This window comes from Hibiscus syriacus, unplaced genomic scaffold (assembly GCF_006381635.1).
Source record: "Hibiscus syriacus cultivar Baekdansim isolate YM2019G1 unplaced genomic scaffold, ASM638163v2 tig00111036_pilon, whole genome shotgun sequence".
In the NCBI taxonomy this organism is placed as follows: Eukaryota; Viridiplantae; Streptophyta; class Magnoliopsida; order Malvales; family Malvaceae; genus Hibiscus; species Hibiscus syriacus.
In genome coordinates, this window is record NW_024062963.1 from 39904 (window position 1) to 167579 (window position 127676).

General features: G+C 34.8%; 10 protein-coding genes, 1 non-coding gene and 5 pseudogenes across 11 annotated transcripts; 8 read left to right on the forward strand and 8 right to left on the reverse strand.

Annotated features, from left to right (window-relative positions):
- Positions 1–44730: 44730 nt before the first annotated feature.
- Positions 44731–45096, reverse strand: LOC120151270 (annotated as a pseudogene).
- A 1935-nt stretch (positions 45097–47031) lies between these two features.
- Positions 47032–50100, forward strand: LOC120151229 (nudix hydrolase 2-like). Its single transcript, XM_039163745.1, has 8 exons — positions 47032–47221; positions 47610–47675; positions 47798–47935; positions 48851–48928; positions 49007–49057; positions 49148–49182; positions 49490–49598; positions 49737–50100. The coding sequence occupies exons 1-8, from the start codon at positions 47048–47050 to the stop codon at positions 49923–49925; spliced, it is 840 nt and encodes a 279-aa protein (XP_039019676.1). The 5' UTR covers positions 47032–47047; the 3' UTR covers positions 49926–50100.
- Positions 50101–59540: 9440 nt separating this feature from the next.
- LOC120151248 lies at positions 59541–60445 on the reverse strand (annotated as a pseudogene).
- Positions 60446–73962: 13517 nt separating this feature from the next.
- Positions 73963–74054, forward strand: LOC120151292. Its single transcript, XR_005518601.1, has one exon. It is a non-coding gene; the product is annotated as a small nucleolar RNA SNORD96 family (small nucleolar RNA).
- Positions 74055–75407: 1353 nt separating this feature from the next.
- On the reverse strand, positions 75408–77769 carry LOC120151269 (thymidine kinase a-like). The gene is made up of 4 exons (XM_039163780.1): positions 77236–77769; positions 76090–76234; positions 75848–75969; positions 75408–75774 (listed from the first exon to the last, which is right to left on the reverse strand). Exons 1-4 carry the CDS (start codon positions 77550–77552, stop codon positions 75519–75521), a joined length of 840 nt encoding a protein of 279 aa, XP_039019711.1. The 5' UTR covers positions 77553–77769; the 3' UTR covers positions 75408–75518.
- Positions 77770–81283: 3514 nt separating this feature from the next.
- Positions 81284–83179, forward strand: LOC120151273 (cytochrome b561 and DOMON domain-containing protein At4g17280-like). Its single transcript, XM_039163782.1, has 2 exons — positions 81284–81990; positions 82452–83179. Exons 1-2 carry the CDS (start codon positions 81385–81387, stop codon positions 83022–83024), a joined length of 1179 nt encoding a protein of 392 aa, XP_039019713.1. The 5' UTR covers positions 81284–81384; the 3' UTR covers positions 83025–83179.
- Positions 83180–83579: 400 nt separating this feature from the next.
- Positions 83580–85308, reverse strand: LOC120151249. The gene is made up of 6 exons (XM_039163765.1): positions 85180–85308; positions 84829–85100; positions 84394–84505; positions 84135–84306; positions 83873–84060; positions 83580–83735 (listed from the first exon to the last, which is right to left on the reverse strand). The coding sequence occupies exons 1-6, from the start codon at positions 85306–85308 to the stop codon at positions 83610–83612; spliced, it is 999 nt and encodes a 332-aa protein (XP_039019696.1). The 3' UTR covers positions 83580–83609.
- A 9453-nt stretch (positions 85309–94761) lies between these two features.
- Positions 94762–96160, forward strand: LOC120151245. The gene is made up of 2 exons (XM_039163763.1): positions 94762–95377; positions 95579–96160. The coding sequence occupies exons 1-2, from the start codon at positions 94936–94938 to the stop codon at positions 96109–96111; spliced, it is 975 nt and encodes a 324-aa protein (XP_039019694.1). The 5' UTR covers positions 94762–94935; the 3' UTR covers positions 96112–96160.
- Positions 96161–97356: 1196 nt separating this feature from the next.
- Positions 97357–99272, forward strand: LOC120151281 (annotated as a pseudogene).
- A 5230-nt stretch (positions 99273–104502) lies between these two features.
- On the forward strand, positions 104503–118380 carry LOC120151282 (calcium uniporter protein 6, mitochondrial-like). Its single transcript, XM_039163791.1, has 4 exons — positions 104503–104513; positions 105772–105774; positions 117332–117786; positions 117873–118380. The coding sequence occupies exons 3-4, from the start codon at positions 117364–117366 to the stop codon at positions 118275–118277; spliced, it is 828 nt and encodes a 275-aa protein (XP_039019722.1). The 5' UTR covers positions 104503–104513; positions 105772–105774; positions 117332–117363; the 3' UTR covers positions 118278–118380.
- LOC120151279 (probable F-box protein At4g22030) lies at positions 106280–107536 on the forward strand. Its single transcript, XM_039163790.1, has one exon. It carries the CDS (start codon positions 106280–106282, stop codon positions 107531–107533), a length of 1254 nt encoding a protein of 417 aa, XP_039019721.1. The 3' UTR covers positions 107534–107536.
- On the reverse strand, positions 107863–108222 carry LOC120151250 (glycine-rich cell wall structural protein 2-like). The gene has a single exon (XM_039163767.1). It carries the CDS (start codon positions 108220–108222, stop codon positions 107863–107865), a length of 360 nt encoding a protein of 119 aa, XP_039019698.1.
- Positions 108917–110578, reverse strand: LOC120151280 (annotated as a pseudogene).
- LOC120151285 (calcium-dependent protein kinase 21-like) lies at positions 113355–115758 on the reverse strand. The gene is made up of 8 exons (XM_039163793.1): positions 115032–115758; positions 114813–114951; positions 114566–114723; positions 114347–114459; positions 114059–114226; positions 113854–113981; positions 113627–113726; positions 113355–113542 (listed from the first exon to the last, which is right to left on the reverse strand). Exons 1-8 carry the CDS (start codon positions 115741–115743, stop codon positions 113471–113473), a joined length of 1590 nt encoding a protein of 529 aa, XP_039019724.1. The 5' UTR covers positions 115744–115758; the 3' UTR covers positions 113355–113470.
- A 982-nt stretch (positions 118381–119362) lies between the features above and the next one.
- Positions 119363–120538, forward strand: LOC120151283 (cysteine-rich PDZ-binding protein-like). The gene is made up of 4 exons (XM_039163792.1): positions 119363–119453; positions 119561–119678; positions 120136–120227; positions 120341–120538. The coding sequence occupies exons 1-4, from the start codon at positions 119438–119440 to the stop codon at positions 120403–120405; spliced, it is 291 nt and encodes a 96-aa protein (XP_039019723.1). The 5' UTR covers positions 119363–119437; the 3' UTR covers positions 120406–120538.
- Positions 120539–121005: 467 nt separating this feature from the next.
- Positions 121006–121423, reverse strand: LOC120151284 (annotated as a pseudogene).
- Between the last annotated feature and the right edge of the window lie 6253 nt (positions 121424–127676).

Sequence of the window (127676 nt, forward strand, 5' to 3'; positions counted from 1 at the left end):
TTCTTCATCTCATGATCACTTGGTGGTTTCGACCATCCGGGGGTCGATATTCAACTCTTAGAGCTTTAGATCTTTGGTGGTTGCACTGTTTTGAACACAATATAAAAATAAACCTCTCCGATATTATCTTTGCTGAGATTGTTGAAACCGTTAACCTAGTGCCAAATAAAAAACTCTGTTCTTCACTAGTTTACGGTTGCATCCTTAGTAATCTCTAAAGTCGAACTCCGAGTTGGTCTAGATGCCTCATTTCCTCTTAAGAAACAAATCAATCTTCTTTCTTTAACAAGAGCGGGATGGGTCAAAAATAAGGAAACCGGTGCATGGGTTCGATCTTCTGCAAATACTCCGGGAGCTAGTTCTTCACAAGCTCCACCCGAAGCTGACGAAGATCCCGAGTTTGAACAATTAATGAGGGATATCGATGAAGCTGAAGATGAGCCTGAACAACCCGAGGAGCACGCACAACAGTCGACTCAAATGCCTCCATATTTTCAATCCTTTATGGAGACATTTGATTTCCGATATACGACCATGGATTCACGCTTTACCTCTATAGAGTCTCATTTATCCACAATGGGAGCTCAATAATTAGAGATTTTTCGGGAGATGCGTGCAAACAATGAAGCAACCAACGCTCGTATTAATGAACTCACCCATGAAATGTCTGCTATGCGAGCCCGTTTTCCTCCTACCGATCCGGATGCTTGATTATGTGTTTAGCTTAAAAACTTTGAACAAAATGAATATTGTTTCAACATTTTGAATTGTTTGATTTTGTGGATTGTTGGATTTTGGATTTATGAATGGTGTGAACTTATATGTTTGGTATGTTTTATTCGTTATTGCATCATTTACATCATTATTAGCAATATGACCAATTTTGCCATATCACATTGTTTATGAATATTGATTTTGAAACTAATGGCTAACGTTTCTCTTGATTATGATCTTAGCAGCTTATGCATACATATACCTAATCAATTGGCTAAATGTTTTTCACGTTTATTTGAATCTTTTTTATTTAACAAAAAGGGGGAGAAAGTGTGTTTTAAGTTTTAAGTGTGTTTTAAAATGATAAATGGGAGAAGTGTTAAAGTAAGGGGGAGTAATTTCAAAACTTGAAACTTGATTTCAAAAATCTTAAAATTACTAAAATGTTTTGTTATATCAAAAAGGGGGAGATTGTTGAAACATTTTGATATTTCGATATAACAAATTAAGTTAAATGAATTTTAAGATTTTACAAATGATTTTCTAAGTATATTCGATATAACTATTCGAATATCAAAACATTACTCCAAATATTTCAAAAATCATTTTTAATCCTTACTTAAGTGTAAAATTGAGTTTTAATCATAAAACAATTTCAAAATAATTTTACAAAGTATTTCGAACCATTTCAAAGCCAAAAATTCCAGATTGCTCAGAGGGAACCGATTCCTCCCCAAGGGGGTACCGATTCCCCCCTGAATGGTTTGGCTCTGAGATTTCCAGAATGCTCGGAGGGAACCGATTCCCCCATAGGGGGTACCGATTCCCCCCTGTTTAACGGTCGAAATATTTGAATTTTACAATTAGGAACCGATTCCCTTCAAGGGGGAACCGATTCCCCTCACGCTCCAAGCTATTTTATTAAATGTTTTCACACTAAAACGGCTATAATATCTTCTCTAATCATCCCCAACGTTCAGAAGTGATTCAAGGTGTATTTAAGCAAGCTTAGAAGCCATTGATCAAAAATAAGAAACATCAAGCAACTAGAATCAAGAGAGAATCAAAGAGAAAGCATCAAACCTCAAGTTTGAGCATTTCAAGCCTATTTTCATTCAATATTCATTTTGCTTTCAAGAACACTTATTGTGCTCAATTGTATTTATCCTTGAGTGTTCTTTTATTTGTTCTAGAATTGTGCAAACATCTTACCTTGTGAGGTTTTCTTGTAAGTTTGCAAATTTGTAATCTTCTCTTTGAGAAAAGAGTGTTCTCAAGAATTGGGGTATATTCTTGAGGGAGTTGTAAGGTTATCTCTTTGGCCTCAAAAGAAAGAACAAATTAGTGAATTTGTTGGAAAATCCTTAGTGTGGATAGCTAAGTAGTGGACGTAGACTTTGATTGAGAAAGTCGAACCACTCTAAATCGCTGTGCAAATCTTTTCAATTTTCTGCAAAAGCTTCCACCAAAATTTTTAATTGCCAATTCACCCCCCTCTTGGCCGATTCCGTCAATTGATTAACTCAACACATAAAATACATTCGGTGTTTTAAAATAGCCTTAGTGCATCGATACATGGCTTGTGCATCGGTGCATTGAATGCATTCGATGTTTCTATTTGTTCAAGAGTGCATCGATGCATGGCTTGTGCATCGGTGCATTGAATGCATTTGATGTTTCTATTTGTTCAAGAGTGCATCGATGCATAGAGAGTGCATCGGTACACTAAATTCATTCGAAATTCAATTTAATTGAGAGTGCATCGATGCATGGACTAGTGCATAGGTACATCTCTTTGAAAATTGAATTTTTGGCTCGTTTTTGGTTCAAAATACTTTGTGAAAATATTTTCAAAAATATTTTAAGTATAATACACAACTTTACACTTTAGTAAGGATTGAAATTGAACTTTGAAAGACTTGGAGTAATATTTTGATATCGAATAATTATATCGAATATACTTAGAAAATCTTTTATAAAATCTTAAAAGTTATTTAACTTAATTTGTTATATTAAAACATCAAGATGTTTTCAACAATCTCCCCCTTTTTGATATAACAAAACATTTGAGTATTTTTTTAAGATTTTTTAAGAAAATCATTTTTGAAATCAAGTTTGAAATTACTCCCCCTTACTATGATACATCTTCTCCCCATTTTTGTTAAACCAAAAAGACTCTAATAAAAGCATTTGAAAGAAAAAGTTTTGAAACATAGCTAATTGATATTTATAAATATAGCTTAAGCTACTAAGATCACAATCAAGAGAAAGGTTAGCCATTAATTTCATAATCAATATTCATAAATAGATATGTAATGGAAAATTGGTCATATATGTCTAAATGATGCAACAATTAAGATCAAACAAACAAAATATATATAATAAGTTCTAAAATCCAAACATCCAAAACATAAATCCAAACATATAATCATCCAAAACAATCCAAGAATAGCAAAATGTTTATCAATCCAAGTTATAAGTCCAAGAAAGCATGGCAAGAAAAGATCTACTCCATCGGAGGGTCGGGAGGAGGAAGATATTGTGCTTGCACTTCAAGAGTGAGAGCTTCCATACGTTAACGCATATCTCATTGAAACTCATTCAGTTGAGATTCCATGGAGGCAAACCTTAGATCAAATGACTCCATAAATGTTCGAAAATATGGAGGCATTTGTTCCTCAGGTTGTGCTGGTTCTGGTGCCGGAGGATCATCGTCGGGTATTTCCTTGTCAATATCTTGCATAAGCTATTGAAGCTCGGCATCATCGTCGGCAACCGGTGCCGGAGGAGGAGGAGCACGAGAAGAGCTAGGAGCAGGAGGAGCTCGTGAAGAACTGGCCCTGGAGTTTGCTTATTGGGTCGATAAACACATTGGCCAGTTTCCTCATCCAATTTCAGTCAGCTTTGTTTAAGGAAGTGAGATTGATTTGGTTTTGAAAAGGGATGTGATTATCGAGAGAAACTCTAAGACCGAGTTTGATAAAAAGATTACTAATTAAACACCCATAAACTAAAGTTTTGATATGTTTAGAAGGGACAACATTTATAGTATCTACTAGTTCACCAAAAATGATTTGTGGCAAATTTATTTTTTTATTATGCTGGATACAATGTATCCACCATAAATCTCTAACACGAAGAGTGGATTAACTACCTCCGGATGATCTAAACCACCAAGAGATCATCAAATGAATAAATCGATCGTGATGAGATCGTAAAGTACTAACACTAGCATTAGGAAGATAAGGATATGCCACACTCTCTTTCTCATTATATAAACCATCGTCATCTAGTCCAAAGTGAGTAGCGATCGTTTCAGAATCAATATTAATATATTGTCCTAAAAGATATGATATAATTCCTATGGTAGCCTTTTAACTCGCATTTTGGACACAAATTGCATTAGAGTAGAAACTACGGACTAACTGGTGATAGACAATTGGTTTAAGGTGAAACAGTTTATCAAACTTCTAGGATTTGAGAGTCGGTATATATACAAAGTTGATATCTACCATGGCTTGAACAGAGGGAATACGTTCTTCCTGTATTTTGTATGTTCGGAAATAATCCATGTACCTATGGTAGAGTTCTTCTCTATGACGACCAGGCATATTAAAACATGAGTTTAGAATGGTCATATTGGGATCGTTTGGATTTGGATGTTGAGGAGGAATAGGATTAGGAGGTCGGTTAGAATGACTCGAAGAGGAACTAGGACGTTTAGGGTTGGACATAGTTTAAGAATCAGAATTTGATTGGTAACCTTGAAAAATATTGGATTGAGATGAATGTGATGATACTTTGCACGATTTAATGATGTTAGCAGGACTGGAATTGAAATATGAATGAATTCCAATAAAAAACGTTGGTTTTGGAGTAATTTTGAGAGTGAGGTAAGGGAGAGGAGCAGCGACTGAGAGTTTAAGAGGTTAAGGGTTTGAGAAAAATGAATAAAATTAGGCATTTAAACCCAAAACCTGACGGATGCATCGATGCATGGCAGTGTGCATCGATGTACATTCAAGGAGTGCATCGGTGCATCTTCATGATGTATCGATGCACATTCAAAGGGATGCATCGATGCACTTTCATAGTGTATCGATGCATTATGCACAAAAATGTCAAAAATCTGTTTTAAACACTTAAAATGCTTAAGAATTTAGCTCTAGTGGTATTGGCAACTCATATATTAAAAATTAATCATGTTCAATCAATCAATTGTATCCTTAAACTACATTTGAACATAAAATTAATTTTCACCAAAGATCATAAACCCCCTAACTATTAGCAAAGAATGCAATCAAAAGTGTTATTTTATAAGCATTTTCAAATATAATTTAAAAGTGCTAAACTTATTTTAAACACTAAGTGAATATAGGTCAGTTAAACCTAATTTTCTTCTAAGTGTCCAAAATCTTTCTTTGTCTAAAGGTTTTGTAAAGATATTCGCTAATTGATGCAAAGTATCAACAAATTCTAGAATTACATCTTCCTTAGCGACATGGTCTCTAATGAAGTGATGTCTAATTTCAATGTGCTTAGTTCTAGAGTGTTGGATGGGATTTTTAGTGAGACAAATAGAACTAGTATTGTCACACTTGATAGGAATGATACCTACTTCAATTCCATAATAAAAAAGTTGTTGTTTCATCCTTAAAACTTGTGCACAACAACTACCGACTGAAATGTATTCTGCTTCAGTGGTAGATAATGCAACATAATTTTGTTTCTTTGAAAACCAAGAAATCAGTATATTTCCAAGGAATTGGAAAGTATCGGAGGTGATTTTCCTATCTAATTTGCATCCTTCATAATCCGCATCAGAGAATGCGTGCAAGCTAAAACTAGAGTCTCTATGATACCAAAGTCCTAAACTAGGAGTGTCCTTAAGGTATCTAAAGATTCTCTTAATAACTAGTAAATGTGATTCCTTAGGGCATGATTGAAATCTAGCACATAAGCAAACACTAAACATAATGTCCTGTCTACTTGTGGTTAGGTAAAGCAAAGAGCCAATCATTGACCTATATAATTTAACATCCATACATTTACCTCCTTCATCTATGTCAAGATTTGTAAAAGAACTCATTGGGGTGTCATGAGGTTTCCCATTTTCCAGTCCAAACATCTTGAGCATATCCTTGACGTACTTAGCTTGATTGATGAAGATGCCATCTTTTCTTTGCTTGATTTGGAGTCCCAAGAAAAATGAGAGCTCCCCCATCATGCTCATCTCGAATTCACTTTGCATTAGCTTAGAAAATTATTGGCAAAGAACATCATTAGTAGAACCAAATATTATATCATCAACATAAATTTGAACTACTAATAAATCTTTACCTTTATGCTTTAAAAACAATGTAGTGTCAACCTTCCCTTTTGAAAAACCTTTTTCGATTAAAAAATTTAACAATATTTCATACCAAGCTCTAGGAGCTTGTTTTAAACCATAAAGTGATTTTGTCAATTTAAGAACATAATTTGGAAATTTTGAATCTTCAAAACCATGAGGTTGTTCCACATACACTTCTTCTTTTATAAAACCATTTAAAAATGCACTTTTAACATCCATTTGATATAATTTGAATTCATTGAAACATACAAATGCTAATAACATGCTAATTACTTCCATCCTAGCTACGGGAGCGTATGTTTCATCATAGTATATGCCCTCTCCTTTAGTATACCCTTGAGCAACAAGTCTAGCCTTGTTTCTCACTATATTACCACTTTCGTCAACCTTATTCCTAAATACCCATCTAGTACCTACGGTAGACTTATTACTAGGCCTTTCAACTAATGTCCATACTCTACTTCTCTCAAATTGATTTAACTCTTCTTGCATAGCCATAATCCAATGTTCATCATTTAATGCTTCTTTAATATTCTTAGGCTCTATGCATGAGATAAATGCAACATAATTACAAATATTTCTAAGAGAAGATCGAGTTGTTACCCCTTTGGATGGATCACCTATTATTTCACCATCCTTGACATAGTTGTACTCTCTTGGGTAAGATACTTCTCTTTCTTCAATGGTTGGATTCTCGAGGGGATCATGAATTTCCTCATCTTTTGTTTCTTCCTTTGATGATGGTTCTCCAACGTCATTTCTAACGTCATTTGCTTGTATAATACCTACATCATCATCAACACAAGAATCCTTCCTCGGAAGGAGATTATCATAAAAAACAACATGTATAGACTCTTCTACAACTAAAGTTCTTTTATTAAATACTCAATAAGCTTTAGAATTTAAGGAATAACCCAGAAAAATTCCTTCATCATTTTTAGCATCAAATTTGCCAAGATTGTCTTTACCGTTGTTACATCCAAAATGATGAAAATAGCTAATGTTAGGCTTTTTAATTTTAAAAAGTTCATATGGAGTTTTCTTCAAAATAGGCCCAATCATTACTCGATTAATAACATAACAAGTGGTATTTGTGGCTTCCGCCCAAAAATATTTTGGCAAATTTTTTTTCACAAAGCATGGTTCTAGCCATTTCTTCTAAAGTTCGATTTTTCCTCTCAACAACTCCATTTTGTTGAGGGGTTCTAGGTGCTGAAAAATTATGGCTAATACCATTAGAATTACAAAACTCAGTAAATCCAATATTTTCAAATTCAGTTCCATGATCACTCCTAACACTAGTTATAGAGTAACCTTTTTCGTTTTGGATAACTTATGAAAACGTGATGAATTTTTCTAATGCTTCATCTTTAGTACTTAAGAATAGAACCCAAGTATATCTAGAATAGTCATCTACCAATACAAATGCATATTGTTTTCCACCCAAACTAGTAGTTCTAGATGGCCCAAAAAGATCTAAATGGATCAATTGTAATACTCTACTAGTGAGTACGTCATTAATGGATTTAAAAGAAATTCACTTTTGTTTTCCTTTAGCACAAGCATTACAGATTTTATCATTATCAAATTTTAGTTTAGGCAACCCTCGAACTAAATCTCCTTGAATTAACCGTTGTAAAACACTCCTGCTAGCATGCTCTAGTCTCATATGCCATAACCAACTATCATGCTCATCCTTAGCAACTAGGCATAAATTAGTAAAATCTATAGAATCTAAATGCACCATATAAATGTTTCCTATTTTATGACCAACAAGCATAATCTGATTAGATGCAATGTCAATGACTTTACAACCATTAATATCAAACATGACATTGAATCCCTTATCGCATAATTGACTAATACTCAATAGATTATGCTTTAATCCATTCACATATAAAACATTCTTAATTTGTATGGAAGAGGTATTACCTATAGTGCATATACCTTCAATGTGACCTTTTGAGTTATCACTAAAAGTCACATCTCCTCCATTTTTGGCATTGAGCTCTATGAACCGGCTTTTATCTCCGGTCATGTGTCTTGAGCATCCACTATCAAGGTACCATGAATTTGAATTTGTTTCCCTTATCTTGTAGCAATGCTCCTTTTCCTACAAACATAGATTAATTTTTTATTTTTGGTACCCCTAGTCCCTTTAGGTATCCATTTATGTAGGATATCCTTATCTTTAGTAGTAATGAGTTCTTTAGGAACCCATATAATTCTAACGATTTTTCCATTAGAGGTTCTTTGGGGACCTCCATGATTGTAATTTTTAAAACATTTTCTAACAAAGTTGGATTTTGAACTCTCTCCATTTCCAAAACTTTTTGTTTCAACTTTATCAAAAGAAGCTTTAAGATCATCAATTTTCTTTTGATGATCATCATTGACCTTTGAAAGTAAATTTTTCAAATCCAAATTTTTCTTTTCAAACTCTTCTAGTTTGATTTGTAAATCTTTAATTTTACTTTCAAGATCATTGTTGGTCTTGGATATGAGATTATTTTCATTTTTCTATTTTGAAATATCATTTTTATATTTTAAAAATAATTTCTCATAATCCGAAGCCAACCCAGTATATCTCTCTAATAACTCATCATAAGATAAATCATCTAAATCAAATGAGTTAGAGGTTACCTTAGAATCTTCCCTGAATGCCATCAAGCACAAGTTTGCTACTTCTTGTTCATCTTCATCGGAACCTTCTTCATCGCTCCATGTAGCCACGTGAGCCTTGTGCTTATTCTTTGATTGACCATTTCTCTTCAATTGTGGGCAATCATATTTGACATGCCCAACTTTTTGCATTCATAGCAAATGATCGGGTCCTTCTCTTTTGGTTCATTCTTGAAGCCTTCATTTCATTTGAATTTTCTTCCTCGATTTGGCCTCATCATATTTCTGAACCGTTTGGAAAAAAATGTCATTTCCACATCATCGTCATCTTCATCTAAATCACTCTCATCTTTTGTTGATTTGAGAGCAACTCCCATGTTCTTCTTCTTCTCTGTCTCCTTCTTGGCTCGTCTCTTTTCTCAAGGTCTTCCTCTTCTTTAAGCATCATTTCATGCGTGAGGAGAGAGCCAATAAGTTCATTGAGGGTCAAGGATTTTAAGTTCTTAGCCTCGATGATCGTTGTCTTCTTTGATTGCCAAGCTTTTGGAAGTGAGTAAACTAACTTCCTTACAAGCTTGTCATTTGGAATAATTTCTCCATATGATTTGAGACTATTGACGATCGTGGAGAATCTATCCGTCATAGCTTTGACATCTTCATCGAGTTTCATCCTGAAATTTTCATAGTTATGAGTTAAAAGACTAATTTTAGATTCTTTTACCTCGTTTATGCCTTCATGAGTTGTAATTTGTCCCATATTTCCTTGGCGGTTGTAAAGATGAACTATCCTATATTCACCCGGTCCAAGAGCACAAAAGATAATATGAATAGCTTTGGAGTTGAGCTGGAACATTCTTGTCTCTCCTTCACTCTACAATCTTGGATGAGTGGAAGGTTTGATGTATCCGTCTTATATGATATTCCATGCTCCAATATCACTTGCTTGAATGAAATACATCATTATATTCTTCCAATAGGCATAATTAGCTCCATTGAAGAAAGGAGGATTGTTGACGGACATTGAATCGAGAACGAAGTCGGAGTTTGAAGTACCAGCCATTGATGACTTGAAGAACACTCTTTCTCAAATAGATGGTTATAAATTCGTAAACTTAATGAAAAACCTCACAAGAAAATGTGTTTGCACAATTCTAGAACAAAGAAAGAACACTCAATAATAAATACAATTGAGTACAAGTAGTGTTCTTGAAAGCAAAATGAATATTGAATGAAAAATAGGCTTGAAGTGCTCAAACAATGAGTTTGATGCTTTCTCTTTGATTCTCTCTTGATTCTTGTTTCTTATTGTTTCTTCTTGTTGATCAATGACTTCTAAGCTTGTTTAAATACTCCTTCAATTGATTCTGAACGTTGAGGATGATTAGTGGAGTCAATAGAGTCGTTTAAGTGTGAAAACAATTAATAAAACAGTGGGAGCGTATGGTGCATCGATGCATAGGGCTAGTGTATCGGTACATTATGTGTAAAATTCAAATATTTCGACCATTGGAAGACTTAGTGCATCGGTACATTGAGGGTGCATCGATGCGTAAAATACATTCGGTGTTTTAAAATAATCTTAGTGCATCAATGCATGGCTTGTGCATCAGTGCATTAAATGCATTCGATATTTCTATTTGTTCAAGAGTACATCGATGCATAGAGAGTGCATCGGTACACTAAATGCATTCGAAATTCAATTTAATTGAGAGTGCATCGATGCATGGACTAGTGCATAGGTACATCTCTTTGAAAATTGAATTTTTGGCTCGTTTTTTGTTCGAAATACTTTGTGAAAATTGTTTCAAAAATATTTTAAGTATAAAACACAACTTTACACTTTAGTAAGGATTGAAATTGAACTTTGAAAGACTTGGAGTAATATTTTGATATTCGAATAATTATATCGAATATACTTAGAAAATCTTTTACAAAATCTTAAAAGTTATTTAACTTAATTTGTTATATCGAAACATCAAAATGTTTTCAACAAGTGACGATGAATTAGTTGGAAGGTTAGATAATTATGATGAAGGTGTATTTTTATAGCAGTTTCGGGATTTGTGTCATGAACTATTAAAGTATTTCATCCTTCTCCTTCAAGCTTACACATTCAGCTTCAACTCGAATTTATCCTCTTTTAAAGTATTTCTATAAAACAATCTCTCTTGAATTAAGTATATGAATAGTCCCCGATTATATAATATTATTTTGTTTTTTTTACTATTAAAAATTACAATATAATCCCTTATTATAGTGTTATTTTATCGAGTCTCCCGACTATTAAAAGTTATAAAGTGATCATTCGACTATTCATATGTTCCAAACCAGTCATTTTTCGTTAAAATATTGATGATCATTTAAACTGGATGTTAACTTGCTGAATGATAAAATCATATTTTAATAATGTCTATTGACAGTACTGTTGTTTTCAGATGCTAGTTGAACGGTACAATATTTCAAGTACTAGTTTGATGGCTTAATGTAAATATAGAATCGTTCCACAAGATACAACTCAAATGGTTATGTGATCATATTTTATCATATCTCACTCAACATGTTAACGTCTAGCTCAGACGACTGTCAATTTTTTAACAAAAAAGACGAATTTGCAACATATGAATAGTTGAGTGATCATTTTATAACTTTTAATAATCAGTGACTAAGAAAATAACGTCATATAACTAGAAGATCATTTTGTGATTTTATAATAAAAGGATTCAATAAAACAACGGTCTATAATCAGAGATTACTTGTGTTTTTTTATTTGATGGTTTTAAATTTTTTGTGCATAAGATGATCAATCGTTACAATTCTGGTGGGGAAAAGGGGGAAACGTTATATTATATTTTGAGTTGTGTGAGCTTTAATTATAATCCTCAAAGGGAGAATGATACATTAATAAACTGATTAAAAAGGTTAAGTTGGTGATAAAACAATGTTAGGTGTAATAAACTGACATTACATCAATAATATAATATACTTTAGATGACTGACATTACATCAGCCCTAGTTTTTTTTTTTTTTTTTTGCCATTTTCTTCCTCAGTTTTAAGCATACTTTATGTTGTGAAAGGTTGTTTGTGATTCACCAAAATGAGTAATAATTAAGAAATTGCTTAGCGGAAGAGTTAACTTGAAGGAATTTTTTTTTTAAATTTTGTTTTTACTTGGTATATTTATTTTGCTTTATGTTATGTCCCCACATATATGCAAACTACAAAACTATTGATTGAATGCGACGTTGCAATATATAATATTGTATTGTGATTAGATGCTTGAAGTTTAAAATTTGGTGGGTGATTCATTGTTTCACATCACCTTTGTACATAACTAGATATCGGATCATTTTCCATCACTTCGAGTGTTTTTTTTATATAACTATTCATATATGATGTATTCATCAATTAATATGGATTAAATATTACGGAGATAAAGGTGACTCTTCAACCCAGTCTACTCCATTTGCAATATTCATGATTTGAACTTTTGACATTGTTTAAGGAATCTAGTGCCTCATATGATTAAACCAGTTGGTTATTGGTATCACTTTGAGGTTCTTATTATATATATTATTACATATTAAGTGATTGACTGAATTAATTTTACTGATTTATTAAATTTAATTCATTTAAAAATTAAAAAAAATAAGTTTTCCTTAAATAAAAGGGTAAACTACATGTTTAGACCTAAACTATCACTTTTGTTCCGTTTTAGTACATAAACTTTCAATTTTTTTCAAAACATACCTAAAGTTTACTTTTTGTTTCATTTTAATATCACGCCTTTAAAAATTTAGGTACTAAAATGAAACAAAAAGTTAACAATGGGGTACTAAAATGAAACAAAAAGTAAATGTCGGGTACTAAAATGAAACATAAGTAAACATTAGGTATGATTTTGAAAAAAAAGAAAGTTTATGTACTAAAATGGAACAAAAGTGATAATTTAAGTATTAACATGTAATTTACCCAATTAGAAATACCACATTTCTAAGACATGCTAAGATTCAAATTCATATAAAGTGAAACAATGTGAGTGTATTTATGATAATCTTTTTATATAACTATTAAAATAATAAATAATTATAATTATTTCATAAAAAATGAGTAAGATATTACCTTTTAAATTATATACAGATTTTTAACACATCTATTTTGATTTGTTAATTAAATTTTTACAAAAAAAATAATATTTTTATGGCTTAATTTCCAAATAAGTGCTCAGATTATGCCTTTTGTGTCAAATAAGTGCCTACATTTTTTTGCCTATTCGGGTGCCTAACATTACAAACGTTAGCAATTTAGGAGCTCGGGCCGTTAACAGCGGTAGTTTTTGTCGTTAAGTAACATATGCCACAACATGGTAATTTTAATTTTTTATATAAAATTAAAAAAAATAAAATTATATATTTTTTAAAAAGAAAACACATAACCCTTAAAGTTTAAAAACTTTTATTTCAACCCCTAAACCCACGCCGATCGCCACCCTTTGTTGTCGAAGAAGCTCCACCAACTCCCCTCCCTCCGACGACCAATTTTCTAGGCTACGACTACTAATTAAAACTTAATAAAACCAATATGACTACTACATAAAACAGTCAAATATATCTTTTCTTTTTGGACTACGATTAATTTGGGCCTTCAAAGATAAATTTTAAATTTAATTACTTTCTCTAAATACTAATACATAGAAACAAAGGGTCATAAATAAGGCAATTCTCTCGATAAATCACCCTATACCCTTTTTTCCCTGTTAGACACCATTTACACTATATTTCCGATCTAACACCCTTTACAGTAAAGCACGCCCATGCAACGTGCTTTACGCTGATCTGGCGTCACGTGGGATAAGACACGCCCCCTGCAGCGCGCCTATGCTGACTTGGATACATGCTGGCTAAAGTGCATCCCTGGGGTACCTTACGCCACGTAGGGCTATAGCGCGGTGCAGGGGTCGCGCCTTCCTGCAATTATGACACACGTCAGAAAGGCGCGCCCCCTGTAGCACGCCTTTGCTTAATTACCCACCTACCCCCGCCCGTTCACACCCCATCCCCTCCCTATAAATACCTCCATTCTCAATCACTTTCATCACACCAAATCCTCTCAACTTCTCTCAAATAATCTTTATATTCTCTTATAGCTCTTTAAGGTATATTTTATTATATTTAGTATTTTGTTAGTAATTTATTTAACTATTTAATTTTTTAAATATTTTATTTAATTATTTTTTTGCAGATATAAAATGGAAGGTGGTCTACTTCGTTTGGATGGAAATCATATATCTCGACATTTTGCTGATACGGTAACATTTTAACGTTTTAATTTAATTTAAATTATTAGTAATAATTTATTTATTTATTTAATGCATGATTATTCGATTCTAAATTAATTTTTGTAATTATTTATATTTTAGGAGAGGGACCGTATATTAGATCTTTTTATTATGAACCTTAAGTTAGCGATACCTACCCGTGTCTGGCCGTATTTAGTAGAGGCTGGATTCAGTTACATAGGTAGATATGAAGGTCATTGTAAGATAGAACCAGACCCTATTTCTGCCTTATTACTTTGAGAATCAACCATCATTTCAACATCATCATTGTTAATAGTTCGAATGTTGTATAAGTTAATGGCAACAATGATGTTGGAAATCTGTACTGCAACGACGACATTCTTCTATACTTCCAACATGAATTTTCCTCGAAATCTTCGTTATTAGTTCCTCAAGAGTTATGTTTCTCTTGAATGATATTTTAACACGCTCATTTGATACGAAAACAACGTCGGTTTCATCTTCTCGAATTTCTCCATCATAATAAATAATAACTGAAAGTCGCGTCATTCTTAGAGTTTAAAGGTGCGACAATATTATATCTGCAAAAAAACAACTAAAACAAACCTAATTAAATAAATAATATATGAACGAAAATATAACACAATAAATTTTTTACACATAAACGTAAATAATTTAAATAATATAATTTTATATTATTACCTGCACCGCAAAAATTTTTCGACGTATGCTCCCGCTTTCCAATTTTACAAACACGTAAATTAATTGAAAACAATTAGTATATTTTTTTCAAATAATCATATATAATTATAAAAAATATTATAACGAAATTACCTTATAACGAAAGATCGAACGAACTTCTGAATAAAATATAAGAGGATTGTTGGGTGTTATTTACTGGTTGAAAGGATTGTTGTATTATTTTCTCGGTTGAGAGAGAGTTGTGAGTGAGTTTACGGGGGAGAGGGCTATTTATAGCGGAGAGACTACTATGCTTTAAAGTCGAGAAGTGCAGATGAAATTATGAAAGGCACGGTCCCTGAAACATGCACTTTTAACATCCATTTGATATAATTTAAATTCACTGAAACATGCAAATGCTAATAATATTCTAATTGCTTTCATCCTAGCTACGGAAGCGTATGTTTCGTCAAAATCTATTACTTCTTCTTGAGTATACCCTTGAGCAACAAGTCTAGCCTTGTTTCTCACTATATTACCACTTTCATCGAGCTTATTCCTAAATACCCATCTAGTACATACAATAGATTTATTACTAGGTCTTTCAACTAATGTCCATACTTTACTTCTCTCAAATTGATTTAACTCTTCTTGCATAGCCATTATCCAATTTTCATCATCTAATGCTTCTTGAATATTCTTAGGCTCTATGCATGAGATAAATGCAACATAATTACATATATTTCTAAGAGAAGATCGAGTTGTTACCCCTTTGGATGGATCACCTATAATTTCACCATCCTTGACATAGTTGTACTATCTTAGGTAAGAGACTTCCCTTTCTTCAATGGTTGGATTCTCAAGAACATCGTGAGTTTCCTTGTAACAACCTGAATTTTTACGATAAAATAATGTTTAATTGAAATTGGAGGTTAATTGTAAAAATTGGTGAAAATTTAGGACTAAATTGAAAGATTTTAAAATTTGGAGTTTGTTTTAGAGTTAAAGAAAATTCAGGGACCAAGCCCTGAATTTACCCAAAAAAGTTAGGTATGTTATGAAATATATGTATATGTGTGGTGTGGTTTTCTGTTTCAAAACAGAAAACCACTCCCAAATTCCCTTTCCCCTACGCTGGTTCCCGAATCCGATCCAGACGTCGTCCGAATTCCGATCGTCGTTTTGAAACCACCGTTGTGTTCATCATCGAGCAAGGAACAAACCCTTCAATTTAATTGAAGCGGAACGCTGCCAAACACCGTGAATTTCAAGTCAAAGCATCGACGTTTTTTTAGCTCAATCACCTAGAAAATCCTAAATTCATCGCCGATCGTTGCTCCGTTTACGAAACCTCCCGCACCATCGTGTTCCTTGTGCCGTTCCGAGTCCACCGGTGTTCTCCTTTTTCTCCGGCGGCGGCGGCGCGTGGGGAGGTGGATCAGTTGAAGATTCGGCCGAGTCAAAATCGAGCTCTCCGCCGTTCAAAAATTTGAACCGGTCTTTGTAAGTATCTCGAAATCGCTTAAAATAATTTTTATAAATTTTTCCGTGATTTTTAGAGCCGGAGGACGTCGCACGCGCCACACGCGCCGCCGTAGGGCGAGTGAGTGACCGGTTCAACCGGTTTTCTTAAGGGTTTGACCGGTTTAACCGGTCACGACCCGTTTACCCGTTAACCCGACCGTTGACCCCCGACCCGACCCGTTGACTCGACCCGACCGTTGACCGTTGACCGGTGCTATTCTAGGAATTAATTCGGTTTTGGTGCTATTCTGAGAATTAATTCGAAATGGGTGCTATTTTGGTAATTTTTTGAAAAGTGATATTCTGGGAATTAATTCAAAATTGGTGCATTTTGGAATTAATTCGAAAAGGGTGCTATTTTGGTAATTATTTTAAAAAGGGTGCTATTTGTGTAAAATATTTGACAGTTTGTTGACCTCCTTTGACCAGAACTTTGACCGGCTTTGACCAGCTATTAAACGACCTTTGTTTTCGACCGAGAATATATATCCTGATAGTTTTCGACGTTTCGAATCCGTTTTTGAGGTCCTTTTTGCTAAATTCAAACCCGAAAGTCTCCAAATCGACGGTCAAAGTGGTTGACTTTGACTTTGACCAAGAATCTGAATTTTCGGAAAGTCATACTTTATGTTTTTCGACGTCCTGATTCCGATTTACAATCCGTTTGGCCAAATTAAGACTCGAAATACCCCAAATTGATAATCAAACCCGAAAAATGCTTATATACTTAAGAATTCTAGCTTTGAACAATTAAATAGGATTTGGGGTTGATTAATTATTATTGTTTGAAGGTACAAGAGACTCTTCGGATCGTTCGACAGCTCGACCCAGCTATTCTAGATCAGTTAAACCACGTGTGCCAGTATTCACCCGTTCGAAAACTGTAGCAGAGCGTGGTGAAATCAGCAATCAGTAGATTTGCTATTTGAACCTATTGTCGAGGTGTGTTCCCTACTTATTATTGAACTGTTTTATTGGTTTTGATATGTGGTACACCGAATTCATTGGTTATTGTTTTATGGATGCACCAATTTAATGTGACAATTTATGAATATGGCTGCTATCTAATTTTTGTTTTGAAATGGTATATGATTACCATGTTTTTGGATTTATGGAATTTATGTCACGGTGCAATTGAATTTTGGAATTTGAATTACGATGGAATAGCTCTGATCAAGCTAAATGGGCCTAATGTGACTCTTGAGGGCCCCAAGATGTTTCATTATGTCGGCTTTCCTTTGCTGTGTGCTTAGGGTAAGCTATATGGACTTATTGACTTGGGCTTAAGGATACAAGCTTCATAGCTTATCCTTGAGTCGGCTTTCTTTTTGCTATGTGCATAAAGTAAGCTATATGGAAAATAATTTTGGGAACTACTGATGGTGTACCAGAAAAGGGTTTAAACTATGGTTTTCAAAAGTTAAACTCTTTTACGAATTTGTGAGATTTACTGGACTATGATTTGTACCTATTGTGATTTTATGGAAATGTTGGGACACACTGAGCCTAGCTCACCTTTCGAAAATGTTTTCCCCCTTTCAGATACTGTTGGTTAGATACCTCGGTTCGAGCACTTGGAGGATCAACATATCTCTTGAAGTATATCTGATTGTAATGTTTTAACCTTCAGGTTGACTTTATTTTGGTGAACATGGGCCTTATTTTAAAGTATTGAATTTTATAGTGATTACACTTTTGCTATTAATATTCGGTTTATCGTGACTTTGATTTTAAGACATGTTTTAAATTAATTTATTACTTATTGATATCATATTTATGAGTTGGGATTTTGATAGTATAACTTATTATAATTTCATGACAATTATAATATGATTTTACATTGATTGAATAATGGTTTTCAAGAAAATGTCTTTAAGAATAATAATGTGATTCACTAGACTTAGTCGAAACGCATAGGCTGGGTCTAGGGGGTTACATTCCTCATCTTTTACTTCTTCCTTTGATGATGATTCTCCAACGTCATGTGTGTTTATAATACCTACATCATCATTCACATTAGAATCCTTCCTCGGAAGGGGATTATCATCGAAAACAACATGTATAGACTCTCCTACCACTAAAGTTCTTTTATTAAATACCCGATAAGCCTGAGAACTTAAGGAATAACCCAGAAAAATTCCTTAATCACTTTTAGCATCAAATTTGCCAAGATTTTCTCTACCGTTGTTTAAAACAAAACATTTACATCCAAAAGGATGAAAATAACTAATGTTAGGCTTTTTATTTTCGAAAATTTCATATGGAGTTTTCTTCAAAATCGGCCTAATCATACTCGATTTATAACATAACAAGCGGTATTTGTGGCTTCCGCCCAAAAATATTTTGGCAAATTGTTTTCACAAAGCATAATTCTATCCATTTCTTATAAAGTTCGATTTTTCCTCTCAGCAACTCCATTTTGTTGAGGGGGTTCTAGATGCTGAAAAATTATGGCTAATACCATTAGAATTACAAAACTCAGTAAATCCAAGATTTTCAAATTCAGTGTCATAATCACTCCTAACACTAGAAATGGAGTAACCTTTTTCGTTTTGGATTACTTTTGAAAACGTGATGAATTTTTCTAATGCTTTATCTTTAGTACTTAAGAATAGAACCCAAGTATATCTAGAATAGTCATCTACCAAGGCAAATGCATATTGTTTTCCACCCAAGCTAGTAGTTCTAGATGGCCCAAAAAGATTTATATGGATCCATTGTAATATTCTACTAGTTGATACATCATTAGTGGACTTAAATGAAGCTCTTCTATGTTTTTAGCACATGTATCACATATTTTGTCATTATTAAATTTTAGTTTTGGAAACCCTCTAACTAAATCTCCTTGAATTAGTCGTTGTAAAACACTCATGCTAGCATGTCTTAGTCTCCTATGTCATAAACAACTATCATGCTCATCTTTAGCAACTAGGCATAAGTTAGTCATATTTATAGAATCTAAATGCACCATGTATACGTTTCCTATTCTATGACCAACAAGCATAATCCGATTAGATGTAATTTCGATTACTTTACAACCATTAGTTTCAAACATGACATTGTATCCCTTATCACATAATTGACTAATACTCAATAGATTATGCTTTAACTCATTCACATATAATACATTTTTAATTTGTATGGAAGAGGTATTACCTATAGTACCTATACCTTCAATGTGACAGTAGACACCCTGGATGCGTGATTTTCTATATTTCGGTTACTGCAAAGAAAATAGGGATTATTACTCCAAGACCCCTCAAGTATCACAATGTATTTACATCCGGGTCCCAGAATCTTTGTTTTTCTTTATTTTATTTTCATCTCTATAGTTTCATCGCTTTTAATTTAGTCACTATTATGTTATATTTCTTGTTTTATTTGTTTTGATTTGAATATTTTACTTTTTGTTATTTTATTTTAACCACTGATTTATTAATATTCTAACATTTATTTTTTTATTCAAACTAACATCCTAACTTTTTATTTTATTTGTTCATACTAACCTGTTAATTTTTATTTTACTTGTTATTATTAAGTATAACCTTTTATTTTATTGCACAACTAACCTAGTAAAATTTAGATTTATGCAATTTATTTTTGTTTATTTATTTATATTTCAGTACCTTAATTTCAGTATTTTACTTTTATGTCTTTTAACTTTCCAGCATTTTATTTGAATCCTCTTTTATTTACAGCATTTAGTTTTCAGTATTTACATTTTGGCATCTTAACTTATTATTTCATTTTATTTTTAGTCATAGATTTTGCTTGTGGTATATTTACATTTTTGTTTCGGTCTTATTTATTTACACTCTGGTTGGTATGATATTTTTAATCTTGATGGATAGTTTAGAAAGCTTGCATGTTGATCCCTTATTTATGTGCATATTTAAATAATTATTAACACCCTCTTTTTATAAATCATCATTGTCTTTTAAATATGTAAATGGGAAAATATTTATTGTGGGGGAAATCTATGAAGACATTTCCCAACTAAAGGGAAGGTATATTTTCGATGATTTTTCGCATAAATGTATGTTTGTATTCTATAATTCTATTTTTTCCACATTTATTTATTCTAATTATTTTTCAATTCTTTTCACTTTTATTTCATTTTGTTTTATTTTATTTTACTTTTGCAAAAATTGCGAAATAAAGTTTTTGTGAGGGGAATCTATGAAAAAATATCCTAACTATAAAGGAAGTGTATTTTCAAAGATTGTTCACATTTTTTTAAATAAATTCTAATGAATAAAAGGATCATAATTTAAATACATTTCAAAGTTTGTAATTCCCAATATTTAAACATTGTATAATCGTTTAGGTATCAAAATTTAGGCGTTGTGGGGGTGCTTACCCTTCCCCACACGTAACCGACTCCCGAACTCTTAAAAACAAATCTTTGGTAAAACGCATATCATTTTGTCGTCTTTTAATGATTTTTCTAAATTCATTAAAATGATGTTTAAAGTTTTCAACCTACCTAACTTAAAGGTTGGTGACAACTCCAAGAACAAATTGTTTTCAAATCGAATTTCATTGATTCACCCCAAGACTAAATTTTTAAAAGTCTAAAGATTCCCCCGAGAAATGTTATGACACTAACAAAAGCAAAAAAAAGCTTACCATAAGAACAACATTTAATTAGGTCAGATAGTATAACTAGCTGATCAACAATGCGATAAGAATCCTAGAAGCATTTTAAGTACAAATACTAGTAATGTGCCAAAAAAACAAATAAACAAATCTATCACCAGAGAGGCAGAAATGATCAAGCAAGGACTCTTGGGACTATGAGCTGGCCTCAGGTTCTAGGTTCGAACCGCGCTGGCTGGGAATCCTGAAAAAAAACGGGGGACAGAGTGATGGGTTCTTTGAGCCCCTTCGAAGGTTGTCTTATAAGGTTGGGTTCTATAACTTGACTTTGGGAGGTCTTACGTTATAAAAAAATTCACATGAGCCAAACGGTTGGTACAGTGTCAGATCAGAAGGCACTATTGACCAATACATGAGCAGAAAATAAGTTAAGCAGCCCACTCAAAGAGAGAAAATTAGTCATCATAGATAAAACAAGATCAATCATAAAGCAGATACAAGGAGAAGAGGTTGCTCGATTAAATAAAATCTACCATTAAAAAATGCGTAGAAGACAATAGGAAAAAAAAGATACAGTGACACACTAAAACAGTGAAAATTTCAACTGGGATCAGATCTCCATCAAAGACTGAAAAAAAAGTATGAGATTTAAGTAAAACCCCAAGACAGATCCAAAGTGAAAAAGAAAACCCCAATCACTGAAAACCGAAACAATAGGAGAGAAGCAAAAACGCCATAAGAGCTATAAAGGTGAGAGAGAAGATAGAATACCATCAAATTATGAGGGACGACAAGGAGCGAGTGATTTGCTTGAAGGAGAAAGCAGAGGGAATTTAGAAGTGAGCTGCTTTGGTACCTAGCTAAACAGTAATGGCCGCACCACCCATGACCCACCACCCAATTGGGTTTGCTCTTTCAAAAAGAGAAAATTGAAAAAAAAACGGAAGCTTGGAAAATAGAGGGAGGCAAAAGGTATTTTGCACACGTGCTCGTCGTCTCGATGTTTATATAGTTGTTGGGAAAAGAAAAGAGTAAACTACTCCATTTATCACTCAACTATCTTCTCAGTCATATTTTAATCACTGAATTTAAATTATTTTCAATTTAATCATTAAACTTTTTTATTGCTCTATCCTGATCACTCTATGAATGGAATATTTTATTATTATTTAATGCCATGTAAGATTAAAAATTAAAAAAACAAAAATAATCTAAATTCAATCCTAATCCCTAATCCCCACATACAAACCCTTTTCACTCCCACAATGGTAGAAACTCTGCTATCCAATAATCCAATTTCGCCGGCCAAACAACTTTGTAGCAGACGAATGAACTTTAGTGATGCTTCCTTGAGTTGAATCATCCGAATGCTCTTCCCCTGCAAGGCCAGCATCGTTGGTGGCGGTCGCGTTTCCATGCGCAGAACTATCGAAAAGTTCCCCTACCAGCGGAGAACTGTTTCCACCGCAACATCACAACGTGAAACAGGTACGACAATAACCGCCCAAATTATTTGGGTTTAGGGATTAGACTGGTTTTAGGGAGAAGACCGAGTGGGTGAACTCTGGTGACGGGAGCGATTCTGTTGCAAGAATGAAGTCTTTTGGTTCGGTTTCATGCTTGATTTGCTTGAAACGGTTACTGATAATGGAGATCGATTGTGGGCTAAGCTTCACTGTGGACATCAATTTCATTTGAGAAAGCTGAAAATTGCATGATTTGAAACTGATTTTATCAAGGAATTTTCATTAAAAGAAAAAATGGGATGGGACGATCTGAGCACCAAGTTTGCATTTGAATTTGGGTGCGTTTAGTTTTCATTTTGATTGATGATGCAAATAAATAGATCATAAAGATTAAACTTTCGGATTGAGGGTTGGTCTAGATATTAGAGTTGGGTTTAGGGATTTAAAATAAAAATAATAATTAATTTATTATTTAAAATATTGGGTAAATTATACTGTTCTTCACTATATTATACTCTCTCTCTTATTTTTCTCATCCAACTTTTAATTTTTCTATTTTATTCATTGAAATTTACAAATTAAATCATTTTGATCACTTCCCGATTTACCTTTTGTCCTATAGTTAACACCCTATAATCGATGAACTATTTTATATCTTTTAATAGTCAGAAGACTCAATAAAACAATATCCTATAGTCAATGAACTATTTGTATATTTCACCCTAAAATTAATTATTATTAATAGTAAAAGAAGTATCCATCTACCTTTTGTCCATTAATTTTCGTTGTTTTACGCCAATAAAACTTGAATACTGATGTTTCTTAACAATTTTTTATCTTCGGTAAAAATATATTAAGCACTTAATTTTTTTTTACTAAAAGAGATAAGCACTTAAAAAATCTAAAACGAATATTATATATATCTTAATATCAATTTTTTGGGGGTAAATTATACTGCTCAACTATCTTCTCTCTCATATTTTGATCATTGAACTTTGAAATTTTTTAATTTAATCATTGAAGTTTTGAATTACTCCTATTTTAGTCACTCTTTGATAATATAAAATATATTATTATTATTTCTACTCTGACATGACAAATGTATTAATATTTAATGTCAAAAAAATTGTATACACCCGTTTTTGTCCGAATTTTTAAAAAAAATTTTTATTATTATTATTATTATTATTATTATTTTGTAAGTCCTATGTTCAAACCCCCATCATTCTACTAAACCCCTAAAAATTCGGCTAGTGCAACAACACTCAACCGAAGGTGGACCACGCTGGAACGTGGGAGCCCCATATCTATCACAAGTGGTGGTGGGCCAAAGAACTCTCCTTATCTCTCTCTCCATTCCCTTCTCTCACTTATAAATCCTTCTCAGAGAACACACAGAAGGGGGGAAAGCATAAACGTAGAAGCAAAGGCTTAAATGGCACTCGAGGCTCCGAGTATGAATCTTTTCCCTCAGTTCATCCCCAACGGAGATTTTACTCGTGTTCCTTTGGTCGATACAATGCAAGAAGTTGCTGTTTATCGAACCCTTTGCAAAACTTCAAACAATAAAGCCGACAACAACGAGGTTATGTTTGATGTATGGAACCCGAGGTTTAACTACGCCGATGTTTTCGACAGATTTGATGACTTGGATTTCCCTGCTTCGTACGAGGACCTGATAGACAAGCCAATGCCGGTGATGATCATGATCACAATGGTGATCCCTCTGATGAAGCTTGAGTTTGAGAAACCTTCATGTGCCTTTGGAGACAATATCGGGCTTGTTCGATGACGCATTCAAGGAACTTGATCAGACGAATGGCAGCGCCAAAGTTTACGGGAAACATATCCCCAATCTTGTTCTGGTCGTAGGTTTCGGAAGATTCGCTGCGTGCACGGAAGATACGTTTCATGTGAGTTGTTTGCTAGGAAATCTTGACCCTTCACTTTACGTGGCAATTCCATCATTGGATCAGCCATCAAAGAAACCCCTTTTTGGAAGTTAAAACAACCAACACCATTACGCTTTGCTCTTGAGTAAAGAGGTAACACTTTTGGTCAATTAGTTTATTCTCGGCTTGTAGTGTAATTTTGATTTCAATAGTTGATTTGCAAGGAATCGAAGTTGCCATTAACGGCTCTGGAATTTCACTTTTAGGTCCATATTTTGAACATGATTTTTTAATTTGTAATTAAAACATTAATTAGTTCAATTTGATGTTAATTGGCATGTCTGGAGTTATTTTAGGCTTGTACCTTTTACTTAGTGTTTTTGATTTCCATTATCGACTAGTTTTTTTAATGATTATTAATGGATTAATTGGATTTTAAGTTAGATAATTAGTGTTACTAAGCTCACATTATTTATTAATTGGTTTTAATTGACTTTAATTTCGACATCTAGATACTCTCATTAATTATTCTTATTCCTAATTGGACTTTAAGGAAATAATTTGATGATTCAATAATTATCTCTCATTTGGCCTTAATTAGGAACTTGAATAATAATTTTGATGCATGTTGTTGAAATTGGGTATGTTTGAATCAAATATTTTTGACTTTTTAGGGATACTTTCAATCGATCAAAGGTAATTAATTTGGATTGAATTTTTGAATTTCAATTTAAATTTAATTTTCGCAAATAAAGACAACCGGAAAATTAATTGGTACCGAAAGGGCGGTTCAAGGGTGCTAATCCTTCCTTAACCGTAACCGACTCCCGAACCCGACACGTTTCTGGTACAACGCAGATCAGGTAAGATGGTGTCCGACCTACCTAAATTTGTTTTAAAGTGGTCGGTGGCGACTCCAATTCGTTTATTTCAACTTGAACCCCAATTCCGAGCCTAACAAAATATGGCCGCGACAGCTTGACGACTCCACTGGGGACAGGTAAGTGAGTCAGGCCGAAATTAATTTCTGGTTGTCTTTTTAGCGAAAATTACAAGTTTAAATTTTAATTTATTTATTCGATTCTTATTATTTATTTTTGACTATTTTTTCAAATAAATAGTTGTACTAACATTTTTTAATGATTTCAGATTTTTCAAAATTGTCATCTCTAGCTCTATACCCGAGCTCCGAACCCTTTTAAGTGGGGGCGAAAGTGATGCCTCCGTGGGAATTTATTCTCCGTATGGGCCTAGCAAGTAACCTTCGGGATTCATATACCTTATGTCTTCGTGTGAATTTATTCTCCGTATGGGCATAAGGGAATGTATCCTCTCAAGTTTAACTTAGTCCACGTAAGCTTGTGATGGGCATAGGATTAAGGGTCTGGCAAGCCTAACGGGGCACCAACAAGGAGAACTCGAGTACATTTTTTAGAACCTAAACCGGGAGAGTACAGGGAATTAGAGCCCACCCCAAAACCTCATTCAAAACCCTAGGTTGCTTTGTTTCCTGCCTTACTTTATGTTCAAAGCATGCGAACTAGACAAATATGCAGTTAGGATTTGTTTGAAATTAGCATGCGGGATAGAGATCATGTCCGGGTAGGAATTAAAGCATGTGGGGTAGATATCATGTGGGGTAGGATTTTTTATTTTTTTTATTTACCTCACTAACTCTTTTTATTTTTTGGTCTCTTTATTTTGTTCTCATCACTCGCATCATTTAAAAGAGGTGTTGATCCACCAAAAACGTGTTTGTTAAACATGAATAATCCGCATTAATGGAAAAAGGGGTTGTAATACAAGAGATGAAAATGCAGAGGACAGTTTACAAAGCGACTATGTGTCACATTCAATCTAGAAACGTGGTGCCCACAATTGAAGAGTATATCACTCTGCGGCATTATAAAGGACTCAGAATGAACTGGGTCTACATCAAGCACAATGAAAGTCTATCTTTGAAGATCTGATTGATAGAGGTTGCAGGGGCAAGATGAAGGTTACTAATCTTGAGAGTCCCTTCAAAGACAAGATGGCGAAACCCTAGCTGAGCTGAATGCCATGGTTGACGAATTCAAGAAGCAAACTTCGGATAGTGTTACCGTTAGAGAACATATTCAACAGAGAGTGGAAGTCGGAGGTGCAGTCCTTCTAGACTTTTTTGGAGCAAATAACTCGTCATTTGCACGGTTCATCCAGAGAAGCCAGAGCAATTCGACAGGTTATTCAACTGGTGACAGACGAAGGCAGAAAACTAGTTAACATGTCAGAAACTGTCAAAATATTTTTGTCTCTTAAAAGATAAAACACTTTTGTCCCCAATGCGGATTATTTCTTATAACACACATTTTTTAGATTAATGCCTCGAACATTGCATGCATTATACATCTAGACATATTTTGCATTTTGTTATTTTTCTTTACATTCGCATTAACTAACATAAGTATGTCTCATCAAAAGGAACACATACTGGATACACCACCTCAAGCATTGGACACACCCCATTCGTATAACACCCACCTGAAAAGGAAGAAAATGGAAGAAAGAATCGAGAAAATCGAGAAGAACATGGCCAAATTGCAGAAAGAACTTGAAGATAAGATAAACCAGAGTAGTCTGAGTACTCTGAATACAATCATGAAAAATCAAGAGTCCTTGGTTGATAAAATTGTGGCCAAGTTGTCTGGTCTATATCAAGCAAGTGCACCTGGGGCAGGTTCACCGGAAGGGGTAACTATATCACCTACCCCGCAAGTGGTTGTCGCACCTAGAATCTTACTTGAACTTCAAGGGGACTTATCCACTACAAAAGCAAAACCCCCATTTACTGAAGAGATACAAACTGCTATATTTAACCCTAAGAACAATCCGTGTTATTACCATGTACCGGATTTGGACGAAGAGGACAAAGGGAAGAAGATGGAGGAAAAAAATCAAGCAGTTGGAGGAGTAAATGAAGGTAGTTAAAGGAGACCATGACTATCATGGAGTCGATGCCGCGGAACTCAGTTTAGTCCCAGACTTAGTTCTTCCTCTGAAATTCAAGTCCCCTGAATTTGAGAAGTTTGACGGGAACAGATGCCCATCCGCTCACATCACCATGTTCTGTCGAAAGATGACAGGATATGGAGGAAACGATCAACTCCTGATTCACTGCTTCCAGGAAAGTTTGTCGGACTCAGCCATCCGGTGGTACAACCAGCTAAGCCAATCAAATATCAAGACCTGGAAGGACCTGGCCAAGTCATTTCTGGAACAATACAATCATATCAATGACATAAGGCCAGATCGAGTTATACTACAAAGCATGGAAAAGAAGCATAACGAGAGTTTCAGGCAATACGCATAAAAATGGAGAGATTTGGATGCACAAGTGCATCCACCTTTGGATGAAAAGAAAACCCGAAAACTTTTCGTACAGACCCTGAAGACTCCATACTTTGGACACATGGTTGCGATCACATCAGGAAGCTTTTCAGACTTGGTTATGGCTGGAGAAATGGTAGAGTCGGCCATAAAGCAGGGCAAGATTAAATATGGGGAAGCCAGCAAGAAACCTCTTATGAGGGAGAATGATGGAGAAATTAACAACATCAAACATGTCATTAAAGGTGTTACAATCCCCGACCCAAAATCAAATGCAGCTGTACCGTCAGGTACTTCTAAAAAAGATTCCAGAGAACCCAGGAAGGAAAGGGAATATTTCGACCCTATTCCGATGACATACAAGGAACTCTATCAACAACTTCTTGACACCCACGTAGTGTCCCATATCCGGTAGAACCCATGAAGCCCTCATACCCTAAGTGGTATGATGAGAGTGCTCATTGTGAATATCACGGCGGTGGCACAAGGCACACTATTGAGAACTGTTACGCATTCAAGAGAGTCGTACAAAAGATGCGTAATCAGAACCGGATCGAATTCAAAAACTTGGGGGCATCCGAGTGAGGAATATCATTTCATCATTTGAGGCATTCTGTTTGAACTTGTTTTTTTTTCACTTTTTCTCAAGTTTTTGTAAGAATACTTGAATTAATTTATGTTACTTTAAAGATGTTAAGCAATGAATCACATTTGCAAATTTGCAATTCTTTGAATATCATTTGAATTAAGAAACTCTGTAAATAGTTCAAAGTTACAGATCTTTGACGAAGTAACATGATTTAAAACAAGGACTTTGACCTTATCCAAAATATACCCTCAAACATCATACCCTGCTCTTGCAATTAACCAATATAACATTTTCCTTTCATAAGGTGCGAACAACATGAGGGCATCATTTGCATATGACAATTACTATGCTTTTCGTTTAAGACGTTCAATGATGATCATTATCTTTACAGATGGAATAGTCGAGTAAGTGAATCTAGTTTAGGTCAGTTACTTGAAAATTTAACTCTAAAGATGAAATTTTTGACTTTCAACAACACCTAGACTATAACAGGTTCTTCTTGACAATCTTAAGAAATAAATCCGTAAAGCTAAGCTATTCCACTAAGTCAATTGGTTATAGAGGAAACTTGAAAGCTCTGGCCTTATGAATAGATTACGTTCAAACCATGACATTGCTCGAACACTTGGCAATTCAGTGTTTGCTCCACTGCTATTGTCCGGCTGAAGACTTTGTGATTAGATGAACCATTCAATGAACTTGATAAAACTTATTATAATGTTAAGTTGTCCCTCTAAAGCAATTGGTTAAACGCCCCGGCTTTATGGATTCAGCTAACCAGATAACGGTAAATTAAATCAAATTTATCTAAGCAAGAAATTTTCGGTAATGATGGACTAAGGGAGTTAAGGAACACCTGTTATAGTCAACTACACACGAGCACTCAAAAATTTCATTTTTAGGTCGATATTTTTTGTACTGCCTTTGTTAGAGGAGCCTACAAAGCTTGAACAAATGGGAGATTTTAGAGGACTGAAATAAAAGGTCTAGTAATTGATCATGCTAGCTGCGCCATTTTGTCTGCACCCAATTGAAATGCCAAAGTATGTTGCGATATTTCAAAAAATGACATTTTGGGTTACCAAAATCTTAGAAAGGAGGCCAACCTAAAGCCAACTCATCCATTTGAACATTTGTCAAAGAGCTGTAACTCTGAAAGCATTAAAAGAGCTCTTGATTCCTTTGATATTCTTTGAACTCACGTTTACAATTTGATTCAATTGCGAACAATATTTTACAGCATTTTTATCATTTTTCCTCCTAAAACAAGAAAAATGAGAAAAACTTTTTCAAACAAACAGTCTCAGATATGAAGGGTCTGTAAAGCCCAAGCTTGAAAAATGATGGGGCACGATCGATTCCATGGACCAAATTGGCAGACAAAACACGGGACTCCAGTCCAAGAGATAAAACATAATTCATTCATGTTGCATGCATCTTAGACATACCTAGGTGCATAACATTCATCATTTTAGCATACAAGATTCTTGCAGCTTTATGAGTCAAGTTTCGACTTCAGGATGAATGATACTCGATCCGCAAGCGCTTTTAAAGAATGATGGTGGTTGCTTAACTCAACAGTGAGAAGCTACACCTCAACCAACTAGACATATCTACAGATATCAGAGCCAATTTTAGATAGGCTCGAGAACCAATTCAGAACAAATCCAGTTCAGCTCAACTCAACAATGAACAACATATTTCCAGTTAATGTCTTCAAGTCACATTTCAATTCCACAACGGAAGATATCTGGCTGTCAGAAGTTATCAGTGGACTTTCATGTAAAAGGGAGTCATTCAAAGATCATCTCACTTGGTTCAGACCCGCTCAGAGGAACCACCTGAAGAACTATGACCGGCTTAGACCTTTGAAGGGAAGCCATTTTTTTAAAAGACAACATTTGCAGCATAACTCAAGGCTAGAAGGGTTATCTGTCAACAAAGACCTTTGAGTTCGACTATGCTCACCTCCAAGGCATATCATTTGCAGAATAGCTTAAGTCGAGAAAGGCTATCTGCCAAAGACCCTCAAGTTTGATTACACTCAGCTTCGAGGGCACATCATTTACAGCATAACTCAAGGCTAGAAGGGTTATATGTGATCAAAAGACCTTCGAGTTCGACTACGTTCAGCTCCAAGGCACATCATTTGTATCATAACTTAAGTCGAGAAGGGTTATCTGCCAAAGACCCCCGAGTTCGATTACACTCAGCTTCGAGGGCACATCATTTACAGCATAACTTAAGTCAATAAGGGTTATCTGCCAACCAAAGACCTTCGAGTTCGACTACGCTCAGCTCCAAGGCAAATCATTTGCAGTATAGCTTAAGTCGAGAAGGGCTATCTGCCAAAGACCCTCGAGTTCAATTACACTCAGCTTCGAGGGCACATCATTTACAGCATAACTCAAGGCTAGAAGGGTTATTTGTCACCAAATGACCTTCGAGTTCGACTACGCTCAGCTCCAAGACATATCATTTGCAGTATAGCTTAAGTTGAGAAGGGTTATCTGCCAAAGACCCTCGAGTTCGATTACACTCAGCTTCGAGGACACATCATTTACAACATAACTCAAGGCTAGAGGGGTTATCTGTCACCAAAAGACCTTCGAGTTTTACTACGCACAGCTCCAAGGCATATCATTTGTAGTATAACTTAAGTCGAGAAGAGTTATCTGCCAACAAACAACCTTCGAGTTCGACTACGCTCAGCTCCAAGGCATATCATTTACAACATAACTTAAATCGAGAAGAGTTATATGCCAACCAAAGACCTTCAAGTTCGACTACGCTCAGCTCCAAGGCGCATCATTTACAGCATAGCTTAAGTCGAGAAGGGTTATCTGCCAAAGACCCTCGAGTTCGATTACACTCATCTTCAAGGGCACATCATTTACAGCATAACTCAAGGCTACAGGGGTTATCTGTCACCAAAAGACCTTCGAGTTTTACTACGCACAGCTCCAAGGCATATCATTTGTAGTATAACTTAAGTCGAGAAGGGTTATCTGCCAACAAAAAACCTTCGAGTTCGACTACGCTCAGCTCCAAGGCATATCATTTACAGCATAACTTAAATCGAGAAGAGTTATATGCCAACCAAAGACCTTCAAGTTCGACTACGCTCAGCTCCAAGGCGCATCATTTTATAGCATAGCTTAAGTCGAGAAGGGTTATCTGCCAAAGACCCTCGAGTTCGATTACACTCAGCTTCGAGGGTACATCATTTACAGCATAACTCAAGGCTAGAAGGGTTATCTGTCACCAAAAGACCTTCAAGTTCGACTACGCTCAGCTCCAAGGCACATCATTTGCAGCATAGCTTAAGTCGAAAAGGGCTATCTGCCAATAAAATACCTTCGAGTTCGATTGCACTCAGCTTAGAGGCAAACCAAATTTACAGCATAGCTGAAGACAAGAAAGGTTATCTGTCAATAAATTTGTCGAGTTCGATTTCATTCAGCTCGATGACACCTCAATCACACAATTGTCCGGTTGCAATCGAGGTTTTCAAATCAAGAAGAAGATTTGGGTTAGCCGTGCCTTAGTGACAAGGAACTGTTTCCCGGCAGCATAATTTAAGCCGAGAAAAGCTATCTGTCAACGAAGACCTTTCGAGTTCGATTTCATTCAGCTCAATAGCCTATCAACCACACGGTAGAGTTAGGGAACTACTTTTCAATCGAATTTTTAAGCCAAGAAGAAGGCCGAAGTGGACTATAATTTGGCAATAAGAAGTCACATTCTAATTCTAATTTCGAACTACGACTTCAATTCCATATCATTTTAAGATGGACTCGGCTTCGCGACAAAGGAGTCATCCGCAACTCAATTCTACATGGAGTTATTCTTAATTAAAATATCAGACTCTACCAAACGAAAATTTGTATTATTTTATCTTTGTCCTATTTTTCGTTCCACGAAAAATGACAAAGAGGAGCAGCTGTAGACACGAATTTTCGCCCAAATACCATATATAAGGGAAGTTCAGATCCTCACGCAACCAACCGACCATTTTCTCGGAGCAGCCATGCACCACTCGGTCAGCCCCGAGTTTCCCGGCGTTTTCCTCGACACCCACGTCACCAAAAACAACAAGAAATCAAGACTCTCAACAACAAGCAGTTTTAGTTCCATTAGAGTTCTAAAATCACACGAAAATAGCTTTTTTTATCACTATAAATGCTTGTAAAAATCGCATAGAATGGGGGGTGAAGGACCATTGTAATTTAAAAAAAACAGAGAAATAAAACATCTTTTTTATTTATTCTTTCTACATATCGTGCATGCATTTTTTTACTTATTAAAAGAGTGATTTGCGAAAATAAAGATAGGGAGAAAAAACATAAAACAACGAGAAGGGAATGAATCTTCCCATTCTGCCGGAGACTAGAGACGACAGTGACGGATGTCGACGATGAGCGGTCGACTGCAGATAATGGCGGCGAACCGGAACCGACAACGATCATCATGGCAGCTCCATCGCCGGCTTCTGAAAACTGGGGCAGTGTAGAGAAAGCTCTCTCTTTCAAGACTTGAGAAAGAGAATGAATGGACCAATTTCTTTAATTTTGGTTCTCATAATCAAGTGAACATGTGTCCCAGGGCATTCCAGGGTGTAACCCACCAATTTTGAAGAAGTCTGGGAAAATCATTCTCTCAATCCTCTAACTTTATCCATTGATTTGATTCGGTCCATTTTACCATTTTTTGTTTATTTAACTTAGTCATTCAATTTTATTTTTATTTTATATTGGTCCATATTCTTTGTTTATTATAATTTATTTTATTTTAGATTTTTAATTTGTGTTTAGCCTTAAATCTAACTTTTCTTCCTTTATTTATTCTCAGGTTTCATTTGCGCAAGATATAAAATTCTCATTCCTATTTAATTTGTTTTCAATTTAATTATTTTATTTAGTCGCTAATTATTTATTTATCATTTTTTTCTTTAATTTTAAAAGTTACCGTATTGCTTCATCCTTTAGTTCTTTTCTTATCATTTATTATTGTATTATTTTACTTTATACTTAATTTCTTTCTTTTGTTTGTTTATTTTCAGGTCTATTCTAATGGAATCCAGGGGTTATTTGCTTGATAAGGGCGTATATTTTTGCCATTTATGTTTATTTGGAAGTTGGAACCATTTTACATATATTTTACATTCAACACATTATTTTGAAAAAAGAATTTTTAAATTTCAATTTAAATTTTTAATTTTGTAATTAAAGACAACCAACAAATTAATTGGTATCGAAAGGGCTAATCATTCCTTGACCGTAACCGACTCCTGAACCCGACACATTTCTATTAAAATGCAGATCAGGTAAGATGGTGTTCGATCCACTTAAATATTTTTTTAAAAAATGATCGGTGACGGCTCTAAAGCATTTAATCCAAGTCGAAGCCCAATTCAGGGCCCACCCGAAAGACGGTCGCGACAAAAATATTATGCTAATTATACCGTTCCTCACTGTATTATACTCTCTCTCCTATTTTCCTCACCCAACTTTCAATTTTTTCTATTTTGTTCACTAAACTTTACATATTGAATCATTTTGCTCACTCTGCCATTAACTTTTTAACGTTATTACGATGTGGCACTGGAATAAAAACGACACCATTTTTGAAAAATTCAAATATATTGTAAAATGACGTCATTTTGGTGAGTAAAATATGAGATAAAGTTTAATGACTCATGGTGTAATTTACCCTTTTTCCTTCCCTTATACAGTTTCTCTTCGCCATTCACCACGTCATTTTCATTTCAGCCACAGTCGATCGCCATAGATGGTGGTTGTTCGGTCCCAAAATAGGATAGGTCGGTTCGTCTCGACCCCTGAGTTTGGATCTAGACTTTGGAGCAACTTACGACAAAATAGAGGTCAAATTCAAACTCACGACGTCGAGACGAAGCGACCCATCGTATTTTGGGACCAAACAACCATCATCTACGGCGGTTAACAGTGGTCGATGGTGGTATCCAATCACCTTATATGTAACATCCCAAACTACGGGTTAGTGACCAAATTGCAAAATTTCAGAATTTGATGATAAAAGTAGAATACTTGAATAGTTCAATGATTTATTTGAGGATATTTCCTGAAAGTTTTTAGTAATTATCCAATGAATTAAAGGGCAAAATGGTCAATTGACATTAAAGATATTTTTATCCCCTTTAATAGGAGATAAAAACGTGGGAGATGAATGCATTTTATCTTCTTCTTCATTTCTTCTTCTTTTCCAACCATGGAAGACTAGGCAAAGGTGAGTTTTCGATTTTGTTGATTATTTGTTGAATTAAAGGTTAGGTTTTGATCATTAAATGATAATTAAGCTTAAGGAAAGCTTAAGTTATCTTAAATTCAAAAGATAAAGGAGTTATGACAGATTAAAGAAAATGGGTTTTGAAGTGAAATTTTGAATAAAAATGTTTAAATGATTTTGGAGGTTGAATTTGACTTGCCATCTATGAGAATAAGAAGTTAGAAGTGTTACAATTAAGTTTGGATAACATGGAAAATTTGATATGATTATTGAATTCTATATGGAGAATAGAATTCTAAGGTTTAAGATGAAATAAATAGATATAAATTAGTTTAAGTATGTATACTTAAGGTAGGAATATGAAAGGGGATGAAATATGAAGAATTGAAGTGAAAATAGAGAATTTTCGTGTAATGAACAGTAATTTTCTGGGTTGGAACGAAAATTTCCAGATTATGCAAAGGGAACCGATACCCCCTAGGGGGGATCGATTCCCCCTAAATAAAAATGGAAATTTAGTTTATTAAACCGGCTTAAGTTATTAACATCAAATTTAAGGTTTAGGCTTCTGATAGTCGTTTTGAAATGTTATATTTATGTAGATATTGAGCCTAAACAAGTTCTGGAATAATCAAAGGATTAGGATTGAATCAAAGCAAGCAAGGCTAAGGTGAGTGCAATTTAATTGTACTTATGCTATCGGAAAACATTGGCTCGCGGTGAGCCAGTGACGGAGTTACTATGGTAATAAGTGACTCCTAAAATGTTATATGATTGGTATGATTCTTATGAGTGCATTTTAGTTTATAGGATTATAAGGAATTGGACTTGTGATAAGTCTATTTTCAATAGTTGTTGTGTATGGATTATTGATTATAAGGATGTGAATGACATAAAAGGTATGTATACTTGATTATATGAAATGATATGTGCTATGTGATTTATGTGATATGCCATATGGGAAAATAGAGTATGAACTTTAGGAAAGGATTATATGATGTATATATGAACATATGTGAACAAAATAAGACATGCATGTTTACATGAATACATGAGAAATAATATAGGTAATATGATATGAATCTATGTGACTACGTGAGAAAGAATATATGTCTATGAGAAGACATAAGAACAAAGTATAAGCTATGTGATATATGAATATGAATTCATATGAACAGTGACATGTATTACATGAAAGTAAACTACGTGATTATATGCACATGTGAATGTGAATCACATGGAAATGTTCTACGTGTAAGTGAATTATGTGTTTATGTGAATATATGAAATAATATAAAGAATAATGCCCATGATATGTGTCATGAGATCTAGAGGTATAGTTGGCATGCCAAGAGTAGAGGGTCTACGCGGTCCTTCGGGACAAATTCTACGTGGTCCTTCGGGACGTATATGTATTCTTTGGAGCATGTATGAGGTCTTGTGAGACACATGTTTGATCCTTAGCATATATATATGATTCTTAAGAAGTTTATATGAGGTCCTTAGGGACATATTATATGGCACTACGGTGCAATTCTACGTGGCACTTTGGTGCATTTCTACGCGGTCCTTCGAGACAAAATTCTACGTGGCACTACGGTGCAAATTTATACGAGCTGCGGTGACAGCATAGTGCACAACCTCACAGTACTCGCATATCTTAAGTTCTCAGTAATGCACATGGGCCTATAAAAGACATTGAAAGTATTTACAAGATTCATATGTGATATTGTATGTTTCCCTAAGTGGAATGTATTTGTCATATGAGATTGGAAATTGTTTATGCAATGGCATGATTTATAGTTTACATTATATGCTTTGGTATGATAAGGTAATATCAAATGTTCATGCATTGTGGAAGTTACAGTTAACATATAATTATGTTTTATATGCCTCACTAAGTCAACGACTTAGTGTGTGAATGTTTCACGCGTAGGTTACGAGAAGATGACGGTTGATAAAAGTTACTCAAAACAGGTCAGTTTCTCCTTTCCATGGATCAGATCAGAAAAGAAATGTATAATGTGTATTTTGTAATAACGATAGTGGTTGGCATGTAAATAAATGATCAAATCTGATAAGTTTTAATCGGTTTTGAAAAGTCATACGAATGAATTTTGTAATGTTTTAATGAGTATATGTAATTAATAATATTCAATTTATTTTGTTAAATAAATTTGGAAACATAGATGGGAATTTTTATAGTGATGAAAGGTTAATTTTTCCAGTATCTTAAAGGGGAATCGATTCCCTGCTACAGGGAATCGATACCCCCACTGTTCATCGCACTATTCACTATTCACTATTCACTATTCATACCATATTTTTATTGTTCACGAATACGTATTTTTGAACTCAAAATTTTATAACAAGCACAAGTGAACCGTATATGGTCGTATTTTCTTAATACAAATTAAAATGCTCGATTATTTTGAAAGGAAATCGTTTTTAAAAGTCAATGTGACATCTCGGACTCGTATTCGGGTCGGGTACGGGTTGGGGTGTTACATTTAATGGTATCAGAGCTACGGTTTAGCCGATTCTAGGCTAAAAACGAAGTCAAAAGTGTTTTAAAAAGTATACATGCCAACATAAAGTGAAAATTTTCTGATCTGATAGTGTAAGGAGTATATTGTCTTGTAAATAGAGTTAAATTGTTATGTTATATAAGATAAGTGAATACATGAGAATGATTTATGAGATATATATGTTTATATGATATGTGAACATATGCAAATGACATATGTTATATGATATGGATTGGATGATCATATGCACATGTGAAATGTGATAGAAGAAATGATATGAGCACATGAATATATGAGAGCTTCCAAAGTGAAGCACAAGGCGAAAGACCTGAAGGTAATAGCATTCACCTGCCCTGGCCAGGCAGGGAGAAGAGCGAAAACCTCATGGAATACCTGTATAAGATTAGAAAATTATTCATGATGTTGAATGATATTTTGATGTGTTTTCAATAGTATACTTCGTTAACTCATAGAATGAATGTATCGAAATAGTTAAAAGAGTTATGAGCACCCTAACTCAAAGGTGAATTTGAGGAAGGTTCTGTTGTTACAGACCTTTGAATAAATGATATGAAGATAATGTTAAAAGGTTTTCATTTCTTCAAAATTGGAGAAATTAAATTGAATAGTTTCGTTACTACGTGGGCAAGCTAGATTATGGTGGACAAATGTCACCATAAGAATGTTAAAAGATCAAGTGATGTAGTTATCATTTGTATAAGAGTTCAAAAATAAGTACATGAATGATCGTTCATAAAACAAATGAAGCTCGAATATATGAGCTTAAAGTAAGTAAATTACACATGCATGTGTATGAGTATAAGTTTAATAAGTTAAGCAGATTTATTACTTAGATGATTCTGATTAAAAAGGATAGGAATGATACATGTGATTGGTTATTTAGGGCTTGCGCCTTAAATTAAAAAAATGTTATTGGTTTCGAATTTATTCTAATTTCACGAAATGGTTAATTGCGTTAAAGCTTTAGAGAGAGCTCAGAATGAAAGGATTGGAGAATAAATCTCTCAGATGATTAAGAGAATTAATGCTTTATAGAGTTAAGAACCATCAAAGAATGGTAGAGATTCTGGTTTTCAACTTTAAACCAAATGTGAATTAGTTATATTATCCGCCAGGGAATTAAATCAGATGAGAGTCTGACAGACTCAAGCAGTAGGGTTTGATCTTGAAAGATTAAACAATGAGTTAATTGATAATAAGTCAGCGTTAAAGACAACCTTTGTGAATTGGGTTAAAAGCCCTGTTAGAAGTTACGTAAATCGAAGCAGAATTTTTTTTTGAAATGGATTAGATGAGTATTGAAATCTGGTGATTGTTGAAACAAGTGGAGAAAACATAAGTATAAGAATGATAAAGAATAAGGTTTTGTGCAAGTAAAGTTGACTATCAAAGTCATGAAAATGTGATAAGGAGTGATAGTTAAGGATAAATATATATGTGATATAAAATAGCATGAGAGTATGAAGGACATGATATGGTTTAGTTATGTATAAGACAAAGGTAAATGGAATGGTTGAATTCGAACCAAAGGAATTATATTATGGACAAATGAGAATTAAGGTTTGATAAGTGAAGGAAATAGAGAATGAATTATTTTGATTGAGAAGAATAAAATATGGATAGTTTGATGAAGGTTTATGTTTTGATTGAAAGAAATAAGTTGAATAATAAAGTGGTGTGATGGCGAATGTATTAAAGTTAAATGATTGGTATGTTTAACGGAAACTAAGGATTGATAGAAAAGTTAAAAAGGATAAAGAAGGAAAAGTATAAATGATATGAAAGAAATGTAAAAGCATAAGGAAAAAGGTAATGAAAGAATTAAAGTAATGAAGTGAAGTTTATGATAGCACGAAAGATTTATTGAAGAGATGATATGTAAAAAGGAATAGTAGACGTGTAAATAGTATTGTGTATAAGCAAGAGTGTGGAAATGATAAGGGATTTACATTATAGATGGAAAGAGTTAGCAATGGCTGACAAAATTATGTGATGGAAAAGTATTGGAATTATAAGATATTGTCAGGTTATGATAGCCAAATATGAAATGGATTCGAATACAATGTATATTTTAATTATGTGATGTGATGTAGTGAAGAAGATAAGGATTTGAATGTTCAAGAGAATATAAAGAGTAATAGAAAAGTTTAAGAATGAATATGGATTTGACAAGTTAAGTAAACTATTATTGAGATAATTATGGTTGGGAAAAAAATATATGATTAATTAATTAGGGCTCGTGCCCTAGATTGAACAGTTGATATTTACTAACTGTGATAGTAAAGGTGATAGAGTTATAAGATTGGAAGAAAAGATAAAGAGAGTTAATCAAGTATGATCTGGATTTGAATATGGTTAGATATTTGGATCATATGGATATGATGAAGACAAAGAGAAGAGTATTTACAAGTTTTAAAGGGAGCTTTGAGGAAAAATAATACAAAGTACAAGAGATGGTAAAGAATGAGGTTCTGTATAAGTGAAACTGCTTAACAAAGATATAAAGATGTGATAAAGATCGGTAATTATAGATGAATATAAATGAGATGAATAGAGTATGAAAACATTGGTGAAAGATATGATTTATTTGTGGATAATGAGATCTTGATTATAGAAAGATGGAGATTAAAGGATCAGATATGATAAAGGTTATATGGAAATGTAAATTATAAGTTTAATGGAGAAGTAAGAAAAATGTGCAAGGTGATGTGAAAAGATGGTTTGATTCCGTAAAGTATATGTTTAATCACAATTGAAGAAGATGTAAGGTTATGTTCTTGGTTAAACGATGATGGAATAAAAGTTTGGTTATTGTTGCAAGGTAATTAAAAATTTATAAGGAATTTGATTGATTCGTGATACTAAGTGATGAAAAGGATTGTTCATGTCCTACGTGATGAGTGACATTATATGAATTTTAGAGAGATCAAAGGGAAATGCAGAATCGAAGGAAAGAAAAGACAGAAATGGATGAGGCTACCAGTTACTGTTTATATGATAAAAGACAGTAGATGAATGAATAAAAAAACTAGTTGAAGAATTAAAGGAAATAACATAAGAACATTAGAAGATATGTTCTTATCAATGTGTGCAATGAAAATTCGAGGACGAATTTTATTAAAAGGAGGGGAGATTTGTAACATCCCAAACTACGGGTTAGTGACCAAATTGCAAAATTTCAGAATTTGATGATAAAAGTAGAATACTTGAATAGTTCAATGATTTATTTGAGGATATTTCCTGAAAGTTTTTAGTAATTATCCAATGAATTAAAGGGCAAAATGGTCAATTGACATTAAAGATATTTTTATCCCCTTTAATAGGAGATAAAAACGTGGGAGATGAATGCATTTTATCTTCTTCTTCATTTCTTCTTCTTCTCCAACCATGTAAGACTAGGCAAAGGTGAGTTTTCGATTTTGTTGATTATTTGCTGAATTAAAGGTTAGGTTTTGATCATTAAATGATAATTAAGCTTAAGGAAAGCTTAAGTTATCTTAAATTCAAAAGATAAAGGAGTTATGACAGATTAAAGAAAATGGGTTTTGAAGTGAAATTTTGAATAGAAATGTTTAAATGATTTTGGAGGTTGAATTTGACTTGCCATCTATGAGAATAAGAAGTTAGAAATGTTACAATTAAGTTTGGATAACATGGAAAATTTGATATGATTATTGAATTCTATATGGAGAATAGAATTCTAAGGTTTAAGATGAAATAAATAGATATAAATTAGTTTAAGTATGTATACTTGAGGTAGGAATATGAAAGGGGATGAAATATGAAGAATTGAAGTGAAAATAGAGAATTTTCGTGTAATGAACAGTAATTTTCTGGGTTGGAACGAAAATTTCCAGATTATGCAAAGGGAACCGATACCCCCTAGGGGGGATCGATTCCCCCTAAATGAAAAATGGAAATTTAGTTTATTAAACCGGCTTAAGTTATTAACATCAAATTTAAGGTTTAGGCTTCTGATAGTCGTTTTGAAATGTTATATTTATGTAGATATTGAGCCTAAACAAGTTCTGGAATAATCAAAGGATTAGGATTGAATCAAAGCAAGCAAGGCTAAGGTGAGTGCAATTTAATTGTACTTATGCTATCGGAAAACATTGGCTCGCGGTGAGCCAGTGACGGAGTTACTATGGTAAGAAGTGACTCCTAAAATGTTATATGATTGGTATGATTCTTATGAGTGCATTTTAGTTTATAGGATTATAAGGAATTGGACTTGTGATAAGTGTATTTTCAATAGTTGTGTATGGATTATTGATTATAAGGATGTGAATGACATAAAAGGTATGTATACTTGATTATATGAAATGATATGTGCTATGTGATTTATGTGATATGCCATATGGGAAAATAGAGTATGAACTTTAGGAAAGGATTATATGATGTATATATGAACATATGTGAACAATATAAGACATGCATGTTTACATGAATACATGAGAAATAATATAGGTAATATGATATGAATCTATGTGACTACGTGAGAAAGAATATATGTCTATGAGAAGACATAAGAACAAAGTATAAGCTATGTGATATATGAATATGAATTCATATGAACAGTGACATGTATTACATGAAAGTAAACTACGTGATTATATGCACATGTGAATGTGAATCACATGGAAATGTTCTACGTGTAAGTGAATTATGTGTTTATGTGAATATATGAAATAATATAAAGAATAATGCCCATGATATGTGTCATGAGATCTAGAGGTATAGTTGGCATGCCAAGAGTAGAGGGTCTACGCGGTCCTTCGGGACAAATTCTACGTGGTCATTCGGGACGTATATGTATTCTTTGGAGCATGTATGAGGTCTTGTGAGACACATGTTTGATCCTTAGCATATATATATGATTCTTAAGGAGTTTATATGAGGTCCTTAGGGACATATTATATGGCACTACGGTGCAATTCTACGTGGCACTTCGGTGCATTTCTACGCGGTCCTTCGGGACAAAATTCTACGTGGCACTACGGTGCAAATTTATATGAGCTGTGGTGACAGCATAGTGCACAACCTCACAGTACTCGCATACCTTAAGTTCTCAGTAATGCACATGGGCCTATAAAAGACATTGAAAGTATTTACAAGATTCATATGTGATATTGTATGTTTCCCTAAGTGGAATGTATTTGTCATATGAGATTGGAAATTGTTTATGCAATGGCATGATTTATAGTTTACATTATATGCTTTGGTATGATAAGGTAATATCAAATGTTCATGCATTGTGGAAGTTACAGTTAACATATAATTATGTTTTATATGCCTCACTAAGTCAACGACTTAGCGTGTGAATGTTTCACGCGTAGGTTACGAGAAGATGACGGTTGATAAAAGTTACTCAAAACAGGTCAGTTTCTCCTTTCCATGGATCAGATCAGAAAAGAAATGTATAATGTGTATTTTGTAATAACGATAGTGGTTGGCATGTAAATAAATGATCAAATCTGATAAGTTTTAATCGGTTTTGAAAAGTCATACGAATGAGTTTTGTAATGTTTTAATGAGTATATGTAATTAATAATATTCAATTTATTTTGTTAAATAAATTTGGAAACATAGATGGGAATTTTTATAGTGATGAAAGGTTAATTTTTATAAGTTAATATGTAAATTTCGGAAAATACTGTAGCAGTTACTGTAGCATGAACAGTAACCGCGAGTTTGAACAAAATTTTCCAGTATCTTAAAGGGGAATCGATTCCCTGCTACAGGGAATCGATACCCACACTGTTCATCGCACTATTCACTATTCACTATTCATACCATATTTTTACTGTTCACGAATACGTATTTTTGAACTCAAAATTTTATAACAAGCACAAGTGAACCGTATATGGTCGTATTTTCTTAATACAAATTAAAATGCTCGATTATTTTGAAAGGAAATCGTTTTTAAAAGTCAATGTGACATCTCGGACTCGTATTCGGGTCGGGTACGGGTTGGGGTGTTACATTATGGTTTTTTAAATTATTTTATATTAAATAATAAAACAAATGCTATGTCATTAGTCGTTAGAGAGAAAACGGAGAAGTGATCAAAATGATTCAATTTGTAAATTTCAGTGAACAAAATAGAAAAATTAAAAGTTGGGTGAGAAAAATAGAAGAGAGAGTAATGGAATTTTGCCCTGGTGGAGACTTACACACCCTTAGGCAGAAGAAACCCGGGAAATTTTTTCTTGAGCAGGCAGTAAAGTAAATCAAATTGGAAATGATATTTCGTGTTCTTTAACATCATGTGCATGTTTTTTTCATCTTCACTTCCTTTTCAACCATCTATGATGAACTTGCTTTTTATCCTAAGCTACCTAGTTGCTTTAAGGGCTTTGGGAAGTTTGTCTCTAGTAAATTCTATATTTTCTTGCATCTACGGATCTGTCTAAATCAAAAAACAGAAAAAATCTGTAGTTTCTGATTTTTTTTGGAGCATTTATGCCTTTAGTTGCCTATTCAAAACCATTTTTCTGTTATGGGATTGCACCATCTACCATGGTGCAAAGGATGTCTAACTGTTTGAAAGGTATTAAAGTGCAATAATTTGTTTGAAAATTTTGCTCCATGCAAGAAAGTTTAAAAAATCTTTGAGGCCTTACCTTAAAATCATGTTTGCTGATGTTGGATTGAATGAGAATCCCTTTTAAAAGCATCAACTTTGTGGAAGCTCAGTCGTAAAAAGCTACGGACATGAATGTACCTATAAATTTAAAATTACCGTATATTTTATATTTTTTCTATCTATATTGAAAATATATTTTCGCCTCCTGAAAATTTTATAAATCCGTCCAGACCATTCTCTCCTAAAATTTTAGAGGTTCACCTTTTAACATAAAATTCTCAGTCTGTCCCTGGCTACGAGGCACCTGGTGTCTCTTAGGATAACAATGAGATAATGCTAAGATGCACCAGCTAATTAGTTTTTGAGTAAAGTATAATAATGGTCACTAAACTTTTTTAAAGCTTTCATTTAAGTCCCCCAACTTTTAAAACTTGCAATACAGTCTCACAACATTTAGTCTGTTTGCAATATGGTGCCCCAACAGTTACTTGGGGGCCATATTGCAAACAGACTAAATGTTGGGGGACCATATTGCAAATAGACTAAATGTTGGGAGACTGTATTGCAAGTTTTAAAAGTTAGAGACCTAAATGAAAGATTTAGAAAAGTTTAGCGACCATTATTATACTTTACCCTAAAAATAATTAATAAAAAAATCAATAAAATATCAAAATTACCCTTCTCTCTTCCCCAACCCAACTTCACCGTAACACCACCCCTTTCCCTAACCCCCAACACATACATGTTTCCTTTCTCCAAGCCCACAGTTTGAAGCTCAAAATCTTCAATGATAAGGCAAAGATTGATTAAAAAAGGTTGCATTTTTACCCTAAAAATACAACTTGGAGCTTAAAGATATAATTCTCATAAATTAGCTTCGAAGAACACAAATTTGAAATATAAAAAGCAATAAAAATCGAAGCTTTCTACGAGATTTTCCAAGTAAACAAACAAAGGTTAAGAAAAACCTTCAATGAAGAAAATGAATGAAAAATGCAAACACTTACCCAACTTGGAGCTTAACAATGGTTTTCTTTTTAAAGGAAATGCAGTGGTTTGTTTTCAGATCTTCAATTTGTCAAACTCATGTTGTTTTCATTAGTTAAGACAACAAATTCCATATAATGACTAAAAATTCATGCACATCAGCACAAAATGAGAGAGGTGAAATCCTAATTAAAACTCATAACCCCAAAACCCAACTGTATCAAACACTAAACCATTTTCTCAAACCTCATCCTCAAGTAAAAGCATATTCGGAATTCCCTTATTAACCTGAAACTTTCGAACGGTCTCGGGGCAAAGAAGCGCACCTTCCTCGAGATGGAGCTCTAAGAGGGCATGATGAAACTTCCTCAAAAACTCAATGTCCGACACCAACACCGACAGCTCCGGCGGTTCTTTCGGGAGCTCATGGTACCCCATGATTCATGAAGCATTGAATCGATCTTTGGAAATATGTTCCTGAGGAAATCGTGATTGATTTCGACTTCCTTCTCCACCACTTTCTCCACTTGGATCCTCAGAGGAAAACCATTGGTTACCCTTTGATGTTCAACGATAACATGTTGTGAGTTAACAATCTCATCTCTTTCTCTCTTCTTTTCAGTGCTATCGCTTGGAAACAATGGTGTTGGGGCTAGGGAAAGGGGTGGGGGTACGATGAAGGTGAGATTGGGGGAAGAGATAAGAGGGCAATCTTGGTATTTTATTTTATTTATTTTATTAAGGGTAAAGTATAGTAATGATCAGTGAATTTTTCTAAAGCTTTCATTTAGATCCCCCAACTTTTAAAACTTACAATACAGTTCCCCAACATTCAGTTCATTTGCAATATGGTCCCCCAACAGTTACTTCGGGGACCATATTGCAAACAAACTAAATGTTGGGGGACGATATAGCAAACGAACTAAATATTAGGAGATTGTATTGCAAGTTTTAAAAATTAAGGGACCTAATTGAAAATTTTAGAAAAGTTTAGTGACCATTACTATACTTTACACTTAATTTTTTTGGTAGGATAATTCTATTAATTTTAAAAAAAATCTACCTAACCCAATTGAATCAGCAGTGGGAGTATATTACTTCTTTTCTGATGGATGGATGTGTATTCCAACGTGTCAGTGGATGCTATATTAATAAATTAGTATACTACATGAATAAATATAAATTCTTTCTTGTATGGTTAGGATACATACGTACATACATGAAATAAAGTCGATAGCTTTTAACCACAATAAAGTCATGTAGTGGAAGAAGCAATAAACATACGTACGTACCCTGAAGGCTCTTCTCTTTGCTCCGAGCTTGGCGGCTCCTCTAACCCACCGCCGCCGCCGCCGACAGTACCGATCACGTCGCTAACTTCGGCTTTAATAGGAGGTATCAAGTAGTCAAAGGACTTTCCATTTACAGCGCAGACATCATCACTTACGAGTTCAACTGCCTCAACGAACTCTAAGGGATCCTCCGCCTGTGAGCTCGCCGGTGACCTGCCGTTGTACCTAATCGGACGCAGCTTCTGAGGCGGCAGATTCGGCCGGTGATCACCCATCATCATGTCGTCTGTCGATTCAATCATTGCCGTTAAATCAGGAAAAGGCTCCACGTGTTGAGGGAAAGCTTCCCGGCCGCCGGTTAGAAGCTCCATCCTTTTCTCTTCACGGTAAAATCAACAGAAATTACTTCTAGTAAATATAAACTACAACTAAATAATTCAAATAAATTATTACTACCACCAGACTAAAAAATATATAATAAAAAAAGGTGCGGCGGACTGAGGGTTTGATTTTGGAGTTTGGATGAATGTGACTAGTAAATTCAAGTAAAAAGGGTAAAATGAAAATGAAAATAAAAAGGAAAAAGCTTGGGCCTACAAAAATTACGACTTTTACCCTTGGTTTGCAGATAATTCTGTGTTTGCCCACCTTATGCTTACGTGTCAGTCTCTCTGAGCTTTCAGCTCAGCTCCCCTTCCCGTTCCAATAAAACATGAAATTCCCAGAAACGATAGTTGATTTGGCTACATCCATAGTGTCGTTTTTGCCTGCCCATTGCTGTGCCGGCACCTTGTTGCTTGCTTTGCCAATCGCCAACTAATCGCCGATAGCCATGCTTAACTCCACCAGTATGAAACCAAAATAAACATGCTATTAATAGTATCTTATTTGATTATATTATTACTGAAATGACAGTATATATAACAATAAATGAATAAATAATTGAATCAAAATGTTGAAAAGGCTTGGCTTCTCAATCACAACCAGAAATCTGTGGTCTTTGTTCGGATTTGGTTTTCCCCCAAATTTGGCATCTTGCACTTCACTTCAGCTGCCTTCATCTTCCACATGTATGTACCCAAAATGAAAACTTTAATCAAGTTTATAACCTTTTTCCCCCTGTAAGAATAAGGAAAACGATTAAAAGTTCTGGGTTTTTCTTTCTAAGTACTAGTTTCTTTAGATTTAATAGTGTATGGCTTTTCAGTTTGGAATATGTTTTGATTTGTTGCATCTGTGTTTAGAAGCAGATTCAGAGTCATGTCAGCATCAACGAATTCAACGCCTATGAATGAACAAGTACTGCAAGATTATAAATTACTTGATGCAATCAATGATAGGTATGGAGGAGTGGTTGTAGAAGTTACAGAGCCCTTGGAGTCTACCCTCTTTACTTCAATGCTTAGAGCTTCAATAGCACGGTGGCGACAACAGGTTTTCTTCTTACTTTGGCATTGCTTTAGAGATGTGCTGCTGAAAAATGTTTTTGAAGACTGCTTTTGAAAAGTATTTTTGGATTATTTGGTTTAAAATTTGACTGTTTGGTGTCGCTGTGAAAAAAAAAGTGTTTTTAAAAAGACATTACTGTTTTTGTTCATTGCCGGTGCCTTAGCACTTTGGTCCTTTCCTTCATTGTTTTGATATCTGCTTTATACGGGTTTTATGTTTTGATATTCGCTTTCTACGGAATTTCCTGGTTTACAGCCAGTGTAGATCATTCTACAACTTGAGAGTTTCTGCTTTCTAGGCATTTCACAATAGTTCCATATCTCTTATTCCGTTCTAAGTTTCTATGTGAATCATGTAAGAACATGTTTTGCAGGGGAAAAAGGGTGTGTGGATCAAATTGCCTATTCAGCATGCCAATCTTGTTGACCCTGCTGTCAAGGTGATTTATGTCATTTACAACCTAATCGAACTGGTTTCTAGAAAGCCATTTTGGTATTGATAGCTGCCGCTTCTATTATTTCTTTCAGTCATATCTTATGTTACTACTGTATTGATGCACAGGAAGGATTTTGGTATCACCATGCTGAGCCGAATTACTTGATGCTTTGTTATTGGATTCCTGAAGGTACACATACTCTTCCTGCAAATGCTTCACACCGGGTGTGTATTGGTGCATTTGTCATGAATGAAAAGAGAGAGGTGAATTCCCAATTCCTTGTGGTTTTATTTATAAATTCTATCGATAGCCAATCAGCATAAGATATTTCATTATGGATGATTTTAACTTGTACTCGTTTATACCGGAATGAAAGACCTTCTATGATTAGACATAGTTTTAATTGCATGATTATTTTTAATGCCAATGATCTTCGTTTTTGCTTCTCTATGAACACCAACACTGCTTCGGAAGGACAAACATTAACTTATTGAAGCAGTGTGCTCCAGAATTGTGCTAATCTTGCCTTAGGAACAAAATAATATCAGAACTCTTGTTTTTCACCCTTTTAGATGGTAATAAATTATACATGGATTTACAATTTTGTAGGACTATAACATTATTTGTATGGTTCAATTGATTTTCTGTCTTTTTTCTTGATTCAAGGATCTTCGTAGTTCCTCAACTCATTTTAGCAGTTTCTAGCTTCTACATTTGGTAACACCATACTGCATTGCCCATGACCTGCCCTCGGTTGAATATGCACAATTTTAGATGTGGGATTTTGTACGGATCAGGATGATCCCCTTGTTGAAAATGGTTTTTTTATATGCTCAAATCAGCCTGCTATATTCCGTGTATAATACGTGTTGAAAAGAGTGGAAAAGTCACCCCCAAAACTCTCCTTGAAACCTTTAGTTTCTCAAGGATTAGTGGCTGGATTCTCCCCCACCCCGACCTTTTTTATTTCTGTACTATATGATATCCATTACCACTTCAGTAACTAATCTTAAAGCAGCAACTACTACTAATTATTTCCTGAATGCTAACTCACTCATTCACTCTCTCTCTCTCTCTAATAAGTGCTTATCAAGATAAAACTGTATTATCCGTACAGCTACTTAACTTGAAACATGATTATGAATTCCAAATTTGTGGTTTGCATATCTGGATCATAGGTTTTAGTGGTTCAAGAGAACAGAGGGCGATTTCGGGGTACAGGTTTATGGAAGTTCCCTACAGGAGTTGTGGATGAGGTATGTGTACCGGGGGACTCTAGAGATATAATACCCTGACGTTTATATTTTCCCCTTCCTGAACTATTTTATTTCCAGGGAGAAGATATCTGCACAGCTGCAGTTCGAGAAGTAAAAGAAGAGACGGCAGTGAGTAACAGTTATTCGATACATACATATATATGACAAGTTATTGCACTTTATCAATGATTTGAATTTTCAGTCCTTTTGTTGACTCAGGTTGATACAAAATTTATCGAAGTACTAGCATTCAGGTATGAAATCTTTATTAGCATTGATACTATAACGAAACGCAAGCGCATGTGCTCTTCCAGTTTACATTGAAATCGACCTTTCTAAATCATACTTGTGTATGCCATGAATGCTTCAGCAAGGCCGCTAGATAAATCATCTTTCATGTGTGTGTATTAGCTATCTTAAGGAGCACAATATGCACTTTCTACACACAGTTGGGTTTTCATCGCAAATCCTGATAGAGGCCACAAACAAATTGATCTGTTTTCTCGGTGACCAGCTGATCATCGATTATTGTTTCTGTCCCTTTTCTTCCATTATTTACAGACAAAGTCACAAAGCATTCTTTGATAAGTCGGATATATTCTTCCTATGCCTGCTGGAACCACTTTCGTCTGAAATTCAAATTCAGGAAACAGAGATTGAGGCAGCCAAGGTTTGTTTTTATGGTTCCAAGTATATGTCATTCTGCAGCAACATAAAAAACTGTCGAGATGTTTTAGAAAAATCCGATTGATTATCCAAGAAAACAGTCTAGACTTGATGAAACCTCTCATGTTTCTTTTTTATGCAGTGGATGCCTTTCAAAGAATATGCATCACAGCCATTCGTCCAGAAACACGAGCTCTTGAAATACAGTGTTGACATATGTTTGGCAAAGAAAGATGGAAAGTATTCCGGTTTTTCTCCGGTGCCTACCTCGTCGGCATTCTCGGATGAAAATAACTATATGTACTTCAACACTCGTGACCTCGAAGGATAGTGATTCCTGGTCTATGGCACCTAAAATTATACATGGCGTACGGATTCAACTGCTGAAATTCATAAATATTTTTTTTTTTAATTATCAAGCACATATGCTGCTATCTTCATGCCAGCATTGTATCAAGATTCTTTCCTTCTGCTCCATATTTAAATGAATGATTCATTCAAAGTTTTAGATTTGGATATTTTATTCTCTATTTTATCGAATTCGATCAAAAGTTAAGCATGTTTACAAAGTCGAGATACTCGGGTACATGTCGGTTGTTGTGACCTTGTTGCAAGTGAGGCATGTCTCTTATGTGTCTCACAAGCAAAGCTAAAAAAACATGTTTTCTACAGCGTTTCACTTTCAATCAATCTATTAGAATAAATAAATATGTTTTTTACAAATAAATTAGATTTTTACAAATATATATGTTTGTATCGTCGTAAATTTTATGAATTTTGAAAAATTTAAGTTGTGTTATGTTTGAATAAAAATGTAATAGCATATGTTACTCTGAACATTAATAATTAGACTATACTTAACAAAAATTAATAATCGTTATAACAGTGAATTAACCATTAAGGCTAAATGATACAGTTAATCGATCAACAATTGAACACTCCAATTTTCAAACACTTCATATATTCTTATAATTTTCCCACATGATACGGGTACATAAATGATTAGATTAATCAAAACTCGTAATACGAAACTTAAAGATTTAGAATATGAAAGTAAAGCTCTAATTGGGGTTTGGGGTATGTTTCAAAAATGAAAAGCCATCTTTCTCTTTTGCAGATAAAATGTCAGGTTACGAACTCCATCTTCATACTTCACCTTACCAACTTTCACGATTTTTGCCTGTCCTGTCCCCAATTCCTGACTTATATATAATTAATAATAAATTAGCAGTCCGCAAAGTAAGAAATTAATTAAAGCCCCGTAAGTTTTGCTTCAAAGAGCAAAATGTAGATGGCTGATTGCTGGGGAGTGGGGACCAACAAGCGTTGGGAACTTGTTCTTCCCGCCCAAGCCTCCTTTTGTGTTTACATATATTTTTTGTCAAATTTTGTCATTAGTACTCGTACTATCTGTGAGTTATGGATTTTGTCATTGATCTCTAATTTGATATATATAATCCCTATACTCTAAAATAAATGAAATTTAGGTCCTAAGCCGTACGGTAGTCATTAAATGAATTTAAAAAATATTGAATTATTTTTTTATAACGTTAAATTTAAAATGTACATGTAAAACTAGTGGGATCATATTGTTGAGTTTAATGCAAATATTAGTAATATGTTGAAAAGCAAAGGCTATTTTAGTTAATTCAAAAGTTTCACACAATTCATACTTATATATATATTAGTGGATCTAAATTGATAACATCATTAATTTTTGCCATGATGTCACTTTAATAGGAAATAACTATTTGGCGTTTTCAGTTTGAACATTATAAAAATAAAGGTATTAGATCTCAAATTTTGACATAGAAGAGGGGTTAAACACATATTTAGACCAATATTATAGGATAGGAGTAGGCACAGCCAACAATTAAACGTCCCCCGGCTCTCACCAAATTCACAGTTGATCTGCTCTGCCCATGTAAACCATTTTCCTCCAAATCCAACACGTACGTCTCTCACTCTGACCCTTTTGCCTACATCTTTCATACACATTACCAAAATCACCCTTCTAAATGATATCATCATTTTACAATTGCATTATTAATATCTCGTGAATATTGGACTAGTATGTTTTGAAAGCATCGACATCGTAAATGGTTATAAAAACTATAATGCACATATAATATTAATACGATATGCTTAATAGGTATCATATAATAACAATTAATTAATCATCGGTTCAATTATGGTAATTTGAATTTGAATATAAGAGTTGTAGGTCAACAATACGGGCAGGGATCGTAAAAAATTGAAACGATTGACCCTTAAATATTATTATTTGTTTTACGTAATAAAAAGCGGCTGCTGATGGGTCTTTCTCTCTATTGATCTCCATTTGTCCCTGAGCTGATTAAGCAATATACAAACGTAGGGTGATCAAATCCAAAAGTAAACGAGACGATGAGAAACATTTTCGCTATTCTTTCAGCAGAGTTCATTAATAATGGCGGAGCTGGAAGAGACGGCCATTAGGAAGCCGATATTATAAGAGTTGTCGAGAAGAGATGAGATGGTGCACATGACTGGATACGGCGAGGAGAAGCTATCCACCGTTCTCGTCACTGGCTCTGTTCTTTGTGAAGCTTGCCAGCTCCATTTACAACTTCGTTTATGGCCCATTTCAGGTTTCAATTCTTCCCTGCTTCTGTTGTTTGTTTAACCCCCAAAACCTGGTCATTTATCTCAGAATATATAACCCAAACATGTTGATGATTCAGCTCACGTCCGGAATTTCTTTCTCTTCCAATAATCATAATCTTTTATTAGCTCGTAAATAAAAAAAACTGTTTAAACATTATAGTTCATATCGATTTTTCTTACCCAGCCCTACCGGTAACAGTGTCTTGGGTCATAACGTAATATTGTTAATCACGAGTTGGGTTGCCTCGGACCCTAAACTAAGAAATCGTTTGATCCTAGTTTTTTTAAATTTTCGTTCAAGTTGCGTTGTTGTTGTTGAGGATTAAAGAAATTTGGACGTTAAAGGAACACTATCAGGTGGAAGGTCACGACGACTTTGTCTTAAAACCGTAAATGGAAGCAATATTTAAAACAAGGCATAGAAATGGATCATTTGTTTTTCTGTTTTTATTATTTTATTTTGTACATCTCAACATAAAAATAAAAGCAATCTTATTTTATTTATTACGAGATTCAATCAAGATTTTAGATATTCATAAATAAGGAGTGCATTTAATGTGTTGATTACGATTTAATTTATTGTTATTGAATATAGTGATAATACATTATTAAAATTAAATTATATTATTGAGAAGAAATTAAGATAAATAGAGACTTAGTAAAAGACTTATGAAAGGATCTTGAGGGCAATCACATTCTTGAAAATTTTAAATTCTCATTATTTTAGTTTTTTTTTTTTGTATTTTTTATTAGGATATAATTTTGCACATATGAAAATTTGTAATCTTGCACCCTAAAATTTTTAGTCATCTTAAAAGTTTATACTTCTAACATAAAATTGTGCGATTGTCTTTAGACTTAATCTTTTAAAAATGATAATATATATATTTCTTTAAAGATTTTAAAATTATAAGTTACATATAATAACTTCACCAACAACCAGTTGATATAAAAGATATAGTAAGATGAGACACTACATTCCTTAAGTAACGTCAGAGGTTTGAACTTTGACATTTGTGAATAGAATAAATTGGGTTGGGAGGGTCTCCCTCGCCTTTGCAGTACTCGATCTGGATTAATCGATCAATAGATCGGATACTATTGATTAATTAAAAAAACTTTATATAGTGATCATCTATAATTATTTTTTGGATTATTTTTTATAGGTATATCTTATTACATAAATATGTTCATACACATATATTTCTTAAATATAATAAAATCAAATATGTTTTATTTTTTGAAAATAAAAAAATTCATTCTAATTTAGTGAAATATTAAAATGAGGCCCATTGTAACCCCTAGACCCAACTTGTACGGTATGACCAGATATAGCAAATCACAATACAACTTCTCAAAACATTTCGACACTTTAAAACTCAACACCTCTTCAAACACATACTGGTAATAGTAAAACTCAAATTGAGTAACATAAAGCATGTAATATTACAAGTGGAAAAAAATGCTGGTAAACAGTGACAAAATAATCTATACATCAGAGTGATATGAAATAAACCATAAACCGGTGTGTCAAAACATAGGCATCTGTCATCAAAATAAGACAGTTTGAAAGAAAAAAATATTACTACAAAAATTATTGTACGAAATGTGTCGATCCTCTAATTGCCTGGTCTAAAAGCCTATCCAAAATATCTAAAAGGGGAAACAAAGGAGGAGTGAGCGAGGGAGCTCAGTGTGTTCCAATAAATACAGAAATAAACATGCTAATACATTTCAAAACTGATATCAGAAATCATAGAGTAAAAATAACTATACTTAAACTACTAGTAATTGTCTACAAATAAAACAAAACCTAGAGTCTAAGTCGAAGTTTGAGTATAGTTTATCGACTTTATATAGCATATTTAAATCACGTCACATATGAAAAAATACAAAATATATATATATATATTGTATATAATTATAAAATATCATTTTAATTAAAATTAAATAATTTCAGAATATTATAAATATTTATAATTACATTTAAATAAAAACTCAAAAATTTAATTTTACTCAAAAAATTTAAATCATATCTAATTTATAAAACATGAATCATTAACCAAATAATTCGAAAATTTTGACTCGATCCATCAAACGTTCACCCTTGTGATATGTGCCAGAGGGCTATTGTGGTCAAGACCCAACTTGTTTTGTAACTTTCAATGTCAGCACACCATTTTCACAGCAGAGGATAACTATTGCTAATTCAAAAAATATGTAGGGGCTCAACATTTAATGGCTTTTTCATTCGTCTATCAAATGGTATAATTTTATTTTTAGTTCCCTTCAGTTTAATCCTTTAGTTGAAGTTTATTAATCTATTTTAACATAGGAAATTTAGTTTTGATCTTTCAAATCTTAATCTTTGTTACCTCCTCTTTTTTCTCTTCCTTGGTTTCGGGTTCCTTCTTCTCTTCCTCCGGTGGCGGCGGCTTCGGCAACGGCGAAACTAACTCCACTTTTCTACCGTATTTCTTTAGTAGCCTTTCGTAAAACTTGGTGGGATTTGCCGTCTTCCCCTTCACCACCACCTTATTTGCCTTGCTATCTGTGGGGTGGCAACATCCTCCACCCCTGTCGTCAAAATGAACCTTAAGATCTCCGAGAATGCAAAAGGCTAATGCACATATATGTGTCACCTTCAAATCCTCTGAGAGTTCTTGCAACCTTTCTGGCACAAGCTTCGCAGTGCATATCAACTTTGAGTAGAATTTCTGGGTTTCCTTCTCCCTTTTTCTCCTCGCCTTTGGCCTCTTCTTTCTTGTCCTTAAACATAAACAAATCATTACTATAGAGTATTAACTAAAACTCAGTCAAACAAACTATTATCAGCTTTGATTAAAAGTAAAAGAGGCGTTAATGACATGAACAGTGCAACAACCAAGAGAGTAAACAGATAGGCTTACTTACTTCTCCTATGGTTGTGATGGTTCTGAAAATACTCTCTTACTTTCTGGACTTTTATGAGCAGCAAAAAGTTTCGATTTTTATTTTTTATGGTGGGAGGAAGAACCGAAGAAGGGCTTTAAACAGGGTGGAAATTGTGGGAATCTGACGTGGAGTTGTTTAATGCACCGGTAGACATATGTCCTTTAGCTGATTCAGCATCTCAATCATTTACCCTCTCTCTAGGGTCTAATTTGAAATCCATCCTTCAACTATATAAAAAACTGAGAAATTAGTCGTTTACATTGTCCTACTTAACTCGATTAGATTAGTTTAAGCTTAAATCATAGTAATTCGTAAAATAAGAAAAGGAATAGAATTGAAGATTAAACCATTTGGTTGTTACCAGAGTCTTAAATAATGAAAGCCGATAGGGGGGGAGATGGGCAGTCGTGAAGTTTACGTAACGTGCGTATGATTGTGAATTCCATAATGTTGAATGCAGAAATGTGGATGATTGTATGCCACTTTGAAATAACAGTAACTGGGATGGGGAGGCGCATATAATTGAGAGGACCATAGTTTTGGAAACCAAAATGCAAAGCCCAACTGCACCAAAACCCATTTCATTAAATGAATGAGCCCAAATTGAATCTGACATTTGACGGGTTTTTTCCCTAAAAAAACACGTAAATTATTTGGCCCAATAGGATAAACCTGTTTTTATTTTGTAATTTATGACAAATGCTACAGTACAGACATAATTTGTCACCTCGAGATGATGAGTTACGTTGAATATATTATTTTAATGATCCTCAATTTAGTGAACTCCACATGGATTATTATTTTAATTATTTAACGAGACCCATCACTAGTCCCTCAAGAAATAAGTTTTTTTTAATAATTTCTAAAATTAATTAAAATTTAAAAAAATCGACGTGATGAGTTCCCCTGAAATCAAAAATTTTAAAAAAAACTAATTGTTTGAAGTCTTTGGGCAACGGACAACAACAATGATCAATTGCCAACGGTCATCATGAAACTCGTCACCTTGAGGTGATAAGTTCGGTCATATTTAATTTTAAAAAATATATTAATTAAACATAGGAAAATTAATAATTTTATTAAAAAATAATAATAAAATAGTGTTTATAAACTAATACATACACAATAAATTTTATTTATATTTTCGTAGTTCTTGACGATGCCAAGGAGTGGTAGAATGATAATGGCGCAGGGTTCATCGAGTACGTCGAGTCATCCGCCTTGATTGCCTTCGTCTACATATTCGTTTTCTTCTTGAAGAGGTGTACTGAACATCACTTTACTTTGAGATTCACATTTGAAATACGGTGATGGGGATACTTATGGTATTTAATGCCATTATTTCCGTCATTGACTCGACTTGGCTATGTTGTTGACCATATATGATATGATCCCATTCACCCTGACCTGCGTCATCTGTCGAAGTTGCTATAGTGTTTTTCATTGCATCCTATGAATCTTCAACCCAATCCGGTTGCGTCTCCGTTGAAGCATGATATGAAGGATAAAAACCAAAACTGGCCTGAGATGCAAAATAATCTTGAGATACAGAAGCAGAAGAAAAAGATGTCGATGATGATTTCTTGGACTTTGCGAATATGGCCTTGTGTTGTTCACATTCTCTCATTTCTTCTGGCGTCGTTAAATATATTTTCCTATTTGATTCATAATTTTGAAGATAGGGAAAAAAAAGTTGAAATCTAGGTCAGCAAGTGTAATCTCGTAACACAAAGAGATCGATAAATGACACTGATTCCATTGCTTAATAGCGTGCTTCGTCAATCAATTTTCAGTATGCTTTCCATGCATATCAATTTTAAGGAGTGTGTCTTTATCAAATATTTGCTTAGGAATTGATTAATGAGACGCAAACTGTCGCAACACTCTATTTGTGACGTGCATTTCAACAATCGCAAAGTGTAATAAATATATTACAACAAACCATAATTCTGACCCATAAAAAATTCATGTGGCACTAATTGGTATATCTCTTCGTCACAATACGGAAACCAAGAAAATTATAAACATTAATTATAAAAGTTATATAAATATATATATATAAAGTTAAACAATTTCATAAAAACAATAAAATAACTAATATAATGCAGTTGAATATTTATCACATGTTGACAGGTGATGTCGATCCTCATTCGTAATTTTTTTTAGTTGCACCCAACAACTTGGTCTTGGTTATTTTATGATGTCATCTAAAAAATATTAAAAAATATTAAATACTAATATATAATAAATTAAGAAATGTAGCTAAAAATGAAGTTAAAAAATTACCTTGCAGCCAGAGGAAACTCAATCGGGGCTAGTGTAATTGGTGTTAAAAAGGAAACCGATACCAAGCCTAAGATTGTAGCAGTAATTGACAGCCCGCTACATCAGCTTTTTGACCTCTTTCAAAGATTGTAGCCTTGCGTAGCTCCCAATATAAAAAGGCCAAAATCGCTTAGCCCCAACTAGTATTATGGGACTCAATAAAATTATTCAATATAGGAAAATACTGAGTGTGTGCCAAATTACCAGATTTATCCAATAATAATATCACTCCAATTAATTGAAGAAGATTAGTTCGAGCTGCAAATATGACCTACTCCTTGATAGTCATTCATCACTTGAAATTCAGACTCCAACCAAGTGATTCGTATCTGATACCTTCTAAGACCTCGGGTGGTAGCATTCTTTCCAAAACTTATTCAACAATATCGAATTGGTTGTAATCGTTTCGTCTCACGATGGTTGCACCATTAATCGGAACATCGAGTAGATACGGGACACCTTCCAATGTAATCGTCACTTCACCACTCGAAAAATGGAATGTATGCGTCTTGGGCCTCCAACATTCAATCAAAGCCGAAATCAATGTCAGGTTCACCTTAAAACCACACAGAAATGTGTCTGGATACATGCCCGATTGTTGTAGATATATAATGATCCGTTGATGTGGATCTCTCAATGTCATTCCTCGTTGACGAATGTTCCGTTCTTCTTTCGGACGGAGTTCGAACGGAGAAATATGGGCATCATCAAGGCATAACATTTCTTCTTGGGAAGACATTTTTTGAGAATTCTTCATAAACTACGATTTTTTCTCAATTTTTTTCGTAACAATGGATAATAAAAACCCTAAATCCCAAACCCCTATTTATAACCCCAATCTCAAAGGCTAGAAATGGTTTTTTTTTAAAAAAAAAAATTAGACCAAACTCGTCGCCTCAAGGTGACAAATTCTATAGTGATCGTTGGCAATTGATCGTTGTTGTTGCCTATTACCTAACGACTCTAAACAATTATTTTTTTAATTCAGGGGAACTTATCACTTCGACGTGATGTGTTTCATCATTTTTTAAAATTTAATTAATTTTATAAATTATTTAAAAAAATAATAATGTCTTGAGGGACTCATCACCTCGAGGTGACGAGTTCCCCATATGTAATATTTGTTGCTATATTGTAGCATTTGTTGTAGATTGCAAAATAAAAACAAATGTGTATTGGGCAAATAATTTACGGGTTTCCGGTATTAGGCAAAAAAAATCGACATTTGACACTTGGTTGAACTAGAAACCCAAGAGGTTTTGTTGTATTTTATAGATAAGGACCTTGTCTATAACTGCAGTATCGCTCTCTCTTGAAGTCTTATAATGGTTGTGCCAACTACTGTTTGTTGATTTTTAATTTTAAATGCGTTTTGCCATTTTGAATCAATTTTTGTTTTGTTTTTCATCATTACAAACTTTTCAAGCTTCAGCTTAAACAGTGTAATATGAATATATGTTTACTGCCTTACCGGAAGTGGGTTGATTCAGTTTAGACCACAAAGGCGGGTTGATTCTGTTTTTGTATTTGATTGTTAAGTCCGATAAAGAAAAAAAAAAGAACCAGATAAATTTAACTATTTGCTCACCACTAGACACCAATATATGCTATAAACGTTTCAAGATACTTGAGAACACAAGTCAATTCCTTTCCGTCTAATATATAATACAGGTACAACATATACGTAAAAGATCTATGTTACAAAGACATTTCCCCCCTAAAGTATGTACAAAAACACACCTCCCGACATGAGTATGATCGAATGCATGAAAAGATCAAGACAGATGAGTATGCCAGTATCGAACACATATCGTATTTGATACGATACCCATTTAGCAAAAAAAGAAGGATGTGATAAGAAATAATTTTCTTCCAAACAAAATATCTCCTTATCCAAATTTGTCTCCTTGCAATTGCAAATACAGAGAGGATCAAACGACCAGGCAACGACGATCCACAGCTGCCAAGAAAGAAATGCACACAAGGAGAGACAACAGAGGGAAAGTCCCCATGTTGAACAGAACCAGATGTTAGAAATTGTTTACCAATTGTGCAACTGAGCAGTGCTACTTTTTACAACCTGGTGATAGCCCGTGTGCATGTGCCTTTTAGCTTTTTCCGAACCGGGTGCTCAAGCCACTCATCATACAACCGTTTCACCACAGGGTTCTTGAAAGGATCCGCTTCCAAGACCTAAATTAATAAAGAAAAAGAAAATCTAAAACAAAAAAGGATTAGATACAGAGTTTCTCCCCACTTAGAACTTTCGTGATATGTGGATATTCGGAAGAGTGCTTGATTGCATATGCATGTAAACGTTAAGCTTCACGTAGCATGTGAAATCAGTTCAATTGTAGCAATACAACATTGCTAGCATAGAAGCTTAAATTTTTAAAAAAACGTGTGGCCATATTCATAACTAGGCGTAGAAACTCACATTTTCCATGTAAACAGTTACTAGTGATTTGATTAACTCCTTCGGATATTGTCATGGCCTTGGCTTGATTTGCCCTCCACCATTCAAGCAACATGCAAACGTTAAAAAATACCCAACTCTTATGCTAAAAATGAACATCCAGACCCTAATAAAAAGTTACAAACGAACGTTTCAAATCCAATTCATTATTAAAATATATATAAAATGGTACAATGAAGCAGAAACCTGAAGGGCATGCCATAACCTTCACATACTGATAATCACATTTCCGTGTTTTAACTTTCCGGACAATATTTTGCAGGTTTTGGAAGCCATAACATAGGGCGAATTTCAGCACAGCTTTCCCCTCCACTTACACAGTGGACTGTCAGGATATCAACAAAGAAAAAAAAGTTGCTTCTATGATTTTTTGAGCCATATATGTTGAATAATAAATCCATGATTCAATTTTAATAGAACCGTTGCAAACTAAGATTACAGAAAGGAAACTCTTCAGGCTGAATTTTCATGTTTCATTTTATATTTGGACTAATATTTGATAACTCCGTAAAAAGACTATATTAGGGTGTTTTTACTTAAGTTATTGGTTGTCTTAGAGCTCATATAGGTTCATTTAGGAGCATTTAATTGCATTTGGTGGTTTAACTTTCTTGTGGCATTTTTATTTATAAGTGGTGCTATATTACGGGGAAGGTTATGCTCTTGCTGGTGATGTGCAGGTCGACGAAGGAGAAGGAGAAGGAGAAGGAGAAGGAGAAGGAGAACATGGAGGATTGTCGCAACATTTCAAGATGGCGAGCGAGGAGAATTGCTGAGGCAAAATGGGACAGCCACTATATGCAAAAAAAGATAAAAATGAAGAAGATATTTTCATGGGAGTTGCCAACTGTACACACTCACGTGTTTTTTGCCACCAACCGCCTAGGAGGGGACCACAACCTCCTTTGTCACCACCTTCATGTAAAATGAATGTACCTTACGGTACAAAGGGAATTTTTTGCACTAAAACCTAAGAAATTCCCTTTGTATAAATAGAAAAGGTGGGAACAAAGCTAGAAGAGGATTCTGGAGAGAAGGAAAGAGTGAGCTAAGCAAGGCAGCTAGAAAGCTTCCAGCTTTTTTCCCCCTTTAATCTTTTCAAGGGTCTCCTCTATAGTCAAGCTCAAGGGGGTAGCGTGCTAGGCGTCAGAGAGGAGCTAGCTCGCTAAGGTGACATTCATGGTGGCCGATGAGCAACCGACAATGCGTGTTGTGAGTATCCTCCACCCTTATGCTTTATTTTACTTTTGATTTGTTGGGTTGTATAGTTTGGAATACTTTTATGGATGTTTCGAACCCCACCATGAACTAAGCTTTATATGGTGTGGGTTTTTTTATGGATGATTGAGTACTTGTTTTAATAAAAGTTTGATATTTTTATGTTCATCTATTTGTTTTGCTCTTCGTGCTATATTACTTGAGATTGTAGGAGGCATGAGAGTGTCCATTTCTTAAGTACAATGCTTAGTGTTCGAGAGAAACTATGCTATAGATCCTTAGTGTTCGAGATAAACTAAGGGAGGATCTACGTGAGCAATGGGTTTTAGCTAAAAACTAGAGCCTAATCTTACTTAGTGTTCGAGAGAAGTAGAGGTAGGATTTCAATGAATAAAAGAAGTGGTGCTTATTCGATAAGTTAGATGTTTCTGTTCACGCTGAGAGGTATTGCAGTGGTTCCCTTGACTCGAGAAAGTGTAGAGACACTATTAGTAAACTCTGTTGAGCAAATAAACCATAGAAACTCAAATCATTCTAAGAGTTAAAGATTAAGATTATTTAGGAACCCCACCATTCATTCCTATAGTAGGTTGTCGTGTGAGGATTATCAAGTCTTCTCATTTATTTCTGAATTCACAATTCATTTTGCTTTGACATTTTCAGTTACTTACATTTTAAACATTTTCATTTGTCACAATATTTTCATCTATCGTATTACTATCACATCTCACATTGCCATCACATTTCCACAATACCATTCAAAGTCACTCCATTCTGCCACTCTACTCTCATTTTTGCATACCACCATATTAACTGACTTAGGTAGTTTAATATGTGTGCTATAACTTAACTTTCAATTTCCTCCAATCCTCGTGGGAAAGATAATCACTCACTCTTTATTACTTGTGCGATTATGTATACTTGCTCATAATTTACGTCCAATTTATAGTACTCACAACACGCAACAAGTTTTTGCACCGTTACCGAGGATTGGTAATTGGGAGTTTTACAATTTAGTTATAGCATTTTTATTTCACTTCTTTATTTCTAGAATAGTTTTACTTGTTATTTTCTTTTTTTCCTTTTTCAGGCTTTGTCATTACATGTCCAGAAGGCATGTTGAGGAATATCTTTATCCTTTAGTACCTGAGATTGAACAAATTTTCAGACAAAGAAGAAGAGTTCAACATGCTAATAGAGCTATGAACAACGATATAAACCAAGGTGTTCAACAAGTGCAAGATCCAGCATATCCAAATGTTGCGACAAATCTTAATGCTAGAATTATACCCCGACCTAGAGCTATTCGAGATCATTTAACTCTTATTTTGGATGATCTCAATCTAGGCATTGTTGGACATGAGATTCATGCAACCCACTTCAAGCTCAAGCCAGTCATATTCAACATGCTGAATTTCATAGGATAGTTTGGGGGTATGCTTTAGGAAGATGCTAGGCAACACAATCGTGCTTTCTTGGAGGTGTGTGATTCTTTCAGGCAATAAGGAGTGCATGAAGATGTGTTAAAGCTTAAAGTATTTCCCTATTCTTTGTACGATCGAGCGAGAGCTTGGTTGAGTGGAGTTTTATCCGGTTCGATAGAGTCATGGGTTTATCTATGTAAAAGCTTTTTGTTGCCGTATAATCTGCCAAACATGAACACTCAACTCAGAAATGACATAGCATCCTTGTGGCAAGCTGCTGATGAGTTTATGTATAAGTGTTGAATCATTATAAAGGATTTCTTCGCAAGTGTACTAATCATGGATTTCAAGATTTGACTCAAGTTTTGATGTTCTACAATGGAGTCAATGCACCCACCAGGAGTATTCTAAATGCCTCGACAAATGGCACATTATTAGACAAATCACCTGAAGAGACATTTGACATTCTTGATAGGGTTACCAATAATGACTATCAGTTTCCTTCTGCAAGGCTTGAAATAGGGAGGAAAACACAAGGGACTTTTGAGCTTGATGCTAGGGATTTTTTGTCCGCCAAACTCTCAGCTATCACAAACATGCTAAAGATATGCAACATTCCAATGAGGTGAAAGAAGTGAAATTAGTCGATTCAGCATGCTTATTATGTCGTGGCAATCACCATGAGAGTGAATGCCAAGGAAATTAGGAATCTATCAACTATGTGGGGAATTTTAACTAAAGCAACAACAACAATACCTACTCCAACACTTATAATCCAGGATGGCGTCAGTATCCAAATTTTTCATGGGGAACAAGGAGCAACTAATACTAGTCATCAATCTCGACAACAGACTATTAACAAGCCCCAAGATTTTCAATCGAATATGCTTTGGTATAATTCCAACAAGGGGGCAATATCTTCATCTAATACTAGCCCACTAGAGGCTACCATTCAAGAATTTATAACAACCACACGAACTATGCTGCAAGAGAATTCTTTAGCTATCAAAAATCAAGGAACCTTATTGCAAAGTCACAGCACATCTCTGCGAGATTTGGAAGGTCAGGTTGGTCAGATTGCTACGACATTACAAGAACGCCAACTATGTTGTCTACAAAGTGACACTAAGGTCACTAAAACGCATAGCAAGGAGCAATGCAGTGCACTCACACTATGGAGTGGCACTCACACTATGGAGTGGCACTCAAATCAACCAACAAGATAAGTTTGGGGGAAAGAATACTGATGATTCCACCCCCATGAATATCCAAGTAGAACCGAAATTGCCAGAATAGACACTTGTTTGAGTGTAAAAGTTTGTGTTATGACACGTAAATCTGCGCAAGTATACACAATTGATGCAAGTAATATAGTAGTGAGTGAGTATCGTCTCCACAGGAATTGGGGAAATTCTTTAAAGCAAGCTATAACTAGGAGTTATGTGTACTAAATAATCCTTAGTTTCTAAGTCTAATGATATAAACAAGGGAAAATATGATGTGGCATATGTATGAACAAATAGAAAAATATAATATGGTAAGAAATTTTTGTGAAGTGAAGTGAGCATGAATTTTTGTGTCGTGGCAAGAAATTTATGCAATAGTAAATAATAAAAAATTACTAAGGCAAGATTTCTTATAGATCATTTGGGTTGGATTTGCTACAACGAGAAATTATTCTATGCTTAGGATTATCTAAGTATGTTATGCCTATGATGCCCGACAGGATTTCCTAAAAGTGTTCCTAGGCCATCTCTAGTAAGGAACATGATAAAACTATTGTCATGCAATACCTCTCAGCGTAAATTGTGACTCTAGCCTATCGAATGAGTGTTATCCCTTTTAATCGTTTGAAACCATCTCCTTATCTCTAAGGAAAATTAAAACTTCACAATCCTGGATTGGCTCTTTTTTAACATAGATCTAACCTAACTATCTCGATATTAGGTATCTACTCTTAGAAAAACAACTTTCTCTCAATGGCTCTTACAAAGACTAAGAATTTTAAGTCATGGCATCAAACAATCTCTCAAAAGCTCTTACAATGCTACGATATAAAGTTAAAACAATGAACAAAATAACATAAACATAAACATACTTAATCATCCATTAAACACAAAATAAAAACATCATCCCAAAAAATCCAACACCAAGTAGAACAATTTATGGTGTGGCTAAAATCATCCCAAAATATTCATTAAATATAAGCCCCTTAGAAAATATAAGAAATGAAGAACAATGAGAAGAAAAACTCCCAAAAAAGATTGTTGTTGTGACTTTCATACCACCACCATGGACCTCTACAGCGGGCGAGCCTTTCTCGAAGGCCTAACTGCTACTCTAGCAAAGCCCAGCTATGGAGGATAACAAGAAAGGAAGAGAGGAGAAAGGTGGAGAAGAAGGTGTTACAGTCGCCTTTCCAAAGCTTTTAGGGTAGGTAAGTGCCTCTTTGGAATCGTGGGCATCATTTCCTATTTATAGTGGGGATTTTCTAGGGTTTTGTGCCATTTAAAATTCCCTTAAATGCCCTTAAATTCATGCCCATTTCATGAAAGAAAGGATCCTAGCAGTGATCCCAAATTATCAACAGGGGCAGGGGATTCACGTGAGGTGCCTTGGACAACTGGTCACATGACGTCAGGTAATTTGTCTTGTATTGTGTCCAAACTTGCAAGAAAAACTTACAACAACGAAAAATTCCTCATGGTCATCATCATCATGTCCTTTGGCCCTCGCTCTGAAATTGTCATGGCAAATAATTTTCTCATCGATCATTTTCTATCACCTGCATCATCACAACCAACACATGACCCTTCTCATCAGCATCATCAGTTTTATCAAGAAAAACTAACCGGAACAAAGCTTTCCACCACATGCAATGATAAATGCCCTAAATACAATTATATGTAGCTAAAATTCTTATGACAATAGCTTTTAGAAAATCAATAACTTAAGTAAAAAGACCCAAAATATAGTCTTTTTACGGATTTATCACACCCCAAACTTAAGTTATTGTTTGTCCTCAAGCAATGGATAATGAGCAACAGAAAAATAAAATGATATGGTGAAATATAAATCATGACAATCAATTGGTCTAAAATTTCAGCCCTCGAGAAAAAGTTTGGCTTCAACATGCTAGACTAATTGAGAAATCAAGTACTTTTCCCTAGGTCAATATCTTTTGTAAGTGTGTGTGCGTAATTGTATCTAGTCGGTTGACAAAATTAGAAATTACTTAAGTAAATTCTTTTGTTTTTCCAAGGCATAAAATTATTTATTAATCACAAAATTTACTCCTATTTATTCAACATTTAAACTTTTAAACTTTTCAATTTTTTACACTGCACAAGGGGAGTCAACCTATCACAACTGCCATCACACACTTTAGATGAATCGATGCATACTTTCCATCCCCGAGCTAGTCAGTCAGAGTTATCTCGTGACTACTTTCATTCACTGATGTACTAAGGCTTCCATTTATTTAATGGGGTTTCTAGGCAATGTCATCACACACGGGAGTGTCCCTCTACAGCTATTCTGATGCATTTATTAGTAATTCAACACAATTCACAACATTAAGGAGTTTAAAGTAGCCTTTTCATGCATTGATATAACAGTTATGTTCATTACCAGAACTTTATACCACGGTGCACAAAAGTTCTTTCATAAAAAAATTTCTAAGTTCTTCAACCATAGAAAACATACAATCGTGTTCAAAGAGTCACAAAGAATTAAGTCCTAGGATTGGTTCTATCATCCTCAACAGTCATGTACAATAATTTCTAGCAATGGAAATTTTTTTAATCATTATCGAGCATCATCAACTTATTCCAAGTAACTAACCCGGTCCTAACTCATGTCGTAACAAAAAAAATTCTACTAAACATTTTCAATGCAAATGACTAAGCATGAATACAATACCTCCCCCAAACTTGAGGGATGCATTGTCCTCAATGCATGAAAACCAAGTGAATTAAACTAATCTAATTGCAATGGAAATGCAAATGTGGTGGAGATGCCTCATTATGGTGGGTCGACTTACCTGGATGCATGGGTACGACACCTTTGAGTAGGAGTGGGCTATCAAAATCTATGTCATCGGACATATGTGCTGATGTGGTAGCAATATGTGCTTCAATGTATAAGTTAAAATAAATTAAATTATTTATGAACAAAATGCAAAAATAAAATTTTGTGGCAAGAAATTCTCAAGGTAAAAGGGAAAAATCTCATGCATCATGGAGCAGCAACGCCAACTTGTCTTGTACAATGAGGGCTCCATTATAGGCCTTCAGTCTTTAGTCATTCACTTTAAAAATTATCCCATCTTCTAAGTTCTTGATTTTTACTTCTCTATGGACATGCACTTGATGCACTATGAAAGGCCCTGACCATATTGATTTTAACTTGCCTTGAAACAACTTGAGCCTAGAGTTGTAGAGGAGTACTTGTTGGCTCGAAAATAATTATCGTGACAATTTTTTTTTGTAATGCCACTTATCTATTTTTTTCCTTATAGAGACGAGCATTCTCATAAGTTTGAGCTCTAAACTCCTCCATTTCATTTAGTTCCATCATCCTTTTTTCTCAAGCTAGCTTTGCATCCATGTTGAGTTTCTTAACAACCCAAAAAGCCTTGTGTTCCAGTTCCACAGGTAAGCGACATGCCTTTCCATAAATCAACTTGAATGGGGACATCCCTAGTGGCATCTTGAAAGTTGTGCGGTAAGCTCGCAATGCCTCATCCAATTTTGGCGACCAATCTTTCCTCCTTGGTTTTATCACATTTTCAAGTATTAGCTTGATCTCACGGTTGGAGACCTCAGTCTGTCCATTGGTTTGGGGGTGGTATGCTGTGACAATCTTGTGGTGCACATCGTATCTTTGTGTTGAAAACATTTTGATGTTTTAATATAACAAATTGGGTGTTATTGAATTTTAAGATTTTATAATCATTTTTAAAGTATATTCGATTAAATTATTCGAATATCAAAATATTACTCTAAGTTTTTCAAATGTCAATTTTAATCCTTAAGTGTAAAATTGTGTATGGGTCTTAAAATATTTTTGAAATAATTTTTTACATAGGGATGTACCAATACACTCTTGAATGTATCGATACATACCAAACATCGAATGTAATTAGTGTACCGATACACCTAGTGTGTATCGATACACTCAGTCATATAACAGTCAAAATATTTGAATTTTACACACAGTGTACCGATACACCTTGAGAGTGTACCAATACATATACACTCCCAACAGATTTTTTAATGGTTTTCACACTATAACAGCTCTATTGACTTCACCAATGATCCCCAACGTTCAGAAGTGATTCAATGTGTATTTAAACAACCTGATGAGCCACTGATCAACAAGAATTGTGAGAGAAACAAAGAGAACGCCTTAAACATCAAGTTTGAGCCATTCAAGCCAATTTTCATTCAATATTCATTTTACTTTCAAGAACACTACTTGTACTCAATTGTATTCATTTTTTAGTGTTCTTTCTTTGTTCTAGAATTGTACAAACATATTGCCTAGTGAGGTTTTTCTGTAAGTTTACGAATTTGTAATCTTCTCTTTGGGAGAGAGTGTTCTCAAGAATTTAGGGTATAATTCTTAAGGGAGTTGTAAGGTTACTCTTTGTCCTCAAAAGAAAGAACAAATTAGTGAATTTGCTGGAAAATCCTTAGTGTGGATAGCTAAGGTAGTGGATGTAGACTTTGGTTGAGAAAGTCGAACCACTCTAAATTGTTTTGCAAATATTTTCTATTTTCTGCAAAAACTTCCACCAAAATTTTTATTGCCAATTCACCCCCTCTTGGCTATTTCATCGATCAATTAACTCAACACTTTGCAGTGCCTTGGCAATTAATATGTTGTCAAAGTGGGTACCTTCATCACTAATGATTGCCCTTGGTGCTCCAAAACGTGTGAAGATGTTTTTGTGCAAAAAATTTAACACGGTCTTAGAGTCATTCTTCAGAGTTGCTACGGCCTTAACCCATTTAGATACGTAGTCCACAGCTAAAAGTATGTACAAATCACCAAAGAATGATGAGAATGGTCCTATAAAGTATATCCCCCATATATTGAAGAGCTCTACTTTAAAAATATTTTGACATGGCATCTCATTTCTTTTTGATATGTTCCTAGTGTGTTGGCAGCGATCACATGACTTATAGAATTCATACGCATCATTGAACAAGGTGGGCTAACAAAAACTAGATTGTAGGACCTTTGCAGTAGTCCTAGTGCTACCAAAGTGCCATTCACACGGGGATGTATGGCAATGGAATAGGATTTCTTTGGGTTCTTCTTCGGGGATGCATCTTTGAATCATTTGATCGGTACATTACTTGAATAGGAATGGTACGTCCCAATAATAGTGACGCATATCATGTTTGAACTTTTTTTTCTATGGAAAGATAAATCTAGAGGCATAATACCACTAAAAATAAGATTAACTATATCAACATACCACAGTGTTGTTGCAGCAAATAATATTTTCTCGTTTGGAAATTCCTCATTGGTTTCAATCATGTCTTGGAATTTTTTTTTTCTTTTCTAGACTAGAAATATGATATGCTACTTGGTTCTTGGTATCCTTTCTATCTTTAACCTCTAGATCGAATTCTTGCAACAATAGTATCCATCTAATAAGCCTAGGTTTTGCATCCTTTTTATTCACTAAGTATTTAATGGTCGAGCGATCGGTATGCACAATTACCTTAGTGCCTAAAGTTGTACCCTAAACTTATCAAAAGCGAATACCATGGCAAGTAATTCTTTTTCAGTGGTGGTATAGTTAAGTTATGCATCATTAAGGGTACAACTAGCATAATAGATCACATGAAATATTTTACCTTGCCTTTGCCCTAGTACCGCCCCCACTGCGTCATCACTAGCATTGCACATCAGCTCGAATGGAGCATTCCATTTAGGTTGAATAACTATTGGTTCTGTGACAATTTTTTCTTAACCTCGTTGAATGCACTGAAGCAATCATAATTGAACACAAAAGGTTGATTTTGCTATAGCAAAAGACATAAAGGCTTTGAAATCTTTGATGAATCGCCTATAGAATCATGCATGTCCATGAAACTCCTTATACCCTACATAGTGGTGGGTGGAGGCAATTTCTCAATCATTTCTACCTAGGTCTTGTCAACCTCGATGTCGCGGCGAGAAATTTTGTGGCGCAACACAATTACTTTTGTCACCATAAAGTGACACTTCTCCTAGTTGAGCACAAGGTTGGCCTCTTCGCATCTCTTCAGCACTTTAGATAAATTTCCTAGGCATTTGTGTAGTATCCCAAATTTTGACTAGTGACTAAAATATAAGTTTTGAAAGCTTAAGGGTTAAAGTATAAATTTGTAAAAGTTTAGGGACCAAAAATGAAATTTTAAAAAGTTATGGATTTTAGCTCGTAAATGAATAGTTTGGTCTAAAATGAAAATTTTCGTAGGAATCATATTTTTTATACGAGATTTGTGTTAAAAACTATAAAATGATAAACTTCGACATAAGAATTGGATAATCAGATCGAGTTGAAATTTCAAAAAAAAATTGAAGAACGTTAGAAAATGGTTGGAAATATTATTTCCATATTTTAGATCAGAGAAATTTAGCTCAGTTCAGCGTAATATTTCAGATTTAGTCGAACAGTGGAATTTTAGTGACTAAAATGTAATTTTCAAGTTTTTTATCTTTGATTAAGGAATATTTTAATGGAGAATATGGCAATGGAATTTGGTAATTATCAAGGTTCATTAATGGTAAAAATTGAATTTCTTAAGAATTGAATTTTAAATTCAATTAAATTAGTTAAATGCCAAGTGTACTATCTATTAAATACTAGAATAATGAAGAGAAATCAACATATTTTCAGCACATATCCAAGCTAGGGTTGAAACTACCATGGTGTTGAGGTAAGAATTTTATTTTTGATTTTTAAGGCTACATGATTGATTTTTTGGACTAAGTTGTGAAATAAAGAATTAATATACATGAAATTCTCTATCATTTGGTACCAACATTTCATGGTGAAGATGATTATGTGTTGATATTGAAAGTTGGGGTTTATGTAGGGTTTAAGGATTTTGAAAGATTGATGAAAGATTTTTTATGTTTTGATGTTAGTGATTAATCCTAAGACATGTATGATGATTAAAATTAATTGTACATGCTTATACGATATTTGGCCATGCTAGGATTTTAAATAGTGATTGGATTTTGATGTAATTTGATGTTATTATGATTATAATAGCATGAATTTGATGTTAGGAAGTTGAATTCGTGCTTGAAATTGAATGAAAATCATGCCTAAAGCTACTTGAAATATTCCTATGGTCTGAAATGATATTAGAAGTATTCTATGAGACTTGGAGATCAATTTGGATCAAGTTGGAAGCTTGAAAAAGAAAAATAGTTAATATAAAGTTTTGAGAATTGTGGGACATTATTGCAAGAATGTGATATTTGGAGGGTTCAATGCTGATTTCTAATATTTGAAAGGCTGGAAGTTTAAGTTATAAAGTTGGTTGGAACTAGATTACAAGTTTGGTAAAGTTTAATGTCATAATTCAAAAAGTTCCAAAATTTTAAGGACTTGTTTGTGACTTTGGAAACATGTTGGTATTATCTTGAAATGAGAAATATAAATGCTGGAAATTTTAGTTATATGATGATTTTTAAATTTAAATATTGAGTTTTGATCTAATTTCAAGTTTATCAAATTGAGTGGTTGAATTTGAAAAGCTAAGAAAGTTTGGGATGAAATTGCAATGTTTTGAATGTTAAAGAATTAGTTGAGAATTTTATTAAGGTGCTAGAAATTTTAGAAATTAAAATTCAATGATCATAATGGTGAAGAATCATTATGAATTTAATGGAAAAGTTCAGATGAATTCTAGAAAGAATTCATAAATAGTGGCTTGATTGTGTAAATGGCAAAAGTTGAAGGATTGATAATGGAAAAAATATTTATAGACTTTATGGAATATTTTGAGAAGTTTGAAATTTCAAGGGAAGTATGACTTAGTTTTATATCGATTTAAGTATCGATTTTATTTCTATCGAATTTTATATTTGAGCTTAGATTATGTTAGTTCGATACTAACATATAGTTTGAATATTTTATGTTATTATATGACGTTTTTCAGACCTCAATAAATCTAGTGAACCAAGTAACTCGAAAAGGAAATAAAAAGTACGGGATTGAAAAGATTATTGTGAAGAATGTTCGATAGTAAGGCAAATGTGAGTGCATTTAATTTGTATTTATGTTATCGCATAAATATTGGCTTGCGATGAGCCAGTGACGGAGTTTCTACGGTAAGAAGTAATTCCTAATGTTATGTGAATTGTGGTTCAATCCTATATGTTCATTTGGTAAGCTTATAGAATTATGGAATGAGTTAAGGATGCTAATTAAAGAAAGTTGTTTATAAATTTGATTGGAACTGTGAGTTTAGAAATTTACTATAAATTATGCAGAATTGATTAGATAATGATCTTATATTGTTGGATTCATATGTTAGTTTAGTTTCTTTGACAATAGACAACTACTGATTTTGAGGTGTATACGGAAATATATAAAATTTTAGTCGATAATAGGTCAGAAAACAAGGCAGCAAATTCTACTAAAAATAGTTTATGTCAGTCAACTTTGAAAATTTGTTATAAATTGTACAAGTTGAACTAGAAGAAGTACCTTATATGGCTAGATTTGTATTCAAGTCTAGTTTTCAGTGGTATTAACGGAAAATTTTTTAACTATATATAATTAATAAATAATAATATTTATTTGAATGTAGTGCAAATTGCCAGAGCATGAAATTTTGATAAAATTGGATAGTTGAAGCATTTGAGAACAAAAGGTTAATTCTAAAGCATAGTGAGGCTTATGTTTTGATTTATTAATTAAGTGTGAAAGTGAATGCAATTTTTTTTATTTAGTTATTTTGATTGAGGATGACTTGTGATAAGCCAACTCATATTATTTAAAGTATGGTTTTCTATCTTAAGTATGAATGATTTTCAACATGTTTATACATGTTTTATGAATGTTTAGGGTACAAACTACCCAATTTATAATTTTTATAATTTTTATGAGAATGATTGAAAATTGATTTTGAGTTGAAATATTGATTATGAAACGAACAAGATATAATATGTTGTGAATAAGGTCTATAAAACTTATTGACCTTACACGAAAATATAGTCATTGGATAAATCTAATCAGTGATTGTGATTAAATTTTTATTGTAAAAATTGAAAATAATAATAATAATACATAAAGTTTTAAATTAAACCATCTATTTAAATTAATTTAATAAAATGAAATTTGACATAAAAATATGTGAATTCTACTTCGAATGGTATTATTACTTGGAAAAAAAAAGTTATTTGGAGTTAAACACAAAAATCTATCAAGTATTATATTCAACGTATAAAATAATTTTCATATCCAAATTTGATACATCATGCCCAAACATTAAAAAAAAATATTTGATTTTATAATAGGAGCGACAAAGTGTTATTCATAAAATTTTCAATTGATACCAAATTTAAATTTGATTTTTAGAATTTTCGTACCTCATTTTTATTTAATCATAAAAGGACTTCAAATTTGCAAGCGAGAAATATGTTGTTTATATTTATTGGTATAGTGGTAAGATATATCATATTTTTATAATGTGAATTTATGTTTAAATTTTAAATATATAACGGACATCCGTAAAAAATGTTGGATTTGTAGTTATTCTTTTATATGGTTGAGGCTTATAGTTGGGCCAAAGGTCTTTTTATGGCTTCATTTATTATGTTGTTATGTAAAGCCCTAGTAGCATCCAAACTCAGTGGCGCCGAATTGTGCTATAAAGTAGAATTACAGCACCACATTTCCAACATCACAAGTTCAGAGGCGGCAAATCGTCTGACAATCTCAACTATTTACTATGAAGTTATTTGATTTATTTTTCTTCTTCTTCCTTGTTTTTGTTGTTTAATTAGATCGATATGGCGGAGGATTTAAAAATCCTTATCTATGAAAAGGGGGCAAGCTGAAATTATGTTTGTAAATCTCCAAGATAACGCCATAGAAAAACGCTCGTTGACGTGGACGGTCCTCCCCTCCGGGGAGCTCCTCCGTTGGCCGGTAGTCTCATATTCCATCGCCTTGTGGAGCGGCGTCGCTGCTATTACCTCTTGGGACTGGCCATGAGACAAACATTCATCTCCTCCCCCCCCCCCAAAAAAAATAAGATTTCTCAAAATTTTTAATTTGTTTATAGGCACGTTAGTGTTTTCTTTATAAATATTTTTGTAGAAAGAGGCCGATGAGGAAAACATTTAAAAAACACCATCTTTCGGGACTGAATGGCTTTATGAAAGCCTTGCTGTTAATTCTGCAATTCTGAGGCCATTTCAAGGGAACTGAAAATGTTTTACCTCTTTCCCCAAGCCCCATCAGACTTCGGCTGTTTAGGCTTTAGGATATGTCAATTTAGGGTTGTGCATTATCTAATAATGTTTTGCTCGTAGTTGACTTCTTTAATTCATTGGTGCAGGTTTTTTTTATACATTATAATCTTTAAATAAGTGATCAGAAAACGAGACATCGATTACCCTTGGCAACTCTCCACTTGAGATTTGCTATTTTCACGGCGTGCAGCGGCAAGTGGGGTTTGAAACAATATGGATCGGATTGTGCTCTTTGAAGTGCCCAATAGTAAAGTATCTATTTGTATTTAATTTTTTCGAACAAATATAATCGTAGGATTCAATCTCTCTTGCCATGGTAGTCGATAATGGTTCAAGAAGAGAGGCAGTATCTTTAGTGTGTAGAGGACTGCAGAGAAGTCCTTGTATTGACACTGATGAACTTCATGATGATAAATGCCTGAGTAAATAAAATTGAAAAAGCTTCTCCGTCGACATCTACTTTAGAATGAACCTTTTGTTAGAAATGAACAATCCTGAGGAATATAGTAAGGTTCATTCTTGGCCTGAATTTTCTGCATCAAATTGAAGTCGAAATATAAAAGCAGTAAAGAGAGAGAGTCAAAGGTTCAGTTAGTTGAATTAATGCACCACATTAGCATTGTGTTCTTGTAATATCGGTTAATAACGATATGTTATAAATCAATAATATTAATTATCAATTTTTTACATTCAAACAACTTTAGTGATCATACAACTTACCCTTTTTATTAAATGGTGACATCTTAAAGTTGTTTGATTGGATATTTTTGATTATTTGTAATGACGAGACATCTTGCACAACTTTGGCGAAGGTAGCATTGAACTTAACATGATATATAATAATTTGATTACAATATAAAATATGGTACAAAAAATAAACCATATATAGACTAAAAGTCTAAATGTTTGCGACGGTGAAAGGTGGAGTATTGAAGTTATTTCTACGAAAAGATAAATAAAAATTAAAAATTATTTTTGAGGTGGAACTAGTGTTACTGTCTTGGTTACAGCAGCCAGGGGATCCAAGTGGTCGACAGTTTGTTTAAAGTTGGATTTACGTAGCCTTGAGATGATTTTTATTGTATCATGCTACTGTCTTCTTGTGTGGCTCTAATGTCAACTCCTTTTCGTAAGAACACCCTATTGGATTTATTGTAATTACTTAGTCGTCCTCTCCCAGCAAACTGAACATTTGATTAAAGCTCCAAATTCTCAATTTCCAAGTCCAAGGCAACATGGCAGCAAAACTCTTAATCAAGGTAGAATATAACTAAATGTCGTCAAGCTACATTAACCATACTTCCTCTTAATCTGATTACATTTTACATTCTAAATTTTGCCAATCAAACACAAATCCAATATTTCATAACTGACAGCAAATACATATATAGTCTAATAATGTGAACTATTTGTAAGAGCCACATTGAAGCTTCTGGGATTCCAACACACTTCTTGCAGTTTCAATCACTACTTGCCCACTTATGTAATGCTGCCGACATACCGGCATGTATACATCAGCTCCGCCGATCAACTCTGTTTGTGTCTCATCTGTCTTCCTTAAGGTAAAGAAAGCTCGTTTCCCGCAAAGTTCACATCGAGCCGTTAACTTCATCACAGAATTAGCCAGGGGAATTATATCAAGCACGGATCCAAAGCTCCTTCTGCTTGCAAACAAATTGGATAAGAGGGCATCATGTGCATTCATCTCAAAATCCAGTCTGATAAAAATAATACCTTAAATAGTCACCATCCAGCCCCGCAACTATAACAGTTTTTCCATCACGATCAGCAGCTTCACAGCAGAAGTCATAAAGGTCTTCAAAGAATTGAGCCTCATCGATGCCAATGACATCCAGCTGTTACATATTGAGTCATGAGTACATTTAACAATAAATGCACGGAATATTCATGAAACTCAAGAAATACACATCCATATGAATAAGAGTATCAGATCTTGAAGCTGGCATATGTCAAACCTGATCATAAGCATCAGTGCCAATTTTTTGTCTGAATGAGGATAAATTTGTCAATGGCCAACATGGTAGTTTCATGCCATCATGTGTCACAATTGAATCCAATCCGTATCTTGTGTCCTTGATTGATTTTATTACAGCCACAGTTCTGCATAATAAAACCAGAGATAGTTTACGCCAGTAAACAAAAATCAAACAAGAAAACCAAGTGACCATTATTGTAGCAATCAAGCAATTGAATTTTGGTATTGTGTAAGATGGGAAGTATTCCTGATTTCCACCAAATATCAAATCGAAAGCACAAACTACAAGCATCATGTCATCATCGTTACTTTGCCAAAGATTACATATCCTTCCTAACCACACTCCCATACCATAATATGTATATTTTATCAGCAGGTAACTTCCAGCACATAGAATACAACAGCAGTTTTAATGGGCTCTACCAACTAAAAGGGTCACCAAATTATGTATGTGTGAAGGATCAAAAGGAGTGAGAATGCAAAATTTGTTAATCTAATGGTAAAGCTACAAAGTGAGGAAGTGGTTATGGTCTTATGGATCTTAACCATTAGATTAACAATTGTTTATCCTCCTTTTCCATCCCTCATCTTTTGTAATAAAAGCAAAGGCTAAGAGTTTAAGATCGAGATATGAAGAACTTTTAGATACTTCATTCAACCAGCCCTGCTTCTCAGTACAAGAACACAAAAAATAGTACATAGGATTTTCAAGTGTCACTTCTATAAGATCATGGCATGAATTTTTTAAAACAAGAGCAGTTTTTAAACCCCTTAACACACATTATCAAAAGCTTGATCTTCAGATATTGATAGGGAACAATTCCAACAACGATCATTTATACATGGATTCTTCTTCCATTAAAATAAAGAACCTTTAAACCCATATTTAGTTATATGTAGTTATTAAGGAGCTTGGGCCTGAAAGTTGGGAATATTTATAATCCAATCGTTCATCCAACAGCAGAGACCAAAACTTTAAACGTAAAAAGAACAAAAGTTCACGATCCCCAGATCAATTTTTTATCTAAATCATGACAGTTAACATTTAAAACCCAGATTTTTAACTCAATTCTACAACACAAAATAGAAATACGAAAACAAATAAAAAAAAGGTTTAACTTTAAACCTTCCATTGCTGCTTTCAGCTTGGATTCGGCGGAGCAATGCTGTTGTCTTGCCAGCAAACATGGGTCCGACGATGACGTGGACCTCACCACACGGTGAAGAAGATTGAGTTGTTTCTGGATGTGATTGTTGACTTGGGGTTGAAGAAGTTGGTGAAAGCATCGAAGGGTTTATGTGGAGGAATCTAGGGTTTGAGAGATTGAGTTTTTTGGAGGGCAAGGAGAAGAAAGCAAAAGGTTTGGTTTTGGGAAAATGAAGAGATAGAGGAGAAAATGGAGGGGAAATTAGGGACTTCATGCCTGAAATGGTGGGTAGCATTGATTTTCTGAGTGATTACTAAAAATCGGGACGAAGATGGAGAGGCCGGATTCAAGGAGTCGGCATGTTGAAGGCTGCACTCTGCTCTGCTGATTTTAGGGTTTAAGATAAGGAGGATGAAGAGAGATTAGGGTTTAACCAACGCAACATAGCCTTGTGATGCGCGGCAATGAAGCATTGTGATGTGCGGCAATGGAGCCTTGTGAAATCCATTACCGCAATTTTGCTCCAATATCCGTTTCCGCTAAACTATGAATATTATATTTAATTTTTAAAATTTATTATGACTTTTTTTTTAATTGAAAAGAGGCGAGACACCTTAAGCAATTGCAAAATTTATTATGACTTTAATAAATGTTAAATACGTCCAATTCTTTTGGTCTAGTTTGAAGCTCATAGATATGATGGCAAATACATCCATTCTCATTTTCTTCTCATCTTAATTTACTTTTTAAATATAATTTTATTAAAAAATATATCAAAATGAATTATTCATATATAAATAGTTTTAATACCAAAATAAGTGTTCAAACTATTTTTTTGACTCGTCCATGTACTTAAAGTTACAAACATTACTATTTTAGGTGTCTGGGCCGTTAACATCGTTAATTTCCCACGTTAACTAACATATGTCATAATCTGGTGATTTTGAAATTTATTTTTTTTAAATATGATATTTATAAAAAAAAACACTAACTTTTCTTATATTATAAAACAACCTCAAAATCTCAAATCATAATATTAATTCACTGTCGTTGCCCTTTACGATGGCGACCATCGCCGCTGACGTAGTCCTTGCCATCCTCTTATTCATACGTCGTCGAAGTTGCTGTTGAAATCACGTGGGATCGTGATTTTCATCCAAGAGTTCGCGGGGTATAAAATATAGATTCATCGTCGATCAATCACGATTTCGTGGGGGTTTTGGTTACCGGGGAGCTTCATCGACGGTAAAGGGTGACGAACGACGTGGGTTTAAGGGTTGAAATGAATGTTTTCAAAGTTTTAGAGTTATTTCAAAATGTTTATGTTTTTCCTTTAAGAAAATATATAATTTTATTTTTTTTAAATTTGTAATAAAATTTTTAGAAGCACCAGATTGTGACATATGTCACTTAACAGAAAAATTAACATATTTGACGGCCTGAACACCTAAATAAATGACGTTTGTAATGTTAGATACTTTGATGAGTCAAAAAATAATTTATACATCTATTCAGAAAAAACGATATAATTTAGATATTTGTAAATAAATGACCTCTTACATGTTTAATATGTAAAAAAATTCTTCGATATTACGTACATGTCTATCATGTAATTTGTCCATCTCTTTTCGACCTCATTCTTCATGTTAAGAAATGTATAGTTTTTTATTGATTAATTTTGAAATTAGAGTTTCTTTTAATTTATTTTCTTTTAAAAAACACAACATTATTAAGGCATTGACCTTATGCGATAAGATACAATAAAGATTTATTATGTCACAAAATTATATCTTCCCTCAATTATGAGATCGAGATTTAATTCTTATTCGTAAGAACTAAAAGAAATTTATAAATAATAGTTTACCTCTTCAAATACGTCTTAAACACTTGCATTCACCATTCAATTCCAAGATGGATCAAAGAGGATGGGGAGACAATCGTCCCTGAAAATGTTAAATTGACATATATTTTAGATTTTTTTCTTTGTATTTTTAATCGATAATTTATTTTTATCTCTAAAATTTTATAAATTTATTTACTTTTAAAAATTTAAAAGTTGTCATTTAATATAAAATTATATATCCATTCCTAATTGAATTGAAGTTCAAACACAAAAATAGAAATTGTAAATTTATTCAAAGTATAGACTTTAAACAAGTGGTTCTTAAACAAGAAATGGAGGGGCATTAGTTTAGCCATCAAATAGATGGGTAGTTGAAGAGACCATTGGGCGTTGAGTTGTTAAACACTTGTACAATCCTCTTAGGTCGAGTGTAAGACGTTCTTGACAAGGTTTAATTAAAATTTTATCAGATTTTTTTTTGGAGTGTGTTCCCAATTCAAGGCTTCCATTAATCCGAACCTAATCACGTCTCATACTTAGTTTTGGTGTTTGAGTCTCCTACATGAATTTTTTTTTATATATAAATACTCAAACTCGATATATTACTTAAGCGATATCAAACTGTTTATTACTTAAATTTTATCAATTTTCATAATATCTTGATATAATTTTGGGGGCAAATCAAAAGAGATGTATGACTTTTAACTTGGATTCGCATTAGTCATAATCTCACCCACTCCATAAAAGATTGGCGGCATTATCATCGTCTAATTTCTTTTGTTTAATAAAGTACGCAAGCTTCACCTCATTGGTTTTCAATTTATTTTGAGTATGGGACTTGAAATATGTCTTAGTATGTTCAAATATATAAGAGGTCGTCTAATTATGTTCTAATGATTGTTTTTGTTATTAAACATTCTAAAGTTACAAAATGATCCTTTTTTATCAAAAGACTACAAAATAGTCATTAAACTTATCAAATATTTATATTTGTTATAACATCGCAATGATAAAATTATAACAACTTAATAAATTTAATAATCATTTTATAATTTTTTAAAAATAATAATCAAAATGATCATTTAAGTATAATTAAGTAACCTCTAACATAATTTATCCTTAATTATATAGTAATTACATGATAATAACATTACCCAATATCTCTTGTTTTTCTTTGGACAAAGTTCTCACACACTCCACTTATATGTATAGGAAGTTTTGACAATGATAACCACATATGAAGGACCTTAAGCAAATACACTCACATGCAAAAACAAATACTCTCAAATATAAAAAACAAGATAGCTACCATAATAATATAATAAAGCAAAATCTTGTTGGGAAATTTTCCCCACATATGTGTTAGGTTATGATCAGAATATTCATCCTGTATAAAATATATTATACTTTGAAATTGATTTCGTACCATCCCTTCCCTTTTCTATTGAAAATATCTCCTCGTTGAATCTCAATTCAATTGTGCACTATGTGAATCGAATTATTAATAAACTCTACACTTTACGAGGTTTATAGTATTAAATTCACAATACGCGTGAAGCTGTGTAATTAAGTTGAGAAAGTTAGAAACGTGTACGGTTTAGATGCCTATAATAACTGTTAAAGCATTTAACAACATGACAGATAAAAGAGAATTTGCCAATACACGCTTGGGAAAGCATCTAGTGTTGTGGTTTAACTAAATTATAAGTCGGCTTAACAAAAAGTGGATGCATGTTAAACAGATGTGTTGACGGGGAGTGGGTGTCCCACGCAGGCATCGATGAGCAGATGGACTGGCATGTGCATGTGGTGCCACGATGAGGTGCAGGTGAGGGTTTGTTAGGGTCGTTTTGACCTCTCCAACCCTATACTACCTAACCCACCACCGCTCCCAGTAAATCTCTTTTTGGAAATGGTTCAACTGAGCCTGCCTTCAACTATTTAATTAAACCCTAGCCTATCTTGTTTGACAACACGGTTCTGGGTTTGTTTTATGTTTCAACCATTAAAAAGCACGAGAGCAATTACCAAGTTAGGGACGTAATCTACTGTAATAAACAATCATGGTCTTTTGCTGTTGAAGTTTGGTAAGAGATGGTCTGGAAATAGTGGGTTCAACAAAAATATATATATATATATATATATATTTTCACGTTCATATTCATCAACCGACAGACCAGAAATCTAACATCTCCTCCCTTCTATATATATATAACCCTTTCTCTCTTCTTTTGATTTCCATCAAACGGTGTATTACAGTTGAAGCAGCCGGGTCTCAAACACCATGAGAGGAACATCAACGTTATTACCTCTTTGTCTCTTGATGTCATTGCTTTTATCATCCTACGCTCAAACATGTTCCCGATATACCTTCTCCAGCAACCGTGTCTTCAGATCATGTTCCGACCTTCCTGTCTTAAACTCCTTCCTCCATTACAACCACGACTCATCTGGTAAGCTCGAGATTGCTTACAGGCACACGGCGATCGGGTCTTCGAGATGGGTCGCATGGGCCATAAACCCCACCTCGAAAGGCATGGTCGGCTCACAAGCACTCGTCGCTTATCGAAGAACCGATGGAACCATGAGGGTTTACACATCGCCCATCACCCAATACCAGACACAGCTGCGAGAGGGTAAGCTCAGTTTTGAGGTGTCGGATTTGTCTGCGACGTACGAGAACAATGAGATTACCATATTTGCTACTTTGGGTCTTTCGAACAATGGAACCACATTGAACCAAGTTTGGCAAGAAGGTGGTCTGTCAGGGAACACCCCACAGATGCATGTTACTTCTGGTCCTAATGTTCAGTCCATGGCTACCTTGAATCTGCTTTCTGGTGAGACTGCAACAACTAATGGAGGCGGCTCTAAGCTTAGAAAGAGAAACGTAAGTGAATGGCTCCAATCTTTACTTTTTCTTCATTGGGATAATTGCATCAATAGTCTCTAATAAATTGTTGAAAGGACTACAAGTGTAATTATCTCATTAGTCAAGCCTAAATTCTTCTTTTCTCGGGAACAACTTATCTGATATGTTGATAAAAACAAATTGTGTCACAAATTTTCAACTTCACCAAATGTTTTAATATGTTCTCTGGCCACATTTGAGCTGGTATTAACGTCTAAGTTAATGGTTAAACTGATTGAAAGATTTGACTGATACGATTTTGATGCTTTGAAGGCTTAATCAGAACACTCTGAAGCTTAGGACATAATTAGCATCTCTATCATAATTTGAGGATGTCCAAAGAAATTAACCTTTTCTTCAGTTTGAATAGGTGTTTCCTAGTTATCGCAAAGCTGCTCTGTTTCTGACTTTGTTTTCGAAACCATTTAATAAAATTTCAGATACATGGGATCCTAAACGCAGTGAGTTGGGGCATTTTAATGCCAATCGGTACTATAACAGCAAGGTACTTGAAGGTGTTCAAATCAGCCGATCCAGCCTGGTTTTATCTCCACGCTGCTTGTCAATTCTCGTCCTACGTTGTCGGCGTCGCCGGATGGAGTACCGGTCTCAAACTCGGCAGCGAATCTCCCGGTATTCGATTTGACACCCATCGAACCATTGGAATCGTCCTTTTCAGCCTCGGAACACTTCAGGTATTCGCACTGCTTCTAAGGCCAAAACCAGACCACAAATACAGGTTGTACTGGAATATATACCACCATCTGGTGGGATACGCTGTGATAATCCTCAGCGTGATCAACGTATTCAAGGGATTCGACATCTTGAAACCCGACGATAAATGGAAGAATGCTTACATCGGTGTCATTGTGGCTTTGGCTTTCTGTGCTGTCGTGTTGGAAGCGTACACATGGTTCGTTGTTGTAAAGAGGAAGAGGTCGGAAAGTGCAGGTAAATTGCAGCATGGTTGTGGAAATGGTAATGGCTATGGTGCTAGGTCACAGCAGGCTTAGAAACTTTGTTCCATTTCTTTTTTCTTTTTTTTCGATATAAATTTTAAAGTTCAGTCTGTTTATATTAATGTTGGATCCTCAGGTATGTTGATGTATGAGATTTTCAGAGGGAACGTAGAAATAGAAGTTATTCTATTATTATACACTTTTTTGTGATTTGCTGTTCATAAATATTAGGTTTTCTGAGATAAAACAAGGCAACACTCCGCGGTAAAACAGATAAAATAATGCATATACTGAAATACATTACTGATAATTCTGAGAAGTAAAAAACTTGTATTATCCTTTACAACTTCACTTCAGTTTTGAGGTTAGCATCGGAAAGACGACGGTCTACGACCCAAAAAAAAAAGTACCCCTAGAGTTCCAGGCTAATGGCAGAACTACAAGATATTCTTGCCACGATGCCCATGGTACATCTCTCATTCTGACCAATGAACAAGCAAACTAATTGGAAACTATTGTCGAATGCACGACGAACAACAAACGAACAAGTAGAAAAGAGAAAGGTCGTCACTCTCTGTAATGAACTTATTCAAGCAGTTATACGAAGCAGTCAACTCTAGCAGATCTAATTCAGACATCTCAGGATTGCTTAAATAAATGATGACATAGTAGTGAGTCACGTATCCCCATCACAGATATGCTTTCGCATCCGATAAGCTCGCGAAGATTGGCATCACACAATACCACCATTGAATTTGATGGATCCTAAAAGAAGAGCAGAAACCTCTTAGGAGATTAATGCGGATGCTAGAGAAATAGCAAAGTATTTAAGCTAGTAGAGTGAGTCAGTGAGAGTGGAGTTTAATGGGAAGAGTTGCATAAACTTGTGTACCAGCTCCTACCTCCAAATGATTAACCTTAGTGTACTCCCAAACGCGCCTTTCTGCCTCAGCAGCTAACCTCTCCCTTCCTCCTGCACCCAAAAACTTGGTAAGCGCCTCGGATATAATTACAGGATTGGGCCCTGGTTCAACACCTTCAGTGGTGGACTCGACATTTACCTTCCCTTTTTTGGTTTGACTTGATTCCTCTGCAAGGATTAGCAAAATTAATAAATTCAAGTCATCATAGACCAAAAATATATTTGCACCTATCAACACAAACTTGATGGGTCAAGAGGGCTAATATGTTTTGCCAGCAGTTCGTTCATCTTGAACATGTCAGTGCAGTCTGTCTCGAACACCACACGTAGGGCTTCATCGCAAATTATCTTTCTCTTGTTACTCGGATCTTGCAGGCTGTTCTTCCATATATATGCCCACAGTTGCTTGACAATCCGAATCAAAAGGAACATAAATGTCAGAATCGCATCACTCGAGCGCTGCTGACTGAAAGTAATCTATGTTAATCCAGGGAAACCGACCTCAGTCCTCGGCAAAGCTCGCTCACCAACTATGGCTTGAAGTTCTGGTGAAACACTACAAACTTTGTTCAGACCCCCTGATTCACATCTTCTTTTGGGTGCAACAAGGGCACTGCAATAGCATTTGAAAACACACAAATAACTGAGTCATCAGTAAAGCGATTAATCTTCATTGATATAACACTAAGGGAAAACATTCAAATTCACATCAAGAGGCATAGAATGTTACCAAGCTGACACTAAAACTCTTAAACTCGGCCAGGAAAACCCAAATTAAGTTGCATAAAATGTACGTAAAGGTTAACCTTGTGCCAAAAATCATATATTTGCAAAACCCTAAAATGAACATAATTTTTACACAACACCCTTTCTGAAAAATGTTAAAGCAAGGGAATAGTGCAAAATAGGAAGAAAGCGCTAAAAAAGGCGGCAAACCTTTCTTTGGGGACTTCAGTGGTGGCAAAGGGAGCGGCATTTTGAGTGGAAACATTGGCTTTCGTGACAACCGGCTGGGGCAGCAGCTGTTGATGTTGCTGGAGCTGCGGCGGTGGTTTAGCGGTGAGAGGAGAATGAGGGTGGCGGAAGTTGAGTTCATGGAAAGGGAGCTGACAGTGATGTTGGAGAGCAAAATGGGGAGGAAATTGTTGATGCGAAGGGAATTGAGGGTGGTGTTGGAGGTTGAAATGGTTTTTAGGAGGTGGCTGAGCCTGGGTTTGTGGGGGACAGAGCAAGAAGTTTATTTGGTCCCTAATGAAGGCGGCTTTATGGGAGAGGTCGGCACCTAGCTTGGCTTCCAGCTGCTGAACGAAGCCGTTTAAGGTGGTGGAGACGCTGGGGTCGGACTGCCGGGGCAGGTTCTCCACCCCTCTTGGCCATTGCTATCTCTTGGTCCGACACCATGCTTGCTTCCTTCATGTAATATCCCTTTTTAAGTAATACTGAACTGAACCAGCAAAAAAAACCCAAACAAACGTTTGCTTCTCTCTCCTCTTTGTCTCTATCCCTCTCTCTATCCAACTGTTCTGTCTTTCAATTCTTTATGTTCAGTAAAATGACGGAATGGTCCCTCTTGCTACACTTTTTAGTTTAAATTGATACCGGAATGAAACCCTTGCCCTTGATAGTACCCATAACCCACTTGAGAGTTTAAATTGAAGAATTTGGTTTATGATTCCTTTGTTTGGTGTTTATGGGTCTTAAGATGGAAAAATTATGTCGAAAAATGTCCTCTCGACTAAAAGGTTTTATAACCAAAACATTTTATATTAAATGTTTTGGTTAAAAAGACTTTTTAATCTCTAATTCATGGACTTCAGAGTAAGTTCTGACAAAGTGGAGGTTGAATTTGGACTCACGGTGTTCAGATAAAGTAACCCATGAAATTTGAGATCGAACGATCACCATCTACGATGGTTGATGACGACCGATGGTGATGTCTGACCACCTTCTGTTATTATTTTATATTAAATAATAATAATAAAAATATCACGTCATATGAGAATAATATTAAAAAAATTTAAAATGATCAAAATTTGAGCAATTAGAAACTTTACTGACTAAATTAGAAAAATTGAAAGTATGATGAGAAAAATAGAACAAAGAATATAGTTCAATGAGAAATAATGTAATTTACCCTTTTTAGAGAGTTGGGGAGAAAGGATAAACATGAAAAATTCAAAAGTTTTAAAGATTATTTTTCTTTTTTTGGAATTGAAATTAAACTGTATTGTCCATAGAGAGAAGAGACAGAACACGGTAAAACTGAATGGAATAGTAGAAAAAGTCAAATTATTTTATTATAAAACATAAGAATTTGTAAATACTTGAAGGAAAAAAACTAAGGGTTGTTTGATAAAATAAAATGATTAAGCGTTCAATAATTAAATTACATGAATGATTCAAATGTTATGTATGAATTAGCTCTGAATGTGACAAACTGTTTGGTAATGGTTCTGAATGTACAATCTGAATTATGAATATTTTTTTTTACCTTCATAATGATTTATTATATTATAAGATATGTTTGTCTAATAAGACAACATGTGAAAAATAGGTATTATGGTAAAATACCAGATGCTTAATGATTCAGAATGTACTTTAATGCTGAATCATTCAGCAGTGTTTTGTTGTTTCATTCAGCATAGTCTTCATTAAGAGGTGAGAATCAAACACGTTGAATGTTGAACGGTTCAGCATTCAATGCTGAATGGTTCCATTCAGCAGTAAACAAGCGGCCCCTAAGATTTAAACTCCATTTATTTAATATTTAAACTTATAAAATTTTAAATCATCCCATGATCCTATCGCATCCTATTTAATATTTAAATTTATACGTATTTATTTAATATTTATTATCATCCAATGAAAGAATATAAACAGGTACAATATTAAACAAGTAAAGATGAAAAAACGAATTCCATGATGACATAAAATTTTTCTCTGTGGCGGTTACTTTTTTTTAGGGTTTCACGTGTTGTTTGGGTTTCGTGGTGCGTCGGAGTTAAATTGACTCTTGGAAATGTTGATTGGAGTCTAGGGTGTGAGTGGGGATTGTTAGCTATGGCTGCAGAGGCTTATGTGGGAGCAGTCGAAGCTTGATTGGAGGCTTATGTTTGATTCCACGGGGGAGTAGCGCCTTGATTTTTTTCCTCCGGTGTGCTGCAATGGCTCTGTTACGGTATCACTTCCGGTTGAGGTTTTTACTGCGGGCACTCAAGTATGGCAAAATTCCCTTGTTCTCCGGTTTGTTGATCGGACTCCCAATTTTGGGGTTTTGCAATAATTGCTTGGTATTTCTGGTCACACGCTTGGCCTCATCAGTTTAAGTAACCCCCAATAAATCACATAGAAAAATCTCAGAACAACCAGGCACTAAAGTAGGCGCACCGATTGTACCTTTAAAAAAGCTCACAGCTTCAGCAGCAATTACCTAACCTCGTTGCTTTTTTTTAATGAATTTTTATGCTCCTAATCATCTACTTGTTATTTCGTTCAATCATTTGTTTGAAACGAGAATTCATAGTTAGGATAATCTAATAAACTCTTATACACACCCATATCAAAAGAAAATCAAAACATGTAAATCACATTACTAAAGAGATATACGAGTTTGATTAAAATGTAAAAACACTGTATTAGATTTAGGGATTGGCCGCCCAGACCTCGACCCAAATATATATATATATATATATATATATATATATATATATATATATATATATATATATATATGTAAAACCCGATCTCGTCTCGCCCTGATAAATTTTAAGGTTTTTCCGTTCCAAACTCATCTTGATTTTTAGATTAAAAACTCGACCCGACTCTATCCGAATAAAATAATATTTTAAAATAATTAAAATAATATATTTTATAATTATTTATTATATTTAAAATAATTAAATTAATATAATTAATATTTTTAATATTAAATAATATATTTTAATTATATAAAATAAAAAATCTTAAAGTAAAAATTAACTAGTTTGACATGTCAGTTTAAACTCGACCCTATCTGTGCCAAAGTTATATTCTATATAACTCGTCCTCTCCCGTCCCGAATCTCAAATTTTTTTAAAAAAATCGTTCTTATAGAGTCGGATCAAATCAAGACCATCAAATTCAGGTATTTTAACCCTCTCTAATTAGATTACGAGTCCACAAATTTATATTTTCTTCTTTCCTTAACCTCTATCAAATTATTTCACGGATAATCATCACGTGAGATCATATTCATTGTACCTAGACACCAACATTGGTTCATTGAACTTGGACATTCATTCCAAAGCAGATTAAACGACCCTTCAGTTTTTGAGCAAATCTCGGACCTTAAAAAATGGGTAAACTACATTAGTTGGTCAATAATGTTTGGGGTAGTTCTCGTTTTTTCCATTGATGTTTCAAAAGTTACAAATTGGTCACTAACGTTATCAATTTATTACAAACTGGTCACTTAACCTTAACGAACGTTAACGGACCTGACGAAAAACACACCTGACACGTTAAAATGCTGACACTAATGTTTGGGGTTCTTGAAGTCTATATAAAAAAATTACTCAAGTCCTTCGCTTCAACCGCCGTCCATGGCGACGACGTCACCATTCTTACCAGAGATTCAAAATGATGTGACGGTCGCATTTTCGATCATGTCTCGTTTACCATAATTGCGGTCATAGCGGGCGCTATTACGGGTATATCGGAAGGCACCTCTACCACTATTTCGTAGGCTCTATCAACGTCGCAGACCGCTATTTAAAACCTTTATTCTTATACTCAATCAACCCTAATCCTTTAACTCAAGCCTCCTCTCGCCTCCTAGACGACACCGTGTTCTACTCCATCTACCCAGACACCGCGTTCAACGCCATTTTCGAATCCCTAAAATTCCTAATAGAAAACGAACAAGCCGCTGCCGTACCGGATTCGATTCAATCTGCCTTACAAAGTCGGATCGCTGGGTATTCGGAGAAAATGAAACTTAACACGCATACAATGAGGGTTCGGGTTTCGGTAATGGTAGCTCAATTTGGGGACACCCTTCCATACCGTTACATGGAAGTAGCTCATTCATTCCCTCATCTCATCTGTATGAAATGCAGCTTGAATCTACGTGGAAAATGAATCAAAACAAATCAATGAGGACAAGCTTTTTTCTTTGTGAGAAAAATAGCAAATTTATTTACAGATAAACATATTTCATGACACGGTGATATACCTCGCGTTGTAGAGCTTCATCAAGCTCCTGTTGAAAAATGCATGGCTTCTAGATGGCTTTTGGTGACTATATGATTTCAAAGGTGGCTAAATGGGGGCAGCTAATTTTTCAAAGTTAGGCAGGCCATTATTTTTGAATTTAAGCAATGGGAAAATTATTTTTAGTCATTGGACTTTAGGGTATTTACAAAGATTGGTCCCTAAGTTTCAACTATAAATACCCTAGCTCATTTAGCTTCAAAATCATCCCAAAACATTTCTTTCTTCCTATACTAGAGAGCTTTCTTGTGAGTAGTGAGTGTTTTGTAAACACCTGTAAATTTTCTCTTTTAGTAAAAGATCTGCAGCAGTACGAAGACGTAAGCACAATTGACTGAACTCCGTTATCAATTTTCGGGTATTATTTTTCCGCTTTTATTTCGCATTCTCACTAATTTGGTTATAGGGAAATTACTTGTACTCGATTTATTTCCTAACAACTGGTATCAGAGCTTTTGGTTGTGAATTTTGTCAATTTTTTGCGAGGTTACTATTCACGTGAATAGTGAATTTTATGATTAGTAAAATTTTGTCGGCGATACGAATTTGTCGACAGAGGTGTTCTAATACACGGTGGTTCGCAAGAATTGTCAGAAACGATCCAAACGAAACCATATTCGAGTGGCAGCGATGGCTGCAGACGAAGAGAAGGTGAAAATTGAAAAGTTCGATGCGGACTTTGGCTTTTGGAAAATGCAGATTGAAGATTTTTTGTACCAGAAAAATCTATATCAACCTCTCTCAGGAAAGCAACCAGAGGGCATGAAGAATGAAGACTGGGCTCTTCTCGACAGACAAGCCCTCGGAGTTATCCGACTGACGTTATCCCGCAATGTTGCTTTCAACATAGCAAAGGAAAATACCACGGCGGGTCTTATGGCGACTCTCTTCAGTATGTATGAGAAACCATCGGCCTCAAACAAAGTTCATTTGATGAGGCGATTATTCAATTTGCGGATGACGGAAGGGGCATTGATGGCACAACACCTAAATGAACTCAACACAATCACAACTCAGTTGAGTTTAGTGGAAATTGAATTCGATGATGAAGTTCGAGCTTTAAGTCTCTTATCATCTCTACTAGACAGTTGGAATGCTACTGTTACAGCAGTTAGCAGCTCGTCGGGAAATAGTAAATTGAAATTCGACGATGTTCGGGATTTGGTACTGAGCGAAGAAATTCGACGAAGAGAATCGGGTGAAGCATCAACCTTCTCAGCCTTGCACACGGAGTCCAGAGGGAGAACTTCAGAAAGAAATTCAAATCATGGCAGATCGAAATCCAGATGGGGAAAATCCACAACAGGAAAGAAAGATTTTACCTGTTATAATTGTGGCAAGAAGGGTCACTTTAAAAGAGAGTGCCGAGCACTGAAGAAAAATACCGGCGCGCATGAATCTGCCAACGTGACGGAGGAGACAGGTGATGCCATGATTTTAAGCGTCAACAGTCCAATTGAATCATGGATTTTAGATTCAGGGGCATCTTTCCACTCCACGCCATGCCAAGAAATCATGGAGAACTATGTCAATGGTGATTTTGGGAAGGTTCGTCTTGTTGATGATGAAACCTTGAAGATCGTCGGAAAAGGAGACATCCGACTAAAGCTGCCAAACCAGACCACCTGGAAGCTGACAGGAGTGAGATATATTCCTGGTCTCAAAAGGAATTTGATTTCTGTAGGACAACTTGATGGATAAGGTTATAGTACAACCTTTTCAGGCTGTGAATGAAAGATTACCAAAGGAGCACTCGTCATTGTTCGTGGTAAGAAAACTGGTACTCTCTATGTAACCTCAAATTTAGAGAATATCATTGCAGCCGCAGATGCTGATGTAAAATCAAACCTATGGCACCAAAGGCTTGGTCATATGAGTGAGAAAGGAATGAAGATACTTCTGTCAAAAGGGAAGCTGCCAGATCTAAAGAATGTAGATGTCGGACTATGCGAGGATTGCATCTTTGGCAAACAAAAGAAAGTCAGTTTTATAAAGATTGGCAAGGCACCCAAGGCAGAAAGGTTAGAATTGGTTCATACTGATGTATGGGGACCATCCCCAGTTCCATCTCTTGCAGGCTCACTATATTATGTCACCTTCATCGATGATTCAACAAGGAGGTGTGGGTTTATTTTCTGAAGAAGAAATCAGAAGTCTTTGATACCTTCAGAAAATGGAAGGCCATGGTGGAAAATGAGACTGGTTTGAAAGTCAAACGGTTGAGGTCTGAAAATGGAGGAGAGTACAAAAATAGGAGATTCAGAGATTTCTGCGCAAACAATGGGATCAAGATGGAGACAACAGTTCCCATGACACCGCAGCAGAATGGCGTAGCAGAGCGCATGAACAGAACTTTGAATGAACGTGCCAGAAGCATGAGGATACATACCGGATTGCCCAAATTTCTATAGGCTGAAGCTATCAATACTGCAGCTTACCTGATCAACCGTGGGCCCTCAGTTCCTTTGGATGGCGGAATACCAGAGGAAGCTTGGAGCAAGAAAGAAATAAACCTTTCACACTTAAGAGTGTTTGGTTGTATTTCTTATGTACACATAAACTCTGATGAAAAAAGTAAACTTGATGCCAAGTCCAACAAATGCGTCTTTGTTGGTTACGGTGGTGATGAGTTCGGTTACCGATTTTGGGACTACGAAAATTGGAAGATCATCAGAAGCAGAGACGTCATTTTCAATGAAAATATGATGTACAAAGACAGGTCAACCACAAAATCAAGTAATACCGAAGCTGAAACAAAGGAATTTACTGAGTTCGAGGAGATTTCTGGAAATGATGTTCATATCAGTCCTGAAGCAGTTCAAGAAGAACAAGACACACCAAAACTGAGACGCTCCTCCAGAATTCCTAAACCAACCCAACGATATTCGCCTTCTTTACACTACTTGTTGTTGACTGACAATGGTGAACCAGAGTGCTATGATGAAGCAATGCAAGTGGAGGATTCAGTCAAGTGGGAGTCTTCCATGAAAGATGAGATGGACTCGCTTATGTCAAATCAGACGTGTGAATTAGCTGAATTACCACCAGGCAAGAAAGCGCTCCATAACAAGTGGATCTACAGGATCAAAGATGAGCACGATGGGAGCAAACGCTACAAAGCAAGATTGGTTGTCAAAGGCTTTCAGCAAAAAGAAGGTATTGACTACAATGAAATTTTCTCTCCAGTCGTAAAACTGTCTACAATCAGACTGATGTTGAAAATTGTAGCTGCAGAGAATTTACATCTTGAGCAGTTAGATGTAAAGACAGCTTTCCTTCATGGTGATTTGGAGGAAGAAATCTATATGAGGCAGCCAGAAGGCTTCATAAAGGCATACAAGAAAAACCTGGTATCCAGGTTGAAGAAGAACTTGTATGGTTTAAAACAAGCTCCTAGACAGTGGTACAAGAAGTCCGACAACTTCATGAGTAGCAGTGGTTTTACCAGATGCCAAGCAGATCATTGTTGCTACATCAAGAGGTTCGAGAACAGCTTCATTATTTTATTGTTGTATGTTGATGACATGCTCGTTGCAGGCTCAGACATGCAAGAGATTATAAACTTGAAGCAAAAATTGTCGAAGCAGTTTGCTATGAAGGATCTGGGCGCTGCAAAGCAGATTCTTGGGATGAGGATCAAGAGAGACACAAAGTCGGGGACTTTGATGTTATCACAGGCTGAGTACATTACTCCAGGTTCAACATGCAAGATGCTAAACCAGTAAGTACACCTTTAGGTGTTCATTTCAGACTCTCTAAAGAACAGTCACCAAAGACGGAGGAAGAACGAGCACACATGGTGAAGGTGCCGTATGCCTCAGCAATTGGAAGTCTCATGTATGCCATGGTTTGTACTAGACCAGATATTGCTAATGTAGTGGGAGCTATTAGCAGGTACATAAATAATCCAGGCAAGGTACACTAGGAAGCAGTCAAATGGATCCTCAGATATCTGCGGGGTACCACAAACAAAGCACTTTGTTTCAAAGGTGGAGATACGATACTGACAGGCTATGTAGATGTTGACTTAGCCGGAAATGTCGATATCAGAAGGAGCACTACAGGATATGTCTATACTCTAGGAGGAACCGCAGTGAGTTGGGTTTCTCAACTACAAAAGATAGTTGCTCTCTCCACAACTGAAGCAGAATATGTCGCTGTTACGGAAGCCAGCAAGGAGATGGTGTGGCTCCAAAGTTTCTTGGAAGAGTTAGGCAAGAAACAAGAAAACAATGTCTTGTACTGCGACAGTCAAAGTGTTATTTATCTAGCAAAGAATCCGTCTTTTCATTCCATAACGAAGCACATACAATTGAGATATCATTTTATTCGGTGACTATGGACAAACTGAAGTTGTGTTCAGCTTCAGTTGGCATGCTAGAGTAATCAAGACCAGAAAGCTGCTGCATTGATCGAGGTGTGAAGACATATTAAAATCAATCTTCAAGTGGGAGATTGTTGAAAAATGCATGGCTTCTAGATGGCTTTTGGTGGCTATATAATTTCAAAGGTGGCTAAATGGGGGCTGCTAATTTTTCAAAGTTAGGCAGCCTATTATTTTTGAATTTAAGCAATGGGAAAATTATTTTTAGTCATTGGACTTTAGGGTATTTACAAAGATTGGTCCCTAAGTTTCAACTATAAATACCCTAGCTCATTTAGCTTCAAAATCATCCCAAAACATTTCTTTCTTCCTATACTAGAGAGCTTTCTTGTGAGTAGTGAGTGTTTTGTAAACACCTGTAAATTTTCTCTCTTAGTAAAAGATCTGCAGTAGTCCGGAGACATAAGCACAATTGACTGAACTCCGTTATCAATTTTCGGGTATTATTTTTCCGCTTTTATTTCGCATTCTCACTAATCTGGTTATAGGGAAATTACTTGTACTCGATTTATTTCCTAACAGCTCCTGCTTATCATATGGAGTAATATCTTTAGCATGCAACTGAACTAAACATTCACTTATCCTGGACGCAATGGAAAAACACAGGTTTTAAAATTAAAATTGCTTCTTTGTTGTACTTGTTGATATGAAAAGGACGTTAAGCTGCAAGAATCGAAGAACAAATCTTCCATGCTTCTGAAGTAAAGAGACAGACTGATTGGGTAGGATGAGCAGTGAAGACCATAAAAGGAGAAGAGGAGGTGCCGTTAAGATATTAGGGTAATTCACGTGACAGTCAACCTATTCAACTCATTCTATGTCAGCAATTAATGCGTTAATTGTGTTTTTCGTTACGCCTGTTAACGTCGAGTGACTAGTTTGTAAACAATCGATAATGTTAGTGATCGATTTGTAATTTTTAAAATATCTGTGAAGAAAACGAAAACTACCCCAAACACTAGTGGCCAACTGTGTAGGTTACCCAAAAATGGAACATACAAAGTCTGTTTTCCACGTAGCAATGACATCAGTAAATTAACTCATAAATTGGTAAATTAAAGGCGTGGCGTTTAAAATGAATCTAGACTCTTGTTCGGGTTAGGTTCATTAAAAACACTGAAGAACCAAGTCAAATCACGTAGCCGAGATAATGTATCTAATAATTCTTTATAAATATAGAGAAAAAGGTATTAAATTTCCATTAATTCGTCCACTTTCGTATAATATCGGCCGAATATTCTGGGAAATACACTGTTCCTTTCTGGCTTGTTTGTGATACTATAATGAGCACATAACGACACCATTTGCCAAAAACTGAAACTTTACCATTTTCTCCAATATAAAACCACTGTCAGTCTCCTTCAATCATCCTCCCTAGAAAGGAGGGAATAAAGGTATTGGTTCTGTTGATGATGGCGAGGATTCCAGTGAGATTCAATTTTAAGATAGCAGCGGCTTTTGACGAGGCGGCGCGTGCGGTGTCGCTGGTACGGCACTGCGAGAGCAGCGGCAGCGACCATTCCCTGGAGGATTTGAGTGATCTTTCTGATCTTGTGAATTCTTTTCTCGAGAGTGATTGCGCCTTTGAATCCGATGAGCATGGGGGTAATAAAAAGACTGTTCAAGAGAAGGACAAGGAAAACGATGGATCATCGGATTCGGAGGGTTATTGGTCGGACACAAAAGACACGTTAAAGAGATTGCTCGTCAAGGACGAAGATGATGATAAGGAGAAGCTTAAGATCCTGGAACAGGTAGCAGAATTTGCTCGTCGGAATGTTTTGGACATGTTTTCCGAGGGTTATAAACGTCGGCTCATGTCTGGTTTGCGAGACAATGGCTTTGACGCCGGTAAGCTTCTTTGATTCTCCTTCAGATGGGTCAATTTGTGTCTTTAGCACCTCTATTTATATTCAAATTAAGAGTTCAATCCCTATATTTCAACTTATCATAATTTGATTCGGGGCGAAACCAAACAAAAATTTTAAAAGGGAGCTTGAATTTTGGTGAGTTTTAGTGGTCAAAATGTAATCTTATTAACTTGATAAACAGGACTGTGCAAATCACGGTGGGAGAAATTTGGGAGGCATCCAGCAGGGAGATATGAATACGTGGACGTGAATGTTAATGGGACTCGTTATATCATCGAAGTAAATCTCGCTGGGGAATTCGAAATAGCTCGACCAACAACGAGTTATGCTTCGTTAATCGAAGTTTTTCCGATGATTTTCGTCGAAAAACCGGAAAAACTGAAGAAGATCGTGAGGCTGATGTGCAAAGCAACGAGGAAATCGATGAAAGATAGGGACATGAAGATGCCACCATGGAGACAACATGCGTACATGCACGCCAAATGGTTCGCTTCTTACAAGCGTACGGCCGATGAAATCCCCTCTAGTAACAACAAGAGTCCGAAGAAGAACGATGCCATGGCGGCTGCGGCTAAAATATCAGTCGGGTTTAAGGAATTACCGGCGATTTCTTACCGCTGCAGAGAGAATATCGTTGCTGATAAAGCTGGTTTGAAGGTTGGGTATTTAAGTGCCGCCTTCAATGCAAGTGCTGGTATTGGTTTGCAATCGTAGTCAATAATGGCGTCAATTGTACATAAATTTGCTGTTTGGTCCAATTCCATCGCCCATTTCTGCCAGTAATGATCCACTCAGGGCCTGTTGTTTGTAAAGATGAAGTTACAAGGGATGTCGTATGCCCAAGTGGTTCATTTTGGATTTAGAATTGTTGGGATATTCATTATATATTGTTTTGTTAGCAGTTAACTGTTCAAGCAGCTTTTGTCAATATATTATGAGTTTCATCGTCAAATAAAAAGATAATATAAAGTTTAATGTGTAAAAACCATGCGATACTTTTTCCAACTAAATATAGCCGTACTGCCATGTTTGAACTAGCATAAATGCCAACAGGAGTTTGACTAAGATTTCGACATCCTCTACCACAATGGACTCAGATGTCGACATTGGTTTTGCCATGATTGAACTAACAATTATGCTAGCTAGAGTTTGACTAAGATTTCGACATCCTCTACCACAGTGGACTCAAATGTCGACATTGACTTTCTGTACAGCGAATATATACATATGAATTTAGGAATCTTAACTATAAGGATTGACCAGAAACACTGTCATCTCCTTATATTTTACACTTCTGATAATTTTAGAAGTCTGTCCTCCTAACATAAGTTCTTATGTCTGTTCTTACTTAGCAACAACATTACGAGAGTATAGATTATTTTTTTTAGTCTTGTGATTTTGAATTTAGTTCATATATATATTAAAATTAAAACAGACCAATCGATTAAATTATAAATTTATAGTTTAGTCCATTAAAATGTTATGGTAAATAAATATTGATTTTTTATTTTAGAAAATATTTGATGGTAAATATGTACAAATTGTTTTTAATAAATACAAAAATAATAATACAATAAGTACAGACATATACTATCAAGAAGCGATTTTAATGTCATATTCCTCTAGATATTTCGAACTTAAATAATATTGTTTATAATAATATTTCTACATTATATATGAAATTGAAGATATTCATATTGTCTGTCAATAAATATTAATAGTGATTTTAATATGATTGGAGGGGGATGAAAAGCTATGGCCTATGGGTGTAGTTTGATATCAATAGTAAGTATAGGTACTAATATGAGAATTCCTTCCAAATTCAAGTACCAATTTGAAAGGAAAAAACTTTCAGTACTAATTTGAGAATAATTAACAAATTCAGGTACCAATTTGCATAATACCAATGTGGCCAATCTAATATGTAGCGAAACGCGGATCGATTCCATTCCATATCCATTTTATGCAGTTCTTCTCTATTAATCTTTCATTCTTAATCACATAATACCAATGGCCTCACGTGATAAGAAGCCTGTTAAGCCGTCGTCCAGCAGCCGTGCCGGCGGGATTCGCACTCTCGCCGATCTCAACAGGCTCCCTGCACCCGATTCCGACACCGATTCTGATAATCATCAGGAGTCCTACACTGGCGGCGAAAAAAGGTTTTCCTCTTCTCTCGCCTCCTTTTTCTTGTTTAATTTCATTCCAATTCCTTCCTATTAATTTAATTGATTAGTATATGACTTATGGATATTATCGTCATTGTCAATTATTAACATTATCAGCCGTGGATTCTTATCGCAAAAAATTGTTAGCATCTTAGACAACGTATTCGTGCATCTGGTCTCAGAATTTGCATTACGCAGAATAACATATCATGTTGAATTATTATTTTAAATACATGAAGGTTTTGTTTGAGGAATTTTGATGAATTTATGTATAATTTTTGTTTGAGGAAACGATCTTTAGCTTCTCTCGGCCGTAGAAAATTGTAACCATCTTAGACTTAACGTATAATTTTGATTCTTTTAAGCAACATTCATTAGGCTTCATCAAAATTTTGTGTTGTTTGCTGTGCCATCTGGTATAGGTACAAGCTGATAAGTTTTGGTCTGCACATCCGATGTGAGGTTCGGTAACAGTTTGATTTATATTTAACATTCCTCATTTTTAGTCATCGTTGATGAAACCGTCTTCTTTGATATGTTAAGCTTTCTCAAAGTGTTCATCTGAAGAAAACACCAACCCTGCAATTCAATAGGATAACATGCTAGAGATGATCAGGTATAACTCTTAATTTTGCAGTGGCATGCTTGTTCAAGATCCGTCGAAGAATAATGAGGTTGATGAGATTTTCAATCAAGCTAGGCAACTGGGAGCGACCTATCGATCAGCTTAATCTGTCATCAAGTTCAACGAGTTTTACTGGAACCGATAGATTACTCTCGGGGGAAAACGTATCTTCTGTTCCTCAGCAGCCTCATGCTGTTATTCACAACATCGTTTTCTGGACCAATGGTTTCACTGTAAATGATGGCCCACTGAGGAGGTTGGATGATCCTGAAAATGCACATTTCTTAGAGGTAATGGAAATTAGGACTTAAATCAATGAAAGAAAATAGAATCCAAGAGTAGAAATAAAGCGACCGATGTACTCGTGTTTTTAGAACTGAACCAATTGATATGCTTCAAAATACCTTTTTCGTGATGTTTTAACAACCTGGTTGAATCTTGGTGCAGAGCATCCGAAAGTCTGAGTGTCCTAAAGAACTTGAAAGTGCTGATAAAAGGTCTTCTGTTCATGTCAATTTGATACGGAGGAACGAGAAATTCCCTGTGAGCATCTCTCTTACTGGCATTATATATGTCTGTAAGGTTGTAACTTGTAGAATTTAGGAAGTGATCGAAAGTGCCTTCTTCAGACATGTATCTGTCTGATCGGTTCTTCAAGTCCATTTGAGAATATCACTCTTATGTTTGTCTGCTCGCAGGAACCAAAGAAGAAGTGACAGGTAGCATTTCAGGGTGTAGGAAGAACTCTTGGTAGCAGCAGTATGTCGGCAACTCCTGAACCAACCGTCAGTTCCAGTCCTCTCAACACTGCTCCAAGCCCTTCTCCTGGCCTAGTTATAGATGAAAATTTACCATCAACCTCGATTCAGCTTAGGTTGGCCGATGGGACTCGCTTGGTCGCTCGCTTCAATTTCTGCAATACAGTTGAAGACGTCCGTTCATTCATCAATGCATCTAGACCTGGGGGTGCAACCAATTATCAGCTGCAGCTACTGGGATTCCCCCCTAAACTTCTTAGTGATCCAACCCAAACCATCGAGCAAGCGGGCCTCGCCAATTCCGTGGTAATACAGAAATTCTAGCTTCAGCTGCATGGAACCGTCCATCTTGTTATTACTACAGCTGCTTATTGTACCAAGTCAAAACTTTCCGTAAACTCGAACGATTATGAACCGTTACTATGTACTTGAAGCAGGTTCTGATGGCTGAGTTTTTGTTCAATTCTTGATTTTATCTATTTGTTAAATCGTTCCAACTACTGATATTTTATTAGACGGACTAGTCGAATTCGATTATAATAACCGTATCAACAAAGAGTTTAACCAAGAATGTCTGCAAAGGACATAACAAGGAATTAGGCAAATTGGTTTCAAAAGAACAGGCTGCTTCAAAGTTTGAATGCTTCAGCATTATCATGCATGGATTTTGCATGTACGTATCGAAAAGATCTGATTTGGAAAAGTAGGAAAACAAAAAGGATTTATCTTTGAAACTTAAAGGACATGTCTTGTGTATATTTGGCTTACAAATTGGACCACTTCTTCTCATATCATGGTATGTGACCAAACTGTTGCCGGGTCTTGGGCAACCTGGCCGACTATCAACGACTGTAATAATAGAACTTCAAACCAAACAACCGCCTTCGGTCTATCGGGACCTAAGTTCTTTTCGGCCTTAGCCCTTTATAATACATTTTTATGTTTCAAAGTTGATCTTCTAAATTCATGATAACTTCTTTTAATATTAGTTCAAACATTATTTCACATTCAACATGTTGTAATTAATATTTTAGACAGTCAAACCTTATATATATTTTTTCTTAATGATAGTAATACATGAGTTTTCTTAATTAATTACCCACTATAACAACAACAATAACAATCATATGTAATCTAGAGGATTCCTTTGTCATGTTGTAATGAACGTAGGAAACTATCAATATGTATATATTGGTTTACATTACCTTTTTCTTCTTCATATATAAACCTCAAACTATTACATTTTTTTCAATGTTAATATTGGAAGTCAAAATCCCAATATTGCTTCTTTCTTCATAAAACTCAAATTATAGCATATATGAATTTAAGGAGCGATCCTAATAACAAAAGATAGCATATTTTTCTTGGATGATCTGGATTCAAAAAACATTATATGTGATTTTATATAAAAAAACATGATGGGTATCATAAAAATACTAATAAAAATATAATCGTAGCCTGAATAATTATGGAGAATAATGTAATCAAAATTGATCATAAAAAATTAATAGTTAGACCATTAAATGGAAAGATAAAGACACTCATAATTCATAAGAAAAATCAAACAAAATCAACTCGTATGAAAATAAGAGAGTAATATAAATTCAAACTTTAGCCTATCTTCTTGAAAAAGTAAAAGGAAATTCGTATATTCAAGCATACATAATCAAATAAATTTTAACAAATTCAACAAAAACACCATAATATATATATATATATATCTAAACATAATATTCAGACCTCTATCCAATTTATATGCAACTCTATATATACAAAATTTTCAACTACGTACTCCCAAATTAAAATAAAAAGAAAACCAACAAATTGATTAAGTGAACACTAAGTTTAATCCAATGAGTTCACGTGGTTAACATCGATGTCCTCTTTTACAAGAAAATAGATTGGAAACAATATGGATGGTTTAGTATTATTTTTTGGATAAATCAGGTATTATTATCCAAGAGCAGAATCTTCTTTACTATACATCAAGGTTCGAAACAAAACAAGCTACAAACAAGAAGATCAATGTTCAACTATACCCCAATGATTGCATAGAGAAATATTAACACTATCGACTCTATTAATAGTCCTACCGCTTAGTTGTAAGCTTACAGTATCTTTAATAGCTTTAAGAATCGCTTCTGCAGACCTTGTTCGATTTTGGAACACCCTTTTGTTTCTCTCTTCCCATAATGTGTAAATGAGAGCATTGAGAGCTATCTTCATGATCATAGTAAGCAATGATTTCCCTTCCAATTAGAACTAGCCGATGCTATAAGAACCTCCCATGAACAAGCAGTAAAACGTAAACCATAAAGTGGGAAGAATGTTGTCCAAATTGTAACAGCAGTTGGGCATTTTAAAAATAAATGGTCCCTTGTTTCCTGTTCAGATTTGCAGAGTACACATATGCTTTCGCTGATAAGTCCCATTCGTTGAAGTCTGTCCTTTGTTGGAAGTTTATCAAGGAAAGCCATTCATGCTATCAGACTGTGTTTAGGAATGTGCAGGGGAAACCATAACAGTTTCTGCCAAGGGACCTTTGCCTTCTTTTCCCGAATAGAATCCCGGATTTTAGTGACTTTTATAGCACCTGAAGACAGAATATGGTGAGCCTCACGTCTGAGTTTCAAAAGTCTCTTGAAACTCCAACTTGCAGTGGAGTTAATTCCCACATACCAGAAATCTTTCTCTTTAAAAACATAGTTTTTTAAGCCAAGCTACCCATAGAGATCCGTCTTCAGCTAGGATGTTTTAAATTAATGAGATCATGCATGCTTTGTTCCAGGATTTCATATCCTTAACCCCAAGCCCACCTTCGAATTTCAAGAAACATATATTTTTCCAGCTCACTCTTGCTCTAGAAGCTGATTTGTCAATCCCTTTCCAGAAAAATCGGGAGCAAAGTTGTTCAATCTTCATCAAAACAGAATTTGGCAGGAAAAGTTGTCTACACCAGAAGTTGGTAACACTAGTCAGCACAGATTTAATTAGTTCCAATCTTCCTGCATAACTAAGAGTTTTACTGGACCAGTGGTGCAATCTGGATTTGATGTTATCAATGAGAATAACACAGTCTTTTTCTGAAATTTTCCTTGTGAGAAGAGGGATGCCAAGATATCTCACAGGCAGGGAGCCATTGTTGAAGCCTGTAATTTGTTGAATATTTTCGATAGCACTAGTAGACATACCAACATCAAAAATTCACTTTTAGAGGCATTAACTTTGAGGCCTGACATATCATAGAATAAATCTAAGATACTAGTGACCCCGATAACAGATTCCACAGTCCCTTTGCAGAAGATAAGAAGGTCGTCAGCAAAGGATAAATGAGTTAGACCTATCTTTTTTCATTTGGGGTGATAGCCAAACATACCTCTTGAAGCTGCCAAGTTAAGAAGTCTGGAAAGGATATTCATTGAAAGGACAAAGAGTAAAGGGGAAAGAGGGTCTCCTTGCCTCAGGCCCTTAGCTCCCTTAAAGAAACCAGTCAAGCTCCCATTGAATGAAATAGAATAGGTAGCTGTAGAGAAACAAATTTCAATCCATTTGACAAAAATCCTTGGAAGCCCAATGGCCTTCAAAATAGCAGAGATGAAGTTCCAATTTAGTGAGTCAAAGGCTTTGTGAAGATCTACTTTCAGAGAGCGTCTAGGAGATAAGTTCTTTCTACTATAGCCTCTAACTAATTCTTGGGCAAGAAGTGTGTTGTCAATGATGCTTCTACCTTTAACAAAAACGGTTTGGTTGAGAGTAACCAAATCAGGCAACAGAGTAGTTAATCTTCTAACAATAATTTTTGAAATGGCTTTGTAGACCACTGAACAACAAGAGATTGGTCTGAAGTCCTTTACCAAAGCAGGGAAGAGGTAGGACTCTTGGAAAAATTGGGATATAATAGCTACAACATCTTTCTCAATAATAGACAATGATTTTTTGAAGAAGAATGGTGAATACCCATCAGGTCCTGGAGATTTTTCATTTCCTTGACTGAAAAAAGCCTTTTTGATTTCCTCCTTTGTGACATCCTTCACGAGAGCATCAGCCTTGTCGGCAGGCAGGGAATACCGTAGTAAATCCTTCAAAAAATTAGGATCAGTGTCTTTGATTGCAGGATCAGCAGTGCCAATCAAGTTTGTGAAGAATTTTATCACCTCAGCAGACATTTGATCATATGTTTCCAACCTATTACCATTTTCGTCAATGAGGATGCGAATAGTGTCTTTTTTGTTTTTAAGAGCGACTGCAGAATGAAAAAATCTGGTGCATTTATCTCCCTCTTTCAACCACTGAACTTTTGCTTTTTGTCTGTAGAACAATGTTTGAGCTTCTTCCAGATTTTTTAACTCATTTTGAAGGAGAAACTCCTTTGCAATACCATCCTCTCCTTTTAAAGATTTAAGTTGTTGCTCTAAATCTGATTCTTTTGTTTAACCCTTGCAGGAAGGTCACTGTACCATGCCTGGTTAAGATTTTAAGGCTGATTTTCAGTCTCTTTAACTTGGTTAAAGTATTTGCATTGGGTGCCCTTGAGATGGACCAAGCCATGACTGTTTGACCACTTTCATAAAACTAGGGTGTTGAGACCAATAATTGAAGAATTTAAACGGCTTTGGTCGGTCAACTTGAGCTTCTTTTATGAGCCATACTTGAGCAAGACAATGATCGGAGATGCCGGGGGCTTGGAATTCAACATGCGAGTCCTTGTAAGTGGTCACCCATTTAGGATTAACTAAAACTCTATCGAGCTTCCTTGCAAGGTAGGAACTTTGTTGTTTGTTGCTCCATGTGAAAGAAGGGCCAAATAAAGGGTGATCAATCAGATCAAGATCAGCGAGAACTTCTTGAAAGTCTCTCATGTCAGAAGTAGATAAAGGGCCAATGAGATCATAGTCAGAACTTTCGTTTGAGTGAAGAATTATGTTAAAGTCTCCACCAATAATCCAGGGAGAAATGCCAACAGTAGCTTCAAGATCTCGTAATTGCTGCCAGAGGAGTCTTCTTGAAATACCATCATTGCTACCAAAGACTGCAGTGATGACTAAGTGAGCATTCTGGTATAACCCTTTGATTGACATGCACTGGTCTGAAGAATGAACAATCGAGAAGTCCAAGCCTTGTCTCCAAAGGATCCATATCTGACCATTTAAGGCATAGTCGTAATTGGTGTATGCATTCCAGCTAGAAAATTTACTGCCAAGAATAGTTACAGACTTTTCTTCCTTTACTCTTGTTTCTAACAAACAAAACACGTCTACTTTATTTTGGTTTGCTCGTCTAATTATTCTGTCTTGCTTTTGAGGACTATTGAGTCCTCTAACATTCCAAAAAGCTAGGATCATTTTGATGAAGTATCCACTTTACCCCCTCCACCTCCACCTTCGGTTTAGTATTATTAAATTGAGTTATATAATTAAAATTTTACGGAAATGATATTTTAGGAAAAATGAATTTTATATAAATTAATAATATATATATATTTTTTAATAAACTTTAAGAGTATATAAGATTAAATATATATTAAATTTACATCATTAATATTAATTTGACCATTAATATTTTAAAGTTATAATTATATATTTTAGAGTAAAGTATATAAATAGTCCCCGAACTTTTAGGACACTTGCATTTTAGTTACTCAACTTTTGATACTTGCAATACAATCATTGAATTTTTAGTTCGTTTTCAATAAGGTTAATACTTGCAATACAATCATTGAATTTTTAGTTCGTTTTCAATAAGGTTACTATCGTTACCTCACGTTAGTTTTTACTGACGTGGCAGCTTCTTCTTTTCTTCTTCTTCTTCTTCTTCTTCTTCAAAACTCTAACTAATCATTTGCAAATCAAAAACACATATTTATAGTAAAAATCAAAACTTTTCAATACAAAAGAGAAAATAGATAAAAACAATAATACAACAATCTTGTAAATATAATGAAAATCATTACCATGTTTACGCTTATAAGGAAGTGTTCCCACCTCAAGCAACTTAGCAATTTCATGGATTCTTTCTCTCTCTCTATTTTCCCACTATTTTCCCAAGAAAATCCAACTTCTCTCTCTAATTTCTTAGGAAAAATGATTAACTCTGCAAGAAACACTTGCTTTTTAATTTGTCTTTAATGAAAAACTTATGGTTGTTTAGTTGTAAGAAATTGGTGGAAGCAATTGTTTATACGTCAAACGCCAAATATATTTTTTATTCAACTGAATGTGATTTACAGAATATCTTTGAAGTTTTCATTTTGATTTTATAGTTTCTTGTGTTAGTCTTTATTATAATTATTTTTGGAGTAAGCAAGTTAATTGTTAGATTGTTATGGTAGAGATTTGAGGGAATACTTGTTGCGAAGATTGATAGGCTTATTATATTTGATGAGGTTTTGGTTCTTTCAAGCTTCGTGTCCAAAGCAAGTCAGATTTGTTAAGAAGTTGGTTTTACGTATAAGTTTGTGTGGTTGGTACTAATTGTTGCATTATATGATTTATGAGTCTTTCATTTGTTTGTGTAGAGTATCATTAAATGATTTATTGGGTGGAAGGAAACCATCGGAAGGAATGATGGATTTTATTGTAAAGTTAATCAATTTTTTTCTTGAGAAAGTAGATAGAGAAGCTGAATTTTCTTGGGAAATAGAGAGAGAAAAATAGTCCAAGAAATGAAAAGGCTTTGAATATGATATTTGAAGAAGAAGAATAAGAATAATGAGAAGCTGGAAGAAGAAGATGAAAAGAAGCTATCATGCAAGGAAGACGTTACAAAAAGAAAGAAGAAGAAGAAGCTGTTGCAAGAAGAGAAAGAAAAGAAGCCGCCACATCAGAGAGTTAACGACAGTTACGTGCCATGCTAGCAAAAACTAACGGGAGGTAACGGCAGAGACTTATTGAAAACGAACTAAAAGTTCGATATTGTATTGCAAGTTTCAAAAGTTGGGTGACAAAAATGCAAGTTGCCTAAAAGTTCAGGGACTATTTATATACTTTAACCTATATTTTAATAATATTATTTTTAAGATTTGAATTTACTCGAAAAGTTTTAATTAATTTATCAACCGAATAATTTTACATAAAAATGAACAAAAACTAACTTTTAATAGGTCAAGCCAATGGAACAGACCGGCATAGTCAATTCAATGAGATAGTCAAAATTTGAACACATGACAGGACCAGACCAAGTACACGTGAACTGCTATAAATAAGCCACCAATGCACACTCTAACCTTTCATCTCTAAAAAACAATCTAAAAATCCAATCTTTCCTTTGCACAAAGATCAAATCTAACATTTTCAAATTTCCTCTGCTGCTTTTGTACAAAACCATAAACATATATGGCTACTTTACATGTTTTTAACTTTCTTGTATCTTCTTCTTCAAAACAAATTCATGCCGTCATGTTCGTCCCAAAGCTCCCATCGATAAAGTTTTCATCTCTTAAATTGAAACCCAAGATATTGTCTCAAAAATCGAAGACGGGAGACGAGTTCATCACCACAATCCCAATCGAAAAAAAAGTTAACGAGACACTATCGTTTCAAACGAACTCATCTATTTCAATGGCTACCTTACAACAACTTTATGTACTGTTAGAGGCGGTAGCTGATAGAGTGGAGATGCATAAAAACGTTGGAGAACAACGAGATAACTGGAACACCCTTCTACTTGATTCTATTAACATGATGACTCTCACTGCAACAACCATGGCCGGTGTTGCTGCTGCGACTGGCAACGGTGGCGCTGGGATTTCTCTTTTAGGTTTGAAGTTAGCATCCTCCATCATGTTTTTATCGGCCACCGGAATGTTGGCGTTGATGAACAAGATTCAACCCTCACAGCTTGTTGAAGAGCAACGTAATGCGACGAGATTGTTTAAGCAGCTTGAAAACCAAGTGAAAACCCTAGTTGCCGTTGGTTCACCCACCCAAGATGATGTGAATGATGCTATGGAGAAAGTGTTGGCACTTGACGAAGCTTACCCTCTTCCTTTGCTGGGTGTAATGCTTGAAAAGTTTCCGGAGAATTTACAGCCTGCTGTTTGGTGGCCTAGAAACAAAGCGAAGCAGTTGAATGGAGAGGTGAAAAACAACAATGGGTGGACCAAGGAGTTGGAAATGGAAATGAGGGAAGTGGTTAAGGTGATCAAGAGAAAAGACAGTGAAGATTACGAGAGATTAGGCAACAAAGCATTGAAGATAAACAAAATTTTAGCTAAATCAGGGCCAATACTAACTGGAATTGCAGCTCTAGCCATGGGGTCTTCCAATGAAACTTGGGCAGCAATCATGGCGGGTGTTGCAGGAGCTTTAGCTTCAACAGTTAACACGTTGGAGCACGGTGGGCAGGTGGGTATGGTGTTCGAGATGTATAGGAACAACGCTGGGTTCTTTAAACATTTGCAGGAATCTATTGTATCAACGTTGGATGAAAGTGACGTGGAAAAAAGAGAAAATGGAGAGTTGTTTGAAAGGAAGGTGGCATTGGCATTGGGAAGAAGCTTATCAGAACTGAGAGAGCTTGCCAAAAACTCCAGATGTTGCCGTGTAGAAGGAGACCCCATTGATGAATTTGCAAGCAAGCTGTTTTGATCAGTATATAATACTATGTATTTATACATATACCATGATTCTTTAAATCTTCCATTCATTCAAGTCTAATTAGTATTATGTGAAATTAAATTCATTTTATTATATGCAAATGAGCACCTAACGGAACTTAATCTGCATCTGGTATCTCAAACTGGGTAGGAGCAAAGTATATATATAAAGTAGGTTAAAACATGCTTATATAATTCACACCAAAAGAAACAGGTTTATTTGAGAAACAAATGTCAAAGTTGATGGAGTTAAGCGTGAGACATAGGATAAGAGGAGAAACCATGCATGTCTAGGGATGTCCATCATCATTACTTGAGTCTTTAACCCCACCGTTTCCCATCAAAACCAAAACCAACCCAATGCCCATTCCCATGTCCATATCCTTCTCCTTCTCCTCCGCCTCCACTACCACCATCACCACCTCCTAATGAGCCATCACTTCCACCTGCACCATAAACATTCCCATGGCCATATCCTCCATTAGCACCTTTTCCAGCACCAGCACCATCACCTTCCCCTCCTCTGCCTTCTCCTACACCAAAACCACTACTATAGCCAGATCCTTCACCTAAACTGCCATAACCACCGCCATTCTCCGTTCCTATACCACCTCCAGCACCATAACCCCTACCTTCTCTACCAAAGAAGCTACCACAACTTCGCCAACTAGAGATAGTCATTTTGAAATATAAGAGTAGGTATAATCTATTGCCTAAATGATTTATGCGATTATTATGCTAAAAATGGCTATTGTTTTTAGGTTGAAAATCAAATCTAAAGGATTTTACTTGGAACCAAATTTATTTGGATTATGGATGCATGGGGTCAGAAGCCACCAATCTTCCACGTATGTGGGATCAGTACCAAATACGATAACCCTTTACTCTTGCAAGTTGTTTAGGACAATAATAGATTGTACGAATTTAGTTGTTGGAAAACATTTAATTTTGATAAAGAAATGGTGAAATTTGGAGTGGAGTAGGATGGATGGGTTGGTGTAAACGTTTAAAATTGACTTAAATATTTTAAATTAAATATTCTTTAGGCCTCTCAGTTTTAAACTCAAAAAAATTAATCTCTCAAAATATTAGAAATCTTTTAGACTAAAATATTTACTTTTCAAATATACAAAAACAAACATCTCCTTTTATAGTAAAAGGACTAAAGAAACTTTTAGGTATAATAAAGGACCAAAATGTTCTTTTTATATAAAGGACTAAAAAGAACTTCTAAATATAGGACATGAACTTCTTTTGTATTTGACCGAAACTCGTTAAAAAGTTCAGGAACAAGCTAAGCCTCTTGTTCGTAGATTCGAATAGGGTATATGAATATCAAATGATATCCATACATTTAAGGTTTTTATACAAAAATGGCGAATGCTGTAAACTATTTGCATCAATCCGTCTGGTCTATACAAAATTGCATACCAAGTATGCTTGAGAGTACGGATGGAAATAGATGAACAAATTCAAGCTTAAATCGATGCCGAACTAGGCATTATTACTAGAGATTGTTAAAAGCAAGCCGTAATGATCATTCGGCAAAACAGGAAGCTCCAGTAACTTCTTCTCTTGTCGGTAACTCTTCTCCTTGGTATACGAAAGACCAGGTATTGGCTCCATTCCGATCATCTCAACCCCACTGACTTTGAAATCTTTCATCTTGCATATAAATCGGTCTAGCCTCTTTCGTAATGATCGATTTCCCGACAACATATGGTTCGATTTAGTATCATATGTGAACCCGTCTTCTGCTGGCCTTAACTCTCTCCAAGGATCGATCCATCCATCGGGGAAAGGAAACTGACTGTCTAGTTTGTCATCCCAGTTCATATCACCCCTAGAATAACATTGTGGTTATTCTGGAGATTATTGATTGCCACTTTTGCCTGCTCCACACGTTCCTTACTAAACATTTGATCCCATTTTGGAGGGCTTGGACATGGACTCTCGAGATGGCTCGTAGCAACAACCAGTATCTCACCCCCCAAAACTTCCACCTCGGTCATGCAGAGCTCTTGTCCCATTATCGAATTATCAAAGGGTTTACGAATTGAAGGATTTCACAGGCAGTTTGCTTAACTACCAAGTAATACAGTAGCGAATGAGATATTAGGAACAATTTGCTTAAAAGGGTCATGTACTTAAAACATTGATTCGGCCGGCCTAAAACTAGACAGATTAAGGACAATATGTATCAAATCAAAAGACACAACTAGGCTATCAATCAAAGGCATACCTGCCTACAAAAGTATGCTCTCTGCTCCTCTGTGCAGTCCAATACAGAGCATCGGTACCATTTCCACCAGTTGGACCGATGAAATACATCATATATCTCGGGGGTAACCTCCTAGAACAACAGCCACAATGATCACAAGAGTAAACATCAAAACAGTAAAGCAAAAGATCCAACAAACCTGAAAACAAATGACATCAGGGAATGAAGTTGAATAAGATCACCAATAGCTTTCATCCTCTTATTCAACTCCAGGTCTTCCCGGACCAAACATTGTAGCTCAAAATCTTCAATGAAGTCTTAACTGACCCTGAATTAGTCTCTGTTGACAACAAATATGATGAATGTCAAAACCCAAAATTAAAAAAAATCCTAAATCGGGTTTGGGAAAATCAAAACTAACCCTTTATTTGAACAGCTTTATTAGAGGCCTTGATGCCTCGGAATCCACCCAATTGGACACAATCTTCGTCGCCCAGATTTGGTTCGATGTTCTTCCTCTTGTTGCAAGGCTTCAAAGGCAAGAAAACAGAGCCAACAGAAGAATCGGCATCCTCGTTAACTTTCAAATTGTCGAGACCCGAAAGAAAAGGTTCAAAAAGGTGCAAGCTTTACAAGTCCATCTAGGAGGCGAAGACGATGAAGGCGACGTCGAAGGGGAGGGAGGAGAGAGACTGATTTTGCAAGCGGAGGTTTGGAATGGGGAGTTGAGGAAACTGCATTTCTTGCAAGACCAAGACATTGTTCTTGGATTGGGTCTGAAGATCGTCGCTGCTCACCGGGGAGAATGAAGGTTTTTTGAGAGCACGGGTCTAGGGTTCAACAAGAACACAAGTGGCCTGAACAAGGACACCATTTCAAAAGTTAAATGTCTCCTGCGTTCCCACTTTTACCGCGTTTTGGTACTGGGTTCGGCGTTTATACTGTATACTGCTAGGCCCATTTAAGTATACATTCAAAAAACATATATGAAGCACGAACTAACTCGATAGTTAAAGGAATTGGTGTTGTTACTAAAGTTCACATGTTTGAGCATCAGCAGCGTGACTTGCTATCATCGATGCATGTAGATCCTTCTTTTACGAGCCGTCATTTGAAGTCTCAATGACTAGGTAATTCCATTGCTTTTCTTCGTATATTGTTGCAGGCCCTGGGAATGGAGCTAGTGAAGAAGGTTGAGAGGCCTGAATACAAGGTAGAAGCTGTTCTACTTGGATTGTATTTAGTTTACTTAGGAGGCCTAATGAACTTGTCTGGTTTTTGTTGCATTTCCTTGACAGTACTCCACAGCTTCGATGGGTTACGCCGAAGAACACGAGGTTACCGTTCTCGAGTTGACTTACAATTACGGAGTGACGGAATATACCAAGGGGAATGCATATGCACAGGTCGGTTTACTTGGCCTTCTGCTCTTATTCCAGGTTGCTATTGGTACTGATGATGTTTACAAAAGTGGTGAGGTTGTGGAACATGTTACACAAGAGCTTGGCGGAAAGGTTACTCGAAAACCGGGACCGGTACCCGGAATCAACACTAAAATCACCTCTTTCCCTAGATCCTGATGGCTGGAAACCTGTAAGTTTTAGTACTACTGCCAATGTTATTCTCCAGTAGGCTAAGTTTATGTATGTTGTTGGTATATCAATCAGCCTGGGTTGGACATGTAAGTTGAACATATGCTTTGTGCCTGCAAGTGACTTTCTCAAGGAACTGGGATTGGCAAACGGCAAGTGTAATAACATGGCGAAACCAACTCTCCGGGCAATCTAAGCGCACATAATGATGCTAATCAATAACTCTACCCTGTACTTTAAGCTGCCCTAAATGCATGTTTAGATATGGTCATTGTCTTACCACTTTAAACTATATTAGTTACATTTCTCTATCATATCATTATTCGCACGTAAATTATTATGTCAACTAATTTTACAATCATGTCGACATTATAAGACAAAAATCATTGATGAAAGAGGTTATATGATCTACTAATTAAACTAATTCAAGAGCTCAATTGAATGTTAAACAAAAAGTAAGATTTAATTGATATATCCAAATATGTTCGATGGATTTTTAAACTTTTATATCTATTTTATTTTATATATTATAGAATATGAAATTAAAAAATAACATAATATAACTATTATATTGAATTATTTGTGTTCAGAAATTTAATAAAAGAAACAAATATATAATTGTAGTAAAAGAAATATATAATTACTAAATACAATATTTTTCCAAAACAAATAAAATAAAAGATATATATGTTCCTTTTGTCTTGTTCTAATAATTCATAATGTAATGATGTGCGCTTCACTCTCACGGGTAATGCCGAAACGTATAAATGCAACAAAATACAGTGTTACAAATATATCACAACATATATAAAGTCGTCTTTTTTCTCATTTTAATCCAAAAATCACAGAATTTATATTTGATATATTAATTGTGTAATAATTATTATTAAATAAGATGTCGATACATCATTTAAAAAATTATAAATTAAATTTATTTAATTTTTTAGATATGGGGCGATATTTAATTTATCATAACATAGTGAATCATACTTATATTAAGAAATAAATTTAAGATAATAATGTGAAAAGATTTGATGATCTTTGCCAGGGACAAAAGGAATCAAGAGCAATGCACTTGGTAGATACTGTTTTCTTCATTTAGACACTAAAATCCAAACACCAGCAGTAGGCAAAGCCTCAACGACTTATCAAATCTGGGAACTAACAGTCTTCTCAACTGTTGAATTTTCATCAGATAAATACTGCAAACTCATGGCCTGGGTCATGCCTACTACCACTGCAGAAATCATGGGAGACTCTGATCGTCACGGCTTGAGCAACCGACATAGCCATCAAGACCCGAAGCCCAGAGGTTGCATAATTGCATAATCTTTTACGATTTCTCAGCTTAATTGGATTTCCATTAAGCTTCATTGTTTATGTTTTTGCAGAGGGAAAAACTGAGGAGACCAAGGTGGGATTCTCTGAGGATGAAGAGATGCTTATTGCCAGAATGCTTAATTTAGTTGGACAAAGGTTTTTGTGTATGTATATACAGTTTTGTATAACAATGGTATTTTTGCGTGCAGGTGGTCTTTGAAGGGAGAATAAGGACAGCAGAGGAGATGAGAAGTACTGGAAGGACATGTCATAGCTCACAGTCGGAGTCGCGAAACGAAAGATGAACATCTTTAGGCCCAAGTAACCTTATCGTGTTTGTATTATTATTTTCATGTGTTATAATCGTGTTTAAGGTATTAGTATATTACGTCATTAGACCGAGTACTCTTATGGTGTTTGTATTATTATTGGACATAATCTAGGTGGTTCAAGTGGCCTGAGTTCTTATAAAGAAGAAAAGCACCGGAACTAAGGTTTACAAACACAGTTCGATAAATAGTCATATCGAAATACTATATATACAGAACAATGAAAGGGAAAAAAAGGTGACATCGAATAAAAGAAAATGATAGATACATGATTTACACACAAACAATTATACAACTCGAACCGATTTGAATCCGTACTCTTGTACTCTTGTATTCTCGAAGAACAGGCTTTAGGATCAAGATAGTTAATGAACCTGGATACTTTCTGGTGGCACACTGTTAATTAGGTTACATCAGTCATCAGCAACTCGGTATTGCATGCTCGTAATGGAACAATCAAAGGGCATCTAAAAAAGCCTTCCGGTTTGTGCTCCACTTCTCATCATCGAGCAGAACTCATCGTAGTTAATTCTCCCGTCCTGATTAATGTAAACAGCATCAGCAAGGTATGTAATAAGTAACTTTATAAGAAGATACCAAGCTTGATTCAGAAACAAACTTACGTTGTCGGAATCCACCTCGGCGATAATTTCCTTGATGTTGGCTTCATTACTTATTCCATACTCCTTCATAGCAGCCTCTAGTTCGTCCATTGTAATGAACCTGCAAACAAGGATATGCATTTATATGAATCACAAACTCTACGACAAGTTCAACGTATAATGTGGCATTGCGGATGGTTTATCATTTGATGGGTATAATAATGATAACATGAAAATTTGGAACTCACCCACTGTTATCTTTATCGAAATGCTGGAATGCTTTGTACAGGTCTTCATCTCTTTCAAGTCTGTATCTATGCATTGTAGCTGAGATAAATTCGATATAGTCTATCGTTCCATTTCCATCCACATCAGCCTGAAGTACATTGCACATAATTTTTCAATAATCATCTATGAGCAAAGTGTTAAAAGTTTGGGTAGATAAATACTTACAGCATCCATTAATTGCTTGACTTCAGCTTCGTTGAGCTTGGATCCAAGACGGGCCAAACCTTCTTTCAGTTCTTCGTAAGTGATTGTGCCACTATTATCTGTGTCGATGTTTGTGAACATTGTTTTAAGACCTTTAATCTCTTCTTCAGATAGATTTTCAGCAATAACCTGGAGAATTTCATATAAGTCAGAATTATTAACTGAAGCTGGAAAGAACGACTAGACGGGTATTATTCAAAGGTTTAAACATATTAACTTGATCTTCTTCAATCCAGTAAGATACTGTACCTTTAATGCAAGCTTCTTCAGCTGATTCATTGCCCTGAATTGCTTCAATCTGGTTAGAACAGCAGAATTTATCGGCCTGTCTGATGCTTCACCTTCTCTCAGCCACGGATGCTCTAACAATACCAACATCACATGTTCATCAAAGGAATCATAATCAAAAGTTTTATAAAGAAAAAATCTCCAGGGGACTGTAACTAAAAATACAACAGAATAACAGACCGAGAGCTTGTGCAGCAGTAGGCCGTTTTTTGGGGTCCATTGTCAACATCTTTCTCACTAGATCTTTGGCACTTTTGGAGATCGAAGGCCACGGATCACTTGCGAAATCTATTTGACCTTCAAGAATGGCTTCAAATATTCCCTTCTCAGTTTCTGCAATACATTTTGAGCAAAATATATAAACATTATACGACAGAAACAGAACCGCAACAGCTTGCTGAAACATGTCAATTTCCTAATTACCAGCCCAAATGGAGGGACACCACTAAGTAGAATGTATAAAATAACTCCTGCACTCCATATGTCGATTTCCTTTCCGTAACCACGTCGCAGAACTTCAGGAGCTATGTAGTAAGCGCTGCCGACTATATCCCGATATTGCTTCCCTGCGATTGAAATGCAGAAGGATTAGTACATGAGCAGCAAAGCTTCATCTGAATCAAATAGGAAAATGTGGAAAATTAACCTTCTTCAATAAAGACAGACAACCCGAAATCGGTTGCCTTCAACATAGCTCTTTCATCCTTGCTAGACAAGAGGAAATTCTCCGGTTTGAGATCACGGTGCATCACTCCCATGAAATGGAAAATCTGAACTACATTCAGGACTTGTCTACAAATAGCAGCTGCAGCTCTCTCGGAGTAATGGCCCTGTGCAATGATCCGATCGAAAAGCTCACCACCAGCGCAAAGCTCCATTACAATATTGACAGACTGCGCATCTTCATAAACGCCCTTGAATTCAACAATATTTGGCTGACCGGATAAATGCTGTATAATTTGAACCTCTTTCTTGACATCATCTCTGTCTTGTTTATTTTTCAGCTTTCTCTTCAATATCGATTTGCAAGCGTAAGTTTTGCCAGTTGAATTCTCGGTGCACAAGTAAATTATGCCGAATTGGCCTCGACCGAGTTCCTCCCCGAGTGTGTAGTGTTTCTTAACGTCTTCCAATGGATTCCCTAATACTGTATCCCGCCTCACTTGAACTGCCTTTATGCTTGCTGATGAAGGGTTCGATTGCTGTGCCTGGTTCTGGTGGCGCTGCCTTGCTTTTGGAGCTTGTGTTTGAGATTTTACAACTTGTTCTTCTTGACCGGCTGCTCTTGGATCTTTGCTTGAATTGTTGCCATTGAGCTCAGCACCCGGCAATTTATGTTTGCTACGACAACAACCCATCTTTGGCTAACTTGAAAATTTCAACGAAAACAATTCAACTTTAGAACTGGGTTTCTCGAGAAGATCAAAACTTTACACAAAAATTTGAAGCTAATGTGTTCATATTAAAAACATAACCAGATTTTCTCTCTCTTCGCTCTTTCTCGTCAAAGTGCTTCCGTTAAAAAATTCAACTTTAATTTCCAGCTTCCAACTTTGCACCACCGTCAAACGCCGCCAGCCACCGCCTGCAAACCCAGAAATTTTCCGAAATTCACCGACAACTTTGTCTAGATATATCCTTTTCCCACTTATTTACAAAGTTGTGCTACCGTTCACCCTTCCAGAGGCCACGATTTACGAAAACGTTCTTCCACTCGTATCATTTTCCAAGTTCTTAAAAAAATTCCCAAAACTCCTCAACAAAACTATGTAACAGAAGAGAGAGAAAAGCTCTATTTTCTCTCTCTAGCTGTTTTGTTAGTTGGCTTTGGTTGATCTGGTTTCTTAAAAACCATCCGAGGATGATATTTTTTGCTGTAAATTTGGGACAAAAATGTGAACCCATCGTGTTTTTTGGGGTGTTATTCTTAATTTAAATGGATGTTCAATCGTTTTACTGGTTTGTAATGACGATTCTGCAAAATAGCCTTTCATTCAACTTGTGTTGTACCCAAAATAGAATTTGTTTTTAATTAGTTTAGGAGAGAGATAAATTTATTCAAAGATCGAACTATTTGGTAGAATTTACGTAATTGTTATAATATTGATGAAGAAAGTATTTTAGGTTAAAAGATATTTATAAAAATTATTCAACATATAATTATAGGCGAAATGTATTAAGATTATATAAAATAAATATATTATTATAAAATATGAGGATGGTTCTTGATTTTTTAAAGAGAAAACTAAACCCTAAATGGAAGCCCACTTATCCTCTCAACTCTCTGTAGGCGCGCTCCTCTCTCCATCAGCGTCTTCCATGGCTGTGAGTTTTTTTTTTTTTATCATTATCATGTTTATTAATATATTAGGTTTCTGCTCTATGTGCTGGAAATTTATAGATGATTCACTGTTTTCTTAACATCGCAAAATGTTTCTCCATGATGAAAATCACTAGGGATTTTCTAGATCTACACTTTGGGGATTGTTCCAATCCAGATAGTTATCTTTTTTTTTCATCATGCACTTTTATTTACTGTAATTTGGCATATAAATTTCACTCATTGATCTTGTTAATGTGATCGTCACAGATGGTTATGTATATATAAGTTCTGCAGATGATTATATACGATTTTACAGTCTTGGCAAATTCCCAATGTTGTTTATTGGCAATGGCAATGTGATCTGTTACCAGCTTGAGGAAGCTAAAATCAAAAACCCAATTATGAAGTTTGATTTGTACATTTGCAATGTGATCAGATACCCTTTTTGTGTTGAGTGCAGTGCTGCTTCATTTTCATGGTTTTTATTATTACTGGAAAAAATGTTGATGTTTGTTTTACTTTTGTTTTTCTTATTGGAAGGAAAAGGTAGATCCGTTTGTTGAGATCGACAGATCGTAGGATGTTATCTTATTCGATAATAAAGCCAGACATACACATACTAGAAGTATTTATATTGAGTGAGATATATTGAATCATGTGGAGGAGGTTGTGGTGGTGTGAGGCTTTGAAGCAGGGCATGTCTGCTGCCATTGTTAGGAGACCTCCACCGTCTCTGCAGAATCCGCTGCTGTTGGAGAGAGTGACGCTGAAAGTTTGGTTGTCCTCTTCATCTTCTGATTCCGATGCAACCTCTGGTTCCAAAAAGACGGGAGCAGAAGTAGAGAGCGTAACATTTGCTGAGGCCAGGAAGTTGATGAGGCTGGTCAATGTGGAATCACTCAAGGCCAAGCTAGGGATAGAAGGTAAAGAGGTGGTTGGCTACTCGGAGTTATTGAAGGCCTGTGAGAGCATGGGTGTTGCTAGATCTCTAGACGAGGCCATTGCTTTTGCACGTGTTCTCGATGAGGCCGGCATTGTACTTCTTTTTCGCGACAAGGTTTATCTTCATCCCGATAAGGTACTTATCCCTATTTTGACCTTTACTCTCTTGTATTATGAGTTTCCTTTATATCACTGCATCTAAAGTTTTTGTTTCATGCATAGGTGTTGGATTTGATTAGAAGAGCAGTACCTCTTGCTTTGTTTGCCGAAGACGACCCTTTAAGAGATGAGCTAAAGAAGCTGCAGGAGAAGAAGGAAGAAATCGATGTGCAAGCGCATAAGCAAGTTCGAGGCATCCTATGGTGCGGTCTAGGATTCTCAGTGTTACAAGTGGGACTGTTCTTCCGGCTAACGTTTTGGGAGTTCTCATGGGATGTAATGGAGCCGATTACGTTTTTCACCACGGCCACCGGTATAGTCGTAGGCTATACTTACTTCTTGTTTACTTCGAGAGATCCTTCGTATCAAGATCTACTGAAGAGGCTTTTTCTGTCTAGGCAAAGAAAATTACTGAAGAAGCATAATTTTGACATTAACAGGTTGAAGGAGTTGCAAAACACGTTGTGATGCCTCTTTGTCGATCCGAAATCGTGTGGGGTTGGATGTAGAATTGGATGTTGCCTTACACAAGGATTAGGCATTATAGCTCTTCTTTCATGTATTTCTTTTGTGATGGAAGTTTTAATTAAGCAAACACAACCCATGATTTTGGTGACTATATTACAAACATTTTTTGGTGACCAAAATAAAAACTTTCTAAAGTTTGGTGACCAACCATGTAATTTACGTGCAACAGTAACACTACATGAAACGTCAAATTCAGTTCTCTTGAAATTTGAATATTCCCAGAGTTTGAGGAACCAAAAATCGACAACTTTATCCAAATATCACCCCCAAAAAAAAACATCATTCTAACCCTTTCTAAAATCGAAGCAATGAAGTGCGTGAGTGGGAACGTGCCTTGTTCACGTGGCTAGAAGACGCGTCCTAAAAAGAGTGCTTTCGCTAAGGTGGCAGGTCATCCAAAGAACTAAATTTTCATAAAGCATAGTTAAATAAAAAATACATTTTGAAAATATAATCTGCTTGTACTGCAACAGTGAAAAAAATAATCGTTGTCACTATTTATCTCAACAAAATGTATTTTTTTTTAAATATTCTTTATAAAAAATTTGGGGAAGGTTCGCCCCCATAAAAACACGTTTCATAGGGTGTCCTACCACTTCAATGAAGGCGTTTCCCTTAAGATGTCTTTTCGCCACTTGTGTAAGATATATTTCACCAAATACGCTTCCTTGTTTTGATTTAAGAAATAATACTAGTTTGATACATATTAGAAAAAATGTTAGAATGATAACATTTTTTAGGTGATATTTAGATAAAACTGTCCTAAAAATGAACTCGGGTTGATGATGACCGGATGAATCTTTAGCATAGATTTAAGGGAAAAAGGAAGGAGTTAATTAATCGAATTAAAAAAATTCTTACTTAATTTAAAAGTTAGTTTAATTAATTATATTTTATTAATTTTTGATTAATTAGATTTCAACTCATTCAATTTGGTTATCAAGCCGAATTAACCGACATCGTTTGGGAATACTCCAGGGTACTTTTTGTAATTTGGTAAACAAAATGTCCAATTAAATCCAGCGCCCACGATTATTTGTAGGGCTCCGGTTTCGAAATACTGAGAGGGGAAATTTTGCAGAGAAAAACAATTCACTTCAATGGTGTGCGAGAAGTGTAAGTTCTCTAATTCTGCAATTGCAGCTAGTTTCCTTAGCAATTTGGTGTAATCTATGGAAATTGTAAGGAGAAAACCTGATCTGTTTGATCAATTTAATTTGTAGGCCAGAAGAAGCTATCAAGGGTGATCGTGCCCGATAAGTGGAAGGAAGGCGCCAGCAACACCAACGAAAGCGGTGGCCGGAAAATAAACGAGAATAAACTCCTATCCAAAAAGAACAGGTATGTTCCTTGTTTTTTCATCTCCTATTTACTAATTCGCAAAACATGAGCAAATTTTAAATTCCGTAAAAGCTGGGTAGAATTCTTAGCTGTAGTCGTTGATCAGTATATTTGTTTAAGGAATGGCTTGATTGTTGCTGTAAATTATTATTGATTCTTCCAATCCTAGGGTTGTGTTCTTGACAGTGGGGAAATACTGTTATATTCATGCTGCTTTTCTGGTTTCTCTTTACTAATGAAAGTATTGGTCAAGAACGTAACCTAGGGTTTAGGATTTTAGCTGACCTTCAAGAATCCAGCAAATATATGACAAAACTTGGGAAAATCTAACAATGCTTAGCCATATCCGACACTCACCCCCAAGTTTGATTAACATAGGTTAAGGGTCCCTCTTATTTTTCATGCATATGCATTTTTTAAGATTTCATGATTTTGATTTGGAATCCATCGCCTGCAGATGGACTCCTTATGGAAACACTAAGTGTATCATTTGCAAGCAGCAAGTGCATCAAGATGCCAAGTACTGTCACACTTGTGCTTATTCGAAAGGTATGTCAGATTGATAAGTCGATGCCTCTACAACCTGACCATTTGATTTATTTATGTTTGTTTGTTTGTTATGTTGTGCATGTGGCCACTGATGAGTGTTTTATGCTGTGCAGGCGTATGTGCAATGTGCGGTAAGCAAGTGCTCGACACCAAGCTTTACAAGCAGAGCAACGTATAAATCGAAGGGAATATAAGATGGTCTTCAAGGAAATTTCATTACTACTATTTGTCATCGTTAACTCACCAACTTGATCAAAGAGGTTGTAAAAAGATCATCAAAATGTTAATGTTTACTCTGTATATTTTCTACTTTTCTCCCGGATCATCTAGCTAATCTTTCAGCTGGGTTCTCTATGATTACAATTTCATGGCATGATTGTACAATTTGGTAAATTATGCTTTCATTGAAAGGTTATTTAAAGTCATGGTATTTTCCTTTGGTTTGCCTATTCAATTGGAGTGATTATTTGATCGGTTTGACGATTGAGTTTCGACTCAATTTCTCAATCCAGTTGGTTGGACCCCCGGCTCAAATCGTTATAGCGTTAACATCAAGTCGGTTAAAGTTCCGAGATTCGATTCAAAATGAACACATCGGACAGTAAGATGATGAAAAAGAAAAAGGGTTGAAAGCCCAAAACATCAAACACACCATTTTGCTTGAAGATAATCCATTACCGTCATCTTCTTGACTCATCTTAAGTGACAGCAACAAATACCCAACATCGCTCTAGCATCAACTCGCTTGATGTACCAGATATTTTGCCCTTGTGCCTCTTCATTCGCTTGTCGAATATGTTCCAATACTCTAAAATTTCCTCAGCTGTTCTACCGGGGATTCTCCAGCAATTAAAGCCCACCTGACAATAAACAACCTTATAAAAAAATCAAACCTTGTTCTTTTGTTGTTGGGAAGAAAAAGCAAGAGACTTACCTCTCTCCAATCAGATTATACATCCTGATTATTAGTGTTTCCTCATCTTCAGAGAAGTTAAGCTTTGATTCTTCACTCGTTTCCTTCTCTGACCAAAAAGAGTAAGTGAAACAAAGAAAACAAATTTAAACAAAAAGAAGGTGAAGTGACGAGTACCTGAAGAATGTACACAAGTTTTACCAGAAGAGGAATGTTGAGAGCCAGCCATACCATATGAGGAGTGGAGGAGATTGTTTAGAACTGAAGTAAACAGAGGCGTGGGGAAGGGAATGATTAAATAATGTATGAAAAGTAGTGTGTTTGAGGGGTGAAACATAAATACGTTGTACGAGAGGTAGTTGAATGGCAGATAGGGTTATTGATCTAACTAGGTTGACGGGGGTAGTTCTGCGGTGTGGCGTAAAAAACGGTTAATATACAGCGTGACCGGTTAAAATTTAGACCGATTATGTTATATTATTTAACCGGAAATATTATAAAGTACAATAACATACTAAGTAGCGCTTATATAATGTAATAGGTAACGCTTATATAATGTAATAGGTAGCGCTTATATTTACCTATTTTATAAGTAAACCGGTATATTTATACCGATAGCATTGCAAATTTACCTATTACATTATATTATATTGAAAGTGTCCACACTTTTTATAAAAATGATCGATACTTCTTTAAAGTTATGTAATTTATGTTTTAATTTTTTTAATAGTGTTCATGTTTTCCACCTACAATATTAATTTAATAATTTCATTTGCACAAAAAATTATTTGATTGTTTTGATATTTTATAAAATAATATTTAGAATTTTTAATTTAATAATAATATATATCGTAACGTAAAAAATAAATCATTAGACGCCTATAATTACTAAATTAATATCTTAAAACTCACTCAAAAGATAACCTTAAATTAATATTTTCCACAGTGAAAAAAGTATGGACACTTTTATAAAAAGGATAGATACTTTACAATATAAGCACTACCTATTACATTATATAAACGTTACCTATTACATTATATAAGCGCTACCTATTACATCATATTTTTACCTATTATATTGAAAGTGTCTATACTTTTTATAAAAAGGATCGATACTTATTTTAAAGTTATGTAATTTATGTTTCAATTTTTTTTAATAGTGTTTCATGTTTTCCACCTACAATATTAATTTAATAATTTCATTTGCACAAAAAATTATTTGATTGTTTTGATATTTTATAAAATAATATTTAGAATTTTTAATTTAATAATAATATATATCGTAACGTAAAAATAAATCATTAGCGCCTATAATTACTAAATTAATATCTTAAAACTCACTCAAAAGATAACCTTAAATTAATGTTTTCCACAGTGAAAAAAGTATGGGCACTTTTATAAAAATGATAGATACTTTACAATATAACCACTACCTGTTACATTATATAAACGATACCTATTACATTATATAAGCGCTACCTATTACATCATATTTTTACCTATTATATTGAATGTGTTCATACTTTTTATAAAAATGATCGATACTTCTTTTAAGTTATGTAATTTATGTTTCAATTTTTTTAATAGTGTTCATGTTTTCCACCTACAATATTAATTTAATAATTTCATTTGCACAAAAAATTATTTGATTGTTTTGATATTTTATAAAATATTATTTAGAATTTTTAATTTAATAATAATATATATCGTAACGTAAAAATAAATCATTAGACGCCTATAATTACTAAATTAATATCTTAAAACTCACTCAAAAGATAACCTTAAATTAATGTTTTCCACAGTGAAAAAAATGGACACTTTTATAAAAAGGATAGATACTTTACAATATAACCACTACCTATTACATTATATAACGATACCTATTACATTATATAAGCGCTACATATTACATCATATTTTTACCTATTATATTGAAAGTGTACATACTTTTATAAAAAGGATCGATACTTCTTTTAAAGTTATGTAATTTATGTTTCAATTTTTTTTAATAGTGTTTCATGTTTTCCACCTACAATATTAATTTAATAATTTCATTTGCACAAAAAATTATTTGATTGTTTTGATATTTTATAAAATATTATTTAGAATTTTTAATTTAATAATAATATATCGTAACGTAAAAAATAAATCATTAGACGCCTATAATTACTAAATTAATATCTTAAAACTCACTCAAAGGATAACCTTAAATTAATGTTTTCCACAGTGAAAAAAGTATGGACACTTTATAAAAAGGATAGATACTTTACAATATAACCACTACCTATTACATTATAAACGATACCTATTACATTATAAGCGCTACCTATTACATCATATTTTACCTATTATATTGAAAGTGTCCATACTTTTTAAAAAAGGATCGATACTTCTTTTAAAGTTATATAATTTATGTTTCAATTTTTTTAACAGTGTTTCATGTTTTCCACCTACAATATTAATTTAATAATTTCATTTGCACAAAAAATTATTTGATTGTTTTGATATTTTATAAAATAATATTTAGAATTTAAATTTAACAACATTAACCAAAGATAATAATAATATGTATATATGTTTATTGTTTTTAATTTAATAATATATATACAACATCAAACACATTCCAAGCTATAAATTACAAGCTAAGGACACTTGAAAGCAAGAGAACAACTATCCAAGCAATCAAGAACGAGAAAATCTCAACATGATAACAACTGAACATATCATATCAATGTTCAAACTCAAGTTGTAGATTTTGATTTCCTTTTGCTTGGCATCATATGAGATTTGGATTTTGATTTCCTTTTGCTTGGCACCATATGAGCTTTGGATTTTGATGAGCATCGGAAATATTTCGGACTTATGATTTTAGTTGCTATTTGTTACATTTCTTGGATACCACCCAGATCATACGCCCGAAACGTTTCTGACGCTTTAAAGTTGACCAAAAAATACAATGGTCGGGATTTCCCTCGCGTTTAAACGTTGGAAAAAAACAATGGAAATTAGGAATAATCAATGATAACATGCATATTGGCTTGGGCTAATATTTATAGTGGAGCCGAAATATATATTGAAATTCAAACTCAAATTGAAATTTAAATTCAAACTCCAATTACATATGAAATGAATTTGAAATGCAGTGTTAAATTGAACATGAAAATTGCATAATTGATTCATACTGTTCAAGTAACATGCTTTATGAACCATCAAGCTAAAAGATAATATTTATTGAGTTCAAAGCTGAGTTGTGAGTTGATGGAGTTGTCACACTTGTCAGATGGTTGGAATAAAGTACTCGCATGGAAGAGATAGATTGTTTTGTTATACATAACCCATCTCAACTGAATGAAAATGTACATACAATATAATCAAACCAAAACATACATACACAACAAATTTATATATAACAATGTTCAAATAATGTACCCACAAAAACGAAATTAATCCAATGAAAAAGAGTTATTTCTAACAAAGTCCGGAACATTATTTTTCCAAATAATGTACCCATAACAATGTTCAAATAATGTACCCACAACAATGTTTAATTGATTTGTTGTTTAATTTTCAATTTGAATTATTTGATTTATAATTTCATTTGCACAAAAAATTATTTGATTGTTTTGATATTTATAAAATAATATTTAGAATTTTTAATTTAATAATAATATATCGTAACATAAAAATAAATCATTAGACGCCTATAATTACTAAATTAATATCTTAAAACTCACTCAAAGATAACCTTAAATTAATGTTTTCCACAGTGAAAAAGTATGGACACTTTTATAAAAAGGATAGATACTTTACAATATAACCACTACCTATTACATTATAAACGATACCTATTACATTATATAAACGCTACCTATTACATCATATTTTACCTATATATTGAAAGTGTCCATACTTTTTATAAAAAGGATCGATACTTTTTTAAAAGTTATGTAATTTATGTTTCAATTTTTTTAACAGTGTTTCATGTTTTCCACCTACAATATTAATTTAATAATTTCATTTACACAAAAAATTATTTGATTGTTTTGATATTTTATAAAATAATATTTAGAATTTAAATTTAACAACATTAACCAAAGATAATAATAAATATGTAATATATATGTTTATTTTTTTTAATTTAATAATAATATATATCGTAACGTAAAAAATAAATCATTAGACGCCTATAATTACTAAATTAATATCTTAAAACTCACTCAAAGATGTATACCTAAATATGTAGTTAACAACATACCTAAATATGTAGTTATTGTACATACCTAATTTAATGATAATATATACTTGTAGTTATTGTACATACCTAAATATGTACTGCGAATTTAATGTTGTACCCACCCTTTAACTACCACTACCAATGCCACATCCTATTGAAAGTAGCACGACTGAAACATGTTCAAAATGAACCTTTGCTTACATCTCCATCAACTCCTGGAGCACTGAACTTGCACAACAAAATTTTTGCCATGGATAATACTGATGTAGACAATGTTAAGCCAACCGAGGAATGCCATGAAGTACATAATGTTGATGAATTTGACAGATTGGTTGGTCAGCTCTTCTGTTCACGTGATCAAGCTTGGCACTTTTACAAGGGATTCGCACGGGAACATGGGTTTAGTGCACGTAAGGGAACAACACGGCTTGACGTGGAAGGGAATGAGAAGACACAAGAATTTTGTTGTTCCAAAGAAGGGTTTCGAGTATCAAAAGTCAATATTGTTGATCGTCAACGTGCTCATACGCCAGTCACAAGAACAGGATGTAAGGCTAGAATCGTAGTTACAGCAACAAATACAAACGATCAGTGGGTTATAAGTAAGTCTGATCAGAAACATAATCATGCATTGTGCACACCTGCTATGACACCATTTATGCGTTCTAATAGAGCTGTAAGTAAGGCTGATATCGATGAGGCAACACATTGAAAGAGGTCGGTGTTGGCACGTCACAAGTAATGAACTATTTAACGCAGCAGGCAGGGGGCTATCATAATGTTGGATTTACACATAAAGACCTCTACAATGCACTTCAAAGAGGTAAAGAAAAGGAAATCGTCGATGGGTATGTGAATACGCTTATTGCCTATTTTGATTATAAGAAACATGATGATCCCGGGTTTTTTATGACATACTCGGTAGACGAATCGGGGGCATTGTATAATCTTATTTGGTCGGATTCTACATCGAGATCGGATTACACATGCTTCGGTGATGTAATTGCGTTCGATACAACGTACAAAGATAATTTGTATGGTCGACCAATTATGCCTATTGTTGGTGTCAATCATCACCATAACACAATTGTGTTTGCCACTGCCATAATCGCTGACGAGACGTCTCAATCTTTCGAGTGGGTGCTAAAGATTTTTTTAGAAGCCATGATGAATAAATCACCTATTTCCGTTGTAACCGATGGGGATAGGGCAATACAGAGGGCTATCAAATCTGTTATCCCTTATGCTAAGAACAGATTATGTTCTTGGCATCTTTTTCGCAATGCACAAGCTAACATTGGTGACCCAAAGTTTACAGCAGCATTCTCAAAATGCATGGCTTCCTGGTGGACAACCAAGGAATTTGATATTCAATGGTGTTCGGTTGTTTCAGAATTCAACGTCCAAAAGCATCCATGGGTGATTGAGAAGGGAAATACACGACACTTATGGGCACAAGCATATCTAACCGGTCATTTCTTTGCCAATATTCGCTCAACACAAAGGTGTGAGTCTATGAATGCTTTACTAGCTATTGCACTGAAACACAAGAAGACATATTTAGATGTTGTTCGTGCAATTGAAGATGAAATTAGTAGAATGCGTATGAACGAGTTGAAAGCGGATTACTTAAGTTCCCATACGAAGCCCTTCCAGATCACAAAACTGGTCGACCTTGAAAGCCATGCCGCTGCGATTTTTACCCGCGAATCTTTTCGTGTGTTCCAATATGAACTTATACGGGAGACATTGTACCGGATTGAGGTAGAGATTAAGTCCTTATCAGATGAATGTCAACATTATATTTTGTCAAAGTACGCAGAAAAAATAGGAAATTTGAAATTAGTTTTGATTCTCGTACGAAAACTCTAATTTGCTCCTGCAAAAAATTCGAGACCGTTGGACTTCCGTGTCGCCATCAACTTCACATTTTGAAGCAATTGGACTACACATATTTGCCCGGGACTTTGATTCAAAGTAGGTGGACTAATGATGCGAAGGCTTCTGCACCCAACTATGTTGATTTAAATGTGTCTCCAGAAGTGATGCAAATGGCAAGGTTCGCTGCTCTACGTTCAACGTCAAGTAGGTTATGCTACATTGCATCAAAGATAGACGAGTCTTTCAAAACCGCAAGAGATGAGATGAAAAACTAATAGAAGAATTAGAAACTCGTTTGGTTTGAATCATTCAGTCAACCAGAGCATTGTAGTAAACAATGTTCGTGACCCTCAACGAAAACAACGCAAGCGAAAAGAAGTGCTGAAGAACAAGGTCGAGAAGAAAATTAGGCGATGTGGGT

Coding starts and splice junctions, on each gene's coding strand:
- LOC120151283 (XM_039163792.1), top strand. Junction 119,679..120,135: donor CTCCTATCCAAAAAGAACAG/GTATGTTCCTTG, acceptor CATCGCCTGCAG/ATGGACTCCTTATGGAAACA. Junction 120,228..120,340: donor CACTTGTGCTTATTCGAAAG/GTATGTCAGATT, acceptor TATGCTGTGCAG/GCGTATGTGCAATGTGCGGT.
- LOC120151269 (XM_039163780.1), bottom strand. CDS start 77,552: ATGCTACCCACCATTTCAGGCATGAAGTCCCTAATTTCCCCTCCATTT. Junction 76,235..77,235: donor GCTGAAAGCAGCAATGGAAG/GTTTAAAGTTAA, acceptor TTTATTATGCAG/AACTGTGGCTGTAATAAAAT. Junction 75,970..76,089: donor GCACTGATGCTTATGATCAG/GTTTGACATATG, acceptor AATATGTAACAG/CTGGATGTCATTGGCATCGA.
- LOC120151282 (XM_039163791.1), top strand. CDS start 117,364: ATGTGGAGGAGGTTGTGGTGGTGTGAGGCTTTGAAGCAGGGCATGTCT. Junction 117,787..117,872: donor TTTATCTTCATCCCGATAAG/GTACTTATCCCT, acceptor TTTCATGCATAG/GTGTTGGATTTGATTAGAAG.
- LOC120151279 (XM_039163790.1), top strand. CDS start 106,280: ATGGCTACTTTACATGTTTTTAACTTTCTTGTATCTTCTTCTTCAAAA.
- LOC120151229 (XM_039163745.1), top strand. CDS start 47,048: ATGTCAGCATCAACGAATTCAACGCCTATGAATGAACAAGTACTGCAA. Junction 47,936..48,850: donor TCATGAATGAAAAGAGAGAG/GTGAATTCCCAA, acceptor TCTGGATCATAG/GTTTTAGTGGTTCAAGAGAA. Junction 49,183..49,489: donor ATCGAAGTACTAGCATTCAG/GTATGAAATCTT, acceptor CATTATTTACAG/ACAAAGTCACAAAGCATTCT.
- LOC120151249 (XM_039163765.1), bottom strand. CDS start 85,308: ATGAAGGAAGCAAGCATGGTGTCGGACCAAGAGATAGCAATGGCCAAG. Junction 84,061..84,134: donor TAGCCCTCTTGACCCATCAA/GTTTGTGTTGAT, acceptor TAATCCTTGCAG/AGGAATCAAGTCAAACCAAA. Junction 83,736..83,872: donor CTAAGGTTAATCATTTGGAG/GTAGGAGCTGGT, acceptor CTCTTCTTTTAG/GATCCATCAAATTCAATGGT.
- LOC120151285 (XM_039163793.1), bottom strand. CDS start 115,743: ATGGGTTGTTGTCGTAGCAAACATAAATTGCCGGGTGCTGAGCTCAAT. Junction 114,460..114,565: donor TACTGCTGCACAAGCTCTCG/GTCTGTTATTCT, acceptor TGGTATTGTTAG/AGCATCCGTGGCTGAGAGAA. Junction 114,227..114,346: donor TGAAGAAGCTTGCATTAAAG/GTACAGTATCTT, acceptor GAAATTCTCCAG/GTTATTGCTGAAAATCTATC.
- LOC120151273 (XM_039163782.1), top strand. CDS start 81,385: ATGAGAGGAACATCAACGTTATTACCTCTTTGTCTCTTGATGTCATTG. Junction 81,991..82,451: donor CTAAGCTTAGAAAGAGAAAC/GTAAGTGAATGG, acceptor ATAAAATTTCAG/ATACATGGGATCCTAAACGC.
- LOC120151245 (XM_039163763.1), top strand. CDS start 94,936: ATGATGGCGAGGATTCCAGTGAGATTCAATTTTAAGATAGCAGCGGCT. Junction 95,378..95,578: donor AGACAATGGCTTTGACGCCG/GTAAGCTTCTTT, acceptor CTTGATAAACAG/GACTGTGCAAATCACGGTGG.
- LOC120151250 (XM_039163767.1), bottom strand. CDS start 108,222: ATGACTATCTCTAGTTGGCGAAGTTGTGGTAGCTTCTTTGGTAGAGAA.